The sequence below is a fragment of the Tiliqua scincoides genome, chromosome 1 (assembly GCF_035046505.1).
Source record: "Tiliqua scincoides isolate rTilSci1 chromosome 1, rTilSci1.hap2, whole genome shotgun sequence".
Lineage (NCBI taxonomy): Eukaryota > Metazoa > Chordata > Lepidosauria > Squamata > Scincidae > Tiliqua > Tiliqua scincoides.
Genome location: NC_089821.1, coordinates 143,364,504 through 143,508,682, shown reverse-complemented (window position 1 = coordinate 143,508,682; position 144,179 = coordinate 143,364,504). Strand labels below are relative to the sequence as shown.

The 144,179-nt window shown below is 43.8% G+C and overlaps 1 protein-coding gene and 2 pseudogenes across 1 annotated transcript; 1 reads left to right on the top strand and 2 right to left on the bottom strand.

Annotated features, from left to right (window-relative positions):
• Positions 1–18,050: 18,050 nt before the first annotated feature.
• Positions 18,051–18,164, bottom strand: LOC136637806 (5S ribosomal RNA; annotated as a pseudogene).
• Positions 18,165–34,577: 16,413 nt separating this feature from the next.
• PCSK2 (proprotein convertase subtilisin/kexin type 2) lies at positions 34,578–139,708 on the top strand. Its single transcript, XM_066638562.1, has 12 exons — positions 34,578–34,975; positions 55,899–56,003; positions 86,317–86,430; positions 88,601–88,709; positions 94,439–94,476; positions 111,959–112,035; positions 119,482–119,570; positions 120,784–120,959; positions 132,483–132,698; positions 134,201–134,301; positions 136,075–136,302; positions 139,056–139,708. The coding sequence occupies exons 1-12, from the start codon at positions 34,793–34,795 to the stop codon at positions 139,540–139,542; spliced, it is 1,923 nt and encodes a 640-aa protein (XP_066494659.1). The 5' UTR covers positions 34,578–34,792; the 3' UTR covers positions 139,543–139,708.
• LOC136637505 (5S ribosomal RNA) lies at positions 110,989–111,107 on the bottom strand (annotated as a pseudogene).
• Positions 139,709–144,179: the final 4,471 nt, after the last annotated feature.

Here is a 144,179-nt window from a genome sequence, read left to right as displayed (position 1 = left end):
GGAGATAGGCCAAGAAGGAGTAATAAGATTTTGGTGTGCGCTGCTGCTGCTGAGATCCCCTCCTCCCACCACTTCCTGTCTCCATTTCAACCTGTTCCCTGCCCCAATCCTCCCCTAAACTGCCCCCTCTGCCACCTTACCTATTCTGTCTGGGAGCTGGTGGCTTGCATATGGAGACTTTGGCCATTTGGACTGGTAGCTCCGTAGTGCATGGTGGTGATATGGCATTTGTAGTACTGCACTGGGACTTATGGCAGCGGATAATGAAGTCTGCCACCATAAGAGCCCAACAGGATTGAAGGTGAGTTTTTGAAATGTTTATCATAGTGTGAGATTGTCACCCCAAAAGGAAATAAGTGGGAGACGGAACAGGGGCATGGGAAAAGAGAGACGATGAGGAGTACATAGTCACGAAGTCATAGTCATAGTCAAGATGGGACAAGAAGTCTCCCTCCTCTACAAAAGAACCTTTATGTGTTTGTAGTATGCATGTAATTAAACATAGGATGTGATCCTAACCAACTTTCCACCAGTGAACTAAGGGTAAGGCAGCTCTGGGATAAGGGAACTTTTTCCAAGGTAAGGGAACAAATGTTTCCTTACGTTGAGGAGGCCTCAGTGACTGCCACTCAACTGCAGGATGCAGAACATGCCCCATTGGCACAGTTATGTCAGTGCTGGAAAGTTGGTTAGAATTTGGGTCATAATTACCAAAACTATGGGAACAAGAAGCATCCTTTTATAAAACAAGCCGACCCTGGAATATGAAATTCACATAGCTTCAAATTTTGTTTGATACTAGATACCATACAAAGCCATGACAGACATCAAAATAATTGAATTCTATATTGTTTTGAATGCCGATGTCATACAGCAAGTCACTTTGAATAGTCAGGAGAACTTGAAAAGCAGTTTGCAATATTACATATGGGAGCTGCTCTTTAAAGAGAAAGAAAAAAAACACACACCATCAAATGATTTGCTGAATCTGCCTGATAGACTCTTCAAGTTCAATCCTTCGGTTAGTTATCACACTATGGGCAGCAGAATAAAATCATGCTATTTGGACATTTCAAGATCTTTTCTTTGTGGGTCTGACCAATACAGTCTCATCCCCAACTTCTTTTCGGCTTCAAAAACTGTGTTTTAACTGAGGGGGAATACCAACCCATGGACACTGGTTGTGAGGAGGTTATTGCAGTACTCTCAAGAGTCTGCTTACCAAGACACACTGTGCTGGGTTGGTAACAAGTACTATGCACTCCTTCCTAGAAATGGGAGATTCTTCTGAGTAAACATGCATAGGACTGTGCTGTACAGCTCACATGAACTTATTGATTTCCCCAAGTGCCACGCTTTAATATGCAGGAGTCAATTGTTCCATTTTGTATTGCATTCTCTTTTTGTAAACCTTGAGGAAAGTATCGTCTTAAAAGGTCTGGTACTGTAAACAGCTATGATTCACGTTCTCCCAACCTGCGATACACAGGAACTGATAAAGACATATATGGAAAGCTTCCCCTGGCTATCCCATCAGAGCCCCATCTGGTGCGTATGTCAGCCACATGGCAGGAACAAATGAGGGAAGCTGAACCTAAGTCAGTAAGTTATCCTTTGAATGATGATGAAACAGCTGACGCTGCTGTGGGCACAATGCCTGAAGAGCCCAGGGACGACTGTTCAACACAGCTCGAGGTCGCTGAGATTGACACTATGGAAGTTGTTGAAGAATCCAATAACTCACGGAACTTGGAGGATCAGTCTGCACCTCTGGATTTTCCTCTACCTACAGAGTTGACTGCTAAAAGGGTATCAACCTCCTCTTCAGGTTTGGGCCAACAACCCCTTGAAACTCCAAATGACCAATTGGTTAGGATGAATCATATGGAGTCAACTTTCTACAAGGTATCCAGAGAGGGTTACTAATTCACCCACAAAGCTACAGGATGAGATGCCCAACATAGACACAGAACGTGTCAGGAAACACTCTTCAAGGAATTCTGTGCTCAGCTCTGAGGAGATTAAAAATACTGGTGATGTTCCTCAGCATTCATCTAACAACCCTCCACAAACTATGATGTCACCTCAGAAAGGCTTTCCCAGCCATGAAACAAGCCTCCAGTCTATAGATTTACTGCTGCAGCTGGACATCGATGAGGACTCACTGACCAGCATTTGGAAGCATTTGGAGTTCTTCCCCAAAAGGAGCAGCTGCGGATGGTCAAGAACGTGGAGATGGTCTGGCAAGAATTAACGGACATCGTGCTGACCCCCTGTTCTTCTGCACCACCCAAGAGCTTACCTCCTTCGCAAGACTGTCCAACATCTTTCCCAGATGTGGCCCCCTCTCAGAGGCAGTCTCTCCTGGCTGAGATCCATCAAGAGCCCCCAGCTGGGAGAGGTTTGTCCTCCTCCCCTTTTTATGGGTGCTCTGCCTCCTCAGGGTCATCATCTGTCAATGTGGCTCGGATCCCTGAGCCTATTGAACTACCTTATAATCCTCTGAATTTACCATCTAAGATGTCCACTGTCAGCGGCCCTCGCCAACTGGATGTGGTGTTGGAGGAAGCAGCAGCAGACACTCAAATCACCTCCACCAACTAAACAACAGTCAACACCTGCTGATCTAGAGGAAGCTACAGTACAATCACCTCAGCTTTCATCAGAGGATATTCAGTCTAGTCAACTGCTGCAGATATCTTCTACACTTGACCATACTCAATCCCTTTTAGTAACTGGAACAGCCCCAGAAGGAGCTAATCTGGTGAATAACTTGGAAGCCAAATCAAGACTGTCTGAGGACTCTATCCCTGAATCTGGGACATAGCAACTTCTTATAAGTAACCAGAGGGGTCTAGACACTCAAATCCCCTCAACTTCAATTCCATCAGATTGACTTTTACCCAACTGCTCCCAGAGCATCCCATGAGGCCAGCTGAAAATCCTATCCTGGAATATCGCTGGCTGGTTTGCAAAGTCACGGGGAAAAGAGCTAGACACTGTTTTAAGAGACTGAGATGTTATTTTACTGCAGGAAACTTAGGCAATTAGACCTATCGAGTTTGAAGGGTTTTCTTCTATATCTTTGCCTGCATGGAAGAATGCATTAAAAGGCCACCCAGTTGGAGGCCTTGCTATACTTGAAACCTGCTTTCAAGTATGAGTTGTTATTTATGGCTGATAGTTCTTGCAAAATACAAGTGATCAAGCTGATGTTAATGCCCCAAAGCATAATGTTAATCAATATATACATGCCTCCTTTAAAAGGTAAATCTGCAACAGAAAAGCAATGGGTATATCTTAGTGGTATAATCAATGACCTGACTGGTAAATTCCTGTCTTATAGATTACTAATTGCAGCAGATCTCAACTCCAGGGTGGGGCAAAATTCTGACATCTTTTATCGACTTTGGGATTTACCTACAGATATGATATTGCCAGAGCCCTGCTTATTTGAAAGGCAATTGAAAGACAGAACAATCAATGCCGCGGGGCTGTTTCTAGCCTAATTCTGTATTACCTATGGCCTTATTTGGCTAAACGGCCTAGAAGTATTAGGCGATAATGGAGAATTCACTCACATCTCATCTAGAGGTACGAGTGTCATTGATTACATTTTGGTCCCCCCTCAATTCCTTCCACAGATAGCTAACTTTTGTGTTGGATACCCTCATTCTAGTGACCACCTACCTCTGATGTGTGATTTAGTTTATTTTCCAAATTGTTATCATAACACTAATATCCAGGAGGAAGCTGGCTACTCAAGCATAACAAAAAGAACTAAATGGGATCCAGATTCTAAGGATTCATTTTGTGCATTGATACAAACAAAAGAAATCCCTCAGTTGTCTACTTTGGATCAACCAGGGATTATCCTCTTTTTTGAGGACCTAATATCCACTCTCTGGAATACATTAGGTCAGATCCCTTCACCCCAAAGAGCTGAGGGTTGGAGAGATGATTCTACCAAGATCGATCAGATCTGCTTATCTCTGAAAACTGCTGTTCACAGTACTTATAAAAAATTCAGAGATGCTAATAGTAGACCACTTTTACACCAATATTTCAAGCTGACTGCCCACCTGAAGGACGCTGTTAGAGTTTCGATCCATCGTATTGCAGAAGCAAGATGGTCACTCTTAATTAACGCTGTTAGATTTAAAAATATCAAGAGCTTTTGGCAAATAACATCAGGCTGTTTTCATTAAGAGCCAATCGGTATTACCACAATTTCTGCTAATCTGTGGGAATCACATTTTAAATCAATTTTTTTTTTCGATGAATCTAAATCTATCTCTGTTTTTAAGGCACGTATCCTGCCAGACCTCCCAGACTGGCCCACAGTCTTGGTGGATGAGGTCATCTCAATTATTAAACAGCTGAAACAGGGTAAAGCAGCTGGCCCAGACGCAATTCCATCAGATATCTATAAAGCAGCGCCAAATTTGTGGGCCCCAATCATTGCAGAATTATTTACAAGAATTGATAAATTTGGAGTAATTCCAGAATCCTGGACTAGATCAATTTTGGTCCCCATTTTCAAAAAAGGAAATAAGAACCTTCCTTCCAGTTACAGGTCGATAAGCCTTCTGGATGTTGCAGGGAATATGTACGCAGCCCATTTACTGAGGAAACTCTCTTCCTGGATCTCCGATTACAACATCATAGGCCCAGAACAAGCAGGCTCCAGGCCAACAATCGACCACTGTGTAATATTGTCCCACTTAATTTTCAAACAGGTAACTCAAAATAAATCTTGACTTTATGTGGCATTTCTGGACCTAAAGTCAGCTTTTGATTCTACTGATAGAGACAAACTCTGGGAAAAACTTGAGAAGATGGGACTCGATAAAAGGTTATTAGAATTAATTCATGTCCTCCACCTAACTACCTCTTGCCAAGTGAAATTATCTCCACAGGGTCATCTTTCAGCTCCAATCCCAATCAACAAGGGGGTCAAGCAGGGTTGTGTGCTGGCACCCATTTTGTTTATTCTTTTCATCAACGACTTAGCCCCCTTCCTAACAAAGTTTGACACACATTGTCCCAAATTGGGATCGGTGGATGTTCCCTTACTTTTATATGCTGACGACATGGCTCTAATCTCCCATACAAAAATAGGCCTACGAAGACTGGTTAAAGCCTGTATTGAATATCTTGCAACGAACTCTCTGCAGATAAATTATGAAAAGTCCAAAATAGTGGTTTTTGGGAACTCATGGAAACCACAGTCTTGGCTTTTCAGCGGAAAACTAATACAGCAGGTCAAGGAATTCCAGTACCTTGGCCTTCGGTTTCATTATAAGCATTCCATGCAATTAATTCATCCAAACCAGCTGTCCAAGCCATAACTTGTTTTTTCTTTTCTTGGGGTAACTCATTCGTACCAGCTGCTTTGCAAGCTTTTAATGCCAAAGTCATACCTCAAATTTTATATGGCATCCCTGTATGGATGCTGGCATTAAATGATACAATTGAAACGGTCCAGTCTAAATTCCTTTACAAAATTTTTGGCTTAACATATTGTGTTCCATATGCAAAACTCTGCCTGGAGTCAGGTCAACATAGATTGGAGCTATATGCATGGTCCAGTTTTTTTAAATACTGGGCCAAAGTCTTTTTCAGGGCTGATCATGATTTGCTGCTAAAGGGGCTGTTGGCCTACCCAATGATAACTCCTTGCCTAGCCCTATTCTATAAAAAAACCCAACAGATGGGATTTGAGGTTGATCTACAAGGGGCTCCTTCACCTGAGGTTATTATCAGGCTTATGACAGCCAGACTACATGACATAGTGAGGCAAGAGATTTCAGGCGCAGCACAAAAATATTGTTCCCCGTTGAATTTCCAACTTAAAGTTACATTTGGTCAACAACCAAAATATATGTCCCTCCTAATATGCCCCCCAGAGAGGAGGGCTTTCACCCTGGCACGTTGAAATGTAACCCCCTCTAATGACCTACTCGGCAGATTTAGAAATGCTTCCAGGGGAGAACGTTTGTGTAACTGCTTCTTAGGCAATCATCTATACACATTATGCTGTTCTGTCCTAAATATCAAGCGCTAAGACATCAATTTCTCTCTCCCTTGCTCAGTGCTAAAACAGGGTATTCAGAGAATGCTATAATTCAATACCTTCTGGGGGGGGGGGTGATGACGAGCATATAACCCTTTCAGTTGCACAGTTTCTAAACCTGAGTAATTTGAACTGAGCCAGATTATTGGTCCCAAGTAAACTTTGAATAGATCACATCCTGGCAAAGTCTGTAATTGGCTGTTTTCTGTTTTTTAAATAATATATGCACGTACGTATAATGTTTTGTTTTTATGTGTGTGTACATATATGTGTGCATATATATATATATATGCACATATATTTGCATATATATAAATATAAATATATATTTGTATATAAATATATATATAAATATAATATAAATATATATGTACAATATAAATATACATATATATTTGCATATATATATATGCACATATATTTGGTAAATAAGTTCTCTGAACAGATACCATACCCAGAATAGAGACCTAAGCAATACACAGATATATATCTGTGTATTGTTTGGTCTCTATTCTGGGTATGGTATCTGTTCAGAGAACTTATTTACCAAATACTTATGCCAAATGAAAGTTGAATGAACGAGCTATGATTCACCTGGCAGCTTAGTTTAATTTCGCAATTTAATGAGAAATGCTGAGATGCAGAGTACACTTGATAATGAATACGATGTCAAACAGGGTTATGTGTTAAGAATGAAAAAAAAGGCAAGCTGATGCCACAGAAGAGAAGCCAACCTGCAAAACAAATAATGCAGAAGATTGGCAAGTAGGACCACAGATATACTGTATTTTTGTCCTCTTTTGGACAAATATTTGCAGTCTTTGAGGTCATTCAATGATCCTTTAAATACCAGGTGTAGCACTGGGCATGAATGGGGGGTAGGAGGAAATATTTACATTATACATTGATGATGATGTTTCTAATCAGCAATGCTTAAGATGTAGCTCTGCTTGTTAAAAGTTCTTGATGCAGGCCTTCACTCTGAAGCCTAACTCTTTTTTACAAAAAAAAACAAAAAAAAAAAACAAACACTGCAGATGTTTGGCTTATTGCTTGACCTGGTTGGTGGGTTACCTTTGCCTGCTGCCTTTAAATTTATTTGGACCAGTTTATTTGATATCAAAAAACAGGATTTACAGTCTGCAGTCCTTAAATCTTGTTGCAGTCTGCATCTTGAGCTTCCATGGCCCTCTGACTCTGGTTCAAGTTACTTTTCCTTTTTATTTTCTCCTCAAGTTCATAGAACCTTCACATTGGCCAGATTTCATGACTTCCCTACAAATGTTTTGAACGCCAAATTTAACAGGTCACTGGAGAGCTCAGTTTTGCTCTTGTGATCTGGCCTCAATTCAGACCCTGACTCATGGGTTACTTTACTTCCCTCATTTTATTGATCTGCATCACCGATTCTTCTTCCCATTTCTGCTAAATTCTCATAGAGCTGATATTGTTCGTTATTTGTTGGATGGGAGAAATGAGTGTCGCTCGCTAAATGTAGTGAGATATTAATTTTAAATTAAAGGTTTCATTGTTAGTTTATTTGCAATGGAGTAACTCCACTGAACATTGCAATGTAGGAATGAAATTTGGAATAAAAGTTCAGGGTACTTTTCCAGATTCTGGGTGACTACTGTTCAAACTTCACATTGCTGGCCCAACATGCATTGTGAAGGTGCCCAGCCCAGTGGGGCCATAGGACACTGTCTCACCTCCTCTGAGGACTCCAAACTCATAGATTTCAGAAAACCATGTGAGTTTTCCATCCAGATGTTAAAAACCCATGTCCCATGTGGACGATTCCAAAGTCATGGATTAAGAAGTGTAAAAGACCAGTGGCATTACTAGGAAGTGCAGGGGGTACAGACTGTACCAGGTGACACCTTGGGGGTGTGTGTGTTAGTATGAATCAGTTCTCATTTCCATGTATCACAGCTAATACTAGAACTCTTATTCAGTTGTTTGTGTCATCAAGTTGGCTACTGGGTTACCGATTCGTTGGGTGACATATACTGTTATATATTAAAATAAATAAATGAAGTTAATGGGGGATTACACCAATCCTAGTGATGCCACTGCTGTGTGTATGATATTGTAATTTATTTTGTATGGTCTGGAATAGGAAGAGGTCCATCATAGGGAAGATGCAAGGAGCAAATGTTCCCATATCATGGCAAGGCCTCTGTGGCTGCCTCCCCACCACAGGATGCAGCGCACGCCCCCATTGGTATGCTGCACCAGCACTGCAAAATTAGATAGGATGGGGTCCTTAGTATTCTACCCACTTTGGATGATATGGCTGAAAGGTGGTACATAAATGCAGTAAAAAATAAATGAATTTTTTTCTGTGCTTGTTTCTCTTAATCCCGCTGTGTCAACATGTGGAAGTGAGTCAAAGTCTAAAATAACAACCGTGTGCCATGGCAGCAATTTTGTCAAAGCGCAAGAAATCTGAGAAACAATATTTTTCATTATTTCTGCAAACAATTGGGAGGGTGTTAGGATTACTAATCCCTTCTGAGCAATACTAAACTGTGTTTCATTTAAGCTCTTCCATACTACAAATTGGAAAACAAACACTATTATTAGATAATGTTCTTTAAAAAAAGAAAAGAAAGGCTAACAACAACGGTTTCACCTCCAGTTAACCTGTGCTGAGAAAGGGCAGTTTTCTTCAGAGAAATGTAATTCCTGCTGGTTCTAATCAATTTAAGACAGAGGCAGGCACCTTTGAAACCCTGGCTCTTTACTGACATTTACATTTGATAAGTGCATGTTCCAGCAGGAAGCCAGTTTGCAGAGGCTGTTTATTGTACTAGAGTGAGAAGAAAATGTACAAACATTTTACACTGGGAATCTTTGTTTTTGCCGCCCAAGTATCTGCAACAAACTCTGATGCTTAACAAACAAGAATAGGCCCTTTACGGCCCAATCCTATAGAGGCCGAATGGCAGTGGATCTTCTAATCTGCTGCTGTAGGTCCTCTCATGGAATCATAAATTGTCATGCTGCTCTCACACACATCAAAGCCACCAGTGCAAAAGCATTAGGCTCTGCATGCCTAGAGATTAACCTAGTCTGCATTGGAGCAGGTAAAGTGCTGGTGGCGGTGAATCATGAGCACTTTAGGGAAGGATAGGGGTGGTGACCAGGGAGGGAAGTGGTGGTTGAAGGCAAGAGGGAGTGGAACCACCAGTATGCTATACATAGAACAGAATCATAGAAACACAGCGTTGGAAAGAAACTATACCCAATTTCCCAACACAACAAGCTTCCCCCTCTTTGGAACTAAGCCAGCAAAATTGTTGGTGTAGATCCAATGGCCAGGTAGCCTACTGAGAGATAAGTGAAAATACTTTTCCTCACCTCTCCCAGGCTGGTTGCCTCTCTCACCATAACGTGAAGTGTACTCCATCAGCACAGTCACCTAGCATAAAATGGAGAGGGATACGTTGGGCCATGTGTGGGATATGTGTGACATTTATGGCCCAATCCCAACGCTGGAACTAGCGTTTACTGCCATCACAAATGACCTTACGGAAGTGTGTGGAACTGGTGAGCAGTGGGTGCGGAGAGAGGGGAGGAACAGCTGGAGGCAGCAGGAGGATTGTCAAAGGCTGAAGTTACCTTTCTGTATCTGCTGAGACAGCTCCATAGCATTGCAGAAATTTTGGAGCTAAAACCAGGGAATCTCATGGTTCAAAGGTTGAGAGGAAACCAGGAAATGACTTGGAAAGCAAATCCAGGAGGACTAGGCAGTAGCCTTTGCTGATTCCAGGGAGGGAAGCAAGACAAGGCAGCCGAAAGCCAAGGCTTCTCCTAAGCCCACCAACTAGAATTGTGGCTTTGCAAAACCATAGTTTTGGCTTTTCTCTAAGGGTTATGGAGTCTGATTTTCTTCACTATCATGCAGGCAAAGTGCCATGAGACTGGCCTGGGTCATGCCTGGGTCATGCCTGCCATGAACCCTGAACCATGCAGACACGTAGACAAACATGGACTGGGAACAACAACTTCTGCCACGGAGCTTGGCTTGTTGCTGCATTCAGAGTAGATGGTACTGGGCTAGATGGACCAAAGATATGACTCGGCACTATGCAATTGTTCAGTGTTTAAAACCTGTTCTTTTGAATTAGAGATCATCAGAATTTTTCCTGTAGGCCACATACCATCTCTGAAGTTTCAGAGAAATGTTTTCACTAAAAGGAGTACTCTAAGCCCTTCTGTATTTTGAAACAGCCATGATCAATAAGACTTCCCCATGTGGCCTTTTGGTAATCTTTGAATAGCTCAGTTCTTGTCAATTGCCCATAGTGTGCTTTTAATCACTTCTGAGGCCAAAACTTCATATTCAAAATGAATGAAGCTTGCTTTTGACTTGAGAGGGGAATGCTAATCTCTCTGATGGTGATTTTCATAACCGTGTCAGTCATGGTCTAAGTCCTTGTTTAAAATCAACACCTACATGTGCTAATCCCTGGAAATGAAAATGTCAGAAAGCTCCTGCCCATGTAGTGTCACTGGATATCAGCAAGAACTGAAGCTTTTGCCAAGTCTTTACTTTCCTGCTTTCTTCATTTTTATTTTAATCCTCTGTATATTCTCCAGTGGATTCATTTCCAAGTTGAATCAGAAATTCATTAGACGATCTTAAACAAATCACTGGATTTTGGCCTCAGTTCCCCATCTATACAATGAAAGAAGCACTAGATTTGGTTCATTTGTTACCAGTGCTGATTCTATGGGCTTGTTCCCTGCCATTATCAGGTGCTCACATTAGGGATATTGTGAAATTTCCTAAGTTTTGTGGAAGTGTCTCCCTCCCAAATCCACATATGCGAAATCAGTCTTCTCTTGAAAAAGTCATGTTTTAGGGTTCCTCATCTGTTGAAAGAAACAGAAAGAGTCCTGAAATTATCTGAAGGAGCTTATAGTTCATTTCTTAATGGCTTGGTGGGGAGTAAGAAAATACCTAGCCCTCCCTTCTGGAATACCTGCTGTCCTTGGCCTGCAACAAAGGGAAAAGACAAACGGAGAGAGGACTATCTTTTCCTCTATATCTCTTTCCTCCTGACCTGGAGTTACAGTGTGGAAGAAGGGCGATATGTTAGACATGTCAGCCTTCCTTTACAGGGCTGGTTAGTAATTTACTTACAGGTTAGGTTACTAACTTAAAGCCCAATCCTGTGTTCAGCGGCACGGCTCTGTGCCGCTGAACACAGTTGCAAACGTGCCATAAGGCACGTTCGCAGGGCTCACTGCCAGGCTCCCACTCGTGCTAGCCCAGCGCCGGGCAGTCGCTCAGCTTCCATGGCTCAGCGGTCTCCCAGACCGCCGAGCAGTGGCACGGTAGGCAGGGGTGGTGACGGGGGTGGGGAGGAGGCGTTCTGGGGAGGGGGAGGCCGGCACGGGACGGAGGGAGGGCAGAGGGAGGTGTGCCGGGGGAGGGAGGGGGGAGGATGGGGAGGTTAGAGAACAACTAGACAAAGGCAGGGTAGGAGAAGAAAATGAGGAAATGAGGAAACAGATCAGGGAGATCAGAAATGAGGAAATGAGGAAACAGATCAGGAAACCTTGAAATGAGGAAACAGATCAGGGAGGTGACAAGGAAGGACAGGGTTGTAATCATGGGGGACTTCAATTATCCTCATATTGACTGGGTCAATTTGTGTTCTGGTCACGATAAGGAAACCGGATTTCTTGACGTGCTAAATGACTGTGGCTTAGATCAGCTAGTCACGGAGCCCACCAGAGGACAGGTGACTCTGGATTTAATTTTGTGCGGTACGCAGGACCTGGTTAGAGATGTAAACGTTACTGAGCCATTGGGGAACAGTGATCATGCTGCGATCCGTTTTGACGTGCACGTTGGGGGAAGAATACCAGGCAAATCTCTAACAAAAACCCTTGACTTCCGACGGGCGGACTTCCCTCAAATGAGGAGGCTGGTTAGAAGGAGGTTGAAAGGGAGGGTAAAAAGAGTCCAGTCTCTCCAGAGTGCATGGAGGCTGCTTAAAACAACAGTAATAGAGGCCCAGCAGAGGTGTATACCGCAAAGGAAGAAGGGTTCCACTAAATCCAGGAGAGTGCCCGCATGGCTAACCAGCCAAGTTAGAGAGGCTGTGAAGGGCAAGGAAGCTTCCTTCCGTAAATGGAAGTCTTGCCCTAATGAAGAGAATAAAAAGGAACATAAACTGTAGCAAAAGAAATGTAAGAAGGTGATAGGGGAGGCCAAGCGAGACTATGAGGAACGCATGGCCAGCAACATTAAGGGGAATAATAAAAGCTTCTTCAAATATGTTAGAAGCAGGAAACCCGCCAGAGAAGCGGTTGGCCCTCTGGATGGTGAGGGAGGGAAAGGGGAGATAAAAGGAGACTTAGAGATGGCAGAGAAATTAAATGAGTTCTTTGCATCCGTCTTCACGGCAGAAGACCTCGGGCAGATATCGCTGCCCGAACGGCCCCTCCTAACCGAGGAGTTAAGTCAGATAGAGGTTAAAAGATAAGATGTTTCAGACCTCATTGATAAATTAAAGATCAATAAGTCACCGGGCCCTGATGGCATCCACCCAAGGGTTATTAAGGAATTGAAGAATGAAGTTGCAGATCTCTTGACTAAGGTATGCAACTTGTCCCTCAAAACAGCCACGGTACCAGAAGATTGGAGGATAGCAAATGTCACGCCTATTTTTAAAAAGGGAAAGAGGGGGGACCCGGGAAACTATAGGCCGGTCAGCCTAACATCTATACCGGGTAAGATGGTGGAATGCCTCATCAAAGATAGGATCTCAAAACACATAGACAAACAGGCCTTGCTGAGGGAGAGTCAGCATGGCTTCTGTAAGGGTAAGTCTTGCCTCACAAACCTTATAGAATTCTTTGAAAAGGTCAACAGGCATGTGGATGCGGGAGAACCCGTGGACATTATATATCTGGACTTTCAGAAGGCGTTTGACACGGTCCCTCACCAAAGGCTACTGAAAAAACTCCACAGTCAGGGAATTAGAGGACAGGTCCTCTCGTGGATTGAGAACTGGTTGGAGGCCAGGAAGCAGAGAGTGGGTGTCAATGGGCAATTTTCACAATGGAGAGAGGTGAAAAGCGGTGTGCCCCAAGGATCTGTCCTGGGACCGGTGCTTTTCAACCTCTTCATAAATGACCTGGAGACAGGGTTGAGCAGTGAAGTGGCTAAGTTTGCAGATGACACCAAACTTTTCCGAGTGGTAAAGACCAGAAGTGATTGTGAGGAGCTCCAGAAGGATCTCTCCAGACTGGCAGAATGGGCAGCAAAATGGCAGATGCGCTTCAATGTCAGTAAGTGTAAAGTCATGCACATTGTGGCAAAAAATCAAAACTTTAGATATAGGCTGATGGGTTCTGAGCTGTCTGTGACAGATCAGGAGAGAGATCTTGGGGTGGTGGTGGACAGGTCGATGAAAGTGTCGACCCAATGTGCGGTGGCAGTGAAGAAGGCCAATTCTATGCTTGGGATCATTAGGAAGGGTATTGAGAACAAAACGGTTAGTATTATAATGCCGTTGTACAAATCTATGGTAAGGCCACACCTGGAGTATTGTGTCCAGTTCTGGTCACCGCATCTCAAAAAAGACATAGTGAAAATGGAAAAGGTACAAAAGAGAGCGACTAAGATGATTACGGGGCTGGGGCACCTTCCTTATGAGGAAAGGCTACGGCGTTTGGGCCTCTTCAGCCTAGAAAAGAGACGCTTGAGGGGGGACATGATTGAGACATACAAAATTATGCAGGGGATGGACAGAGTGGATAGGGAGATGCTCTTTACACTCTCACATAATACCAGAACCAGGGGACATCCACTAAAATTGAGTGTTGGGCGGGTTAGGACAGACAAAAGAAAATATTTCTTTACTCAGCGCGTGGTCGGTCTGTGGAACTCCTTGCCACAGGATGTGGTGCTGGCGTCTAGCCTAGACGCCTTTAAAAGGGGATTGGACGAGTTTCTGGAGGAAAAATCCATTATGGGGTACAAGCCATGATGTGTATGCGCAACCTCCTGATTTTAGGAATGGGTTAAGTCAGAATGCCAGATGTAGGGGAGAGCACAAGGATGAGGTCTCTTGTTATCTGGTGTGCTCCCTGGGGCATTTGGTGGGCCGCTGTGAGATACAGGAAGCTGGACTAGATGGGCCTATGGCCTGATCCAGTGGGGCTGTTCTTATGTTCTTATGTTCTTATGAGGATCCGCAGAGCTCTGTATAGGGCTGCCCTTTGCGGGGCTACTTACCTTACTTGGGGGAAGGGGACGAACTTCTCCCGAGGCACCTCCCGTGGTAGCATGGGAGGCGCTGGATTCGGTGGCAACCCTATTCAGTGCCGCTAAGCCTGGGTGCTCCGGGCAGGATTGGGCTGTTACAGGTTGGTCAATAATACAGACTGCCCCTCCTCCGCCCAGAGAATATGCAAATATCCAGAAGTTTATATTAATTGCAACAACACATGTATGCATTGTTAGCATACTCAGAAATAGAGTCTTGACAAAGAACTCCTCTTTGGTGATGGGCTCTGGGGATTGCTTCAATAAAGCAAAGTACTTGCAGACATGTCAAAAGGAAGTTCTGCACTATCCCAGCTTTGCAGCCGCAGCTTCGTTCATGATGTAGGTCTCTGCTCATCCAAGCATTCCACTGACACAACTGGTAACCTGCTGCTTCTTACCTGGAAGTCATACAGATCTGGCTATAGGAGAATTATACAAATAATGCTATACAAATTAATATGACCAATAACAAAGCACAACGTGTCTGCTTTATGAAAGTTCTTATACGTGTCTTTCTAGCACAGCAATAAATTAGAAAGTTCATATTCCAATTTTTAAAAAATACTCCACCCAGAATGTATTCTTTTAATTCCTCTTCATTAATGTTATGTTATCACAATGAACATGTAAATCTTTTTTGCAAACAGATGTGGTGATCTGCTTCTAGAAAGTTGCAGGGCAAACTGGCAGTAAAGGAAAGGGATAATAGATGAGATCTTCGTTGAAACCTTCCCGTTCGAATGGTTGTGTCATTTAAAGTACCTGCTGCCAACTCTAAGATTTACTCAGCCCACAGAACTTACTTATTGCCTAGCAAAGCTGGGCTAGTGTAATTTACACCCTTGCTGTCATGTCCTTCCTCTTATGAAAAGCCACATTTTTTATCCTCCCCTTAAACACAATTTTTTATCTGCAATAAAACAAAAATGTTGTTGTCCAAGGAACTGTGGTAAGATTTATGAGGCAGAGCTATACTCGATGTATGTATTTAGTGAGAAAATTACTATACATAGATCACAGCTGATGTATTAGCTTGGGCATAATTTTTCAAGGGCAGAGCTGTGTCGTTTATTTCCCAAATGAAGTTCAACGCACTGTATACAAGCTGATCATTGTCTTGGAACCCCACTTTTCAAATGGGGCACCGGGAGAGCAGAGCACTGAAGAAGCTTATATGTAGTCATGAGACATATCAGTCACCATAAAAACCAACATGCAAAGGAACAATCAGGCTGGGTTTGGCCTTTTTTCATATCTTTAATAGGTGATAACAGAGAAGTGATTGACAGTGCAATCTTATGCAGTTTTGCTCAGAAGCCAGTCCAACAGAATTCAGTGGGACTTATTCCCAGGTAAGTGTTTATAGAACTGCAGCATCACAAAGGCACATTCTCCCATTACAACCATTCTAATTGTGCAATGGGTGCATCTTACTGAAGTTCTTCCATCTGCCTTCTGTTGCAAAGGGTAGCAGGAAAGTTGCTGTGGCAGAACATGGGCAAGGCTATGAGATAATCTGATATATACTGAGTAGAGTTGGATGCATCCAAAAACCTGGGATTTCTGAGGCAAGGCAAGGGCCTGGTGTTGCCATGATTCCCAAAATTGAGGAATACTGTGCCTATGTGTGTTTTCTTTGGGGAGTGGAGTCTGGCCCCAGGATGATGTCCAGTGGTAAGAACACAAGAAGAGCCCTGCTGGATCAGGCCCAAGGCCCATCTAGTCCAGCTTCCTGTATTTTACAGTGCCCCCCCCAGATGCCTCAGGAAGCACACAAGACAATAAGATACCTGCATCTTGTTGCCACTCCCTTGCACCTGGCATTCTGAGGTAGCCTACTTCTAAAACCAAGAGGTTGCATGTACTCACCATAGCTCGTTAGCTGTGATGGACTTTTCTTCTAGAAATCTATCCAATCACCTTGTAAAAGCAACTACTCCAGATGCCACTACCACATCCTGTGGCAAGGAGTTCCACAGATTACTAAAGAGAAGGAGCCCAATAGTAAAGGGGCAGAATCAACAGCATCCCCCAGATTGCATGAGATTAACCTTTGTTAATCAGTCCATAAAATAGTGAAACAAGGCGAAGCCTTAATACTAAAGACCAAATAGTCACACCTCTGCTATCACATAGAGCAGTGGTTCCCAAACTTTTCCGACTGGTGGCTCCCTTGACCAGCTGGGCTATTGGCTGTGTCTCCCCATTAGAGCTATAATCCTATATATTGTATACGGCAGCAGGTTTATTGCGAGGATTCTGCAGCCTCCCTGGCTAGTTTCTGTGGCTCCTCAGGGAGCCATGGCTCACAGTTTGGGAACCACTGATGTAGACCTTCAGAGATGTGCTTATTCATGTATCACTTTTCAGCCGGATTATTGCAATATTTTGCCTGCAGGCTTCCCTTGGGGTCAAGTCAAAGGCAACTGATGACACAAAATAAAGAAGCCCATTCATTTACTATGCAAGTTCTCCAGGGTGTATATTTGTTTTCTGGAATAGTTACCTATTTTATTTCAAGTTTTTTCCTCCTCTAGCATATCAAGTCTTTTACAGTGTGAAAATACAAAAGACATGATCTCTTTCTAACTGACTAATGAGATCACAATGAAATGGGATAGCAGCTAAGGGAACGATTCTTCTTTGCATGGGCTCTAGCGATCAAATTACATCTTTTTCTAATATCTGTCATTACCCTGTCATGCTCACCTTAAGAGTGCAGTGCAAATCAAGTCAGCTTTTGATATTTTTATTTTTGATTGTTTATATGGTTTGGAATTCGTTAATCATTGGTTGATATTTGAAAACAATGTTAGATAAATTAGCAGTCAGTGCGGCAAATTCCATCAGTTTCAGCGGGATGGGTCTTGGGGCTTTGTTTTGCTTTTCATCCTCACGTATCTGGAACCAAATGATCACCCTCAGCGAACTGAGCGGTGCTCTCTGTGGTTGTTGCTGTTGTTGAAGATCAGAATACTGATGAAGGAAAATAAATATAGCAATTTCACAGTCACATTCCGGAGGCTTTGGTTTTGTTTGACATTATCATGCCTATCACATACAGTTTGGATGGTTGTTACCAGAACTGTGAAACCTGATGTGTCTAGCGGTTATTAGTCTATTTAGGATAGTACCGTAAGTTTTAAACTGTGCTCCCTACTGATAAAGATTCTGTCAGAAAGCCCTTATAAGGTGTCCATTTGCAGAGTGGTGTTTAGGGACCAGGTAGAAAAAAGAAAGAAGGAAAAAGGTTATGGCAGTGTGGAGAAAATATTATGGCCTCAGGGCCACCCCAGCCCATAAGGCATCTCTTCTGTGAGAATTAGAAACAGGCACTCCCTCCCTCAAGTACAATTTTTTTTAAGTTAGTAAATTATTTCTCAATAACACCTCCTTTCACACTCCAAGCTGCATACCAGGCAAAGGAAAAGGCTACACTGAAGCACACAAATGTCAGGCTTCACAGGTGCCCACTGCATGCTTGCCAGCGCCACCACCGCCCATGCTCTCTCACCCTCCGGCTTGTGGCAGTGTCATCCAGAATGAGGGCGCTGGCTGCAAAGCAGCCAGTATCATCAGCCCTCCTCAGTCCCAGCTGTGCTTGCTGGATGGGCAGCCATTGGCCATTCCCCAGTGAGGTTGGTTGGTTGGCAACCTTCAGTCTCGAAAGACTATGGTATAAGCCTACAGCACCCGGTATTCCCAGGCAGTCTCCCATCCAAGTACTAACCAGGCCTGACCCTGCTTAGCTTCCAAGATCAGACAAGATCGGGCATGTGCAGGGTAACAGTTGGCTGGCATGCTGAATGGCTGAGATGTCTGCTCAGCTCATTCCAGTGGCAGTGTGGCAGCAGAGGGAATGACAGGTGGACGACAGGCTGGGAATGGCACCCCATAGGAGGCAAACCTACCTTGCTTGGTCCCTGGGTTACTGACATGGTAGAGACCAGGGCTTGCTGCCTGGAGGACTGCAGTCATAAGGTGAAATCCAAAGCATTTCCCCACAGGCTTCAGCACAGCACTGCTTGCACATGTGCTTTGGAGCAAATTATGTCTCTCTATATCCAGCCTTACCTATCAGCATGTTCCACTTGAATGATTATTTAATACTTAGAAGGGCAGAAATTTGAAGTTTAACTTACCTTTGGCTCATGCCTCTGCTTACTTGCGAAAACCTAAACTGCACCCCGGTGACTAGCTGTAGGCAAGAATGACAGATAAAAATGCTCTCACAGCCAAATTATAGCAGTGGGTAGATTGCAGACTCAAAAATAGAACAGGCAACACTATCAGAGAAAACACAGTTCCTCCTGCTTTATAATAGAATGAAATTTATATCAGAATTACTGTGTTAGAACACTAGAAGATGGATGGCAGAGCTACATAAAGGCGGCAACGATCCTGCCCTTATTTTAAGACATCCTTTATTTGAGTCACAATGTTCTGGAGCCCACTAATGCAGCAGGCAATACATTTTGTGCTGTATTTTAGTTATAAATATGCAAAAGATTCCTACCACCTGAAAGAAAAATATACTTCTCACATACACACATATACACAAAATGCCTGTTGCCTTGTGTCGATTGACAAGACAGTCCTTAAGCTAGAAGGCCTACATTGGGGTGTCAAACCTGTTTCATACAGTGGGCCAAATAGCATTCATCGTGCCTTCTGAGGGCCAGAAGTGATGTCATTAAGCAGAAAGTGACATCATTAAGCAGGTGATTACCAGAAATAAGCACTTTGTTCTCACCTTGGAACTCATTAGCTGCAAATGACAGAAGAAAAAACATGCAAACCTTAATCATATTTTCAAGGTATTGGAGAACCAAATCATCACGCAGGCCGCCCTTTCAATATCGCTGCTTCTGCTGAGGTCTCACTTCACAGATCAGCAGCTGAGAGGTGTTCTGCAAAGCGATGCCTCTGCAGAAGCAGCACTGCTGAAAAGATGGCCTGTGTAATAATTATAATTTTTCAATGCCCTGGCAGCTTCTCCCTTCTCCATTCCCCACTCCTCTTGGTCTGCCTCTTCCTCTGTATCCCTCACCACCTGAGGCCTCTTTCCATCCCCCCTTTTCAGAGTCTCAACAGAAGCTGCAGTTGCTCCAGTGCACGCACACGATTGAATACTTCACCATATCTAAAAGAAAAGAAAAAGGAATCCTTCCACAACACAATGTTAGCCTGTTGAGGAGAAGGGTTCTAATTTTCCATGTGCTAATTTGTGTGCAGAGCGTGTGGAGAGCTATTTAAACGTGCATTCAAATAGATGAGCCTTGACCTGCAGACTGAAGCAGTGCAATGCCAACAGAGATTCACCACCTCAGTAAGAATGATGCCTCTTATAAACTGAGAATCTTAAGTGGAAGGGACAACAGAAGAAAATGAGCCTTGTCTCTAGCTAGGACTTCCAACTGTTAGACTGAAAGGGGCTCTTGTGTTTATGATGCCTATGAGGCAAGGAGGCTTCCAACTCATGGGGTAACCTTGAGAACCAGTCACCCTTTCCTGCCTAATCTGCCTTCACAGACTCCTTCAAGTTAAAATAGGAAAATTCCAGATAGTTCATCCTGAGCTCCTTTCCAAAAAGATGAGATAAATATGTAAGTAACAATATATAAATAAACCCAGCACTGGGTGCCTTCCTTTTCTTCTCTTTCTCTATTTGTGCTATTCTGATGGCTCAGAAATGTGCTGCTTCTTTTTACTGCCCCTGTGAAAATCCAACTGCATGTAGCATCAATTCAACTTAACTTTAAAAGGCAATCTAAGCAATTATCACTAATGACTTTTGTAAATGACAAAGACCTGACAGATTCCAAATTCATGTGGAGGTTTGACCAAAAGGGTGGCATCTATTCATTGAAGATGTAAGGCTGTTGGCATTTCCTGAACACAGCTCTCTAGAAAAGTCTGCAGAGTCGGTCATTATAGTTTTGCAGACTCTTGCGGTTTCATTAGAAGCCCACACCCATTAATATGAAACAAGACTCTGTTCGGAATGTACTTTGTGCTTTGAAAATCCACCTCTCACTTTCCTAGACAGGAAAGATGATGATTAATGTTAAGTATTAATATGGATAGCATAATTGCAATGCTTCTTAGAGAGGTACCATCATAATTGGGGAATTAGTTGCTATGCAAATAAAAAGCACTGTCACTCCACAAATAGACTGTGCATTACTTGTGTAAAATACAAAGGACACTATAGATAGCTGCTTTGCTGATGGAACTAATGGACACCAGACAACTCGAGTCTGCAGATATATCTAATAGGACTTGCAGCCATGGAAGTCTGAAGTGAGGAACATTAGCTCTCTGGCATGTAGAACAATGCAAAAAATATAAGGCTCTGGAAAAGAGACAAGTGTCTATTTATGGTATTGGACAGGCAATAATGAGCAACAGAGTCAGCTCCGTGCCCTGAGGAACCAACGATCTTAATATTGCCCATGAGGAATACAACTGAAGGAGGCAGCTACCTATAACCAAAAGTAGCAAGGAATATCTGTGAGTTGATAGAGTTGTTTGCTGGCCTTCCATTCATTTTAGAATGCATTTCTTTTTCTAAAATAATAATAATAAGATTCAGGATCTATTTTAAAACACAACCTTCACTTTTTAATCAATCCACTCTCAGCCCACTGTCCGCCTCTTACTCACATCTTGCCTGATCGGTGATCAAACCTTGACTCTTCCATCTCTCCAGACTGCAGAAATCTATTTTTTCAGTCAAGACGTAGGTGGTTTTTAGAGACAAATGATGGGAAAAGAACATTCATTCTGATGGAATGACATGACAGGAGAAGCAAGCTACCTTTCAGTGATTTAACAAAAACAGCATTCTGAATAGGCCACACAAGTCAGTCACAAGTGGCTGACTTAAAAATCGAGGATGGATAAATTCTGACTCCTGTGCCTTTAATAACTACATGATGAGCAAAATCTCAACAGGAGATGGCATTCCCATTACTGCATTGTCGTGCTGGGAAAAAGCTTGGAATATCTGCTATAGAACCCTGCCAAAAACCCAGCTGAAGCTAGAACAACCAATCAGGTGGGGTTTCCTGTCCTGTAGCAGCAGCCTTGACTAATAGAAATTCAACAGAGGAAGCTTTGTCTACCACATCTCTCCATGCCAGGAAAAATAATACCTGTTTTTGTTGTATGCAAGGCTGCTGGAAACAGAGTAAGCCTAGTTCAAAAGAGGAAAAAGCTGGCTACCCTATGATCAGGTACGGGACTGGTCCAAGACCTTCTGACACCTGACACAGCATGCCAAGTGCTGCTCCCCTTACACGACAATGTGCCAGCCTCTACTCCTCCCACTTTCCTGTGTTCTCTCTCTCTTCCCCTCCACATTTTTTCTTCCTTTCTGCCTCCCTTTCCTCTTCCAATCCAGTGGAAGGAGAAGGAGGAGTGGTGGAGGCAAGTAGGCCAACAGAGATTAGTGCACTCCTCACTAATCTGCTGCCTGAGGCAACTGCTTCAGTTGGCCTCATAGGTGGTCTGCCCCCAAGCAGGCATTATAGCAATTAGCATTTTCACTTCTAGAGGAATAGCTGCATTTGCTGCTCATAAACTGCAGACAAAATAATTTAAATCCAGGCCTCTGTATGGACACAAATCATTTCCCGCCTTTCCTCTGGGTTTATGCATTGAGCCAAGAAGTCAAGTATAGGCCTGTTTCCATTATGTCAATATTACTGCAACCTTGGAAGAGCGTCTCTTGAATTTCTCAGGAGGTCAGTAAAGCACCTCCTGTCCACCGGGAGGTGGGACATGGAAGAAAGGTGGTTTGAGATGTTTTGCTGACTGGTTGGCAACCTTCAGTCTCGAAAGACTATGGTATAAGCCTACAGCACCTGGTATTTCCAGGCGGTCTCCCATCCAAGTACTAACCAGGCCTGACCCTGCTTAGCTTCCGAGATCAGAGCAGCCTTTCTCAAACTCTGGGTTGTGACCCACAGGTTGGTTGCAGCTTGGTGGGTCGTGGGCCCGCCGAGGCCACGATGCTGCAAGATAAAATGGCAGACCACCTGAAAGTAACACGTGTGTGTCACCCACATTGTTGGCCACATTGCACTGCTTTACCCAAAGTGTGGTTGTGCCACCATCAGAAAGGATTCCTGTTGCATCTCTGAGAAGGACACCAGAGCAAGATGCGAGTCGATGATTGGAGCATATGAGAAGGCACATATGAGAGGAGATATCCAGGTCCTTAAAATATCCAGATCCCAGATGATTTAGGACTACAACAGCTCAATCCTACCTAACTGCATGGCAATGTAGCAGCACCAACGCAGCTTCAGCTGTTTCACATGAGAGTTGCAGCATGTTGAGGCCTTCTCAGGGTAAGTGAACATCTGTTCCCTTGCCCTGGGATAAGCTCCAGAAACCACGAGAACTCGTATCTGTGCCAACTCTGCTCGAGAAGGTGAATCAAGCCCAGGAAAGGGGTTAGGATTCAGCAGGCACCACTGCCATTTGATCCGCCCTCCTTCCCACCCCATCTCCTCCTTGTTTCAACCCTTCCTCACCTTCCCCCTGATCCCTGTGCTGCCTTACCTACTCCAGCGGGCATCTGGCATCCTTCTGCACAGACCCGGCCACTTGCTGCTTGTGGTGGCGGCCAGGCCATTTACACTGGTGCCATTGTGTTTGCAACAACCCTAAAGCTGTTTACACTGATGAAATATATGTTTGCTCAGCATAGGATTGGACAGCATAGGCTAAGTTAATAATCAGTACTTTGAATTGAGTCTGGAAGCATATAAGTAAACAATGCAATTCATGAAGAATTGAGATGATGCTATCCCCACAAGCAGTCCTGGTTAATAACCTGGCTGCCATATTTTGTACCACTTGAAGCTTTCAAACCTTCTGTTTAAGGTATTTTAGAAAATTATATCCCAAGGGAGAGCCATCCTTGCATGAAAGAATTGTTAGATTTATTTTTCCTAAGCATGAAACTGCATTATTTCAATGGTCTTCTTTCCAGCTCTTCAGAAACATCTTGTTACGTGCTTACTGGCATTATTAAGTACTTAAGCAATTTCAAGTCTTTTTCTTGGAGCCTTCTGGAAAGAAAGAAAAAAAAACAAACTGCATGAGAGCCTGTTGATTAAAATTTGGGCTTTCCTTGAAACAGTGCTCATCCAGTTTGACTATAGTGAGTCATGCAAAAGTGATTGATTTAGATTTCATCATTTTTATAGAGGTTTGTTGCTGCTGTGGAGAGACAAAGCAGTAGAAGTTCTTTATGGTCTCTGTGCAGATGACACAGATGCATGAAACTGTCTGTATTGGTCTGAAGGAGAAGGGGGATATGATGGGCATTTTGAGGAGAGTGGGTTGAATTAATGAATTGCCACTATAAACTTTGTGAATTAATGAATTAATTACCACTGGAAATTTTGTACAGGCACTATTCATTCTGAAATCTTTCTAGTTCCAACCAAAATAGCTTCCAGACTATCTCCAAAATCATGAAATTTACACATTCACTTGTTTTAAAAATGAAAGGAATACACATATCACCATACTGTACATTTTTCTTATATTTATATTGTTGTGGCCTTCTCATAAAGCTATAAACATATAATGATGTCTGCAAGGGTAGTATATGCCACCATAAGCCTCCCCTAGATACCAGTTCTAAAGTATATAAAAGTTGCATATTTTTGAGCCCCTTCCTCTTTCATGTACTGACAGCCCTAGAGGTTCTCAAAAGCATAACTGGAAGTGCCTTCAAGAATACCCCATACAGTTTCCTTTTTGTAAGGTGGAAATACTCCAGCCACCTCTCAGTCATCCTATAATGGCTTTCCCAAAAAAGAAAAAAAATATCTCAAAGCAGTATCAAACTCACATCAAACTCTTAAGTTGTGAGGACAATAGTGGAAGAGATGAAAGTTACTTCCAAGAGCAGGCAGTGGCGTCACTAGGATTCAGGTCACCCAGTGCAGGAGGCTTATGCGTCACCCCATGTAGTGGGCGGGGCAACGCCCCAGGTGGGCATGGTGATGTACCATCACCCCGCCCCCACCAGATATTTGGCTGTACCTTTTGTTATAACACAGATATTTCAATGTGGTTCGTTTCATTGCATTCTGCATGAAAGTACACATTGATTGATATATAACATGATGGTCTTATTCCTCCAAATTCTGATTTTAGTGATTTTGAAAACTTGTAGAGTCTCTCTCACACACACACAACCCCCTCCCCGTGTCAACTTACTAACACCTTATTGCAGCAGTTCTCCATCTTTTAGCACTGGGACCCACTTTTTAGAATGACAATCTGTCCAGGACCCATTGGAAGTGATGTTATGGCCAGAAGTGACATCATCAAGCAAATTAAAATAAATAATTATAAATATTAATTATTACTATTAACAGTATTTATATACCGCTTTTCAACTAAAAGTTCACAAAGCGGTTTACAGAGAAAAAAATGAAAAAAATTAAAATAATTAAATTTAAAAAAATTAAATTAAAATAAAATAATTAAATAAGGGGGAGCCAGTCCTGTTCCACCAAGTGAATCTACTCTGGTTGGCAACCTTCAGCCTCAAAAGACTATAGTATAAGCCTACAGCACCCGGTTATCCCAAGAGGTCTCCCATCCAAGTACTAACCAGTCCTGACCCTGCTTAGTTTTTGACATCAGGAATGTGCAGGGTAACAGTTGCTGCTGCTGCTGGAGAATCTACTCTGAAGTAAGTCCCATAGTGGTCAATGGGGCTTACTCTCAGGAAAGTATGGGTAGGATTGCAGCCTGTGAGCCCAATCCTATGCATGTCTACTCAGAAGTAAGTCCCATAGTGGTCAATGGAGCTTACTCTGTAGTCTGCCTGCAGTAACAACCCCCCAGAAAGAATCAGTGAGCTCTTCAGCCCTCCCAGTGCCCAGTTTAAAGTTCTTCTATTTCAGGCACATCAGAATCAAGACCCACCTGGCTTCACAAGTGCAAAATAGAAAACTTTCCCCTTACCATTCAAGCCTCTGTTTTGTTCTTTTTTGGGGGGAGGGAGGCTGCCTTCTGGTGCAACTCCATCAGATCAGGACCCTTCTGGTGTCCTCACATTCCCCTTTGCCTGGCCTGACCACCAGCCAGGGCACATCTGCCTACTCATGAGTAAACGCAACTGTGAGGTGGCTTTGCTTTCCATAGGGCTCCATAGACTGGGAGGGAGGCAGCTGGGAAGGAGGAACCTCCTTCTCTGGTGTTTTTGGGGGCTGCACTCATTGGATGAGGACCATTCTGACGTCCTTGGAGCCTCTCAGCTTGCCTCCACTAAGGCAAGTCTGCCTACTCGCGAGTAAATGCAGCCACGTGACTTTGTTTCTGGCTCAGACTCACAGCTGGGAGGGGGGAGATTCTCGGGTGTTTTCTTGGGGCTGCATTCATTGGATCGGGACCATTCTGGTGTCGTTGGATTCCTGTCACCCTGCCCTTTCCGATGGACTATGGCAAGCACGCCTACTCGCGAGTAAACGTGCAATAAGGCTCACTTTCACTTTCCATAGGGCTCCATGCATTTTTTCCTTCCGATTTTTTGGCCATAACTTTTGAATGAAAGGAGCAATTTCAATTCTGTTTTTTGCACTACACTCTGCTGGCCATTCCACATCCAACGGTCTATGGCATGACATGGTAGCTCCTAACCCCCACAATGTTAGCGCTTCCTCCCCCAGAGCGCATCACCCCCCAGCGTGTCACCTGGTGCGGCCTGCACCCCCCAGCGACACCAGTGAGAGCAGGTAATGATAGCCAGTCTTCCTTGTAGTGTGGTCTTACTCTTTCTTTTGAGCCATCTGTTCTTTCCTATTTTGACAGTGGTAGAAACATCAAATCATATCGCTAACAAGGCAATGTCATCTTCGTCTTTACAATCCTTAGTTTCTCTGACAACAGCTTTTCCATTTCCTTATTATTATTATTATTATTATTATTATTATTATTATTATTAACAGTATTTATATACCGCTTTTAAACTAAAAGTTCACAAAGCGGTTTACAGAGAAAACTCAAACAACTAGTGGCTCCCTGTCCCAAAAGGGCTCACAATCTAAAAAGATGCAAAAGAATACCAGCAGACAGCCACTAGAACAGACAGTGCTGGGGTGAGGTGGGCCAGTTACTCTCCCCCTGCTAAAATAAGAGGAGCACCCACTTGAAAAAGTGCCTCTTACCCAATCAGCAGGGGTAAATCAGCCTTCTTATACCAAGGCTGCAATCCTATGCACACTTTCTTCAGAGTAAGCACCATTGCACACAATGGAACTTACTTTTGAGTGGACATGCCTAGGTTTAGGCTGTAAATAAGACCAAAAATTTAAGTTCATCTCCAGGCCTAACTACACATGAAACTTACAGCACAATCCTAGGCATGTCTACTCAGAAGCCCCATTGTGTTCATTGATGGGTACTCTGCAGAAAATGTGTAAAGGATTGCAGCCTCAGTCACATGCAGTTTGTCATCTTTTAGAACATTCAACCATGGAGGGCTGCAATCAAAAATGGAAGTCCAATGCAAGGAGAAGGGTTCCTTAGTCTCTCTTTGTTCAACTTTATACCTTAGCTTCAGCTGTTCAAGTCCTAGCTCCATGTCTAGACCTGAAGCCTGTTGTGCTGGAAGGAATGCAGTCCCGTCCCCCCATGCATGCCATCCTCCTCTTCTTGTGACTCTGACTCCACTGTGTCTTGTGCGGTCCTCCTCCACTCTCATGACCTTTTCTTCACTGTGGTGGTTACGGAGGCTGAAGAATGTATCGGTTTAGCCTTAGCCAGCATACAAACTTCCCCACACCCTCACCTGGTGATGCCAGGTGCATCCCTGCCATCCAATTTGCCACCTTTTTTGCTGCTTGTGGTGTGCTCCATTACTTCCAATCTCGCTACTAGGGCCTTAATGGAGCCCAAATCCCCGTCCTGCTCTGCAGAAGAGACACACGCTGCCTAATGCTTCAGAGAGGCATTTGAGTCTTATCCTCAGACTTCTGGATGTCCAAAAGTTTCTATAGAGGCATTATAATATTAGCAGTCTTATCTTCCTCCTTTCCTGATGGCCACAGGCTGAAATTTCCTTTCTTCATAGCTGTCACTCAACAGAGGAGAAAGTGCTACCTTTAATCACTGTATAGAAAAGGGAAGTTTGGAATTTTGGCAGGTGTAGCTCAATGTGGAAGGGTTTAAAAAACTGCACCTGCCAAAATCCCCTCTTCTATTCAATTGTTAAAGGTAGAGGCACTCTGTCCTGTATTGTATCTGGCGGTCTGCAACAACCCTGGGATCTCTTTCCTGATTCATCACTGATAGCTCAGAGCCTATCAATATATATATATATGTGAAGTTGATCGTACAGTTTAAATGTTAACACCAGAAAACAAGAGGAGACATGACAGGTGGGGGAAGTAAAAGGAGGGAGGAATCAGATGAAAAAGAGAATTTCAAAATCCTGAATTCAATGACATTAGAAAACATACTCATCATGGATGCTTTAGTGTTGGAGAGACCAACCCAGGAGCAGTTGTGTGTTGGTATCTTTGCTTATTTTCATGTCCTTTCCTGCAGGGTGGTTTGGAGTGGGAGGGGTCAGTCTCATTGCAGGATGCTGGATACAACCAAAACAGCAACCCTGAACTATTTGAGTCCATCGATCTCTGCTTGATTTCATGTCATTGTTTTTTGTACTCTTGTGGTTTAATTTTCTTTTGTTTTCATAATGACTGTTCTGGAGAAAATTAAGTGGTTCCACCAACCTTTAATCCAGCTTGCTTTCACTTGACTTTTTGCCGAATGGATTAAAAAGTCACCAGGATTATGGAAAACCTGCCAGGTTGTTTTTGGTTTTGTACTTTGCAGCTGGGTATGTCTACTTAAAATGTCACTGGGTTTTATAGGAGTACATTTTGTTCTGTTTCCCAAAGGTCTAAGTTTTGCTCAAGAAGTAAGTAAAACTCTCAAGAAAATCTCTCCCGTTTTTGCAACGCTGTTGTTTATTTTGAAAGAAATACAGCAAATCAGTCAGTGAATGGTGAGATTACCCCATGCAATGTATTCCCTGTTATAGTGTTTTGAGATGTGGACTGCAAAGATATTGCTCATAATCATGCAGAGGTTAATAATGACTAATGTCAATTGAAAACCATGGATTTGGATTTAGGCTGCAATCCTTTCAGGCTTCCACCTGAGTAGAACCACTTCACTTACTTGAACGTATCTCTGAGTAAACATGCATAGTTGTCAGTCAAAACATCACAATTATCTTCTCACTGATTTCAGTGGGGCATATAAATCAATCCAATGCTTGTTGACATACAAATGAAGCCCACTGTGTTTAGTGGGGCCTTCTCCCTAAGCACATGTGGCTAATTTTAACTAGATTATGCCTGTATTTCTTTTTATTAAAATGCTATCCTCCCACAAGCTTAAAACTCCTGCTGTATTTTTGTTGAGCTTGCATAACTTAAAATGAGTCTGCTGGAGTTCCATTTTGTTTTGGGGCATTAGAAAAGCAAAATCCTTTTGCTCTTAGATTAGATGCATTCTGAGTGCGTAACTGGCTGCTGTTTTTCCACCTTAGATTGGAGTTTGCTCATAGCAACCACAAACTCTTCCCCACTAGTCCCCAGGTTTTTCTATCCAACTGTACAGTCCAGTGTGCCTGGCTCCCCACTGGGAGATAATAGTAATAGATTACCAAGTCAATCCCAATCTCTGTCCATCATGATGATTCCATGTGTTCCTAATACATGCCCATGACACTCAATAGGTTCCTTACCAACTTTCATTGCTGACCTTTCAGCACCAGTTCTTTGCCCTGCTTTCTAGTCAGTGGTGTTCCCAGAGGGGGGGCACAATGCTACTTTTGCAGGGCACCTCAATGCACCAGGTAAGCTGCCCCTTGCTGCTGGAGCCATTAGGAACATGGGATCTCCTCCACTTTGCTCTCACCACCTGGAATGGCTCCAACAGTGAGGGGGATGGGCAGCTCAGTGGTATTCCAAATGCCCCAGGTTGCCTTGCTTCTGGGGGTGGCATCACCTTCCTTCCTCACCCCCCTTGCAGCCACCGCCCCTGTCTGTGGGTCTTTGGAAGGTCGAGGAGGCCACGCACCACCTCTTTGGTCCTCCAAAAGGCTGAAAATTGTTACTTTGGCCAAAAACTGGAAGTAGTGATTTTCTGCCTTCCAAAGGCCTCAGAAGGCATTTGGAGGGCTGGAAAGGTGGTGCATAGCCTCCCTGGCTCTCCAAAGGCCCCCAGATGACATGGGGAGGCACTTGGCTTGGGGCAGTGGCACACTGAATTCCTGGCAGGTGACTCAGGGGCCAGGATTGGCAGTGGAACAGCTTGAATGGCACATTGAGGTGCCCTGCAAAGCCCTGTACCCCCTCAGTAATGCCACTACTCTAGTGCAGCCACCATGATTATAATTCCCAGCCTGTTCTTTACTAGCTTGGGGCGTAGGAGGGCTGGAAAGCTTGGATAAATACTTGCAAGTAGTTACCAAGATTGCTGTTTTTTTCCCTCTTGCACTAACCCTTCCAATGTGCCAAGAGGAGAAAAGAGACAGGAAAAGACACATATATGCTCCATGGAAAGTTTGGAGCAAGAAGATTCTAGTATTTACATATGGGCAGTAAGGAACATTTTACAAAGTCAAAACAGGATTTTTCTTGAGAGCATCATGATAAGGATTTCAAAGATTGTTATCAGTGCTGCAAAACTGATGGTTTAGAGTTGCTCCCAAGTTTAGCATAGCTGAGATAAATTGGGGTGTCCCTCTTGCTCAAATGTTACATCTGCATGAATTTTGAAGGCAGCCATAAGTCATTTTGATAAATGAAATGTGCCGTGGCGTTTCGCACATTTTGGTGTCGCTTGCATCTGCACTGATCACCATTTTACAAAGCTCTGTTCAAATTAAAATCAGTTTTGCAAATCTACTGATCAAACTCAATATAGATATATAGATATAGATATTGATATGCTGTGTTTGAATAGAAAGTTAGCTTCCCCTTTAAACTTAAGAAGTAGTATCTTTTTGCTCCAATTTCACACATAGCAAGCTTTCCACTACATACTTATCATAAAAGCCTCTTTTAAGTGGTTTGTTAGTTGGGATAGGCTAATTTCTTCAGTCATGCAATAACCAATTATGTAACTTACATAATTCTTATAATAACTTCATAATTATTCAAACTTACATAATTACATAATAACTTCATTCATTCATTCATTCATTCATTCAAGAAAATTGAAAACTAGGATACCTTCCTTACCAGACACTGTCCCCCGTGTATTCGTATCCTCTTCTCAGGTCAGGTTCCTATTCTTTACGAAAAAGATCTGTTCTATCACAGCAAGAAGCAGGGGCTTTACATTGCCTTGATGTGATGGAATGGCCAGCAGTTTCCCCACTCTTCTTGCCTTTTCTTGGGTTTGCTAAATACAACTTTTGCCTTTGGCCTTTGGATCAGTTGGTTGACTTGGTTGTTTTGTTGGCACTATTCTTTTGATTTTGTCTTGTTTTACGGTTTTGTTTTTATTTTCATAGAACACTGCTTTGAGCATTGGAAAGGTGGCTAACATATGGTGGTGGTGATAGTAATTCCTCTGAGTGTTGCATTTTAATTGAAACTTTTTAGTTTTTAAGGATTCTTCTTCATTGTTCATTCCCCGCACATATCTAACAGCCCAATCCTACCTGACTCCCTGTGTGGCAATACAGCATCACCAACATTGCATCCACTAAATCCTACTGAGAAGTTTTGGACAATGACGACCTCCTTAAGGTAAGTGAACATTTGTTCATGATGTGTATGCGCAACCTCCTGATTTTGGAAATGGGTTATGTCAGAATGCCAGATGCAAGGGAGGGCACCAGGATGAGGTCTCTTGTTATCTGGTGTGCTCCCTGGGGCATTTGGTGGGCCGCTGTGAGATACAGGAAGCTGGACTAGATGGGCCTATGGCCTGATCCAGTGGGGCTGTTCTTATGTTCTTATGTTATGTTCTTATGTTCCTAGGGTAAGGTTCTGCAGGCCTGAAGGGTCAACTTGGACCTGTGTTGGTGGTGGATCAGGCCCAAGGAAGGGGGTTCACATTCAGCTGGCATCACTCCTGCCAAGCCCACCACTTTTGCTGACTCAATCCGCCCTATTCTCTACCCCATCCTCTCCCCTTCTGCCTACCCTGCACTGTTCTGCTCCTTCCCTGCTACCCTTCCAGCCTTTACACAGGCATTCATCATCCATCGCCCCATGAACCTGGCTGCTTGTCAATTTCAGTGACATCCAGACCACACTGTCTAGCATTGTCATGTTTGTGACAGCCAGAAAGTGCATTCTGCTGATGGAATGTGCATTCTGCTGGCATAACACATGTGTAGCATTGTAATCCTGTACATTACATAGGCTGTAATCCTATGCACATTTACTTGGGAGTAAGCCCCATTGAAACCAGTGGAACTTTGTTTTGAGTACACATACATAGGATTGTACAAAACATACATAGGATTATAAGAAAATTAAACCAAATAAATTCAATCAGTTTGAAGGTTAGGTAAATTTCCTGAAGGCATTATTTCATCTCCACTGCTCCCTTATGGGCTTTGGTACTTCTGTGAAAGTCAGCCATGAGTGAGCTCCATTGACATAAATATGAATTAAGCATCTCACTGCCTAATCTGTTCTCATTGATTTCAAAGGGAATTAATAACAAGCAGCTTTTTCTGGAGAGTGTCCTTTGTCTATAAAAGTTGAGTTTGATGTGATCGTTTTTCTTCAGTCTCAATGAACCGAATTGATTTGTACACGGAGCTCTTCAGCTATCGATGGTGCTGAACTATAGCTGGAAGCGAATTTCAGCCCCACAACAAATGCCATGACGTAAGAATTGGTGCCTGTTGAAACATTAATTCTGACTGTTAATTTTGAAACATTAATTCATGACTGTTCCCCCACTGCAGAATGCAGTGTATGCCTCATTGGCAAGGCTACATCACTGTTGGAAAATTAGATAGGATTTGGCCCTTAATGTATAGGATGAAGGATTTTCAACCATTTGAGGTTGGGTACTTATTCCAAGCATCTCCTTGAACCCATGAACCTTAAACATGATCTCTGTACCATTCCAAGTGCTACTGATGGTAACATCATCATCTGAAGGTTGCATTGTCCAAAGTTTATGAAAACATCAACCAAAGCCATGACCTACATTTGAAAGCTGGAGTTAAGGTGTTATTATTGTACCATGTTCTTATTTGCTTTACTTTTCAGCTGAAAGGCAGGTCACATGAAACAAAAAATTTCATAAGAACATAAGAACAGCCCCACTGGATCAGGCCATAGGCCCATCTAGTCCAGCTTCCTGTATCTCACAGCGGCCCACCAAATGCCCCAGGGAGCACAACAGATAACAAGAGACTTCATCCTGGTGCCCTCCCTTGCATCTGGCCTTCTGACATAGCCCATTTCTAAAATCAGGAGGTTGCACATACACATCATGGCTTGTAACCCGAAATTGATTTTTCCTCCAGAAACTTGTCCAATCCCGTTTTAAAGGCGTCCAGGCCAGATGCCATCACCACATCCTGTGGCAAGGAGTTCCACAGACCAACCACATGCTGAGTAAAGAAATATTTTCTTTTGTCTGTCCTAACTCTCCCAACACGCAATATGCAATGCAATGAATATGCGAATAATGAGTTCTTTTTGCTGCAATCATATTATCAAACTCAGCTATTTTCAACCAGTGGACCAGTGAATGGTTCACAGGTGTGCTGCAGGAGTTTGGTGGAGGGTCATTTCTTAGCAGAGATGTGAGTGCCCCACCAACAGCATAGTGCACCTGGTCAATTGTCAAAAAAACTGACAGTGTGCTTTGATGATTTTGGTGTCTTGTCAGTGTGCCATGAGATGAAAAAGGTTGAAAATCGCTGGTCTAGCTCTGTGTTTCTTAAACTGTGGGTCAGAACCCACCAGGTGGGTCATGAACCCATTTTAGGTGGGTCCCAATTCATCTCACTATTTTATTTCCTTGATGGCTACCATGGCATGCGACTGCATTGGGGAAATGTCACAGATCAGTACTTTTAACAGGCTACTGTGTATATGCTTTTAACAATGAGAGAAAATGGGACTTAGTCCTGGATAAGTGTGGGTAGGGTTATAAACTAGGGGCTCAATCCTAACCAACTTTCCAGCACTGGCATAGCAGTGCGAGTGGAACATGTGCTACTTCCTGCATTGGGGGGGAGGGCAGCAGTCACAGAGGCCTCCTCAAGGCAAGGCAATGTTTGTTCCCTTACTTTGGAGTTGCATTGCCCTTATGTCAGTCCTGAAAAGTTGGTTAGGATTGCGGCCTAGGATTGTTAAAAAAAATTTCTGCTTGATGACATCAGTTCTGGTCATGACATCACGTCTGGTGGGTCCTGACAGATTCTCATTCTAAAAAGTGGGTCCCAGCGCTACAAGTTTGAGAACCACTGGTCTAGCTGATGGGGACTGGGAAGGCAACCCACACATCTGAGTTTCCTCCCCCCCCCCCCAACCCACCCAGCCATGGACATACAAATATGATGCCTTTCCAAGTTCAGAAGCCTGTTTTGGAAGATGTCCTGACATTCATGGTGCCAGGCATGTCTCTAGATTCAAATGCAGAAATCTTTGGACAGGGAAAGCCCTCTCAGATGCAATCAGTGAGTCGGGAGAGAGGGCGCGTGTGTTTTATGGAGCTGGGAGGAAGGCAGGGGGAAAGGGGGACCCGCAGCCTGCAGGAATGCAAAGGGGTGGAGAGGGGCGCCCGTGTGATCTGGATGAGAAGAAAGGTGGCTGGCGTGTCAGGGGGCCCGGAGTCACACACAAGAATGCCCACGGGCTGCTGATTGGAGCGCGCCCCCTCCCTCTCGCCGGGCTTTTCCTTCCCCTCGCTCCAGGCTGGAGCACCAGGAGAACTCTCCAGGGTGCTGAATGCGAAGGCAGCGGCCAGGCTCGCCTCTCCTCCGCTCAGCCGGCCAGCCAGCCAGCTGGAGTGCGCCCAAGGAGGGAGGAGGCGGCCGAGGGGAGGAGGATCGCACACCCTCTCCCCTGCAAGCGATTGGCAGCCCTGCGTTGTCACCTCGCCCGGGTTGGTGCTTTCTTTTGGCCGCCGGGCTGGAGGAGAGATGAGGAGGGGCTGAAAAATGCAGAGCTGGCAGCGCACGCCACACACGCCACACACCCCAGCTGCCAGTCCAGCGGATTCCCCTCTTCTCCAGGCGGAGAGATGCTGAGCCCCAGCAGTGCTTAATTGGCTGCTTGCAGCCTCAGCCCTCCCCACTAATATTCTCACCGCCCTCGCTTATCTGGGTCTCAGTTGTCATTCCTCCCCCCCACTCCATTCCCTTGCACTCCCTGCCCGCTCGAGCCATGAAGGCAGGCGCTGCTCTACCCTGGAAGACAGCTGGCATCTTTCTCCTGGGGTTCCTTCGCTTCGCCTCTGCCTCCGAAAGAGCCATCTACACCAACCATTTCTTGGTTGAGTTTCACAAAGGGGGAGAAGCTGAGGCTCAGCAACTTGCTGCAGAATATGGCTTTAATGGGGTCAGGAAGGTAAGGTCCTCTCTTTCTTTCCAGCTCCTGGTTTGTGCATGGTGGCCATAGGGTCCCGCCTGGCAAAGTTAGCCAGATCTGTGCATGCATCCTCTGGCACAGGCAGGGTTTGGGGCAAGAGTTCCTGGAAACTCTTCAGCTGAGAGTGCATCTGGCTTGCTCATTCAAATGCCCTACCTTGCTAGGCTGAGCACAGCCTTTGGGAGGATGGATCCTGCACCCGGTGCTTCAGGTTAATAGGATCCAGCCAAGTCGTTCCTTGAAGGGGGCACACTTCTGTGATGTGTCCCCAAGTTAGGACACATCAGATGGTTCAGATTTGCCTCCATAGTTTCTACGATGCATCAGGTTTAGTCAGTGGATATACAAAGACCCCCTGACAAGCAGGGACTGACACTCAGGTCTGTGCCACTTGGATCTAAAGCCCCCACATAGTCATTTTGGTGCTTCTTAATTACTGGTAAGACAGTAATCATCTTCCAGTGTAATTCTCCCGTTGAAGCACTCACAGGAGGCAGGTTTGATCAGTGACCGGACTGGACTCCTGTCATAGGTAAGGACCCCATCATGCTTGCACATGGGGACCTGAAGATTAACTTGCCTTTCAGACATTGGTATTTGTGCATTTTATAGGTGCTGGGCGTGAGGAGTTTGCAACTGTAGAGATATGTGCTATCAGGTATGGCTGCTTGCTACCTTTGGAAGTGTTATGTCGAAGAGCAACAGAGGTGTCTTCAGGCCTGACAATCTGCTTGATACTATTTGCATATTACCAATGGCTTGTCCCAACAAACATTTGGAGCATTTCTTTTCGGGAGTTGAAACCAAACAGGCGCTCTCTCCTTGTTAATTAAGAGGCACTGTGCAGATTAATTCTGTCACTGAAGGAGCTGGGCATCTGCTCTGATGATATGCTTCTGGTCCATGTTGCTCCTGTAAAGTCTTTAGGGGGCAAATAGTGCATGCTCCCTCTTTAAGATGAACATAGCTTGTCAGAGTCTCACACAGAGTCTCTGTGTTCTCTTATCTCAGCAGTTATGCAAGAAAGGCCTGATCCAACTTTCATTGCAGTCAGGGGGTGTCTCCCTGTTAACTTCAGTGGGACTGTGCACTTCTAAATGGGTGGATGGGCATTACAAGAAAACCACACTGTTGCAGGCCCCCCCCCCCCAAAAAAAAAGTCAGCCTAACTTGGGCATGTGGATCAATATTGTCTCAGGTCAGCAGAGGATGCATTTGAAAAATGAAGGCAAAAATGAATTACTATTCTGGCTTAATTCCATTGCTGCCTGATATGCTATTTGGCACTGCTGAAATTCCACTTTTATCTGATAGTGATGTGATTGCATTACTAGGGCTTGGAAGAAGGCATCCTGCAAGCATGTTTCATTTTTTAAAATGCCATACTTTCTGGGCAAAAAATTCTTTGGATGTGGCTCTCTGGTCAACACACCTTTCCATTTCTTCCTAGATGTGTCTCTCTTTCCCCCACGTCCTTCATGTCCTATTTCGAGAAATTGCTTTAGTACTTATGGTCCCTTTCCTTCACTGTGGCTTTTTCGATAGATTAAATAGATAGACAGCAAGTTTAAGGAGAGTTTGCAAAATGCTGGGAGAAAGAGGGAGGGAGAAGGTTGAGCATTGCTTTTCTAAAGTCTGTTTGAATTCAGGAGGTGATGTACAGATTACAAGGGTGTAACCTGAATTACCCCTTTTTTATACGCCTTGCCACAAGGAGCTGGAAGTGCAAGTTCATTTCCTTCTATTGTGAGCAGCAGGACTGGGTCTGAGTGTCATTTCCTCTTTACAGAGGGAACTATGACTGGAAGACTGTTTGGTTTCTATTTAAGAGTTCACCCATCTTGAACAAGAAAGCAAACTGCCAAAACAACCGGACACATCTAGCAAGTCCATAGTGGTGTGTATATAGTGGGTACAGTATTTACTATGTATCCACACAAGGTTCATGCAACACAGTCATCTCTGTGTTTATTTGGGAGTGCCAGTGGAAGCTTATAGGGCTGCAGGATTACTCTTCTGTTAACCCCGTGTGTGTGGCCTGGTGGACGTTAAGGCAATGACTAGGATCCCACACAAGTCCTCTCTCCTACTCCCTACCCATCTCTATATATACCTTGTTAAAGAGAAGAGGGGGAAAAGCACCAAGAATAATGTACAAGTTGTACACATTTGTTTCCCATTGGCTCTTCTTCTGCATGAAATTCAGCAGTAAGTTCTTGATGTCTCCTTCCCACTGTGAGTAACTTACAACCCAATCCTAACTTGTGCTGGAGCAGGCAGGCCGGCAGGCCTGCGGTGCATCCAGTGCAAGTTTGAGACCAAAAGCGGCACAGACCAAGGCAAGGGGAAATCTTTCCCCTTACCTTGTGTCTTGCTGCAGCAGCCCCAATGGGTCTACTTGGATCTGCGCCACCTGACAAGGATCTGAGCAGAATGGAGCGGCCAGGGGCTGCTCCTCACTGCCTGGGAATGGGGCTAGGATCTGGCATAACTGCCTCCTGCTCGCCACCCACCCCTCGGAACACCCACTGCCTTCCCCCCACCCCAAAGCACCTTCTCCCCAACTTGTCTCCCCCAAACCCCTGGATCTGCCGAGCTTGGCCAACTCAAACTTATCCTGCCAGGGCTGGATTCAGCATTGGGAGGCCAATGCAACTCCTTACGGCACATTTGCGACACTCCCAGACCAGTACAAGGGACTTGCACTGGCCCAAGTCCACCTCAGGATTGCAGCCTTAGGTGTTTTTGCATTGTTGCTTTACTGACTGCAAACATTCCTTTTTCCTAGGCTTTGCCAGTTTGTTTAACTCTTATTGAGAAGAATGATCCTGCAAAGGTGTCTGGCAGCCAATTTGAGTAGGGTCATTGTCAGGGGGAAAGTCTCAGGTCTGATGGTTCTCACAATTCTGTAGCTTAGAATTCTTTATTCTAAAGGTGACTTTGCTTTCTCAGAGCTGTCTATGATGGGAGCACATTCTAGACAGGAGACAAACCAAGGAAGAAAATTAATCTGTGATTTGTAAAGGTCATTTCTCATTGTATGTTGTATTGATTATTTGATTGTAATGGGAGTTGGTCAAGAATAGGGGTATGTCTATTCTGTAACGAAGAAATTAAGTGCCCTTGGAAAGGGAACAATTTTGTCAATATTTTAGTTAATATTTAACCTTAGGGAAAATTGTGCTAATTTAATAATTTGTATTGGAGTCTGCCAATCTTGTTTAATATCAGTACATTTGTTTGGAGTAAGGACAGTAATGGGGGGGGGGCTTATATTGTCTACCTTTTGGCATAATATTTTATATGAAAAGTGCCTCCATGTACATCTGTATTTCTGAGGTGATAGCATCTATACACGCTGTGACTTCTCACTTTATTCTCATATGGGCAGGCACTTGTCTGAAATAGCCCCCCCCCCCCAAGAAGAGCTTCAATATGTGAGAGAAAACACTTTAACTAGCATTTTTGGAGATTTTCTCATGGGGTTTATTTCAGACAAATAGATCTTCATGCGAAGAAAAAGACGTCACTACATGCAGAATTTCCAACTCAGAATAAGTAGGCCCACAGTAGAGTTCTGTAGTATACTTGTACAAAGGGTACCAGTGTTAACAGCTTTTCTGTCTTGTGTGCAAAGGGGCTGCCAGCATGAATGGCTGGAGACTATGCCTGCCACCAGAGTGCCCATCCACCCTTGGAGGAGGTACACTGGTGGCCAAGATGGGCAGTGGGCAGGGAAAGGGAGAATCAGGCCAGGGATTAGGTCTTCCCAAGGCCATGTGGGGGGGGGGAGGGATATCATTGTGGATATCCATGTGGATATCATTGGCAAAGGTGTCACCAATAACATATAGCCCCCCACGTGGCCTTGACACCCCTCCTTGGGCATGATGTATTTTTACTATGTGAACTGCTTTGCTAATGACTCTTGTTGAAAAGCAGTATATAAGTATTCTTAAAAACAACAAAAACAACAACAACAATAATAACAGTGTTCATACATATGCCCAGAGATTTTTAAAGGAATACCTATTTTATCAAAACCCAAATATTTTTAAATATTTTTAATTTATTTAAATTAAATTTTAAATTTAATATTTAAATAATTTTAAAATATTGCTATTAGTTACATTATCACATCCTTTTGGGAAGCATATACATTTATTACTACAAATTGAGGTAATACCACCAAATTGATTGGTGTAGAACTGCAGATTTCAGTGGAAATGGAAACAAGCTTGCTCAACATCCATTGCGCTGGCTGGGGTTTTCCCAGGGGTGAATAAGGGGGCAAATATCCTCTTACCTTGAGGAGATCTCCAAAATTACCCCACAGGTTACAGCTCAAACTGTGTTAGCCTCACTGCATCGGCACTGGGGAATTTAGGAAGGATTGGGCTGCATGCACAGGTTCTATAACAGATCACTGGGGGACAGTGGCGTCACTGGGATTCCTGTCACCCATGCGGGAGGCCTGCATGTCACCCCTTGCAGTGGGCGGGGCAATGCCCCAGGTGGTGGGCGTGGTGATGTACCATTGTCCTGCCCCTGCTGGTTTTTGGGCTGTACTTTTTGATAGAACACAGATATTTCAGTGTGGATTGTTTCATTGCATCCTGCATGAAATTATGCATTGATTGATATATAAGATGATGGTCTTATTCCTCCAAATTCTGATTTTAGTGATTGTGAAAACTTGTAGAGTCTCACACACACCCATGTCAACTTACTAACACCTTATTGCAGCAGTTCTCAAACTTTTAGCACTAGGACTCACTTTTTAGAATGACAATCTGTCCAGGACCCATTGGAAGTGATGTCATGGCCAGAAGTGACATCATCAAGCAAATTAAAATAAATAATTATAAATAATTAAATTAAAATAAAAGAAATAATTAAATTTCTGCCACCAGAGAGAGCCAGTCCTGTTCCACCAAGTGAATCTACTCTGAAGTAAGTCCTATTGTGGTCAATGGGGCTTACGCTCAGGGAAGTGTGGGTAGGATTGCAGCCTGTGAGCCCAATCCTATGCATGTCTACTCTGAAGTAAGTCCCATAGTGGTCAATGGGGCTTACTCTGTAGTCTGCCTGCAATAACAACCCCCCCCCCAAAAAAAAAAAAAAAATCAGTGAGATTTCCAGCCCTCCCAGTGCCCAGTTTAAAGTTCTTCTATTTCAGGCATATCAAGATAAAGACCCACCTGGCTTTGCAAGTGCAAAATAGAAAACATTCCCCTTACCAGCTGAAGCCTCTTTTTTGTCCTTTGTAGTGGGGGGGGGGGGGAGGCTGCCTTCTGGAGCATTTGTTGTGCTCCAGTACCATTGGATTGGGACCATTCCTAACATTCCTCTTTGCCTGCCCTGATCAAGGCAAGTCTGCCTACTCACGAGTAAACGCAATTCTGAGGCTGCTTTGCTTTCCATAGGGCTCCATAGACTTGCAGCTGGGAGGGAGGAACCTCCTCCTCCGGTGTTTTTGTAGGCTGCTGTCATTGGATGAGGACCATTCTGACATCCTTGGAGACCCACAGCCTGCCTTGACTAAGGCAAGTTTGCCTACTTGCAAGTAAACACAGCCATGTGGCTTTGTTTCGGCTCAATAGACTCGCAGCTGGGGGAACCTCCTTCTTGGGTGTTTTTTTTGGGCTGCATTCATTGGATCAGGACCATTCTGGTGTCAGTGGATGCCTCTCAGCCTGCCCTTTTCGTTGGACTATGGAAAGTATGCCTACTCGCAAGTAAACACGCGATACGGCTCACTTTCACTTTCCATAGGGCTCCATGCATTTTTTCTTTCTGGTTTTTTGGCCATACCTTTTGAAGGAAAGGAGCTATTTCAATTCTGTTTTTTGCATTGCACTCTGCTGGCCATTCCACATCCAACGGTGTATGGCATGACAGGGTAGCTCCTGCAGCCGCAGTGTTAGTGCATCACCCCCCCAGGGCACGTCACCCCCCCAGCATGTCACCTGGTGAGACCCGCACCCCCTGCAACCCCCGCACCCTACTAGCTACGCCACTGCTGGGGGACCGACCGCCTGATCCAGCAGGGCTCTTATGTTCTTCTCACCATTACAAAAACTGCATTTAGACATTCAAAGCTAGGCATGAATAACTATAGAAGAGTTTCATGGAAGTAGGAAATTGTTTTAAACAATTAATTATAGTGGACCCCAGCTTTACTATGGCAATAGTAAAGAGTTCCAGAGACATTGCTGTATTGTGAAAATATTGAAATGTGAACCCAGTAGCACACTGTTTGTTGGCAATTCATTCCAAGTCTTTGGAAGCTGATGCTTCTGCCACAGAACTATTTCTCTGAAATGTGATTTAGAAGGTACCTGTTGTGCTCTTTCGGAGCCACGGTTATCAGTTTACACAGTGTTGTAATTATAAAACACTACTTATAACACTGTATCTTTCCTTCAATACACACAGCCGCAATGTGGCAATGCAAAGGAGACACTGTTTGGTTTGAGAAGGGCCTGTGCATTGCTGTTGCTGCCCGGAATGGCTCTGAGGGCGAGAGTCTGCTTACATGGCTTGTTGCAGTGCCTGTAGTACTGACCATTTTGCCCCCTTCCAGCTACACTACTGCCTCTGTACCTTTTCTTTGTGGAATACTACAGCACACATTTCAAGCATAAAATGTTGATATGGAAAACTAGTATTGGAGTCAACATGAGGTCTATCAATGGCTTGCAAGCATCAAAACATCTCCTAGCCTACAATGGGAAAACAACCGTTCGTTTACAACCCATTCTTTGAATGTCAGTAGGAGTGCAGATCAAAGATTCTTCTTCTTCATCTTGGTACAAACATAGACTGTGATTCTCAGCATGCTTATGTGCAAGTAAATTCTACCCAAACTATTGTGATTTACTGTCCAGATGAGTATGCTTAGATTCCAATGGACAGTTTCACTGAAAATGGGAGCATACTGTGGATTCTTGCTCAGTCTAATGTGATGGTACTGCATCTGATGAAGTGAACTACTGTACAGTATAGTCCATGAAAGTTCATGCTGAAATAAATGTGTGAGTCTTTAAGGTGTTACAAATCTCTGTTATTTTTGCTGCAACCGACTATCATGGCCACCCCACTGGAAGTCTTTCATTGTTCAATGTTATGGGTGGGTTTCTCTGCCAGAACTAGCATTCTAGCAGGGGAATATGATTCATGGTGTTGCAAATGCCATTCTGGGGGAGTGTGTGGCCACACGCTTCTGGGCTGCTGCCAGAGATGGTGTAGCACCCCACATGCAGCAGCGGTCAGAAGTGGCTTCACCAGGGGTGTTTTGTGGGCAGGGGAAGGTGTTCTTGGACAGACTGGGAGAAAGGCAGAAGGTGTGTTGGTGCAGGAGGGGGTACAAGCAATACACACGGGGATGCTATTGCCTCTGGAGCCTCCTGGCACACCACCTTTCTCTCCTTGGACTTGCACCTGCTATATAGCTATCACAGGTACAAGAAGACCCATAGGTGATCAAAGGGCTTATGGAGAGGTAAGGGGAAATATTTTCTCTTGGCTCACCCAAGCCCCCTGATTGCTTCCCCATAGGATGCCCCACTGCCTCTTTTGGTTCTCAGGGTTCTCAGTCTTACAATTGATGCTTATACCTTCAAGGCAGGGTATGTCTGTAGGGTGTTCAGAAGCCTTTGTAGTGCTCATATATGGATGCAAACTGAGGTTTTCAGAAATTCAGGGCCAGGTATGGGTTCTGGGACAGAACTGATGCTACCATGAAATCAGTGAGAAGTGGGATGCTTCAGGTGGCAGATAATGGTCCAGTTTTCTGGGGTGGCCACTCACCCTACCCAACCCCTTCCCGTGGATGGCTGGTAGAGAAAGAAAGGCAAAATCATGCTGCTTTCCTCTTCTATTCCCAACATGAAGGAAACAAATTATTGTAATAGGAAAAAAAGGGAAAGGAAGGGAGGAATGCTGTATAGTGTTCTGCGCCAGGCAGCAAAATGTTTTGGGCTATTCTGCACAAAAGTTTGAACTGCTGTATGCTCCAACTCCACCTATCAGCAAACATCACCTGGTTCTCTCACTCTTTTCTTTCCTGGAACCAGGAAAACATTCATCTAAGTTTGCAGACACCAGGGCTCCTGCAGATGATTCTACACCAGTGATGACACGCCATGAGGTTTTGGGTGACACACCAGCATTCACCAACACCTGACAAAAATCGAATTTGTTGTACTCTTATTCCATTTTTGGTATTATTTGACATTTATTTAATATATCGCCCCACACATGACTGGACGGTATTTTTTTAAAAATAAATGAATATGTAAAGAATTGTTTCTCTTTTGTTTGGGGGTGTGTGTGTCACACCAGCAGAGTCAAGTTAGACATTTTCTTAACTTTTGACATACCAAAAGGTTCACCATGACTGTTCTAAGCACTACTTTTCAATACTGCAGAAGGTTTCTCTAAGCCTAGGAGACTGTGCTACTAAACTCTTCATACTTTGCCAATTTACCAGGCGGAAACTATTACTGTATCTTTCTTTATTCTACTACTATGAGACATAAAAGTAATGGCCCAATCCTATGCCACCATCTTACACTATGTAACCGCACTGATGGAGCACACTATGTCCCCTATGGAAGGGGATGACCCGGTGATGGGGGAGAAGTAAGTAAAAAAAAAAATTATTTATCTCTCTGTAGGCCACCTGCCCATCAGAAGGTGTTGGTCCAGTAAAATGCCAATAAGATCTGGCATGCAGTGCACCAGTAGTTCCAGTGCACATGATGGTGGTACAAACATCTGACACCATAAGAGGACTTATTGCAGCAGATCAGTCCTCTGATCACAAGTCTTCTTTTGCTTATCAGAAAGAATGTCCTTGGCAATCACCAGTGGCAGAGCTCACTAAGGTGTGCTAGGTCTTTTTTTCTTTGAAGGCTTTTTTTCAAGCTGATTAGGCATCACACAGCTAACGGATTATGTTTGGAAAACAAACATGTGGGGCTTCTTCATGTCAAAAAGGGAAAAAAATTGAGATAATTGGAGCTTACTCACAAACCACAAAGCCAATAACACAAGAAGCATATTATTTGGCATGATTCACTCATTCCTAATTAAAAAAATATCACCCATAAGAAAAACATTTGTGTATACCCTAACTGCAAAATAATGCTTCGCTAATTGCTAAAAGAATCTCAGTTGTTAAAACAGATTGCTATGTGTTAATATGCATATGCTTTCGTTCTACCGATGTATAGCTGCCAATATGAAGTTGCATTTCTTTGCATGTGCCAAGTCATATGAAAGGCTGTGGCTATGTGATGCTTTGTGAACAGGAGTCTGCATAGACTGGTACCACTGTATGCTGCTGGAATGTTTTAGGATGCCTAAATCTTTTGGTATCGAGCTTTCAGAATTTATCCTCAGGGACAAAGATAAGAGTATAGGAACAGCCTGCTGGATTATACCACAGACCCACTCTGTTTCTCACAGAGGCAAGTCAGATGCTTATGGGAAGCCCACAGCACAGCATGAAGGCAACCCCCTCCCCACTGTTGCCCCCAAACACCTGGTATTCAGAGTTGCTCAGTATCTGAATAGGAAAGCCTCTTTAAACCATCACATAGACAGCTCCTCCATGACTGTGTCTAATCCCTTTTTATAGCTACGTAAGCCAGGGGCAGTCATTGCAACTTGTGCCAGCAAAGTCCTTCAGATATGCATTTTGTGACCAGCTCTTTTCTACTTGAAAGTACCACCTATCAAAGTTGAACAGTGTAACAGAGTTCTGTAGGGGTTGTCCAAGGTTATGTGTCTCTGTACTCTTCCCTTCTGTTCACATATGTCTAACGTAATGTATAATGTCTAATGCATATATAGACATCCCCCCATGTCCATGCAGGATACATTTCCACTCCCCCCACAGATACTAAAACCCTGGATAAAAGTGAACCGCAGACTTACAGTACTTCCTAGTAGTGTTGTTTCTCAACTGTCTTTCTTTGAAGCCCTTCCTATTACAAAACACTAGAGGAGGAACATGAAAAGCAATCTACCAGAACTTCAGAGGAGGGAGACTATGAGAACACTAACAGGAAGCAGGAAGCTTCCTGCTTCCTATTAGAATTCTGGCTGACTGCTTCTAGTGTTCCTCCTCTACTGTTCTGTAACAGGAGGGGCTGCAAGTGATGCATGCTGCAAAAAGATAATCAGTAATGAGCAAGTGGGAGGAGGGAACCATGGATACGTGAAACTGTGGATATGGGATCTGTGGATATGGGGAGATGTCCTATCGGATGGTCAGCTTTTGATTTCAAAATTACTGGCCTATTAACTGGCCTTGATAATGAGCAGAATCAAGACAGCAGCTAGGACAGACACAGGTCAAACAATGAGGAATCTCTGAAGTAAAGAGAAAAGCTGGGCAGATCTGATAGTTTGTGTAAAGTTTGACAACATTTCCTGGAAGTATGAGATGTTGAAGAATGACCTACTGGATGCTCCTTGTTGAGGTGCAAGAGGGCCTCTGGTTGATGTGCATTTTGTGGTTGCTTCTGATTAGATCCTGCCCAGGCACAACATACTTGATGTGGTCATAGCTTAGTAGGCATGGGGTGACTTCTGACATCATCCTTGGCCAGATCACTCTGTCAGCCATACCCAGGACTGCAGGCTTAGTGGGAAGCCTACCTGTTTGTCCAGCCATTTCTTTATATGTGCAGATACTTATTCTTTACTGTGCAGATAAAATACAGTGGGAGATTGCTTTATTTGTTAAGAAATAAGAAAAGACTCTTCACATTTGCTGTCCTATCCCAATTTTCCCTATCCTGCTGACTACACCAATTTGTCGTGCCCAAATTCTCCCTATCCTGCCGACTATGCCAATTTGTCCAAATATTCCAACTCCCTTTGCCCGCTTTTTGGCTAATTAACACCCTCCTTTTCCAAGAACAACAGCTGTGGTGTGCAAAGGAAACAAACTCCTTATCAATTTGTGCAATTAACAAAGTTTATTGCTACAAACACATACACTCCCTGCAAGAACTCTTGTCCAAAGGCTTTTCCTCCCCAAAACTCCACTTAACTTAGTGGATAGAGGTCTGAAGCCTCCAGTCCAAGTTCAATCCAGTCTCCAAAGCACAGTCCAGTCTTCCCAGTTCAGTCTTCAGCAGCAGAGTCCCTCCTCTGTGTCCTTTCCAGCAGAGTGTCTCCTCCAGCAGGGTCCTGGCAGTCCTCTCTTCTGTGTCCTCCAGCAGAGTCCTGGCAGTCCCCTTCTCCCATGTTTCTGTCCTGTAGGTCTGGGGTTAGGTTCCCTCTGGGTCAGGTGTACTGTCTGGTCAGGTAGCCTTGCTCCTTCTGAAGCTGCCTTTTATTCCTGTATGTCCCATTATCCAAATGCAGCTCAGCTGTGAGCTACCTTGTTAAGTCCAAATTAGGCTCAGGTGAGCATCTCTTCAGTCCATGTCCATTCAAAATCCCATCAAGGTCAAATGAAGCTCAGGTGTCCATCAGAGTCTCCATTGACCTTGATTGATTACAGCTGTGGAGCCAGCCTTGCCCTTCCCAGAGCTGTCAAAAAGCTGTCAGAACATGGAATCGCTGTCAACACCACATCATTCACCTGATGATCTGATCTTCCATTACATTTCCTCACACTTTTTTCCCCTTCCGCCCTTGGAATCTGCCATTCCTTTTCAAAATATTCCCATTTTAGGCACATGAATGCATCCAGATACATAGGATCTCAGCAGACAAAGCACTATTCAAAAGCTAATGGCTGGGAAACTGCTGAGAAAATAATTAAAAGGATGTGTTGATTTTACCTGATTGATGCAATAAAAGAAAGAGAGCGTATCAGCACACAGAAGATTAACCCCAATTTTGATGGGCAATAAGCAGCTGCCATTTATTAATTGGCATTAACAAACAATAAAGGATGTTATTTGGCAGGGGTATGAGCAGTCATGGCAAAGCACATGCTCTGGCTTCTCCCTTCAAAAGATGGGGTTTAAACTAGCTCTAAAACTGATCTCCCAAAAATGTTGTTTCGGGAGGTGGAGGCCCTACATCTTTACACCTCCGTTGTAGCCCTGCTGCAGTGAATTAGGGACAGAATGATTTCAGATTCTTTTTTTCCTACTTAAAAAAATGAGACACCCTTTCTGCTGAATAAGGAATCTGTCTTAGAGTGCACATCAGCACACTGTATCCCTTGAGGGACTTTTGGTCGTTTTAGAATGCTGGTCGAGTCTTTTCTCATTCCTTGTACAGCTAGTGCTCCTTTTAGAAATGAACAAAAAGCAACAGCCTGCAACTTTTAGAGATGTGTAACCACATTTAGAATGGGTGGAAAATGCTGATTTAATTAAAATGATGACCAAAATACAATCATTTTTAAAACCTGTGAAAGGCGATCTGTGCTTGCTGGGTATTGTCAAATCTTTGGTTTGCTGGTAATCTGTTGTTTGGTCCTCTGTTCCATTCCATCCAAGTTTTTGAGTGAGCTTTAACTTTTCCAAGATTTTGCTGCTTGAAGACAAAGGAACACAGGCCTGTTTTTAGGTGTCTTGCATAGTACGTAGCTTGTCTTTTCTTTAAAAGATAAAACCAAACAAAAGAGGAGCTTGATGCAGTAGTGTAGCTGGGGGTGGGTGGGTGGTGTGGTACCTGGAGCTGGGTGACATTATGATGCTCCCCTGTGACATCCTGTCACCTCCTGTGCCTGTGCCATCATCCCGTCCCATGCATGTGCAGCCTTGGCTCCAGAAACCAGAGGGTGGGCAGGAAGGCCCATTTGATGGCATTTGCAGCAGAACAACGGTGAGCACTGTCACCCCCTCCTTGCAGTAGAGATGGTGGAAAGCCACTACACCACTGTGGGGGGCAATGCAAGCCTGAGGAGGGGGGGGCAAAATCCCCAGGCTTCCAGGGGGCCCAGGCCAGGACGAAACAATGTAAACAATACAAAAGACATCTGGGTACCTCAATGTCATCCTGTTCAGGACTGTGTTTCCACTATAGTTTTAATGCATTTTCAATGCATTCAGGAGGCTGTAATTTGTTAAGTGTTTGTAGTTGGTTAGCTCTAACAGCTCTCAGATTCCTTAACGAACTATAGTCCCCCCATAATGCATTGCGGGAATAGAAGTGCATTGAAAGTGAATTAAAGCTGTAATGGAAATGTAGCCCAGGTCTTCCCCATAAGCACCAACTTGTATTAGTACAATTTAAATATGAGGAAGTGAAACTTACACCTTCAGACTAGAACTACTAGGACTCAGTAATAGGTCACCCAGTCCAGTTCACAGAATTCCCAGGCCCCTAGTCAGCTCCGTCCTTTCTTCTAGTTTAGTGTGTGCCTAGAACACGTGGCACTAGATCAAACCTACATTTGAAGGTGAAATTAACACCTTTACAGAAAATAAAAAAACAGAAAAGCACAGAAATGAAAAAAGAGGAAAAAAAAGTTTATTTCACCTGGACTTGAAATGAGGGAGAAAGTGAAAGCCAGTCCTTGGATGCCCCTGCATTATTGGAAGAAGAAAAAGCAAATGAGGAGGATTTTGCTGAGGTAGAAGAAAAGAAATGCCATAGCACTACACAAAGTAAGGAAATTAATCCCATTCTGATAAATGTTTTCATTTTGTTTCAATCTTGCTAATGCTAAGTTAAAACTGTCAATTAAAAATTTATTTTAAAAATGTAGAAACATCTACTTTGTATGAAAATTGAGGAAGCGGGGCCCAATCAGGCATCTTGCCCTGGGCCCAATGCCAGCTCTCAGTGGCCTGGGTGCAATGCACCCCCATGGCTTAGCTACCCCACTGGCTTGCTGAAGTAATAAAAGACAGTACTATCTCTGTCTGACCCTAAGACTGAGCCTGGCTGCAGACACCTAAGAGTAAGCTCCATGTATACCTTACCTCTAAGTAAACATCTAGTAAGTGTTATGGGTGTACCTTACCTCTAAGTAAACACCTAATACCTGCTAGATTTAATTTCCCTTTATAAGGCGCATAATTAGGTTATTAGTTGCAAAATGCAGGGAGGAAGGTGCCATGTTCTGCAAGAATACTGTTTTGCCATGAATTCACACATCTGTGTCAAAATCCTTATATACCAGTTTGCTAGGACCATTGCTGAGATCTTCCATGGATGTTGCTGTGACTGACACAAAGGTGGACAAGCCTGCTATGAATTGTTCAGCCGTGCTTCAATTATTTATTGGGTTCCCACTGGCAGTGGGGACACTGTAGAAACAATAACTATCAGAGAGTCACAAGCAAGGGAGGGATGCTTGCACAGGTGGAGGCAAAGAGTTAAAGCCCCTTTCCATCTGCCGATGCCCTGATCTGGACCAGCCCACTCCCATCTCCTTGGCTTCTTTTTAGAGCAGAAAAATGTGACAAGACCAGTCACAATCTTACCATAGCATTTAACCTGGTTCTAAAATACCAGGGTGGGGTGGAAACAGGATTCACAGGTATGCATTATTTAAAACACAATGCAAAAAGGAATTCCAATGCAATACAGTGATCTCATCAGGATTCTTTCTTACCTAGCGTTCTTTTGATCAAAAGAACAATATAGATGTCTATAAGGGGGAAAGGGTGCAAACTAGAAATTTTGGATGTGCCAATTACAACATTAGCTTAAAAATTCTTCACAACAAACTGGAAGGCAGACAGAAGAGCTCACCAGGTAGAGGCAATGCGTGGAGCAATAAGAGAACAGGAGCACATTTGCCCATCCTTAACCATTAAATTCTAAGGCTACAACAGGTATATAGGAGCAACAGCATTCCCGGTGTGATGGGCATGGTGTGTGAATTAATCCGTAGCTTTCATGTGTCACTGTGAGGGGCTTTTGAAGCTTTTGGGGAGAGTAGAGAAGGCAAATAAAATAGTCTTTTTGTGTGTGTGAACAGTGGAACTGTCATCTGCTACTGGAATATAAATAATTAAACCTGTTCTGTGTGCAGCGCTGTTGGTATGGAGCCATTCAGGGGAGGGAATGTGATAGGTGGCATTTCATTTTTCTCAGTCACCATATGCTGTGATTGCTAAAAATGGCTTCTTTCATATGCTCACAAGTCTTTCCTCTTTTCTGTGGTTGCTCTTCTTTTTCAGGCATGGTTCACACAAACCTCTATGGACACATGCACACCAGTGCCCTGCCCTCAAGGAGAGGGTGATGCTGCTTGATACATGTACTTCCCAATTGTAAATGTTACTGTAACCATCCAAAAGCATCATCCACAGAGGTATTTGTGATCTTGGGTTATGATGATCATCCCAGTATTTGATCATCATCAAATGTTTATTACTACTGTGATTCTTGCTCTACTCTTGTTGACCACCCCCCACCCCTCGCTACCTACGCCGCTGGTGGGAGATAAGAAAATGCACATGTAAAATGGGTGCTGTGTATGCAATTCCTTCTCCAATCCAGCTCTCTGTGAATATCTTCAGTCAGAAAATCAGCAATAAGAACATAGGACATTCTCTTTTGGATCAGCCCAAACATCTATGCCAGGGCTGTCAAACTTGTTTTATATTGAGGCCCAAAGTTATCATTCATGGGGCCTGCTGACGACTGGAAGTGACATAATCAAAAAGAAAGTGACATCATTAAGTAGACGATGACCAGAAATAAGCACTTTTTTCTCACCCAGAAATGCATTAGCTGCAAATGACAGAAGAAAAAATGTGCAAATCTGGTTCATATTTTCGAAATATGAGAGAGCCCAATTATAACTGGGGTGGAATATATTGCTTCTGGGGTGTGCATTTGACCCATAGGCCTTATGTTTGACACCCCCTGGTCTATATAGTTTACCATATTTTTTCCAACGAGGCCAGTCAAATCTTTCTGGGAAGCCCACAAGCAAGGCATGAAAGCCAATGTTGTGCCCCATGGGCAAATTTAAATGTTCTTTAGATAAACTGATGTAACATGGCAAATATCCATTGACAGATCCAAGCTCCGTGAATGTGTCTCACCACCTTTGGAAGTAATTGAAACTGATTGGCTCTTTGGAAGGAGCAGGAGAATGCTGGATTGAGGTCATTTCTTCTTCTCCTCCCCTCAGCACCATTGCTGCTTATTTGGCAGGGATTTCACATATGTCATCTTGGCAGCTGTATGTACGCATAACTGGATCAAAAGTTCTGTGCCCTCATTTTAAAGCTGTTTAAATTATACTGAGCCATATTACATGTTACATTATGTATGAAGTTTAGCCCTGTGTTTTTGTTTTTTACCCCAGTTAAATAGCAGCCACAAGTGGATCTGGTATGCAGTCCTGATCAGCACTGCAGAGAATAGGGAGGAGGTATTTTAATGCTTTCATGCTCTGCTCTGTAGGATTGACCTGCCAATGTGGCAGACTAAAGTGGTTGCTTTAGACAGCAGATTAAGGAAACCTCCCTCCCTGCTGCTGCAGCCACCCAGCACCTTCCTTGCTGACTCCTTGCCCCATCTACTCCTTACACACTTTGCAAGGGTTACAGGGCCAGTGAAGGAACAGTTGCCAACAGCTTTCCTCCCTTGTCCAACATCTTGCCGAAGCCTACAAAGGCAGGAGAGAGAGCTACTGAGCTGCCCCATGCAGATTTCAAACAGATGCAAGATGGCTGGAGGAACAGCTAGCAGTTGCCTTTCTTATTTCATTCTCCTGCAAAAGGGAAGAGGTGGCATGTCTCTTTAAGTGGGGGAGTATGCAGTAGCATATACACATGTCCAAACTCAGTGGCAGAAAACAGGGTGAGTCTGCCACAGCTGTTCCATTGCAAATCAGGCCCCCAGAGCAGCTTTTAGCCCCAGGAAGGAAAGTTCTTCTGTTGAGCTTCCCTTCCAGGGCTAAAAGGAGCTTTTTGCAGTGGCGGACCTCCCATTGACTCGATGGGGCAAATGCCCCAGGCACGGAGCACTGCAGAGCTTTAGGATCCTGCAGAATCCTCTCTGAGGCTCCCGACAGGGTCGGAAATTGTGCTTCCAGTTTCCTGGAAGCACAGGTCAAAGCATTTGGGGAACCTTCAGGAGGCTTCCCTGATGCATCCTGGAGTCGTGTGAGTCACTGTGCGCTCCAGATAAGTGAGGGGGCGAATTTGCACACAGGGGGTGACAGCATCCTACAGAGGGGTGCCATCTTGGACCTGTGACCCAAGGCGCTGGTTGGGGAGATCTGCCACTGTATTTTTGTTGGGACTATGGCGCAGCAGAAAACAGTTAAATACCCCTTTTCTATGCTGAGTGGTCCTGCTCCCCTTCTGTGGCTGCTATTTAACTGAAAAAATACAGTGCATGAGTTTAACATAATGTGTGGCTTGGTCATAAGTTCCTGGATATCAGTTTTTGAAACTGCAAGTAATGACTGTGGGCCGCATCTCTCCACTCGTTCAAAACGAGCACAAATGGGCTGACAAGCAGTGCAGTGTGGCAATTGGACTTCTCCTGCTTGACCTACATTTTCGTTATTAAGCAGCGTCACTCCAATCAACCCTGTTGAATTATTAACTGAGGCTTAACTGTATGATTAGTAATACATAACAGTAATGGTTTTTTCTGCCTCCTAGGTGGGATTTCATAAGAAACCCAGGCAGAAATTCTGGGAGTGTTAAAGCCAGAGAAACATTCATGACAGGTTTTTCAAACTGCTTCTACTTCAAATGACAAGATATTTTGTAGATGAAAAATGCAGCGTTCGGAGAAACAGGAAGGCCTGAGCCAAAGGCCAGCCAAATGTACAGAAATGCAAAAATGGCTTCTGTCGCTTTTCAGGCTTGCCAAAACATTGTTTGAAGATAATAATGTTGTAGAGTAATGAGCAACCACATTTTGCTCAGCCTTCTATGTTTCTCCTTGTGCAAAAAAAAAGAAAAAAAGATCAGAAGCATTCCATGAGGAACTAACCAAATAGGTCATCAAATAGGGGAAATAAAAAAAAAAATCCTCTTTTTTATGGCTGTAATTTGTAAGAGGATAGGAGGCTCAAAAATGGAATTGAAAATGAGAATGAAAAGGTAATCAAATAGTTATGAATTATTCTAAGCAAGGAATAGCACAGAGACATGCAGTGCAATGTCAATCTCAGCGTTGATGCTCTCTCTCCTATCAGATGGTATAGCAATAGGGCTTTTAATACAGGCGTAACTTGCACTTTCATCTGGTTAGGGGCCAGAACATGGATGAATGTCAAAGCAGAGCCTTATTTAGCTTGCAAATTTATTTTGGCCATTGAAAAACATAGACAACAATATAACACAAGCAAATGAGTGATAAATCTAAATGAGCAGAATAAAAGAAAAACAAACATAAGAACATTTACAAATGTCATGGAAGGTTGAATGGTATTGTACGAAAGAGGAAAAGATGTGGATAAAATTTGAAATGTAATTATAATTGAAAGCGGTTGAAAGAGCAAAGTGATGTAAGTCAAGTGGATGAAAGTCAAGGTGTGCCTGACTCTAATGTCCTCTAGCATTTGAAAATTCAGAGAAAATAGGATGGATTCATATATAAGCTATCGTCATAGCACAAGTTGAAACAGATTGTAGAGAAGGAAAGGTCCTTGACCTCAATTTTTAAAAGAGACCCAGTGTATGGAAAGCTAGCTCCTATGGGAAAATCTGGGCTAGCACTTTTCCTCCATTTGTGGGGATGTTGGTGAAAGCAAAGCCAAAAGGTAACTAATAAAATTCAAAGTCAGTAGAGACATATCTTTGCCCTAAATGGCTACTACCTGCAGTTATACAATTGGCAGGATTATAACTAGGGAAGATATCAAGAGTATGAATTTGACATGAAGGGGGCAAGTTCAGGAGCAGATTTAATCTCAACATACACATAGAAAATTGAAAATTGGACAACATGTCTAATGGCATATTTTCTCATATTTCCTCAGTGTGAAAAGCGGAAACTGACACTGGATGTATGAACCAGTCTCAGCAAGCTCTGTAAATGTTGTGAACCTGCATGCCTGTGCAGAAGTAGAGAATATGTACCACCTGAGAAACATCTCTCATTACTTCTTGCTGTACAAATTAGACGTTAAAAATGGGGGGGGGACAGGATGCTGCACATTTCTACTCTCTTATTATGTAAAGGTTAGGTAAGTGCTTATCAGCCTGAGAAAATTTTTAAAAGGCACATGTAATGTGTCATTTTTGCTTGGAAGGCATCTTGATGTATTTGGTAAGCGGGCTGCAAAAGGTTCCCGCAGATGCTGCATGCCAGGCACAACTGGCTCCAAAGGAGCTGTAATGTGCAAGATGTCCCATGGGATACATGTACCAGTTTGGAGTGCTTCTGCAACCAAGAAATATAGATTTAATCTCCTTTGGTGGGAAATGCTTTGGTGACATGAAAGATTTCTATGCTGCCATATTCACAGCCCACTCAGAGCCCAATCCTATGCTCAGCGGCACAGCTCCATGCCGCCAAGCACTGTCGTAAACATGCCGTAAGGCACGTTTGCGAGGCTCACCGCTGGGCTCCTGCCGGTACTAACCCAGCGCCGGCCGGTGCTGGGCTAGTGCGGGGTGGTCGCCCAGCTTCCACAGCTCAGTAGTCCCCCGAACCGCCAAGAAGCGGCATAGCAAGCGGGGATAGGGGCGGGGCGGGGAGGAGGCGTTCCAGGGAGGGGGGAGGCCGGTGGGGGGTGGAGAGAGGGCGGGGAGGACATGTGACGGGGAGGTGTGATGTGGGTAGGGGGCGGGCTGGAGGTGTGCGGGGGGAAGGAGGGAGGCGGGTCCATGGAGCTCCGCTCCGCAGGATCCAAGGTACTCATGTAGGGCATGGAGCTCTACATGAGTACCTTTACCAAAAGGTTGGCGGAAAAATGAGTAGCCCCATTGCAGGGCTGCTTACCTTACTCAGGGGAAGGGGACGAAAGTCTCCTTCTCCCGAGGTGCCTCCCACGGTAGCCTGGGAGGCTCAGGATGTGGCGGCAGCCCTTCTTGGTGCTGCCGAGCCTGGGTGCCCCGGGAAGCTCAGAATTGGGCTGTCAGACACTGTAGAACTGATGTGGAACACAGCATCCAGAATGATTTAACTCTGACATCTATGTAGGCCTATGAAAATGAACATTGTGCCATCTGTGCCATCTCGGTTTCTGTGAGAAGGGATGTTTTGTATGAAGAAATATTAATAATGTGACCCTCCAGCTGAAGCCGTACAACCTAGAAACAAATTTCTCAGTGAGAGCCAGGATGTTTTTGTCTAAAACAGACCTGACCACAATACAATTTTATCACATTTCCTACGTATGTATTTCTTAATTTATGGTTTTCCATCAAAGGGTGCAATCCTAATCCCTTATGTCAGTGCTTTCCAGCACTAACATAAGGGCAATGTAGCTCTGAGGTAAGGGAACAATCATTCTCTTACTCTGAGGAGGCCTCTGTGAGTGACACCCAACTGCAGGATGCAGCACAGGTCCCATTGGCACCGCTATGCCAGTGCTGGAAAGCACCGACATAAGGGGTTAGGATTGCGCCCAAAATGCATATTCTTCATTTGTTTACTTTCCCTTCCTTAAGGACTTCCTATGCAAAATATGGGTTTGTAAGTTCCTTGAGACTGTGATCTCACATTTTGTTGTTACTCCATACAGTACCAGGCTCGCTGATGGTATAATATTAAAAATATGAATACTATTTGGTGGATATGTAGGCACAAGCTACTGTATGCATTTTTATAGGAGTGTGATATTAATTCTGGGAACAAATGAAACTTGATGTCAACACAACATGCTTTATTTCTTCTCCACAGCCTCTCAGATATAGGACTCCTGTAATTGAATGAATGCTTTCTTTGAATGATTTCTTCATTGTTTAGAGAGAATTGCATTGTCAATGATAATAATGATCAGCACAAGCAGTGCCTCTGACATGTTAATTGTTAAAATCTTCCTCAGCTCCCCTTTACAGAAGACGGGTACCACTTTTATCACAGCGGTTTGTCCAAGGGTCGGACGCGGCGCAGTCTTCAGCACCAGCTCCGCTTAGAAAAGGATCCCAGGGTAAGTTGTTTCCGTGTGCCTTTCCGTTTTACAATCGCAGTCTGAAGTCAAATGCATGGTGTGTAGTATAAGGATTTGAAATAGCAGGACTGTAACATTGTACCTGAGACCTTGAAGAGCCACTGACAGCTAAACAATGCTATGCTCGATGGAACACTGGCCTGACCAGTAAGGCAAGCACATGTGTTTACCAGAGAAGATATACCTAAATGTGGGATTCAGGAAATCTACTTCCTGATTCACAGTAGCTTCATGTCTGTATTTACTCTCGTTGGATCAGCTTTACATAATACTGAACACGATGATATTCTCAGGTGTACACATGTCAAAATGTTTTGTCAAAATACTCACAATTGTCAAACTCACAATTGTGTACTTAGTCTGTGGAACTCCTTGCCATAGGATGTGGTGATGGCATCTGGCCTAGATGCATTTAAAAGGGAACTGGACAAATTTCTGGAGGAAAAATGGGTTACAAGCCATGATGTGTATGTGCTACCTCCTGTTTTTAGAAATGGGCTATGTCAGATGTAAGGGACGGCACCAGGATGCAGGTCTCTTGTTGTCTTGTGTGCTCCCTGGGGCATTTGGTGGGCCACTATGAGATACAGGAAGCTGGATTAGATGGGCCTATGGTCTGATCCAGAAGGGCTGTCCTTATGTCCTTAAATTTCACTGTTGTCAAGCAACTTGGGTTTCTTTTAAAGTACCTTCCTAGACCAGCTTTGGCACTGAGAATGGTTACTTGTCAAAGGGGTTGAGGAATATTGACAGAAGGTATTTTATGACTTACCAGTAGATCACTACAAGTGGCACAACAGTTTCTTCTTCATAGACAGGCAACCTGATACAACAGATCAAACAACCCTGAACAGCTTCAGAAGCGTTCAGAATAATTCTTCCAACAAGAAATTGTTCCATTTGTAGGCAACTTCTCTTAATGCAGAGGACTATAGAGAGACCCAGTGCTCCACAGCAGTGTTAAATGAAGATTACAAGTCTGATCCTTCCTAGTTTTAAAGCTGACATAAAAGGCTCATAACCTGTCTCATAAGAAATGTTGGGGTTATGGCTGAGAAACCAAAGGAAGCCCTGCTAAAGACCACATAGGAGATATGGGACTTGTAACCCTCTTTCTCCTGGAATGATCTTGTTAAAAGGAGTGAGGATGAAGAGCAACCCTACATAAGATTTGTACCCCAAAGTACCACTCGGAGCCAAATCCCTGAACAAGAACATGCAATTTGTTCCAGTTGCACATCTTTGTGGGCCTTCCTTCATTCCTTCCTTCCTTCCTTCCTTCCTTCCTTCCTTCCTTCCTTCAACTTCATTCAACATTCAACTTTTCATTGTCATCTGACTAATGATTTGATTGGAGCACTATTCATGAAAAAGAGAGGCCACGCAGTTCAACTACGATGGTTTGACCGTATAAATACATGAGTTAAATCATAGGCACATCTCTTTCAGTCTTATTATGAATGTTTATGTATCACTTTTTGACAGAAAAAAATATTCATAAAGCACCTTACGCAGAAAAATAAATATGTGAATCTCTCTAAGGAGATCCAGAAGAAACACCAGCAAGCAGCCCCTGGAAAAGACCCTATGCTGGGATGAAGAAGGATAGTTCCTCTTCCTTTGCTCAATATGAGAGAGCCACCACTGTGAAAGTGCCCCTTTGCCCAGGTAGTAGGGTGATTGTTTGCTCAAACTGTCTGAAAATAACAACAGGAAACCCTTCATTAGCACTGCATCTTTTATTAGCATACTGTATACGCAATTTTAAGCCTGAAAATAGCTAGCTTGGATATAAGTTTCCAATGATTCAATGGGTCCTTTGACCCATTGCCAAACTGTAAGCTTGCGGATTACAGGTGTTGAATATTCATAGTGTGTCTGTTGGAACTGCAGGTGTCAGATACAACATTTGTATACATTTACTACCATATGCTTTGGAAAGAAACAAAAAATGTGTAAAACAAACCAAGTGTATGGAGAGGAAGAGAGCAGAGGATCATGATACAAGTGCATTCATCAAACCCCAAACCTCCATGAACAAAATAATGAAAGCTGAGCTAGAGAACAAATGAAGGAAAGAAATTCACACGATCGCACTTCTGCAGTAGCGAGGCACAATGGGACCCTACCCCGTGTAGCACTGGCTTATAAAACTTTAATATCAAACTACGCAGGAGAAGATGATTGTGTTCCTTTTACAGTTACCGAAAGCTATTACAGGAGGCAAAGAGCTAAACACCACCAGGCATTTCTCTTCCTATGAGCAGTTAGAGGAAATGAAAATCAAACATTACAGCAAAGAGCCCAGGCTTCCGCAGAGGTTTCTGAACAAGAATGTGGTGTTTGGTTTCTCAGCGCTATTTGCCCCCGTATGCCTCAGGCTCCGATATTGTTCATTTTGCACCTCGGAGTTTCCATTATTATTTCCTTGCCTTTCTCTATTACTCTGTCACAGGAAATCTACAAGGCAAGACTCAAATGTCTGGAATTCGGATATCCAAATAAATTAGTAATTAGCACATATATTGACTGTAACCTCTTGGAACCTCCCTCTCATCTGCTGCTTGTGCAAAGCCTTCAAACTCGCCTGAGTGTTGGGCTGGGGGCTTAAGGGGGAGGGGGCTCTGTGCCTTTCCCAAAATTGTAGTCATTTAATTCAGTGGTTTGCAATAGTCTGAGGGCCCAATCCTATCCAATTTTCTGTTGCCAGTGCAGCCATTTCAATAGGGCATGCACTGCATTCTGTGGTGGGGAGACAGTCACAGTGGCCTCCTCACGATACTGGAACTTTTGTTCCCTTACCTCGGGGTTGCATTGCGGCTGCACCAGTGCTAGAATGTTGGATAGGATTGGGCCCTAAGTCACTGGTTCCTAAACTTCTTTGAATGGTGCTTCCCTTGACCTACTGGGTCATTGGCCATGGCTCCCTATGAGGGCTACAATCGTATACATTGTATAGGGTGGTGAGTTTTTTGTGAAGATTCTGTGGCAACCCTAGTTGGTTTCCGCAACTCTCCTGGGGCTCACAGTTTGGGAAGCACTGGTTTAAATGGTTAAGCGTTAACCACGCAGGAAGTTTAGTTTGCTTATGCTTACTGTAGTTCATAACTTAACCATTTGTGTGGCAACTTATTCTTGTGACGGAGATGATGCTTTGTTTAATGCAAGCCTCATGCAAGGCTTTTCTGGTATGGATATTCATTTTAAAGGCCATTCCAGGTTTTGAATCATTCAGCTGGAGTTATCCTGGGTACGTCTTGCACAGATTCTGCTGTTGAGAGACCAGTTTGCACATGATTCAATCAATTGGTTCTTTCCATTGAATTATAATCTCTGGAGATCTCAGCACTAGAAATATAGGAGTTATTCACCCCATTTTTTCCCCCCGTGAATGATAAATTAGGATGATTGGTGCAAGTGAAAGTCAGTTTGTGTAAATCTAGCACCTGTTCTCTACTAAAAGAACAGCTCGTACAGATCACATGTTTATCAAAACAATAGTTTTGTGGACAGGTGTGTATATGTGTGAGAAAGAAAGAGAGAGGATGCACATGAATGAACACTATCCACAGGGGAACAATAAGATAGATTGCCAGGCAACATATGGCTATTAAGAATTTTAGAAACACCATCTTTCTTGCTATCCATCTCTTATTAAATGCTTTGAAAAAGCACCACCAAGAAAGGAGCTACAAGTTGAAAGTGGAAACGAATCTTTGCCCAAACACCCTGCCTTCTTCCAGCTAACTAAGGACAAAGAGTAAACAACAGTGTTTTTAATGTACACTTTTCAAGCTAAGAAATGACTCAGAAACAGACTCCAGGAGACCCATATTCTATTGTACTGTTAAAAGGCTGACATATAAACACAAGTGTTAACAATGCATAAACAGTTTTTTCCCCAATGATTCTGAGGCATTTGCCAAAAGAAAACAGAATCTTCCAAGAAAGGACAAAGAATTGAAACTTTGTTCAAAAGTTCAGTTTGTATCTTTGACTTCATTCCACTTCCTTTCCAGTGCTCACACGCTTTTTCACGTAAGCAAGCAGACTTTCAGTGCACATGCAGTTGAATGTGCATGTTTGAGAGGGGTGTGTGTGTGTGTGTGTGTGTTTTGGGGCTGGACCTGTTGACTCCCCTCCTTTGCATGGCATCTGAACCCTTCATTTTTACAGAGTGCAGAATGGATTGCACCATGTGAGCCGTCAGATGCTGAGATGTCTCAGACATGGGAAGGTCAGGTGCAGGGCCAGCAGGTGCAATCCCACAACCCCCTCTATGCATTCATTTGCACACGATTGATTTCCAGCCAAGTCTGCAAAGAGCTAAGGTTAATCCTGCTTGAGAAGTATGGGTGAGATACAAGGACAGAGCTGGTCCTAGGCAGTAGGTACTTTTAACAGGAACTGGCTCAGTATTCTCTCCCTGTCACATGACTGTTTGGATCCCATGCCATGGACACTTGCAGCACTATTGTCCTCTCTGTCCTGCCTTGGCCTGAGGTGAGGCAGCTGAAGGTACAGGACCTAGGGAGAACTAAAAGGGAACAATCTAATCCAATGGAGTTCCAGCTCCAGCTGAGTTCTGTTATATATCCTGCCCTGGACTACCCCTCCAAGGCTCCACCCCACCGCTTCAGAGTGAGGCTTTTTAAAAGGGTAGTCTCTAGATCTGAAGTCAAGCTTTCTGCCTTTCACCTGATTTGTTCCCTGCATTGGTGGGTAGGGAGTGAATGGTGAGAGGTTCCTGGTAAGTCAGAGTCTAACCCTTGGGGAGTCTGCAAGGGAGGGCACCAGGATGAGGTCTCTTGTTGTCTGGTGTGCTCCCCGGGGCATTGGTGGGCCGCTGTGAGATACAGGAAGCTGGACTAGATGGGCCTATGGCCTGATCCAGTGGGGCTGTTCTTATGTTCTTATGTTAGCTTAAGTGGAATAATCTCTGAGCCCGTTGGTTTAAGGTTCATAGTGTTCCACATTGTTATGTCTCTCCTCACTAATAGGGACTGGGTTCTGCATCAGAGGAGTCAGTGCTGACTCTTCCTCTTTTATCCCCTGTGTTATGCAATTAGGTCATTAAGTGAATATTCAGTCCAATCTATTGGCTTTGTTGTGTAAACAGACACTCCCTGCCGGACACTAGCTGGCTGCACAAGCTGCTGGAGATAGATTGCCTCTTCTTTGCTTTAAGGGCCTCTCTGTTGTGTAAGCAGACACTTTCCTGCAGGCTATGGGAGATGCGATTACCCCATTAAGAGCATCTTTATTGTGCTTTGACCACTGTCATAATATGCGGGCTGTCGTTAAGCGAACAGTTGTTAAGTGGTGCACGCCTGTATATATACTTAGCTATATATCCCCAGATAGGGCTTGGCAAGAGCCCTATTTTAAACTATTGAGAATCATTAACTGCCGGTGTTGAGAATCCTAAGCTAGATATATATCTTCAGGTTTTCAACACTGGCTGTTAATGACTCTCCATCGTTTAAAATAGGGCTCTTGCCAAGCTCTACCTGGGGATGCCAGAGACTGAACCTGGGACCTCCTGAATGCAAAGCAGGTATTCTACTATCCTAGCTACAGCTCCTCCTTGAGCCATTTCTCTGCCAGCCATCTGTTCCCTGCCATGCTGTTGCTGTGCTCTGTAAAGAATTTGTCTCTCCCCATTCCGCACGTACTGCTTCCTAGTCCGATCTCCCAACCACCTCTTCCTCCCTGCCACTGCTGCTATGCCCACAAGACACATTAGAGTGGGTTGGGTTTTCATGGGCTTCAGTGTTCATCTTGCCAGGTGCCCTTTCAATTAGGTAGAGCAGTGGTTCCCAAATTGGTGGGTCACGGCCCACCAGCCAGGGAAGCACTTATCTCTGGCCTCTTAAGAAGTGGGACAGGCGATGGCAGCTACACAATCCCCAGGATCACACCACTGCTGGGGACAAGGTTTTTTTTAAACTTAACTAAGCCAGCGCCGGCCCCCGGGGGTGTGTGTGAGAACTCAACAGATGCCTCCACAGGGCTCCTCAAGCCTCAGAATTACTAAAAATAGTGATCAGAACCCACTTCCAATTTCTCAAAATAAAATAATGTACAACCCAATACCATAAATATGTAGTTGCCCCAGAAAATAAACTTGTTGTGGAGGAAGGGTTCCTTCCTCAAGAGAAAACTCCTTCTCTCAGAGCAGTGATTTTCAACCAGTGTTCCATGAATGTGTGTGCCTTTGGAGTTTGGCAGATTTATTAATTTTTTAAATAAATATCATTTGTTTATAGGGCCACTGAGGGATGTGAACCCCCCCACTAGCAGCATGGTGTGCCTTGTCAATTGTCAAAAGACTGATGGTATGCCTTGACAATTTTAGTGTGCCATGTGATGAAAGGTTGAAAATCGCTGTCTCAGAGGAAGGGAGTCTTTGAACACAACTGAATAGAGATTTTTGTGTTACATTGTTAAATTTTGTGACTTTCACTAATTCCTAGTATAAAAGCATATGCAACTGGAAGAGCCAACTCACAGCAATCACACTGCAGTTTCCATTACCCTGCAATCCTATGCGTGTCTACTCAGAAGTAAGTCTCATTGTGCTCAGTGGAGCTTACTGCCAGGCAACTAAGGCTGCAATCCTATAGGTACTTTCCTGGGAGTAAGTCCCAGTGAACTTAATGGGACTTCCTTCTGAGTAGACATGCCTAGGCTTGTGCTGGATAACAGCACCACACACTGTGTGCTGGGGCAATTGTATAAAGAGAATTCTAAGCAGGAAAGGAATTGAAATTAATAATGCATATGGAAAATGAAACCCATTAGCAGAAAAGTCTCATTGGTCCATGTATCAAAAAACCCTGCCTAGTGCCATGGGATGAAATTGACTATTAACTTTCTTATCAAGCCTAAACTTGTTTCATTTTGTTATTAGTCATGTTGACAGAGCACAATGGATTCTGGAGGAAACAAGTGGTGCTTTCTTACTGCTAGTGGTGCTGTTCTGTCTGTATCATTCTGTCTATGTTTGCTCTGTGGGCAAATTCTCTTTAGTTTCTTATCAGAGGAAAAGGCTGTTAGCAGCATGTTCCAGCGGCCTGACTTCAGAACTGATTGGATTCAATTCTTTTGAAAATAGCATGGATTCTTTCCACAGAATATGGTATAAGGAAGTCTGCTTTGGAAACATAAAGCTGAAGTAGTTTCGTTGTTGCTGCAATCCTATGCACACTTACCTGGAAGTAAGGCCAACTGGACTCAGTGGGTCTTACTTCTGGAATAGACTTGCATGGGCTTGCATTGTAAATCCTATACCATTGCAATGTTGAGTACATGTGCTGAAATTAGTATCTGTGTCTATTATGAGAATTACTTGTCAGAAAGGAAAGGGGAACATGCTCTTTATAGTCTAGACTAGAACAGGGGTGTCAAATTCATTTAACACAGAGGGCCAAATAGTATTCATGATGCTGGCTGATGGGCGGAAGTGATGTCATTAAGCAGAAAGTAATGTCATTAAGCAGGTGATGACCAGAAATAAGCACTTTTTTCTCACTAAGGAACCCTTAGCTACAAATGACTGAAGAGAAAATACGCAAATCTTGATAGTACTTTGAAGATATGGGAGCGCCCAATTATCACGCTGGCTACCCTTTTACCAGTGACACCTCAGCACAGCTCAGCAGCTGAGTACAGCTGACAGTGGTACTAGGAGAGCCCGAGGGCCAGATAAAGAGCTTACAAGGAAAACATTCGATCCTTGGGCCTTACATTTGACACCTCTTGTTTAGAGGGGTGTAAGGACCGCTAATGTGCAGCCTCTGGTCTCCCTTCTAATGAAACAACATTGCAGTGAGGCATGAAGAAAGAGACCTGTAATATCACAGATAAAGCTGGTAGACTTTAACAAGAGAACTTCATCTCAGGGAATGGAGATGAAGCAAATATTAGTCTTTTCTTACAGACCTGTTTTATGATATAACAAAACCTTTACACAAGACAGTTTCTTCATTTCAAAGCCTTTTGCATCTTAGGTCATACAGTGCGTAAGAAGTGCCTGTTGATCAACCATTCATAAAATGTATGATTTGTTTACCTGCAACAGTGACTCCAAACAAATATCTAGAATCTAGATTCCTATATTTCTGTCAAGCAGCTGGCTTTTATAAGACCAAAGGCAGCTGTAGGGCCCTCTATGAAGGCCGTCTACTGTCTCAGCACTGGAGACTTGGTGGGAAGTTTCCTCAGAACGCTGGCTTTCTGCTCTTGGGGGTCTGAGATGGTGACCCATTTGTCTCTGTCTAATAGAGATACTTCCTCCCTAGTCTGTTACTCAAGGTTAGGCTGCTAGTTCAGCAGGGCTATTATGTGGCCTCGAATATCGTACGTTCCCAGGTGGTATCTAGTTCTGTGCTGAGATGGTCCCACCACTTCCTTCCTTTTATTTTACATAAGGATAGCTAAGAAAAGCTCAATCCATATTGATAATGGGGACAGTTTATAATCTAATCTAACATTGTTGTTGGCAACCTTCAGTCTCGAAAGACTATGGTATCGCGCTCTGAATGGTGGTTCTGGAACAGCATCTAGTGTGGCTGAAAAGGCCGATTCGGGAGTGACAATCCCTTCCACACCGGGAGCAAGTGCAGTCTGTCCCTGGTCTGTCTCCCTAGCTATGGGCCTTCCTTCTTTGCCTCTTTGCCTCAGACTGTTGGCCAAGTGTCTCTTCAAACTGGGAAAGGCCATGCTGCACTCCAAGCGGGCCACTCAGAGGCCAGGGTTTCCCACTTGTTGAGGTCCACTCCTAAGGCCTTCAGATCCCTCTTGCAGATGTCCTTGTATCGCAGCTGTGGTCTACCTGTAGGGTGCTTTCCTTGCACGAGTTCTCCATAGAGGAGATCCTTTGGGATCCGATTTTTTTAACAGTCCAACCCTATTGAATGGTGGAGCTTCAGCTGCAGCGCTGGCAGTGGGTGTTTTAAAAGCGCCGTAAAGTCCTTTTTGACCCCCTGTTAGTAAGTGGCGCCTGTGGGAAAGGCATCCCGTAGGTGCCACATCCTGCCCGATGACCACCAGGGCAGATAATTCTTGTGCCGGACAGCAGAGGGGCAGGGGATGGTGGTGGGAGGGCATTCTGGAGGCAGAGAGAGGGTGAGGGGGGAGGGCGGGAAGGGGGCAGGGATGGCATAGCAGGCCTCCACCCCATCCTATCCCCTGTCCTGGGCCTGCCAGTATTACATGGGACTACTTGGTTTTGCACCAGCTAAACAACTGGCTGAGATCCAAGTAACCCCATTGAGCAGGCTGGGGTGCTACATAGGGTAAGGGAACAAGTGCTCTCTTACACTGAGGCCACCTGCTCTAATCCAACGATGGATACAGCATGGGCCTAGTGGTTGTGCTGGACCTGTTGTTGGATGGGATTGGGCCAGGAATTGTTCAGACTGAGTCCATACCACTCATCATTTGGTTCGCATGCCCCAAATGGCTATGGATACCCACAGTTAAGAATCCCTGGATTAATGGTGACATTTCTGCTTTGCCTTACCATTAAGTTGATGACTGAACAAGGAATGAAGCAAAGTGCTAGAACTGGAAACACAATCTGAATTTAATTTTTTTTTTTTTTTTACTACGACAATCCGTCTCGGTGCATTTGATTCACACTTGTTTTTCTTCTCTATAAAGGAATATCTGGCATTTTGTGTACACAAGCTTTTTCAAACCTGAAAACTCTAGAGGCTGGAGTATTGCCCAATGTAATTACAGTACTTCTGGATGCTACAGGTCTTCTAGCCAAATAAGCAAACTGATTTCTCTTTGACTGCATGTTACGTAACACTGCAGTGTTCTTGTGTAGAATCACTGGGTCCCTCCTATCCTATCCCTTCAGTTCAGTCTCCTTTTAGCAGATGGCTGACACTTTGTTTTCTGGCTCTTCTGCAAGCAGAATTATTGAATGGCCTGGTCCAAAGATTCATTGCACCCGAAAGTAAAGGCTACCAGTGTGGTGAACCAATTCTGTGTGAGATGAAGTTCACAATTCACGATGTCATGCTATATTTGCAGGGAAATTAAAAAATTTCACAGCAAATAGATTTGCCAGAACAGATGTTACATATTAAGGCAAAAGGGAACTCTATTTGTGAACTCTCAAATACAGAGGCATAACTAGGGCAGGGCCTCTGGGGCACCTGCCTTGGGCACTGTGCCAAAGGGGGGATGCATGACTGCCCTTCAGGCTCTGCCCTAGTTATGGAGGAGGTGCTGGCAGCTTTGTACCCCTAGTTCCTTCTCCTTCAAGGGAAGTCTCTGCAGGAGAAGGAACGGGGGTGGGAAGCCACTGCAGTGGTTGCTCTGTCCTCTGGGGAGAACCCAGAAGTGACATCACGACAAAGTGTGATGTCATGATGCTTTACACCTCTACATGTTTGGTTTATGAAAAAGAGGTCTATCTACATGGGTTACTTGCGTGAGAGCTTGAGCACCACAGTAAGCAATGGTCGAACTACAGCATGCAAAGGCTTTTTACTCTTTGCCAGAGCCATGGTTCTGATCTGTATTTGTTAAAAGAACCTCAAAACTTTGACAAATTCAATTAATGAATGTGTTGGAGGAGACCAGAACTGCAACATGTAGGCAATAGAATGTGATCCAACAAGCAGAAGAAGCCACTGTGTGCTTACATTTCTTTTACATGTAGGTGGCAGGTCTCATTTCCTGGTCTACACATGATCACCTGAAAATCTGTGCCATGGCAAACACACATACAGTTGTATGGACTTAGGGCTGTCTTCCTAGAAGGTTGGGAACCTCCCTTTTCCAGAGTGCCCAGTTGCTGTGACAGACTTCTATAAGTGTTGTGTGTGTGTGTGTGTGTGTGTGTGTGTGTGTGTGTGTGTGTGTGTGGTGCCTCCATGCAGACATTCAAGTGAATGTGTATAGATCTCCCCATTGCACAGCTTCATGCATCTTTGGTGTGTCACGAGCATGTAGCTATGATGTGCCAAGAATTTCTTCTGGATTTAGTCTGACGATTTTGAATGCCAGTAAAAAAAACACAAAACTGTTTGATAGGTAGATGACGGTTAGAAGGATGAAGAACTAAGATGGAACAGTTGCATACCTAGTTGTTTTTTCTCCAAGTTAGGCTCAGTTCTATTACAGGAACCTATATACAGGAAGAGAAGTTTTGAGGCTAAGGGATCAGTACCTTCACCCACATGCCCAGTGATGCTTTAATTTTTATCCCAACCCAACACATTAGAGCAGTGGTTCTCAAACTGGTGGGTCGCGACCCACCAGTTAGTGTAAAGGTTTCCCTGTAAGGGGTGGGGGAAGGGGAGAGGTAGGGAAGCGACCCCCAGGATCGTGTCCATTTGGGGATACGAGGGGGGGGGTGCTTGTTACTTACTTACAGGGCTGCAGCAGGCTGCAAGAGGTGCAGGGAGCACCTCTTCCGTTTTGCAGGAGGCGCTTTGCACCCGCTTTCAGTGAAAGTTCCAAGCCTTCCTCGATCCTGGGGATTGCGTTGCTGCCCTAGCCCCTCCCCCACAAAGACTTACTGAGGGAGTAAAGCTCCCTCAAAGTTTGAGAACCGCTGCATTAGAGGTCATTGGGGAAATGTGAAGGACTCTACTGCCCATGGCTTGCACCTGCTTTTCTTGAACGCACATTTCATCTTGTTGAGAACTGGCAGAAATGTTCTTAACTGAAGTTCTTTGATGAGTGAAAGTTATTCATTCTCTTTGGATTGTTTCGCTGCTGTTTTGTTAACCTTAGTGTTGTGTTATGACAACTGTAATTTTTAAAAAAATATTGATTGTGAGCTACCGTCAGTCCAAAAGGAGACAGGCGGGATATTGTTTTGAACATAAATAATAAATAAAATAAAATTTCACTGCATGACCTGCAAGGGAAAAGGGTTGTAGCAAGAGCTCTGTGCTCTTTTAAATCCTGGCTCCCCCTAGTTTCATCTGCCCTGTGTCATCTGGGGTGGTGCCATTCCAGCTAGGCTCTGGAGGCAGCTGTGTGGAAGAGGTTGATCATCACCACATGGTCCTCCACTGCGGCCTCAGGGTAGTCTTCCCTCCTTGGGAGCAGCTGGGCTTCCTTTCTGGATCTTCCCCAGCCCAGTTGCTTTCAGCCTTGATGCAGCTAACGTCCTCCTTGGCCCTGGTAGGCTTTTTGAACTGAGCAAGGGGACCGTTATTCCCTCCCCTACCTGCTCTACCCCCCTCTGCTACCTTCTCCACCCCTTGGCCAGACTCTCCCACTAGCAGTGTCACTCCTCCCCCTTCTTTAGGAGGCTGGGGTTCCTACTTTTCCTTGTAGTGTGACATAGGAGCTCCTTCCCCTAGAAGGGTTGACACACCTGTCTGTGTGCTCCCTCCCAGCTCTTGGGGCTCTTGAAGCCCAAACAAAACCTGTGGCATAGCACCACCCCAGCCACCCATGCAGGTGCCCCAGCTGAGGGATGTGGCACAGAATTGCTGGCTGGTGGGGCCCCAGGCAAGTTGTGCAGGTGTGTTTGGTGTAGGTTGACCAGACTAATGGCACACTTGGCAACAATCCCAACCAGCCTAAGGCGTCTGGATAAATTGTTCTGGTTTTGAACTTTTAAGCGATGACATGATTGAATGTAGTTTTTTTCATCTCAGGCCAATAACTTAACTCCTTGGAATAAATCTCCTGGCATCAATTTTTTTTTTTTTAAATCTGATAGAACTAGAGCTTTTTTATTAGATGAATTCTCTTAAAGTGCTCTTTGCCTTTAAGTCATAAAATTCACTGAAGTGAAACAGGAATGAGGGCAAAGAAGGGTTTCCAGGCACATCTTGACAAGGTTCTCCAGATGTACAATGGAAGATTTTATTTTTATATATGGAACAAGCCAAAGGAGAGGCATGAGAAGGGGAAACTGAAAAGTCAATCAGAACAACTTGTACTGCCTTAAAAAGTGAAAAGCTATATCAGATATACCTCAAAAGAGCAATGCAGGAGGAGTAATCTCATAAATGTCTTCTCAAGAATAATTGGGTTCCGAGGGAGCTGTGATCAGTACTGGTGTTTGGGTCTACTTCAGCAGTTCCCAAACTGTGGGTCATGATCCAGTGTTTGGGTCACAGAACTGATAGGGCAGGGTAGGCTACGTGCATCAAGGGTTAAACAAGTTGCTAACTGCAAGGGGAGCATTGCTGTCCAATCACCATTATAGCCACACCCCTTGGCATTTATAAATCAGGCACCAGCCTCTAGAGCAGTGGTTCCCAACCTTTAGGAGCCCACTGAGGCAAAAATTGGAATCCTCATGGGACCACATGTGACTGTGGAGAGTCTGGTCTCCACCCTCTCTGGTGGTTCATCTCCCAAGCCGTCCCCCATTGAATATCAGAGGATGGAGAATGACCTGCCCACAGCCACAGCTGACACTTGAATGGTTGTGGCTGTGGGCAGTCAATTCTCCCCCCTCTTTGGTGGTCTGCGGGAGATTGCCTGCACAGCAAGACACTGGAAGTGATCAAATGTGATTTTTTTTACTGAGACCTAACGAATCACTTTTCAGGGTCTTGCATTGACAACAGCTTGGGAACCAATGCTCTAGGGCAGGGGTGCCCAAACCCCGGCCCTGGGGCCATTTGTGGCCCTCGAGGCCTCTCAATGTGGCCCTCAGGGAGCCCCCAGTCTCCAATGAGCCTCTGGCTCTCTGGAGCTTCGTTGGAGCCCACTTTGGCCCGACACAACTGCTCTCAGCTTGAGGGAGACTGTCTGACCTCTCGCGTGAGCTGTGGAATGAGGGCTCCCTTTACTGCTTGTTGTTTCATGTCTGTGATGCAGTAGCGGCAGCAAAGGAAAGGCCAGCCTTGCTTTGTGCAAGGCCTTTTATAGGCCTTGAGCTATTGCAAGACCTTCATTCATTCATACAAGTTCATCTTTAATATATTCATTTATGTAAACTTATGTAAATTTATTCAAATTTTAAATATAAATTAATTCTCCCCCCCCCCCCGGCACACAGTGTCAGGGAGATTATTTGGCCCTCCTGCCAAAAACTTTGGACACCCCTGCTCTAGGGCCTCTAAAAAGTTTGTGAACCACTGGTTCTTTCTTTGATATCTGCAGCCAGTTGCAGGCAGGGCAGAGGGGGGAAACAGAGAAAGGAGAAAATTTACTGCATAAATTCTCCAGTTGCACTGAGACATGTTCACACTTAAGAGTCCAAGAAAATGATACGGTTTCATGGACAAAATTCCAGTCACAGAGTGGCATGGGGAGACATATGCAGAAACATAAAATCCATGGACAATTTGTAGTCTCTTCATGAAATAGGAAGGAGAAGGACTGCAGATTGCGCTTGGTGTTTGCTTTGTGCAAACATTTATTTAGTTCGCTTTAGGAGTTTAATTACGGCAGTGATTTTCTCTGAGTCTCTTGTGCTTGAGTTTGTCTACAGCCAGGGGATTTTATTTTAATTCTGCCTTGTCTTCTTTTAACCTTTTTATTATTTGGGGACTATGAGAATGTGTTTATCTTAAGTTGCTTATGTAGGGCAGGGGATGAGATCCTTCATTTTTGCTGAAGCTGTTTATTTGAAATTCTTGCCAGTAAAGAATCACCAACATACACTATTTATTTCTTCTCCCCAGTACATTGGAGGCGCATGTATGAGGACTTACCTTGGCATTCACTGAAGATTGAAATCTTCTTTCTTTCCCCTCCCCGCCAAGATCTATCTATACTTTTTCCCCGAGCAGACTAGGAGCAGAATTCTGTTTGCTGGGGCACGCTTTTTTATTTTTTATTTTGCAGAAACGGATCCAGCAACATACTATTGTTGCCTCCCCCAAAACCCAGGGCACAGTGGGGTCATGCCCTGTGTACTGTGATCCAATAACATACCAAGTGGAGGGCAAAGTCTCCTCATTGTTACTTCTGGTCATGTGCCCCCAAGAAAGCTCCCCTGTCCTTATGGGACTCCTTGGTCCTGTGACAGAGATAGGATTCAGCCATATGCTTATGCAGACAATCCCACCCTCTTTTTCCTCATTCTGTCTCATTCTCTGCCTGGAAATTCCCCTGTTCGACCCACCACCTGCTCTCACCACTTTTATGGACCTGTCCCTCACCACGCCTTGGGGCAAAGGTCTGTGATGCTGCCCCCCCACACCACGCCACTCCCCTGCTTACCCAGCGCCACGGAGTCTCGCGTGACATTGGAGACGACTACAAAAGTGTTCTGAGCCTTCCCTGCATTCTTAAACAGTACTTCTGGGAAACAAGAAGTACTGCTTAAGATCACGTTGGAAGCCTCAGAAGGCTTCCTGGGCAGTCTGGAGCACTGCGCAGACACAGTACTTGGGGAATTTGCCCCCCCGCTCCCCCTCCAGGACCACCACTGTCACCACTACCTTATGTCATGCTGGCAGATGGTGACCTGGCCACTGCAATCATAACATCGTATGACTTCTGGTAAAATCCAGGTCTTTCCACCTGGATCCTGCTGGCTTCGCCAGTGGAACATGCATTCTGCCAGTGGAGACGTTAGTTTGGATTGGGCTGTAAGTAAATGTCCTAATTCAGAGTACTTGCATGCAAGAGAGGCAGATGGTCAGAATCCTGGTTAACTCTGACAATGTCAGAGCCAATGTATCCAAAGTCATAGTAGCAGTTTCAAAAAAAGGAGGGTAGTGAAAAGGTCTCACGAATCCACTCTATATATAGCAACTGCAAAAGTAGAAGTTCATTACACAATGTCATGATGGGGTTTTGTAGAATGAGAAGTAAGAAATATTTATTTTTACTCTGCGCCTTTTGTAATGTAAAGAATCTGCCATGATTTGACATTGCTTGTTACCAGTTCCAGAAGGCCTCCATGATGCTCTCTGCTTTCTTGTTACCGAAATTCAAACATCCAGCATCTCGTTCTCTCTCTGTCAGCATCAGGGTCTTTGCTGTTTTTAGCTGCAGTTACTTCAGTATTCAAATGTTGTGCAATCCAGATAAATTTTGCAGCTAACTAAATTAAGAAAAAAAAAAAATACAAGCCTGTAATTAGCAGCTCAGCACGAAGGGGACTTTCATGCCTGCACAGAACCAGATGCCTCCTCTTGATAAACACCTGTTTTTCATTATGGCAAAGGCAGTGCTATGGGGAAGCAGAGAGTGGGCCAATTCCCACCCAGAAACCTGCCTTCCCCACCTATCTGGTCAAGTGCCATTCCCAATTTGTCCTGAAGTGTTTCAAACATGGCTTGGTTTTTTTCCTACAGCAGCTGGGGCTGAAAGGCAGTGAGTTTATGGCCATCTCTTTTTTCCTGACTTTCCCTCCAGATCCAGCTCTTTCTTTCTCCCTGGGCTTACTCAGGGAATACAGGCGTGCCCCGGTATCTGCAGGGGTTTTGTTCTGGGAGCTCCCTTGGATACATGAAACCATGGGTATCGGGGATGCCCCTCCCTGGACCCTCCAGAGGTTCTTCTAAGCCCCACAGAAACTGTGTGCATCTGCAGGGTTCAGAGTGGCCATTGAGGTTTTCAGCAGAACTGGAAGTGTTATTTTTAAGCCTTTAAAAGACGTTATGAAGGCCAGGGAAATTCCCTTGCCACCCCTCCACTTGCCTCCGGAGAGTGGCTCCTCTTGCCTCCAGAAGGTGCACAGGGAGCAGGGGCCCCACATCTGCAAATAATAGGAACCATGGATGTGGGATTTGTGGATATGGTTCCCCCTGTACTTACTTTTGGGCTATGGGTGAACTAGAGCCATTGCTCCTTCATCTGACAGGATCCGTCTACTTCCTGCACCCTGTGCCTTTTGAAAAGGCAGAGGCAGGCATGGGAAAGAAGGAGGAAATAAGGCAGAACAGTAGAGGCTCGATTGGTATGCTAGTGGAACACCAATTCAAGTCCCTACTGCTCCCCCCTCCCTTATTTTTCTTCTGTCCTTAGGTGAAACTCTGCTGTTTCAAGAGTCAGGGAGGCAGAGTGCAGAAGGAGACTGCCAGCTGGCCAGCAGCAGCAGTGCAAACATGCTGAACCACCTGTCTTCTCCCCTTCTACAGCAGGGGCTACTGTGATGTCATTAGAGCCTTTAAGGACATCCATTCTTAGTTGGCTGCAGTGGGGGAGAAGGTTGGCTGCAGGATGCTCCTTTCTCAGCATTATGGGGAGCTGACAAAGGAACATTCAGACCTCATGGGAGTGGTGGTGGTAAACATGCTACCAAATCATGAGACAGCAGCTTCTATTGCCGGTTTTTCTGGCACCCTCCCCACCTGCTATAGTGAGAATTATTATTACTATTATTGTTACTATTTGTATTCCACCTTTCCTTTAAGGAGCTCTGGTTGGTGTATGTTGTCCCTTGTTTTGTCCTCATCATAACCCTGTGAAGTAGGTGAGGTTGACAGTGGCCCAGGGTCACCCAGGAAGCTTCGTGACTGAGCAGGGATTTGAACCTGGATCTTCCAGGTCTTAGTCCGTCTTGTGAACCTGTACACCATCCTGGCTCTCAGAAGTGTTATACACTTTGAAGACAAAGGGCCTTACTTCTGAATAGACACACACAAGCTTGTGCTGCTGACACTGAGCTAAATTACTCAGGAAAATTGGAAAGAGGATCTCCTGCAACTACTGGCTGGTCTCCTGATTCAGTGGCAGATATACAAGGCAAAATCCCTGGGTGTAACCTGGCAAACTAGCATTCTACCTATTCAACTAAAATATTCCTGTTGCTTAATCTTTCTTTAAGGTTGCTATACCCTTTCGTGACAAAAGTTGCTTGATGGATAGCTGAGGTGTCAACATTTGTGGCTTTCCCTATCACTGCAGTTCTAAGAGAACAGTTGATGCTTCGGCTGAATTTCCCCCCATTATGTATCTTCCCAAAAAGGCAAGCACTTCTAGAAAAAGGGGTAGCAAACCTAGGTTTCCTTAGTGGTAATTACCATGACCCATTCACCCTTCCCTTTGCCCTGGCTTCCAAAAAGAGGTGCAGTGATCCCCTAGATAAATGTATACATCATGGAAGAGCACTATTTAATTAAAAAATTTCTACCTTGCCATTCCTTTGCCTAATCAAATGCACAAAGTGACTCTCGAAATGTTCATAAAACAATTGAAACGTACAATATATAAACATAGTTGGGGCCTGCAGATTCAATTGAGCAAATAACATAACAATCCATCCTTTCTCCAGCCAACGGAGGGGTCGCTAGCATTTAATCACTGTTGTGATTTTTGCATCAACCTCAGCCCGACTGGTTGTTTGAGGGGCAGGCAGGCTTTGTACCCACACCAAAAAGAGCACTTTTGCCAGGATAAACCCACGTTTCTTGTATAGATCTCTTGTTTAGATCTCTACACAAGGGTTTTGCCTGAGGAGGGAGGGACTCCGTGTAGCAGAGAAGAGGTAGATGGCAGCAGAATTAATACCTACCTCCTAATCGCTTCTGTATTTCAAACCCCTTTCCTCCTGGAGCTACCTTTCACTTTTAACAGTGTCCATTGCAATTTTGTTACATATATTTGAGTGTGACAACTAGCCAGGTCCTCATTCACTCTGAGTTCTCATTCCCTCCTATTGCCTGTGAAAAATTCTCCATTTCAGTTCTGATGTGCTACCTTAATTCTATCTACTTACCCCTAAGCCTCTGCAGCCTCTCCCCTCCCTGTACCCTTAGGGTTCAGTACTATCCAACTGTTCGGTGCCAGTGCAAGCGAATTAAAGCCCCAGCACTTCTGTTTGAAATCAAGTACTCACCTTACCTCTTTTGCCAGCAAACCTTTTGCAGCTATGTACGTTCTGGTTACAAAACCATGAAGCTGTTTCTGTGAAACAGCTCAATTTTCTCTTGCCCAGCATCCCTGAAACTATACCTGAAAACTACTAGCTAGGGAAGTGGATCTTCCTTTTCTTTAAAAATCAGCCAACAATACTCTCTCATTCTCTCACCTCACTTCCCCCTTGCCTCCATCATTTTGCCTTCTCTGTGACAAAGAAATGGGGGGAACTAGGCATAAGTTTAAAAAAAAATCTAATTTGCATGTAGTATGGCGGCTTCGGGAAAGAAAGTCTGGAAGAGAGAAAAAAAGTTTTTACATTCAAAGGAATATGTTTAGATTCTTTGCTTCAGTGACCTTCAGTGAGTAACCTCAGTGAGAGGTTATTACCCCAAATTATACTTTTTAGCATCAACATAAGGTGATAGCAGGACTGAACATTTTTATACAACTCTGACAAGAGCAGAGTATTTGATGTCTACCTGCAGAACTTCCACTCTTGATAATGTAGACATGTATAATAAACAAAACTTTAAACAAATGCTACTATGTAGAATTTGAACAGAGAGGAATTTCCCCTAGGATAGAGCTCTGAAAAATCTGTCTTGTTTAAACAAGATAGTTGATAAGTAAGATGAGACTGAGTCTCTCAGTAGTATAAATGTAACTGAGATGGTTGGCTGCTGGTTGGAAAGTTTTTTAATATGTGGTATAACTGATCGTAACTAGGCTTCATGATTCATGTTTCTCTCTCTTTTTTGTGGTTCGATAATATTGAGGCTGTTTTGTCTATATTGATAATATTGATGCTCTTTGATCCCCTGGGGGCTGGGGATAAGAATAGGCCCTCAGTTTGGCTGTACTTGTCGTAAGAGGCGACTAAACAGCCACCGGGTAGATGGAGCTCGTCAGCCTGGGAAGGCAGCTTATCTGAGAGAAGGAAAACTCTGATCTCAAACCTCCACTGCCTTGTGGCTACATCAAGTTAAGGAAAAGGCTTCAGGAGTCAACCTCGAGGCAAAATCTGGAGCGGGAGTCCCTGAGGCAGTTCATGGCTGAACACAGTCATGTTCTGGCAACTCCTGCGACGCCGCTGGAACCAACCGTATTGGCTTCTGCCTTTCAATTGGACCATTTCAGCGACGTGTAGAGGGGGGATTTGCTGCATGGGTAACAGCCTATCCTCCATACCTACTTTACCCAGGCTTCGCGTACTGGAGAGGACACTGTTCCAGAGCCACCATTCAGAGCGTGATACCATAGTCTTCCGAGACTAAAGGATGCCAACAATAATGTTTTGTCTAAGGTTTACTTCCTGATTTACATTGTCTGTCCTCCTGTAGATGTTATGCTTTAATACATTGTATTGCCCTTTATTTATACTATGTTTTACAACAGTAGTTCTCAAACTTCTTAGGGACCCACTTTTTAAAATGACAATCTGTCATTTTTCACTTTTTTCATTTTTCATTTTCATTTTCATTTTTCACTTCCCACAGGAAGTGATGTCATCAACCTGGAAGTGATATCATGGCCAGAATCGACACCATCAATTTAGGCTTCAAACTTAAGTCGTGATCAGCCAAAGGTCCCGTTACACAGAATGGAATTTGAACTTTCCAGCTTGGAAGTCAAAGCAGAATGCAGACTTGGAAACTTCTCCAACCACACAGTCCTCCCGCCTGCATCTTCTCACCTATTCAGGGCAAAGCACCATGCCTCTCTCCCACTGGAAGCCCACCCTGTCCAGCAGCTCTGCTGGACAAAATAACATGTACAAAAACGTAACATCACAATTAAAAACACAAACATTTTCAGCTCTGTGGTGGCTGAGCTAGGTGCCATATGATCCACATGATATTGGACCCTAGTAGGTCCTGTTTTAAAGCATTCATATAAGGAATTGTGAGATCTTGAGAAGTGACTTCGTATGTCGAAAGCTGGGGAAATATAGAATCCAGGGTAATTTGCAGATGGCTTCATTTCAACAGCATAACTTACTGCACCGTAGGTATCTTCTGCCAGGGGAATAAGTACAGGCTTTTAAGCCCAAGCCCATCTGGATGAATCGGAAATGAGCTCCACCACAACAATTTATTTCTGTTGTGATGTTATAGCTTAGTGACATAGAAGCATTTCTTGCTTTTGATAAGAAACCATTAAGGTATGCACACTTAAAAACACCCTTTAGGTAGCAGTCAATTACAGGAGAACTAGAGAAAACCTCTATTGTGCATAGATTCCTAATAAAAGCATGATGCTGCTGGGTCCACAGATAAGTCCGCCTGATGTTCAGTGGGCAACATGTTATTATACAGAATATGTTTCAAGAGGAATAGTGGGCTATTAAAGGACAGTGAAGTAGGAAGCATTATGTGCAGAGTGAAATGGAAAAAATGAGACTGGCAAGAGTGATCTCAAGTTTACGGCAAAGGAGTGGAATTTAATGGGTTTTTTTTTTTTAACATTGCATTGTTGCAATCTCTGTTTTAAGATTAATGTCTTCATCAGTTTCCCTACCCTGTGTGATGTCATGGTACTTTTAGAGAAATGTGAAGGCCTGAGAGAAATAGAAACTCTGCTTGGATTGCTGCCTGATTGGCCTGTTAACTTGATTGATTGATTGATTGATTGATTTCTATTCGGCCTTTCTCCGGGAAGGGACAAAAGGCAGCTTTCAACATATCTACAAAAACATATCATCACAATTAAAAACACAAATTAAAATGAATCAAAACATTAAAATCATCACAATTCAGAGCATCTTAACTTGTGGCCTCCTTGCTTGACAGGTGTCTGTGTGTGTGGCATGGACTTCAAACCAAGAAGGAGGTGGTGTTCTGTCAGGCAGGGAAATCAGCAAGTTCTGTTCCGAGGAGACTGAGGGCCCCATCCTATTGTCAACCTGCCCTGCAGGAACTCACATTCCAGCAGTGCAGGGCACTTTGTGCAGAACTCACATTCTAGCAGCGACCCAAACCCTGGGTTGCTGTAGTCCATTTCTGGGAAGCTGCTGCAAATGGACAGCATTGTGGCTTGCACAGCAGGGGCTCTAGAGGCTTCCACTGGCACCAGTATGTTAGTGGCAGAGGCATGTTTATGAGTGGGAAGGGGGATGGTGCGGGGAGGTCAGGGAGGGGCGAGAAAGGGAAGCAGTGACTTGCACCAAAATCTGATCCTCTCTTTTCGGACACCCACTTTTCTCTCCTTGGATTGAAGTCAGCAAAATGATTGGCATATGTCCAAGGAGTTCCATAGGCATTCGAGCAGACTACAGTGGGGTGTAATGGAAACATGCAAGATCTCTCAAGGAGATAGAGTGTTATGTGGTTTTATGTGGTGTTAATAGTGGCCCATTGCTCTGACAGTTCTGGCAAGTATGGGGTTAAAACCTAGGCATTTAGCAGCTAGTGTGCTACACAGCTGTAGCCACTACAAGCAACAAGGTCTTCAAGGATAAAAGTAGCACCTGGAGCAGTGAGAGTTGGTGGGTGTAGAAGGAAGGAGGTTGGAGGCCTGACTAGCTGACTAGTGAACTGGTTAATGGATTGCGGGACTAAGCAGACTGACCGACTGACAGAGTAAAGGAGCTGCTGACTGACCAATGAACTAACTAACTGAGTGGTGGATGGATAGAGGGATGGATGGTGAAAAGACTACTGAGGCCTGCTGGAACTTCTGGAACAGAGACTGCTGGAGACTAGTGTGTGGCTGCCACTCACAAGACCTGCTGAGGACCAAGATGTTGCTGTAGTGGCTGAAGAAGCTGTTGGCAGAAGAGGGGAAGAAGGAGGACCTCTGCAGGTTGAACAGACAAGCCACCTTGGTGGTGGGGCAATACCAGCAGTGCTTTCTGCAGAATTAGGGCTATATTGAGTGAAGAGGGAACTAATTAGCTTAAAGTGGGTGTGAATTTTCTAGGCCATGTTTGGAAAAGGTATTTGGCATTTAAAAAAAATATATTTTTACTTACCTCCTGCAGGCTGTGAGATTGCCCTTTCACCATACATGCAACACAACCTTGGTTGGTGTAGCTGTGTGCTATAATGTGGAGGGGGATAGGATTGGGCTGTGAGAGAGGATTGCGTCTAAGTATCCCTACAACAAGTGGCTCGGCTGCTTGGCATAAATAGGTTTTGCATTTGTAAAGGTTAAAAAGAGAATGGTCTTCTACAGACCTTCAGTACTACCGCTACTGCCACCAGCAGTGGAAGCAGTTCTGGACAGCTGTAACTTCCAGAAGGCAGCCATCTAGAATAAGCTGCTTGACCTCAGTTCTAAATTTCCTGAAATACAGGAGGGAAAATACAGTGTCACTCTATTTATCCACCCGGAAATTTCCAGCATAACCAATTTTGACTTTCAGATGAATTATCAGATAAATATATTGATTGCTTAGTTGAAGGGGCTGAACACTCCTCTCAAGCTCCTTGTTCACATTGATTCCTTGTATTAGTGCTCCAAATGGTGAGAGGCCTGCTAAATGGAGAAAAATATTGATTCCTTTTCCCAAGTTCTGCTTCTTTCTTTCTTTCTTCCTTTTTTTTTTTTTTTGGCAATGCAATTCTAATTTACCAACTAAGAGTCAAGCTTCAGAGAAGTCACAAAGGAAAGTTAGCAGGTGACAGTTTAAGTACAAACTACTTATGTTTTCAACTCTTCATTTTTCAATAACTGGTGGTAAAGGCAGGAGGAAAAAATCTTTTGAGAGCAGAGAGAAAGGAAACACATTTTGTTGGATAGTGTTGATTTCTGAGTGCTGAGAAATTTTAAAATGTTGGTTCAAATCCAATGACTTGGTAAAAAATGAGGCCTGAAGATTACAGCACTGAGCTGTGGATCCAAGGAACAAACAGCCAAACCCCAAACTTATCCTTTACTCAAACATTCACCATTCCTTCTTTTGCTTCAAGAAGTACCCAATACCTCATTATGCTGGAGGTCGAATGTGGTATATGGGTCAAAGAAGTTTGGGGCCCTTATAATTTTTTTTTTTTTTAAAGCAGGGCTGTGTGAACTCGGGCCTGAGGGCTCAATCCAGCATTTGGGTGGATTCATCCATCCAGTGAGACCTTTAGTTCTGCCCCAAGCTGCGCTAAATACCCCTCAATTGGGGGACAGGGATGCTCTGGGCAGTTGTGACTGCCCGGATGTCCTGTCATGCAGCCCTCTGGGACGCCGGGCAGATGATGTGACTGCCCAGAGAGCCCCTGTCCTCCGAACGAGGAGGAATTTGCGTGGTGCCCAGGTGGACCTCATTCTGGACGCACAGCAGTCACTAGTTTGAGCGCCGGTGTTCTAGAGGCGGAGAGTATCTTGTGTTGAATGATGTTACTACAAAAGCTATGCTGCCTTCCTCCAGTGGGGAACTCACTACTATTTGTCTCACATTTATTTTATCTTAGGAATGTACCCCTTTCCTTTCTCACAAGATTCTGAGCAAAGTACAATAATCACACCATTGCAAACCAAGGACTAAAAGAGGCGAACTGGTGGCAGTATAACAATTTTTGAAATACTCAATCTAAAGGGAAAAAGAGGAAGGCCTTCAGTCAACGCTGGAATGCTGGCAGAGAGAGTGTTCACCATGCTGCACACTTGCGTTCCCTCCACTGTTCTCTGTCTACCCCTAAGCAAATGTTCTCCCCACCTAGCCAGTTCTCCATCTTCAACAAAATGGCAATTCTTAAGATTGCAGTTTCGGTTATTGCTGTGATGATGATTCTAAAAAGGCTCACTTATTAAAACCATCTTTGCTGCTGACAACAATGGCGACAACAAGGTGGCAACAAGAGAGGCGAGGGAAAACGGTGCTGCTTTTTTTCTTCTTCTTGCCCCAGCACCAGTGGAGAAGAGGTGGGCTGCCACTATGCTCATCCTCATCCTCTTCACTCTCCATGTGGGGAAAGAAGATCAGGGAGCCTCTTGATGAGGCTCAGTGGGTGATAGGCTGGATGTGGGATTTAGGCCATCCCTTGTCAATGTGCCGCTCCTCCCAGTTCGCTGCTTGAAGCAGTCACTTTACTCACCTTTATCACTAGGCCAGCCCTGAATGAGGGGGCCAGGCTTATCTTTCTTGAGAGCTTTTTGCAAATCCTGGATGCCATAACCGAGAAGACATTTCAGAGTACTCACACAATATCTCAATTAGTGCTGGGACTCAATTAGTGCAGGTAGACCACAGCTGCGATACAAGGACATCTGCAAGAGGGATCTGAAGGCCTTAGGAGTGGACCTCAACAAGTAGGAAACCCTGGCCTCTGAGCGGCCCGCTTGGAGGCAGGCTGTGCAGCATGGCCTTTCCCAGTTTGAAGAGACACTTGGCCAACAGTCTGAGGCAAAGAGGCAAAGAAGGAAGGCCCATAGCCAGGGAGACAGACCAGGGACAGACTGCACTTGCTCCCAGTGTGGAAGGGATTGTCACTCCCGAATCGGCCTTTTCAGCCACACTAGACGCTGTTCCAGAACCACCTTTCAGAGTGCGATACCATAGTTTTTCAAGACTGAGGGTTGCCAACTACCCGCTGGGACCCAAAGAAGAGAGTCTAGAAAGGGGAAGGAAGGTCTTGGGCATGTTCCTATTGATGAATGTGGTACTTGAGATTTTATGGTTTCCAATTATTTAGGGCAGTGATTGCCAAACTCCTACAGGGGAATTGGGAACCTGGCAAGTTCATGCACGGGCAGGCGGGGCCAGCAACTGCACTGCAGCAATTGCACACTGCCAGGAGTTAGTTTTAAACTTACCTGGGGAGTTGTGCTGGCCTCCAACAGGGTGAGGGGGGCTTGCAGTCCCCACTGCGGGCCTCCCTGCTGCAGCAAATAGCTCTGATTAGGGAACCATCGCGATGCCCCCAGGTAGGTTTAAAAGCCCCTTGCTCCCAGTGGGGCATGATGGCTGTGGTGCTGTTGGGGCACTCATTTCTGGGCCACTCCATTTAAGGGGCAATGGCCCTCTTCCAGTTCCCCTGGTAGGTCATGACCCACCAGTTTGGGAAGCACTGATTTAGGGCATTAAACTGGCTTTAGGTCAAAGCCGGTGCCCTAAACTTGTTGCAAGGTTGAAAGAAAGCAACTCAAGGAAAACTCCGTACCCAAGGGTGAAAGTTTGCAGGCTGTATTTTAATTGCATGCAGTGGCAGCCCACGGGACTAGTGTCCAAAGCATGGGAGCAAATCTCAGTGGTCTCCTGACCAATTTATACAATTTCTGGTTCTTGGTCCCAAATCTAGACATCCCATTGGCTGACATTTTACATCAGAGATGGGGCAAACACCTAACAGGTTACAGATAAGGTGCAATTTGCATTAAAGATGGGAAATAGGTGGGCAAGAGGTGGGCAAACAATTGATTGGTTACAGGTGGAGTTTCACCTTAAAACCTATTAAATTACAAAGTTTCTAAAAACCAGCAGAGAGCAGTATAACACAAAATACTTAAAAGACAGGTGTGAAGACCGACATGACTTCATAAGTGATAACAAATTTTCTTGGCAGAACCTTTACATGTGGGTTACAGTCTGGGGTCAAAAGTCACCGTGCCTTAAACTGAGCTCAGAAATCCACTGGTAACCAATGAAAGAGTGGAGGATTGGTGTAATGTGGTCTGAATAGATGGTTTCTGTCAGAACTCTTGCAACTATATTCTGCACCTATTGTAGTTTCCAGGCTGTCTTCAAGAGCAGCCCCATGTAAATATAACAATAATATAACTTGGCAGGAGGGGGTGGGCATGATGACAGCATGTGTTTCTCTAATCATGTTCTTCCAATGTGCTTTCCTCTATGAACTGTATTGATTTTTCCTGACTGATTCAAAAACCATCACAACAAATTGCACCAATGCACAGCAGGAAATTAGAACTGAAGCTTTTACTAGGCTTTTTAATAAAAGTAAAATTTTTACTAGAAGTAAAAATTGACCATGGAAGAGGGTATGTTATACAGAACTTATCGCCCTTTCTGATGTCCATGGATGACAATGGTGGATGATGTCATTTGGGTTGAGGTCAGAGAATTTTTGAGCCGGAGATGGGAAGTCCTCTTTGAGAGAGCATTAAGAGCATTGTTTGCCAGAATATGGGGGAAATGGAAGAGGCAAAAGTGAAGATCTGAGTTCTCAGTGGGAAGGGGGGCAAGAATTGAGCTCTATTGAAGGTGGGGTTGCTGCCCATAGCATGAGGCAATGTTACCAAGAAAGCCCATTGAGCTTGAGGATCTTAAGTAGTTGCTTCTTAACATTGATGGTTATCCAATGATAACATTGATGGTTATCCATTGATAGATAGATTTTGTTTTCAAATGCCATTTCTGATGGCCAAACATCCAGGTTGCGGAGCTGTGTGCTGTAGAAGTTTGACAGGCTGCAAAGCTATACAGTTGTGCACTGCTAACGACAGTTATGTGGACTAGCATCCCTGTCATTAAAGTGGGGCTTGTGAAGCCTCCAAAGACAAGGGGAAGCTCTGCTCCCCTCACCTCCGGAGGCTTTTCTGAGCCTGCCAGAGGCAGAGCGCATCTGCATGCTGTCTCTGTGAGGCTCAGAATGCCAGAATTGCTCAAGATACACAACTTCCTGTTTCCTTTGGAAAATTGGAAATTATGTATCATGCACGATTGGGGCATTCTGAGCCTCTGGGAAGCTCAGAAAAGCCTCCAGAGGTGAGGGGAGTGGAGCTCCTCTCACCTTCAGAGTCTTAGAGGGTGCAACCAGGTGCAAACACATGCCCAGCAGTGACCATCTCATATGCGGCCCATTGCTTGCTGGAAGGTCATTGAGGGGCACATGCCTGTATATATGAGGGCAATATGAAGGAAGAGTGGGATAAACATATAACAAATTATACATTTGCTGAAGCTCTCTGCTGAATGTATGCTCAAAGGCAAACCTGATCCACAGGCATGAGTGATGACCTCATCTACCCTTCCTAAGTCTAAAACTAGATCCAGTGAGTGCAGGCTGCAAGAGGAGATTCCAGCTGGACATCAGGAAGAAATTCTTGATGGTAAAGGTGATTCAGCAGTGGAACAGATTGCCAAGGGAGGTGGTCTATTCTCCTTTGATGGAGAACTTCAAGTGGTGGCTTGACAGGCAGCTACTGGAGATGGTTGGCAACCTTCAGTCTCGAAAGACTATGGTATAAGCCTACAGCACCCGGTATTCCTAGGCGGTCTCCCATCCAAGTACTAACCAGGCCTAACCCTGCTTAGCTTCCGAGATCAGACATGATCGGGCATGTGCAGAGATGCTCTAGGAGGATTTCCTGCAGGGGGATGGACTAGATGATCTTATGGGTCCCTTCCGACTCTTTGATTCTAAGTCAATGTGGCTCAATTTTAAGCTATCCATGGTTGTTTGGGGGCCCAACAGCATCCAGTGTTCTTTCTTTCTAGCCCAGAAATTGACTCTCATGTAAACTTTTTTTCTGAACCTTTCTTAGTACTCTACCTCAATCATATCTGGTTAATTGTGTGCTCTGAAAAATGTGTGCCCTTTCACCAACTTAAGGTTTCTAGTTTCAATTCCATTGGGCATCCTTTTATAAAAGAACATAAACAGGAGCTTGTGATTCACCTTCTCTTAATGATTCTGTGTTCCATTTAGTTCGCTCATTACACCTTTCGTTCCACCCCTGGCTAGGTTTAATAGTGCTAATACCACCATCCTGAGTGCGCTTACTAGGAAATCCCAGCCATATCAAGCTTGACCTTGACTACTGTTAACTGTTCTATGGAATTGTTTCCCAGAATTCTTTCCATTCTCTCCTTGTGCTTGCATATGAGTCGGGCTGAATTGATGACAAGCACAGAGAAAGGGCAAAGGTAGGGGAGAGGGGGAAGCCTGTTATTTAACTGGTTGTTTGTTTGTTTGAATGCACATGTACATGACTGTGTGTTGTATAGCTTGACTGGAAATCATATTCTCTTGTTACAACTATTCTATTTATATTTGTTATTCTGGCCTTTCAAAACTCTTCACTCCCCCTTAGTAGAGCTGGTAGTACTATAACCCTTATAATCCTGTCCTAGGTGTTACTGCTACTTCTTCCTCCCAAAGCCTCTTAGGCATCAGTGTTCCTTCACGGTTTATGAACTTTTCTCTCCAGCATCTGTCTCAGCCCAAAGATGTAGGCAATATCAGAGCAGGGAAATAGGCTTTCCCTGGGGGAAGGGGATAAATGCATCCTGCAGCTGCCATGGGGCCACAGGCTGCATTGGTAGCCACTTTGGTGCCACTGCACCTGACGGTGGCACTGCCTTTAGGATTGGACTGTCCAGCTGATTTAATAGTCATCAGCAACTGTTACCCTGCACATGCCCAATCTCGTCTGATCTTGGAAGCTAAGCAGGGTCAGGCCTGGTTAGTACTTGGATGGGAGACCATGGAATGGATGGGAGACCATGGAATACTGGGTGCTGTAGGCTTATACCATAGTCTTTCGAGACTGAAGGTTGCCAACCATTAACACTTTGATTAGAATTCTGGGTACTACAACTGGGATCTAAAGAACCACATAGCTTGTAATTCCAGATACCCAAGCCCAGTTTGGCTTGTGTTTTGCAAGCAGCAGCAATTGACACCACATGTCAAAATTCTGTTGAAACGGATGGAACCTTCTAAAAGAGTTTGCAACTTGGGCTGCAAGTTGCGTTCTAAAAAAGGGGGGGAAACCAAAGTTCTCTGATTTTGGGGTACACCTAAAGTAGCACATTGAATCTGGGATGATAGTTCTGAGAGGGATCTCTCACTTCATTACAATTTCTAGGAATTGGTGGGGGTGACGCTGCTATGTTGTTACAGTGGCAGCTTGTTTTATAACATGGCCATCGACCACATGTGGGGGAGGGGACAGAGAAAGAGAGAGAGGTCTATGAGAGTTAAGTTGGTAGAAAAGCAATATGTTGATAGTGACTGCTTCCTTCAGTTTTTTTCTCTTTCATTACTAATGTTTTTACATATTTCCCAATTTTGTTTTGAATAGTTTAACTGATGTTTTCCTCTAAGATCTGTTGTCCAGATTTGTTTTCCAATATTGTCATTGTTTCCAATTTGTTGTCACACTGAATAGTTTATTGTGAGAAAGTATGCGCTTTCAGTAATGCACATTGTGTCAGGTCCACATTAACAATTAAAGGATTACGACTGAGATAAACTATTTGGACAGACCTTAATATCAGATCACTTGCTGGGTGCCTTGGGCAGCAGTTTACAAGGGCTGTGAAGGCCCTATACTACACAGGTATATCGTTACCAGTGGGAACAGGAGGAAGCGGATGACAGCTCCACTGGGCACTGAGAATAGATGGATAAGGATTTGAATGGACTTGGGCATCAGTACTCACTGAGAAATGCAAAGGAGAGGTGAGTTCCATGAAATTGTTCTGGGTTGACACAGTGTCTAGAATAGGTCAAAGTTAAATAAGACACCCAAGAATGTTGTACTCATTCATTTAGTCTGTGTTTTTTTTAAAGTACAGAAACAGTTTGACTGTAGAAATACCAGTGGTGTGTTAAATGTATCTTAAACATTACCTTTGCAGGTGAAGAAGGCTGTGCAGCAAGAAGGCTTTGGAAGGAGAAAGCGAGGATACAGAGATATCAATGAAATTGACATCAACATGAATGACCCTTTATTTACAAAGCAGTGGTACTTGGTAAGGAACAATGAGTATTTTTTAGTCCTTTCCTTCACATCAGTGTGTCTAATAAAGAAGTCCTCAGGCATATCTTAGAATGGAAAAAAAAGTATAGGGACCATCCTCTATTATTTTCAAAATTGAAGGGTTTTTTGGGGGGACAGGATGACACAATTCATGTATTCCTGCAATGGTTTTGGAGTAGCTTTTTCTGATACTACTTTTTGGAAAGGATTGAATGCGGAAACCATATGGATGGAGCCAATGACTTTTTTTCTCACCTTAACAATATGGTTATTTCTAGCCAGGTGACTTTCAGAAGAGAAGAAACCACCCAAATGGTTCCTGCATCAGATGTTACCCGAACTCAGGAAGTGATATCCATACGTAAAAGTCAGCTATATCTCCCATTGCTTTTAAGGCTAGGTTATAGTGGACCCCTAATTTACAATGAGATCACTTTATGATCAAATGACTTTATTTATTCAATTTGTACCCCTCCTTTCTTCCCAAGGTGGCTAGGATCAAGGATCCTAGGATCAACTACTTTACAATGGACTCTCCATACTCAAACAAGTTTCATTATATGATATTCACTTTACGAAGAGCCGGGGTGGATCCAAGGGGGGCCATGGGTGCATGGCCTCCCCAAACTGTCTGCCAGCAGGGAAGGGCACCTGCCAATCTAGGGAGCAAAATCGGGCGCCAGGGAAACGTCCACTGGGCGAGTGCTGGTGAGATTGGTTAGAATGGGAGTCCAGGTCTACCCAGCCAGCAAACCTTGGCCACAGAGTACATCAAGTTGAACCCAGAGCCCAGGTCTACCCGCCTGGTTGACCTGGACTCTGGACTTGGTAGTACTCATGGCCCTTCCCCTCAAACACAAACGCTGGATTCCCCCCCTGCAAAGGGCTTGTGATTTCTGCCAACAGGACTTAATGGGTGATGGATAATGCCAATCAGCAGTGCAAATGCAAGTGTTTGGTAGCAGCCAAAGGCAGTGTTGCATGTGGCTACATGTCTGGAGGGAGGGCTATAGCTGATGGGAACCCTGATGCAAACACTAGTCTCCTAAGTAGCGTCTCATTTTTGTTTGAATTGAGAAGTAGATATAATAACCACAGCTTAAGTCACTATCATTCATGCTGTGTTATAGTTGATGTGTTTGATGGGCTTAAGGCCCAATGAGGAAATGGCTGGTGGCTCTGTACATGTGCCAGTGGCTCCTGGGTGCCCTAACAGAGCAGGAAAGGTGGTGGTGGGGGCGGTTTGGGGGCCATTCAGGGAAGAAGCCAGGCATGAAGTAGACCAAACTAGGGGCAGTTCAGGGGCAGGAGTATCTTGCTGGCAACAGTGCATGCCAAAATCCTCTTCCCCCTTACCAGGCCAGTCCTCCTGGACAGTCTCTTTGGACTTACACTAGCAAAAGAGCTGGTATAGGTTCAAGGAGACCCATTGAAGACCAGGTGGCTTATGGAGAGGTAAATAGTTTTTGTTTTTTTACTTACCTCTCATGAGCTTTCTTGTTGCTTCCCCCTACCATACCATGCAGTATGTGGTCCATCATTAGTGCTGCTTGCTCTGGACTGGTAGTGGGGGATATAACTGGGCTGTTAGTTTCCTTAAAAGCTCAGCCCTGTTTCATGAGGAAGAGTGGCAGAGTGCCAGGACTCTAACCTGCCTATTAAACTGCATGCTCTTCTCCCTGCCCTCTATTATGAATGTTAGTTATGCTTTTTACTCTTCTGGGAGTGCTTTCACACTGGGATGAGAGGCACTCTGCACATGTTCAGAGGCACTGCTATCTTTTTTTAATGCTTTTAGGATCAAGGACTGAGCTCTGGCATTCAATTCCAGATTTTAGAGTGAGTCCTGGCCTGGATTATGCGATGCAGACTGCAATCCTATCCACACTTTCCTGGGAGTAAGCCCCATTAAATACAACAGGATGTACTTCTGAGTAGTCAGGCATGGGATTGGGCTGGCAGCCTATCCATCCTGTTGTATTAGTTCTTAAATGAAGCCAGTGTTTGCAAATCGCATCCCCCTTCCTGGGCTGTGTTCCCAAGCAGACGAAGACTGTTTTGAAGCAGATGGATCAGGTAGAATCTCAGTGGATGTAAACATTCTGCTTTGTGCCAAACAAATAGGTCTCTTTGGGCTTTGTGTTCTTAATTTGATGCATTAGATGAACACTGGGCAAGCAGATGGGACTCCTGGACTGGATCTGAATGTGGCTGAAGCTTGGGAGCTGGGCTATACCGGCAAAGGTGTAACTATAGGAATTATGGATGATGGTAAGTGCACGCTGAAATGTCATGACACTCTGAGTAAATTTCATCCCTTGCTGCAATATGTAGGAAGGATTATTTAAAATTAAAGCTGATGTTCTTTCTCACCCGCTTCTCAAAACTGTGCTCCCTTGTGAGATATTCAGCTGAAATTTTTAATAAGAAATTGTCTTCAGAAAGCTTGCCTAGGGTACAGTCCGGTCTCCATGGATATTTGATTCCTTTATACTAGCCTAGGGTAGAAGGTTTTTTTTTTGTTTTTTGTTTTAACTGCAGTGCAATAATGATCAAATAGGGTATTTTGGTGCTAATTTAGAAATTGCCCAGCAGAAATGAACATTTTAGCATAGGGATAATTATACTACATCCATTGAGATTGTTATGCAGGTTTAGGGTAACATGGGAGAACAAAAAAATAAGATATTTTAGGAAGTCATTTTAGTTTAGTATACCATTATTGAAATGTGAGATATATTTTAAAAGGGGTTCAGTTTGCACTGGATAACATTTCAAATTTGCACTGTGAACTCTCCAGCATGCTTCTAAAAATAAGTGACAAAGTAAGTTGTGCTATAAGAACAGATCCACAGGGACCTAGCCTTGTTATGTCATCCTCATCTTTAATACAGACACACAGCAGGGGAAATGATACTGCCATCTCCCCATTGCTGCTTGTTTATGACTCACCTCTCTCTGGCTTATTTTGTTTGGACCCACAGAGCGACTTGTTCACATTCACAGTGACTGAGCACAGCTAGACCTTTCTGGGCCTAAGCTCCATCCAGAAGCTTGGTGCTTTAGAAGAAGAAAATGCTGGATGAATGGAAGGAGATTGTCCTACAAGCTAATTAACAACCCAGGAAAGCTGTAGATATATAAAACAACATGCCCTGGCCAATGAATGTCCTGTCTATTCTTGTACTGACTTCTTAATTCCAGTCACTAGCAAAATTTCTTTCAAATATGAACTTTGTTATCATGACTTCTTAACTGTCTCACTTGAAGGCCAGTGGCCCACCTTGAAGGCCCTCCTGAAGAACAACAGGCAGCAGAGGTAAGCTTAGGGGCAAAGGCCTTCCTATGGCTTCTCATGCCCTTGCAAAGCTTCTTCTTGTGAGACGATTCTCTGCATAACTCCATCCAGGTCTGGAGCAAGTCCATTAGGAAACAGCCATTAAGGAACAGTCTTAACAGCCTAGAAGCCTGCTGTGAAATCTAGAATTGTGTGACTGCATATATTTGTAACTCTATTTTAAAAAAAGATTTATATCCCCTTTAAATATCCACTTGCCCCTCCCATCAGGTGCCCAAGGTGAGGCAGAGTTGTACCCAGTTGCAAAGATCTAGGGTTCCTGTACAACTCTTGATGTTCAAACTAGATTTCTAGGCTGCCACAATGTATGCAGCAGTTCCTTAATGGGGGCAGATCATGCCCACATCTGTCCTTGTCGAACCATGGGCATGTGCTTGTGCCCCTCAATGGGCCTGCCAGTTGCCAGTACCCATTTAACACTATCAAAGTAAAAGAACAGCATTGGGATTGTTGTATGCAGAATTCTAACTGCAAAACTCTCACTTTGTGTGAAGGTGTGAGAGTTCCTCACCTTCTCCATTAACAAAGAGCACAAATACTGGACTAAAGCACCTGGTCTCAAAAATAAAATCTTTTTAGAAGTAACTTTATCCCGAGCATTTGTGTAGTCCTCTTCAGACCTCGTTATCCCATTATTGATTTTCCTGTGGAATTCTTTACACCCTGTGATGAGAAGTAGTGCAAAGTCAGGTGATCAGTAAACAGGGGAATGAAATTGCAACTTGAAATTGTAGCCTTTTGCAGAACGGCATTGTGCTAGCTGCAGGGTACATATATTACATTTGTGCCACAGAGGTGGAGTTGGTTGTTTATCCTATCGATCATGCAGTCCTAAAGAACTTGTTTTGTTCTTTCTCACTGCTCTACCTGGCTTAAGTCCAGCTCCTAAGACCTTGTTAACATATTACAGTGCAGAGTACATAGTTTTCCATGTAGCTAATAGTTACAGCTATAATATGTGTGCCATCATTCCCTAATTGTTGTGAAAGGATAGTGCTTTAAAATCATGTGTCCATGGGCATGTTTGGTACTATAATGCATTTATATATATATATATATATATATATATATATATATATATATATATATATATATAAATTTCCCCTGGGGGCTGGGGGACTGGGGATAAGAATAGGCCCTCAGTTTGGCTGTACTTGTCGTAAGAGGTGACTAAGCAGCCACCGGGTAGATGGGACTCGTTAGCCTGGGAAGGCAGCTCATCTGAGAAAAGGAAAACTCTGATCCCAAACCTCCACTGCCTTGTGGCTACATCCAGTTATGGAAAAGGCTTCAGGAGTCAACCTCGAGGCAAAATCCGGAGCGGGAGTCCCTGAGGCAGTTCATGGCTGAACACAGTCATGTTCTGGCAACTCCTGCGACGCCGCTGGAACCAACCGTATTGGCCTCTGCCTTTCCATTGGACAATTTCAGCAACGTGGAGAGGGGGGAATTTGCTGCATGGGTAACAGCCTATCTTCCATACCTACTTTACCCAGGCTTCGCGCACTGGAGAGGATACTCTGTTCCAGAACCACCATTCAGAGCGTGACACCATAGTCTTCCGAGACTGAAGGATGCCAACTACTATATAGAAATATAGAAAAAAAATATAGAAATAGAAATATTTTTTTCAATATAGAAAAAAAAACCCTAAAATGCATAAATATTTTTGTAAAAGAGACCACATTAGTATCTTAAGGTTGGACATACAACCTTACAATTTACACACACTACAATACACACAATTTCCTGGGAGTAAGCCACACTGAACACAACAGGATTTCCATGCACAGGTGTGTGCTGTATAAGTATGTTAAAATCTAGAACCTTCAAAAGCTTGGTTTGCAATTGTTGCACCATGTTCAAAAGATCATACACACTCTTTACTTTATGATAATTATTCTAAACCACCAGCCTTTGATTCCATGTTCAAGGTCACTAAAGTAGAGCTGAAATTCCCACTTAGGCCTAGACATTTACTAAAAGCTGTTATTGTATTTGCTGCTTTTGCTGGCATTTCCCTGTGCTTGGGTCTGTTTCACACATGCACATACCCAGCAACACTGGAGCTCTTTTCCTAAACGGCAATCTCTTGTCACTGGAAACAGTGTATGAATGAAGTAACCAGGTGGGTGAAGCCAGTTATGTGGGTCTCTCCCTCCTGATTGGCATCCTCTCTCCTGGCATGCAAAGGTGACCTTACTGTATGTATCAGAATGCCTAAAATAAGTGAAGAAGTAATTACTCCATTTGAAAATACATTTTACATTGACATTTTATTTATTTTTCACATTTTTACACTGGCCTTCCTCCAGGGATGGTGTAAATGGTTCCTGCCCTCCTTTTGTCCTCACAACAGCCCTGTGAAGTAGGCGAGGCTAAGAGAGAGTGACTGGCCCAAAGTCACGCAGGAAGCTCCATGGTTGAACAAGGATTTGAACCTGGATCTTCCAGGTGTAGGACAAACATTACACCAGTGGTTCTCAAACCTTTTAGAGGCACTAGAGGTTGCTGCCGATTTAGAAATACCAAGGGCTGTGATACCAATGGTATTTGGGTAGCAGTGCTCCCCCCGACTGAGTAGCAGCTTGTTTAACCGTTGGCGCACCTAGCCTATCCTGCCCTGTCAGTTTTGTGAACTGTTCCTACTGCTGCCGCCGCCCTTAAGCCAACAATATCACTGGTATAGTGATTCTTAGCTGGCAAGAACAAAATAAAGTAAAAGTGATATATCAATTGTTTCTTGTTTGTCTGCAGATGCAAAATATCATACCAAAGCAATTGGAAACAGGTATCTTTGGACAAATGTCACCACACCAGGTCTGCCAGGCACTGACTACTATTCTGTACTTCCCAATTTCTTTCTGTAATTGCAAGTTGACTTCTTGCTCTCTTTTCCTAGTACCTTTTGGTCTTTGCCACTTACTCCTAACACCTGGCTTCTTTCTGGCAAATAGAACTAGAGATGGGACTAAAAACAGATGGGCAGCAGTTCCCTGTCCTCTTAATACTTGGAGATTATTTATTTTTCAGATTTTTATGCCTTTTGTCCTCACAGTAGGTTTCATGCAGTAGGGAAGTAGGTTAGGCTGCGAGATACTGACTGGCCCAAGGTCACGCAGGAAACTTCATGGCTAAGCGGGGATTTGAACATGAATCTTCCAGCCCTCAGTTCACCACCATAACCACTACGCTGTCCTGGCTCTCAATTATGGAAATTATCTAAGCTTAAGAGCACTGTGGATCAGGTTCTTCATTTTCTACTTTTTCACCGCTTAAATTGTATCATATATTGCAAAATAATTCTTGTTTTACTACATAAATCAGGGACTTGGCAAAAAATGATATATGCAACAAAAACCACCAAGAATTCATTCCCAGGAATCGAGATTTAATAGGGCTTTCATGCTGGTTGGTTCACTGCAATGTTGTTAGTGGCCTTTTCACATATTACCAGGAAAATGCATTAAGTCTTCTGTTCACTGTCTTCTGTTTAGGGAAGCTCATCTATATTTTATAGCTATCGGTCTAAATGATTGCGTTAGTATTTGTGCATTATGCTCTGCATTGGAATAATGCTGTACGTGGAATAATGGTGGAGAGAGAAGCTGGTGGCAACTGTAATGGCAGCTGCAGTGTCCGACAGTTAGCATCCTTGGGGATTGTGGGATATTCTCAGTTAGAGTTCACTGGAGCTTGGGGATAAGAGAAACGTCGGTACTGGCAGATCAAAGCAGGCAATAACTATGAGGAATTATGTACAGGTGCTGGAAAGGAGGCATAGCAGTGCGGATACTGTGTGTATCTTGTGACCATCTGTCAAACAATGGATGGTTTTCATATGAGGTTTTCACGCCAAGGACCTTTGGTTTCTCCTGTATTCTATCTTTTAGTGCTCCTAGTTTTTGTGAAATTATAAGCATACAAGTATTTGAGGAATCATGATCCTTTGCAAGCTTAAATGGTCTAAAAATACATAAATCCTGCTGCCTAACCTGAATCTCTGTGCCTAAGATGCCACAGACATTTCTGAACCTGGTCTATTTGCTGGGCTTGTACCATTAAATAAGAGTCTTCCCCCCACCCCCATTTAATATGAAAGTCCAGGGCTTAACAATGTGGCTTTAACTGACAAAGTTCTGAGGCTATTTTTATTTTTTGTAGTATGTTTATCTACAGCACAGTTTCTCAAACTGTGGGTCAGGACCCACTAGGGGGTTGCGAGCCAATTTCAGGTGGGCCCCCATTCATTTCAATATTTTATTTTTAGTATATTAAACTTGATGCCAATGTGACTGCATTTGGGGACATCTGTACTTTTAACAGACTACAGTGTATATACTTTTAACAATGATAGTCAATGGGGTTTATTTCAGGGTAAGTATGGTTAGGATTGCAGTCTAGGATTGTTAAAAAATTTTCCTGCTTGATGATGTCACTTCCGGCCATGACAACACTTCCAGGTTAATGACATCACTTCCAGTGGGTCCTAAAAATTATCATTCTAAAAAGTGGGTCCTGGGTTAAAAAGTTTGAGAAGCACTGATCTATAGAGTAAATAAATTTCACAGCTATTCTAAACATCTCCATTTTTCTTGCATTTGTCAATCGCGAGCTTATGTGCTGTCATTGTTTATTGCAGGAATTGATTATCTTCATCCAGATCTGGCCTCAAACTATGTGAGTACACAGTATACCCCATGTCACAATTCTATATTGTTCTAACCATTCTTTTGCATGAAATATTTACCCACTGGAGTGTGTTAACAATTCAACTGAACTGTTAACTTGGATGGTGAAAAACATTTATGCAGAAACCAAGTAAAGCCTATAATGAGTACAGTGTATAGCCAAATTTACCCCTCTAAACTGTGATGTGTGGAACCAAACAGTAACATGTTCTGTCTGGGGGATTTATGTGGTTGCCAAGTTCTGAATAAATTCTAATTACCAATATTAGAAATCAGTATTTCTTCAAAATTTTCTGTTGAATAGCTGCCTTCGTCGTTTATGTCCAGAATGTTCCCTAAAATTTATGGCGTGGATGAGAAGGAAACATCATACTCTATTAAATCTGCTACTGTAAAACAATATTGTGAGCTTATCAATCCTACACAAATGTCTTCTACAGAGGTGGTTATACAGGGGTAAAATAGTGCAATAACTTGCAATAACTTGGAAGAAGCCATTTAATGGCTAGGTGATTCTGGGTTGCCCTGAGGACAAGGGAATAAGTGATCCATTGAATTAAAGTTCATTCGATCTTGTAACTCCCACACATCAGGTGAAGCTTTCCATGTAAATGTGTGGTTGCAAATTGCATGGTGTAAAAACGAAGGATTTAATCCTATCCAACTTTCCAGCGCTGATGCTGCCCTGAGGTAAGGGAACAAACCTTCCCATACCTTAAGGAGGCCTCCGTGGCTGCCGTCCCACCACAGGATGCAGTGCATGACCCATTGGCATGGCTGCGTTAGTGCTGGGAACATAAGAACATAAGAACAGCCCCGCTGGATCAGGCCATAGGCCCATCTAGTCCAGCTTCCTGTATCTCACAGCGGCCCACCAAATGCCCCAGGGAGCACACCAGATAACAAGAGACCTCATCCTGGTGCCCTCCCTTGCATCTGGCATTCAAGTTGGATAGGACTGGGCCCTAAGTAAACCTGTGCATGTGAAGGAGAATTTCACATTGTACAAAAGTTTGCAAATGTAGCAACAGGTATTTTCTGGGAGGAGTCATGGGTCTGTACTTAGAGTCAAAGTTTAAGAGTACAGCACATGCTTTATGTGCGTGAGATAATAAGTTCAATCCCTGGTATCCCTAGATAAAAGCTGCCAGGTGGCAATAACGTAACCTAAGGCATTCTTCCATCCAGGATTAGGCTATTGGGCAGAGGGGTTTACAACAGTGGAACAGTCTCCTGCTGTCATCAAATGGTGCTTTGCTCACAGCCTGCAGCTTTGCTGCTGGAAAATGCTGCACTTGCTGGACTTAGTACGTAAGCTATGGGGGTGGGAGTTGCTGGGGAGGGTGAGAGTGTGGGAGGAGTTGGGGTGTAACTAGGCAGGGAGGGGGAGGAGGCAGAAGGGGGTTGATCTGGTGGCAATGGCACACATCGGATCTTATCCCCATCATTTCAAACCTCCCCATCTCTTTTCTCTCCTCAGACACATGCCAACAAAAGAGGTAGCATATGTCTGAGGATATCCATAGACAACTTTGGCGCAACTTCATTGTGGCTGTTGGCAGGGGATGGAATTTGGGCCTCAGTGTGTTGCCTGAGAGGGTGAATATACTTTGGCAACAAAAGAAGAGTGTGGGATGTTCATTCTTTTGTAGGGTTGCCAACTCTTCAACCAGCCTCTTTTTCTTGTGCTTTTACAAGCAGCTTGATGAGCAGACATGAGGGAGTGAAAATGCTTGCCTCTAGGATAGCCATTTTCAACCACTGTGCAGTGGCACATTGGTGTGCCACGAGTGGTCCACAGGTGCACCACAGAAATTTGGGGGAAGGTCATTTTTTAGTAGGGCCAATGGAAGATGTGAGCCCCCCCACTGGCAGCATGGTGTGCTGTGTCAATTGTCAAAAACCTGATGGTGTGCTTTGACAATTTAAGTGCCTTGTCAGTGTGCTGTGAGATGAAAAAGGTTGAAAATCACTGCTCTAGGCCCTGAACATCTGCATTTGCAGACTTCTGCATATCAGGCTTGTTAAAGTCACAAGAGCATGTCATACTGTTTTTTTGTGATCAGTTGGCAACCCTATGCTTTAGTCTTTAATCCATTAACATCTATCAATTTTTTTTTTCAAATTAGTTCTGTACTTAGTTCTATAGGTATGGATGAAACTGCATCTTAAATAAGCACATAATACAAAAGAGTATTGTTTTTCTAGTCATACATTTCTTAAACATAAATCTCATAAACTAAGTGGCAACGATGCTGTTTATTCTTGCAGAAAAGACCAGGCAGGACTTGAGTTCTGCTCTATCAGTTTTACAGTGGGAATTCACAGATAACAGAATGGAGGCACATAAACAACCTGTTCCTAAGCCTATTGAACTCAAATAGTAGTCATTCTGCGTATATTGCCAGGCTTCAGGCCAAGCACACAATGCTCGCTGTGCCTAGACATGGATTCATCCCAGAGTCATGCAGGGTTTTTGTTTAGTGTGATTAATTAAGACATGTAGGCACCAGAAGAGTCCTTCAAAGTAGGGTCTGAGATTGAGTAATCATAAGTAAGAACAGAGGTGTACTGAGGTGTAAAATTGTTTTAGATCGATGTCCCCAAAGAAATTGGAAGAGAAGACTTGTGTAGTCCTCTAACAGGGTGAGTATGTTAATGTTAAAGACTGGCTGCCCAATCCTATCAAACGCTTGTGCAGCAGGACTGCTGGGCCCATGCTGTATCTAGCGTTGGATTTATTTCCTTACCCCATGTAGAACCCCAGCCTGCTCAATGCTGCTATTTAGCTGATGCAGAACTTAGTAGCCCCGTGTAGGGACTTCAGGGCTAGGATGGGGGATAAGAGGCCTGCTCCACCACCCCTGCTCGCTCCCCGGCCAGAACTGATCCCTGTTCCACCATCCCTTCCCCTAAAATACCCCTCTCTACCTCTGGAACACCCTCTCCCCACCACCTGGTGCAACACTCACCTGCCTCGGTGGCTGTCGAGCAGGATGTGACGCCTATGGGATGGTGTAGGCCTTCCTGCCAGCGCCACTTCCTCTCTGGGTGCCAAAAAGCACTTTACGGTGCTTTTACAACACCCAGCACTGACGCTGGGGCCGTAGCACTGGCACTGACCACCATTAGGATTGGGCTCTAAATTTATGTGCGTTGGAGTACAATGAAGAATACACTGGCTCTTGTAACAGTTCATAAATTTGTACATCCTGCAGCAGAACTAGATGGTTCATGTTAACCATTTTAACTTTTTTACTTTGGAGAGCAAAACATTATATAGTAGATTGTGGCAGTTGTCTCGAACTTTATATTATAGAGTTAAAGACTAAGCTAAGGGCCCAATCCTATCCAACCTTCCAGCATTGATGCATCCATACCTACAGGCGTGTGCTGCATCCCGTGGTGGTGGTGGGGGCAGTCATGGAGGTTTCCTCAAGGTAAGGGAACTTTTTTTCCCTTACTTTGGACCTGCATTGGTGCTGGAAATTTGGACAGCATTGGGCCCTAAGGATAAATGAGGTTCTTTCAATCGGAAGGTGGTCTAGAAAAAGAAAACAACAATCAGTCATGATGAGGTCACTAGTTCAGCTAAGATCTGTGGTCCAGCTGTTTGCCAGACTTATGAATTCTCACAGATGAGCCTTTGGATCGTGATGCCAGTTGCACAGTTGGGTGCTTCTCTGCTCCGATGACTCAGGCTGAAGATGGATGGAGTCATCCTTGCCATGATATAACGCAGCTCTGAAATCTTCCCATGAGAAACCTTCTGTTGAGTGGGTAGAAAAGGAACTCGCCGCAGCCAAGTGAAGAAAATTGGAAATAGAGCTGCTGAAATACTAAGCAGGATGGATGACATTTAGAATTGCCCTTTCAGATTGCCTCTGGCAACAAAAGTATACGTTGGAGGTGTGACAGGATGTGTAATGGGGTGTTCTAAATAAAGAGAGCAGGAGTAGTGCGTACTGAAGGAAAGATGACTTTGAATGGCACTCATGAGATGTTTGGTGGGACTCCCATAATTAGTAGCAGTGCTTGAGAAAATAAGATTGCCTCATTGGAAGCACTCAGGCCCTGAAAGAACCATTATAGAGGTCCATAACTCAGGGGGCCATAACTCAGCACATTGTTCAGGGGATCAGGGGGCTCAGGGGGTCCATAACTCAGCACATCGTTGGCATGTCAAAGGCTCCAGGTTAAACCCTTGGTGATCTCCAACCAAAACAGATCTGACTTGGAAAGCTGCTCGTAATTCGGCTAGACTGCAGTTAGTTAGATGGACCAAGGATCTCATTCAGTATAACGTTGCTTCCTACACCCTTTTCCCATTACCACTGGAAAATTTATCCCCCTCCACTGTAGCAGCTGCTGCACTGCAACCACTGTTCTGAAGCTGTGGGACAGTAGAGTTCATTTTTATTCTCCTTTACTTGGCATGTTCCATCCAGCAGAGAAAACCGTTCCTCTGTTGGGAAACAGAAATCTGAGATGCTTCCGTGATCCTTTAAGTTGCTGAGTGGCAGTAGTGGCAGCCAAGCACAGGTGAGACAGATTGTTCTTATTCCATGGAGAAAATAAACAGGGATGGACTAGTTGGAAAGAAGCTCAGAGCAATTAGAAAAAAGATCAGGAGATTAGAAGAGGAAATGGGCCCAGAGGGGATCGAGGAGGCATGAAATTGGGAAGACAGTGTCTAAGCCTAGATGAACGCGAGACTTGGGTCACAAGCGTGCATTTTAACAAGCTGGCTGCCCTGGATAAACTGCAAGCTGGCTGGAGCTGAAATGCAATACTTTGTCTAATGTCTTGTCACAAGGTCTGCATGCTTCAACCTTCCACCAGCAAAACAGAAAAAAATAAACTGTTGGGAATCCTAAGAGCACTGCCTCAAAAAACATTCTGTTATTGTGATTATTCCTGAATTGCCTGAAACATGAGGCTGGGGTCTCTAGAGTACATTCAAACCTCTGCAGGCTCCAAACCCCCAACAATGGGAGGTGACACAGCTCCTGTTCCACTTAGGAAACAGACACCTCTATCTGAAATCCTACAGGCCTTTATTAGCACCTTGTCCATCTTCCAAAGGAGCAATTTCCTGATGTGGTGAGGCAGATCAGGATGGGAAAAGTGTCCAGCTGGCAGCTTGGACTTACAGAATTACCAAATGGAGCAGTTGGGAGCGAAACCAACTTCTCTGCATCCTGTTGTAATTTGCTTGATTTGGTTGTTTTAATTTGGTTTTGTATTATTGTTTTAAACTTTTGTTGTGACCCGCCAATGTAGAGGAGAAAAGTGGAATATCAGGTGGGATAGCAGTGCCAGTCAGATTTGGGTCTTGTTTTCAGGGAATTTCTTCTTGACTTGAGACTAGGAATGGTTTGGTAATCAGGCAGGTTTTATTTCCAAAGCAGATCTTGAACTTGCTGATGTGGAAAATTATTCTTAAACTGTCTTATGTCTGAGTTAATGTTACCTCCATCTGAAAGAAAGAAAAATTAAGAGCCCAATTCTATGCAACTTCCCAGCACTGAGACAGCCATGCCAATGGGGTGGCTATGGGGTGTGTGCTGAATTCTGCAGTGTGTGTTTGTGGGGGGGGGGAGAGTCACGGAGGCCTTCTCAAGGGAACATTTGTTCCCTTACCTTGGGGCTGCTTTGTGGTTGCACCAGTGCTGGAAAGTTGGTTAAAATTGGGCCGTGACTGAAAATCAGATGCATTCCTGTAAGATCTTTTCCTTGAAATCTCACAGCAGCTTATGGTTGTATTCTGGATACCTTAACCAGATGAAATTAATATCCCATTATGGTTATGGCTTCTGTTCTGAAAAGATTGCCCTTTTGAGGAAAGTAACAAAATGACCAGCACAATAGCTGGAGAAGTTGTAAAGAATTGATGCTGGCCTTTTGAAGTGGCATCTGGTTCATTAATATTTAAATCAGACCATTAATTTGTCACTGGTTGTTAGGTTTAAATGATGGTCTCTGTGTTCTACTGGAAAGGAAGAGAGATTTCTTTTGAGGTGTGGGTGTGGAGTGGCATTTAAGGAGAATGTGTTTAGGGGGGCATTACAGTATTGCTTGTTCTCTCAATGGTATTACAAACCTTCATCGGGTCACAAGAAAAACTTCATTAGTTTTGACATCAAGATGAAGGGGAAGATATTTCAGCTATCTGGAAGTCTAAAAGCATTTTTTTTAATGCATACTGCATTCGGCAGTGGGTAATTTATATTGTAACATAATTGGGGATCTCATACAAGGCATAATAAAGTGCAAAAGTGAAGGAATGGCTTTTCTATTTTGTATTTTCTGTTTCTGTTTTAGAACTTCAGGATTGATTTTTGGAAATTGAAGGGGTCATCTTGGCATCTGGGAGGCAAAGTTTTGTTTTGATTTATGTTAAATTCATAGACTTGAAGGCAAAGCAAATGATCTTCAAGTCCCAGCTCCTCTACAGAGGCAGAAATGTAGAGCAAAATTAATTGCTGGCAACCATCATACGATTTTCTCAAAACCATGAGACCTTTAGCCACAACAAGATGGGATAGCAAGTTTTGTTTTTTTTCCCCAGGACAGGGTGCAAGAATAACTGCATCAAAGTAAAGCCCTCATGATAAATACTTGTTATGTATCTTCTTCTAAAAAAGCAATCTCATTTTGTACCTTCTTTAGATGAAGTCTTCCATTGTGCAAATGTTTTTCCATTTAAGAAGTTTCTTCTAGTGGTCAGCTTAAATCATATGTTTATCTAATAGATGGTACAATCCTAAGCACGTTTACTCAGAAGTATACCCCGCTATGTTCAGTAGGACATGTAAATGTGCTTAGGATCGAAGGCTTTCTCACATTGGCAATGGAGCATGTTCTTCTGTGCTCTTTATAGTGAGATTCAAGAGTGACTAATATTACCCTGCACATGCCTGATCTAATCTGATCTTGGAAGTTAAGCAGGGTCAGGTCTGGTTAGTACTTGGATGGGAGACTGCCTGGGAATACCGGGTGCTGTAGGCTTATACCATAGTCTTTCAAGACTGAAGGTTGCCAACCACCAGGGGTTGTACTTATGCTTTTGATTCTATATTTCCCATAGCAAACTCAGTGCATTGAGTACAACAACATAGCTGAGAGAGAAACCTTGCTAGAGGTAGACACAAAGTATATATTCTTTTGAATATATACTTTTGAATTCTCTGCCATAAGTGACCTACTTCTTTAAGTGACCTACTTTTCATGTTTTGTGTTCTCTGGAATGTTTCTTTGAAATGGAATTTCTGAGCCTTGGAGTAAAATGGCAAATGTTATCTAGGATGTCTTTGATATGCTTAATTTCTTAGCAGAGTGCTGTGTTTACTTTGGAACTCATTGCTCATCATGCCACCTGCACACGACATCTGACCTGACCTGGTCCCAAACAGTGTCCCCTCTAAGAATTAGCCATGCTGTGAGGAGCCCTTCCAAGTTTTATGGCAGTGCAATGGCATCTTCCCAGTCATCGGCAATAGTGCCATCAAATCACTGACTTCTGGGTTGACTGAGCTCTTGAGAGTTGCACAGACATATGGCTGCACATCTAAGGGGGGATGCTAGTTCCACCCTTGGTGTCTCTGGGCCCATCCTATAGGCATCACCTTGGTGTAAGAATTTTGTGTTTCAAGACTTATCAGACCTAGGCTAGGAGACCCCATGTCCATGAGTTTTGAAAAAAAGTTCACCTAGTGAAATGGCCATCACCATAACTTGTGGCAGATGCTTTATGTCAGGGGTGCCCAAACCCTGGCCCTGGGGCCACTTGTGGCCCTCGAGGCCTCTCAATGCGGCCCTCAAGGAGCCCCCAGTCTCCAATGAGCCTCTGGCCCTCTGGAGCTTCGTTGGAGCCCACACTGGCCCGACGCAACTGGTCTCAGTGTGAGGGCGACTGTTTGACCTCTCACGTTAGCTGTGGGATGAGGGCTCCCGCCACTGCTTGTTGTTTCATGTCTGTGATGCAGTAGCAACAGAAAAGGAAAGGCCAACCTTGCTTTGTGCAAGGCCTTTTATAGGCCTTGAGCTATTGCAAGACCTTCATTAATTCATATAAGTTCATCTTTAATATATTCATTTATGTAAACTTATGTAAATTTATTCAAATTTTAAATGTAAATTAATTCTTTTTCTCCCCCCGGCCCCCGACACAGTCTCAGAGAGACAATGTGGCCCTCCTGCCAAAAACTTTGGACACCCCTGCTTTATGTGAAAAATTAATTTTATATAACAACATGCAAAGAGCCAGTGTCAATACAAATATATAAAATTGCCTGGTTTACACAGATATTTGGTTATTTAATTGTCTTGAATGTTCCCTTCCTCCCAAGCCTATTTTCTATCATATGTATTTAATTATCTTTCATTTGGACCTAACGCTTTGTTTCAATTCATTTTAATTTGATCCCTGACATTTCTTTCGACTTCATGTGATTCATTTCGAGCCAGCTCACCTTCCTTTAATTTGTTTTGGTGAGCATGAAACCAAGCCTGACATCAAACTTCTTAGCCAAATCCTAGTATAAAAACGCAATATTCATCTCACCACATCAAGCAATGTCACAAACATGCAGTGCATCTGTCAGTCACAGCTTATGTAAAAACCAAAAAAAAAAGCGTTGACTGACCCAAAATGCACTCCAATATTTCACTTCATCATGAGGACTTTTGGAATATTGCACAGTTTTAATCTGCTCTGCTCGTTTTGCAGGTAAAGTTCGGTTTTGAAGGATGTGTATCTTCTATGCATAAAATGGGTGCAAATCTAGGATATTCTCCACCAACATTACCAGACTCCTTCATTATGCACAGTAAGGGTAGAGAGATTTATGTCTAGCATACTGTAGAAATAATTTTCTTCTTTCTATTTGAAACTCCATAGAGCTTTAACCTTCAAGAAATTACTATCATTTTTCTCTACCAAGAGAACCTTTATTCTGAACTGATAATTAAAATAAGAGACATAATGTATTCCAGGTTTCACTTTTCAGCCCATGCTGCATACACAAAGCCAGTAATTTTGTCAGGCAAAACTTCTCAAAGATAAAAGACCTTCTGGAAGAAATAATGAAGCCATATCACAATGTGAGAGAGATGCCTATTTAAAAGATGAATATGAGGCGAGCAGCTGTGGATTTTGTTTACAAACTGTTGAGGGAAAAACATGCATCAGAGAGGGAAGGTTTTGGGAGGGAAGAACATAGAAGAGGGGGTGTTGATGGCTCTATATCACAATGGCTTTGCTAGACATCTAGTTGAGAGACATTCAGTCGATAAATTGAAAGTAGTGACTGGTCTGATTTCAACAAATCTGAATTTAGAGTTTAACTATCTGCTTTCACATATTCCCAGGAAATATTTGATAGGCTAGCTGCCATCTTAGATAACACACCAAAAAATGCACTTTAGAAATCATGAATACTTACATAGTAAGCCAAAATATCAGAGATGGAAATTTCAATTTGATTGCTGTATTGCCTCACCCTTTTTTTTTTTTTTTTTTTTTTTTTTAAGAAGGAACAGCAGTGAATAGATATTAGGGGACATTATAGTACAGTGTATACTATAGTACAATGGGGTGATGGAAGTAGAGTGGGTTCATCAGGAGAACATGAGAAAGGACAAACGTGGGTTAATGACTGATAAGAACAGCCCTACTGGATCAGGCCAAAGGCCCATCTAGTCCAACTTCCTGTATCTCATAGTGGCCCACCAAATGCTTCAGGGAGCACACAAGACAACAAGACACAACCTGCGTCCTGGTGCCCTCCCCTGCATCTGGTATTCTGAGGTAGCCTACTTCTAAAATCAGGAGCTTGCACATACCTATCATGACTTGTAACCCATGATGGACTTTTCATCCAGAAACTTGTCCATTCCCCTCTTAAAGGCATCTAGGTGAGATGCCATCACCACTTCCTATAGCAAGGAGTTCCACAGACTAATTATATGCTGAGTAAAGACATATTTTTGTTAGTGCTCCCAACACTCAATTTTAGTGGATATTCCCTGGTTCTGGTGTTATGTGAGAGGGAAAAGAGCGTCTCTCTATCCACTCTATCCATCCCCTGCATAATTTTGTATGTCTCAGTCATGTCCCCCCTTAGGCGCCTCTTTTCTAGACTGAAGAGCCCCGAATGCTGTAGTTTGACTCTTGTTATTATCATCCCAATCTTATCTAACTCACTGCCTGGTAATGCAGTGGCACCAACATGTCCACTGTATTCTGCAGGGACGTTTTGGCATGTTGAGGTCTCCTTGGGTAAGCTCCTGCTGTCCCATGGATCAGCTGGGACCTGCGCCATTCGTAAAGCTGTTTATGCCTGTGGAATGCTTGTACCGGCATTTCAAACAGCCCTTAGGATTGGGCTGTGAGACATTTGGAAACATTTATGGTATAAAATCGAGAATTTAGAAAATGTGCTGCAACAATGTTCTACATGTCTTTAATTGACTATAGAGTGAAATGCCTTCATTCCGAATGGTGTGCACTTGAATGGTGGTAAGCTTCTACCTAGAAAGTATTTGTTTTCTCCAAGCATTCTCATAGAATCTTGGGTCTTTCTGAGCTTTCCCTGGGAAAACTAGAAAAAAAAATTGTCAGATAAATTGATTCCACTCCTATTAACCCATCCAAGCAAACTTACAGTTCCAAAGAAGTGAATGAATCAGTAGCAGGGAGGACTCACTGAAGCCAGGAGAAAACTTATTGGCCTCTACTTAATTGGAAATGATGTTCCTGAAGAGAGTTCATGGTAGGAATCTGAAAGCATAGTATGCAAAACATCCTAAAATTCTCAGGAGGAAATGATATTCTCTCTGGGCATCAGCATGGACTTAATCAATAGGACTTAATAGGACTTAATCAAAAGGCAATATTTTTCTCACAGTCCCAAATTCAATTTGATTGTTGTCACTATATGTACATTGAAGCTCCTATATGCAGTACTCAGAACATTTATCATAAATTTTTTAAAAATTAAAACTTTCCCTCTAAATAGTTGGAAATTTAATTGCATTTCCTTGAACGGAATTGCATACTTAAAAAAAAAAAATAGACATAACCTGAAATCCAGCCTTGTTGAAAAACACCAACGAAACAAGTAATATTTCACACATTGGTTTTAAAAACCTATATAGACTATTGAGGTAGCTAAAGAGTGCATTTGAACAGGAGGTTCAAATCCCCATTCAACCATGAAAGTCTCTGGATTGTTTAGGTCCAGTCACTGCCTCTTACTCAACCCCTAAACACCATGAAGAAAAGTTGGGATACAAATGTTGCTTCATTTTGCAGTATTTGCACATTTCTGGTTTGAATGAGGGATGAGCTTGCTAGTGGATCTTTAAAAGCTGCTTGAATCAGTTGCTGAGAAGTTGTGTCTGATTAATGTAATTCTAGAGCTCTTATCGAGTCTGCTAATGATAGCACTGATTCTGTCAATTTACACATCTGATAAACTGTGGTTTAAGTGTTCACTGATCTTATCTGTTAGCCTTGCTGAGAACATCTTGTTGAGAAAATATAGATGAAAACGTGTTCTAAGGAAGGAATGTTAAATGAATATAAGTTCTGGAGAATCCAGAGCACAATACCATAGTCTTGCGAGACTGAAGGTTGCCAACAACTAACTCTGGAGAATGCTGTCACTCTTGAAATTTTTACATGTCCTTTATACTGGTATAAAGGGGCTCCAGTGCCGCAGAATCAAGTAGCCCCATTGTAGGGCTACTTTCCTTACTTGCAGGAAGGGGACAAAAATTTCCTTCTCCCTAGGGGAGAGTGGCTGCTGCCTGGGGCATGCAGGTTGCCCCAGCAGCCATTTTTTATGCCATAGCAGCCCCACACTCTGGGCAGCTCAGGATTGGGCTATCTGGCTGCAATCCTATGCACAATTTCCTGGGAGTAAGCCCTATTGAACACAGCGGCTCAGAAACTGTACTCAGTTATTTCTGAGTACACATGCGTTGGATTGAGCCGTAAAGGTGATTTTAGCAGTGTGACCTCATGCCTATAATTCTCCTTTCAAAGGAAGCAATGGAGAGAACATCTTATAATTAGAAGCCATAAGTGTAGGTTGCATGGAGAGCACTTAACAATAAATGCCTTACAGTCCAATACTATCTACACTTTCTTGGGAGTAAGCCCCATCAACTTGAATGAGACTTACCTCTGAGTAGACATGCATAGGATTGGGCTGTTAATTTTTACATCCAGCTCTCGTTTCACTCTGAACAGCCAAGTCTCAAGATTATTCAGTCACGTTAAACATCAGAGATGAATGCCTGGTTTTGGTCCTTCTAGGATTTTTTCGTGAAGTGCAACCAGGATGGATATTCAGCTGTTACAAGTCTTTTTAATAGATTTGTACTTCTGGTTTCTCACACACAAAGTACTGAACACTTTGGGTGCCATGCTAGGTATGCTACAAAGGTACCAAGCAAATGCAATTGTTGTCACCTCTCTACCCCCAGCATGTTTTTCCCCCCAACCCACTATGCCTGGTTGGCAACCTTCAGTCTCGAAAGACTATGGTATAAGCCTACAGCAGCCGGTATTCCCTATGCCTGCTCTAATAAGATTATGCTGTTGGTGTTTAACTGAAAATTCCTTTTGCCAAATGTTGTGTTAAAAGTAAACACATAGTTGTAGGCAGGAGCTTATCAGAGTAATAGGATATTATAATTAAAGGCGTAATCCTAACCAACTTTTCCAGCACTGAGGTAAGGGTAATGCAGCTCTGTGGTAAGGGAACAAACATTTGCTTACCTTTGGGAGGACTCCGTGACTGCTAACCAACTGCAGGATGCAGCACTTGCCCCATTGGCACAGCTATGTTAGTATGGGAAAGTTGGTTAGGATTTGAGCCTAAAATATATACATTTTAAAGGACTTTGAAATGAGTGACAGATGAATGTCTCCTTTTTACATATTCCCTGGTGTGCTCCCTGGGGCATTTGGTGGGCCACTGTGAGATACAGGAAGCTGGACTAGATGGGCCTATGTCCTGGTCCAGCGGGGCTCTTCTTATGTTCCCTATTTCAGGTTCATGATCAGTGTCCCTCAGCACCTGAGTCTGATTCCTTTCTAAGACGTGGTGCGGGTGGATCTGATAGATATGAGACCCCTGGCCTTGTGCAGCTTCATAAAAGAAGGGCTGTAGTTGCCACAGTTCCCAGTAAGATACCAAAGGTCTACTCCTGTCTAATATGTACAGACGAGGTTCAGTAAAGTACATGAGCCCTCCTTGGATGTTATCTTCAAACATGCACTGAATTGTGGGAAGAGGAACTTACTCGATAGCCACATGTGCTGCTTGGCTGCACTCCCAAACACCTCTGTGTTCAGCACTTTCCTGCAAAATCAAGCACTGAATGCAGGGAGAATGGATCCCTGTTGTTTAGTACCTCAATTGAGGATGGTTTTGGACCCAATTTAGGAACCAAGATGGTGTAGTGGTTTGGGAGTTAGACCTGGAAGAGCCAGGTTAAAACTCTCACTTTGCCATGAAGCTTCTTGGGCCAGTAACTATCTTTCAGCCTCACTTACCACACGTGGTTGTTGCAAGGACAAAAGGAGGGAAGGAACTATGTATTCCACCCTGAACTCCTTGGAGGAAGGGTGGTATAAAAATGTGAAAAATAAAATAAATATTTGCACTGGTTTCACTGTACCCAGAACAGTGTCTGAGTTCACTGTAGACTGAGTACAGTAGTCAACTATTGGAATAACCCAAGTACCTTCCTGAAAAGGAAGGTTTAGCCATCCTTCAGAAGTTCACAAGGGACAGGAGCTTTCTAATGCCCATCCTTGCAAAATGAGTTCGTTCCAAAGAGAAGGCTCAGTGAGCACATACAAGAGGTATAGCACTTTTTAGGTAATGTAACAGACCAGAATCTGTCATTTTGTGAGACTCTGTTATTTGTAAAGAGAATGAGATTTCAGTGAATTAGAAGTGGATTTAATTTCCTCTAGTCTGCTAAAATCCTTTCAATGAATAATGCATGGCTTGTTTTAATTCCTTATTCTCAAACACTTTTTCCTCTGGAGAAATCAAATGTATAAATTTAATTACTCCCATTTGGTCATTTGTTTTCTGTGTCATCGCCACCACATTTGAAGAGCAGCTGGGCTTGTTCTTAGTGGACACTGTGGTACATGCTAGTAATATAGCAACTGGCTGGAGCTGCCTTTGTCAAGCTGACTTCTTATAGTACATCAAAGGAGAATGTGAGCATCAGTAATTCGCCCCCTCCATTTCCCCAGCCAAAGGACAAAACAGGCCTAAATCAAGACCACATGCCCTTCTGTCAGTAGTCCAAGTCGAATGCAACACAAAATAGAGCTTCTGCCTATCCTTCCACACAAACTCTCTGCCTTAATGCATATTTCTGTCTTTGGAGATGCCCTTGTCTTCCCCCACTGCAAAGCCTTTAGAAGAGGCACTGCTAATGCTATGCCAGAGCAAAATTTCTCAAAACAACATCAATCTTCATTCCAATGTTGAATTAAGATGAGAAGGTACATTCATTGTTTAGGCAGGGCCAGCCTATCCATTAGGCCAACTGAAGCGTTTGCCTTAGAACCCAATCCTATGGACTCTGAACACCAGCACTGAGCTCCAGTGTTGGTGCCAAGTGTCACAAACATGCTGTAAGCCACATCCACGACACCCAGAGAGGAGAACATAACATACATAAGAACATAAGAACAGCCCCACTGGATCAGGCCATAGGCCCATCTAGTCCAGCTTCCTGTATCTCACAGCGGCCCACCAAATGCCCCAGGGAGCACACCAGATAACAAGAGACCTCATCCTGGTGCCCTCCCTTGCATCTGGCATTTTGACATTGCCCATTTCTAAAATCAGGAGGTTGCGCATACACATCATGGCTTGTAACCCTTAATGGATTTTTCCTCCAGAAAAGTTTGGTGTCGTCTGCAAACTTAGCCACCTCACTGCTCACCCCTGTCTCCAGGTCATTTATGAAGAGGTTGAAGAGCACTGGTCCCAGGACAGATCCTTGGGACACACCGCTTTTCACCTCTCTCCATTGTGAAAATTGCCCATTGACACCCACTCTGTGTTTCCTGGTCTTCAACCAGTTCTCAATCCAGGAGAGAACCTGCCCTGTGATTCCCTGACTGTGGAGTTTTTTCAGTAGCCTTTGTGTAGCCTTCAGTAGCACAGTGAGAGCTCCAGGCAGTGGCCTTGGGGTTGGGGGTGGGGGAGGCATTCTGGGGTGAGGGAGGAACTGGTATGGGAGGGGGTGGGATTGGTGAAGCCCTGCTCTGCCATGCTCTATCCTCCATGTTGGGCTACGAAGCCCGACATGAAGGTTCTCATGTCTGTACTAGCAAAATAGCTGACACAGACATGAGAAGCACCATTGTGGGACCAGAGGTTTCCCCCAAGGAGACCTCCAGCAGCCCTGATGGTGCCACTGGATACTAGCCATTTTGGCACCCCTGCACCTGGTGCCACTGAGGATAGGATTTGGCTATCGGGCAGCAGATCAGTGGGAGGCACCCATCTCTGTCCACCCATATGCTTCCACTGTGCCTCCTTCTCCTTCCACTTCCTGGATGGGAAGAGGGGGTAGCTGAAATGGACAAACTTACCATTTTTCTTAAAGAGAAGTCAGTAAAGACTTTTATTAACAATTGGAAACCATTTGTGGACTTCCTGTGCACGAAGGGGAAAATAGGTCTAACAAATTATGAATTTGATAAATAAATAATTGATATATAGATGTAGGGGTGTCTGGCAGGCTGGGGGAGAAGGCAGCTTCTGCTTAGGGATGGTCCCTGTTTGGGACCCTGTAGGAGGCCTCAGGTTGGCTCAGGGAGAGGGGGTTAAGTCACCCTAGTCCTCCTCCCTGGCATAGCCCTTTAGACTGAGTCCTAGGCAGGCACTGTTGGAGACACAGCCTTCTGGCTTTCCAGTCCTGGTTTTCTGCCCTCATCATGGGCCCTCATCATGGGCCTATATCTGTTATATAGGCTGCTTCCTTCTCCAGCCCGGCCCCTTCCTTACTGGGGAAGGCATAATAGGGACCCCGCCCAGGACCTCTCTTCCTGGTGTTACCTCCCTTTTCTCTTCCTCCTTCCTGACCTCTTACTGGGTCAGGTCCTTCTGGCCTCTCATATCTCACGGCCTTTTCCCTGACACCAGGTGCTCCAGTCAGGGAGAGGTGCCCTGTCAGCAGGTCTCTCCCCACGAGCTGGGGATGTGGGAGGCTGTTGGGCAGACTTGCCTGCACTGGGCGGCTCTCCCTCTTGCCTGGCCAAGCTGTCTTCCCCTTGTGTCTCCTTGGCCCCCCCCTCAAGGTTGGGTCTGGCGGGGAGAAGGACACCCCAACAATAGATATACTTTTTTCGCTCCTGTGGTTGAAAATGTATTTTAGACATAACCAACAGACTGTTTAAGATATTATACCTAATGGTTGGCAACCTTCAGTCTCGAAAGACTATGGTATAAGCCTACAGCACCTGGTATTCCCAGGCAGTCTCCCATCCAAGTACTAACCAGGCCTGACCCTGCTTAGCTTCCGAGATCAGACGAGATCAGGCATGTGCAAGGGTAATACGTTATATGATTTTGTAGAAGAAAAAAAGAAATGTCCATTCAGAACTCCACACTCGGCACATAACTTTCAATACCTGTTTTGAATTTTTATTTCTATTTTTATTTTAACTTTGGTTTCTAACCTTTTGCATTTGTATTAGCTAATTTTTTAAAAGTTAAAAATAAAATTATTAAAAAACTGGGGGGAAAGGAAAAGGAAGAGGGGGAAATAGAGAAGAAGGCTAAATGTGGAGGGGAGGAAAATGCTGAGCTAGAACACTGGAGAGTGGGAGAAGTAGAGGTTGGCACATTATGGGGCAGCTTGGGGGGCAGTATTTGGTATGCCCCTCAGACATGAGAAGGTCTTGGGCTAGCCCTGCTTTTAGGATTAACATAAGTTAATAGCACCCAAAAGTTCTGAGTGGATAACAACACAAAAGTCGGATACTTGGGATTGATGTATTTTAAGACTGTAGTCCTTACAGGCTCCAGATACCTTTTCTGTATCATTCTAGCCCTACACTATTAAAACTTTCTTTAATATTCTTTCATATTTTTACCTTAAATTAGAGTAATTGTCAACATACTTGGCTGGTATTCTTTTTTTTTTTTTTTAACTGTATGCCCTGACAGTGGATTTCCAAGGATTACTCTCCTTAACAACGCATTCACATTTGGTGTCAAATTCAGTTGGTCTTCGCAGCTGCCATTGTGTTTCACTTGTTTAAATTATCTGATCTTAGCATAGCTTGTCATCACTATAGGAAGAGCTGGATACTGATGCTAGCAATAGGACATTGTTAACATTACAGATATACCTGTCTTGGCACCTTGCATTAACTCATATGTCTGTGTTTATTTGCCTATTGATGTGTTTTCCAGAATGCCCAGGCCAGCTATGATTTCAGCAGTAATGACCCCTATCCATACCCCCGCTATACAGATGATTGGTTTAACAGGTAAAGAACATATCTAATTATTTCACTTGGCAGGATCTTAAAGTGCTTTGCAGACTGTAGTTCTAATCTAATTCAGAACCAGCCAGAATTCATTTAACCAGCCTGGCATGAGTCTATTTATGTAGTGGATGAGAAGGCATGGTATCCTCTCTCCCCCCCCCCCCACTAGATATGTAACACAATGGAAATAATATCTGATTGCATGTTGATACACAATTCATATGTCCAATTTCCATGGGGGTGGGAGATCAAACAAATTGAGTGTTTGCACAATGGGGCATCTTCATGGCTTGTCCAAGCCACAGGTGACATGATCACTGTGGTGGTAGGAAGAGAGGTATAGCCACTCCTTCACCGCAGAGACCCTGACTGGCTTGATAAACGTCTGAGCTGGGAACTGCTGTAGCACAGTGCCTGAAAAATTGAGCTGCAGTGGCTAAGGAACTGAGCTGGACTTCCTTGGTTTGAATTCCACCTCAAATTCACTAGGTGGTTCTTTGCAAGTTACTCCTTCTCAGCCTCTCCAGTTTTAATATATGGAGAATAATACTCGCCTTACAGGGGTTTTGTAAGGACAACATCAAGTTAGTAAGTGTGATTTGAGAAAGTGCTATACAAATGCTCAGTATTATTACTCATGAAATATAAAGAGCACCACTGAGCCAAAGCAAGCACTGTAGAGGGCACCTTAACATCAAGAGGAGAAGCTTATTTAAGAAGTGCTTAATTCAGCAGGATTAAAAGTGCTTCATGTGGCTGGATTGTGTCCAAAATTGTGTTTTTTTTTCTGATAGAAAAGCAGCTTTCTCACCAAGATGCACAGTAAAAAACGAGCTGTTCTGAGGCTGTGCTGATTTTTATTTTTGACCTAATGTTCTCCTGAGCACATTATCATTTGTCAAGCTTGCTAACTTTTGTCCCCAAAAACAGTCCTGTGCTGTGAATAATGCATACCAGGAAGCAGTACAGCACACCTGGCTCCTCTTCTTATGATGCAGCAGTGAAAAATGCAAGGTCATTTTGTTTTATTTTTTTTGGCACAGCATTTATAGGAGAGCTGGTGTGGTGTAATGGCTAAAAGCCTGGGTTATGAGTACAGACATTCCTGATCTGAATCTTTCCTTTGCCCATGAACTCAATAGGTGAGCCTTATATCAGCTACTCTCATCCTCAGTCCTTCACCTGCAATTTGGGAATGATAACACAGGTACTGACCTACTTTACAGGGTTGTGGTAAGAATTCAGGTATTCGCTAGAACGTCTGCATGGAGTCGATGCATGTACAAGCAGGATGCATATAGGACTTTCTTCCTGTGCCTGGAAACCCTGCTTTTCTAGGCTTTCTGATACCAAGGAGGGAGCCCCACAAGCGTCCAGTTGTCTGCATGTATGTGTACCATGCAGGCATTCAACTGAACACTTGTAGACTAGGGAAAGGGCAACAGGGATGTTGGCAACTATCTCACTAAAGTAGCCAGGTTACACTTTGGGTGATATTTGTACCTTTTAAAGGAGGCAAACTCAGCAAATTTTAAGTCTCTTATGGGAATTCATTTTTTTTTTTAACTTTAGTATTTTCAGCCACAGCTTTGTGCCCTTGAGAATGATCACAGTGCTGGACATTTTCATCTGTGATTCTGCCATTTTTCCCTTCATGTTTTGTACCTTATTTAGAGGATATCTGACATTTAATAAATGGCTCCAATTAGCAAAGAGCAAGAGGAAGAGTTGGAAACCCCTGAGCATTGGAGGGTAATAGGCCTTCGGATTTCTGGATTACTTTAGGAGTGTCCATGGGCTTGGGCATCTCCTGTGGGTTGTTCTTACCTCTGTACTTTGAGCAGCAAACTCTCCTCTATGCCATACGGCTGTCTGATTTTGAGTCTCCTCCATTTCAAATTCCTTTGCCATCTGGCATGCAGGGAGGGGCGCTGCTGTATTCAAAACACAAATGGAAAGTTCCTGATGGCATGCCAAACTATTTGCGTAGTCCTTTGATTCCTGGCCCATACTTATATGCTTCCTTCAAGTGCAGAGACTTGCTTATGTAGGGCTCCTAATGGTCATTTATCCAGGCACTGATGAGGTCCCTGTCAGCTTAGCTTCAACAATGCCACTGGACTGGATGTCTCCAGGGAGGCAACTTGTGCAGCAACTCAGGGGTGGCTCAAGTTTTCCAGTTTCCTGAAGTGGGGCTCTAAATCCCATTCCCTTTTCCAGCAGCACGTGTTGGTAACCTGATGGGCTCAGCAGTGCAAAGAACCACTCTTCCTCCTTTTTCCTCCTGTATTTGAAAAGGACAATGGGGCAGAATGTAAAGGAAGTGGAGGAGAGAAAGAGCAAAATGGTGGGCAAAAGTATCCTTGTACTCTCCTCACCTGCATTTCATTCACTCTGTCTCCCTTCTCCTTTTCAAATGCAGCTCAGGCTACTGCCATGAGCCACCATCTGAGCCAAGAGGCCTGGGCCACCCCCACAGCCCTTGATAATTCACCACCTAAAGGTGAAAATCTCCATTTGCCTCATTATGAGGCTGGTTCTACAGCCCTTTCAAGGCCTCCTGACAGCCATGCCAATCGACTCATCATGATTCATAAGCCCCCCTTGACAGCTGAAAACATATACCTTCCCCTTGTTTGTTTGTAGTTGACATTGTTGAAATATAACTGGGAAGTCATTTATATTAACTATGAAGCATTGCAATGCAGGAAGAATGAGATTTTAAACTTCTGTGCCATTTGCTTTTTCTAATGCATACCTGACTTGAAGGGGGGAAAAGAACTAAAATGGATTTTAATCCTAAGTGTAATATCTGCTCCTATGTGAGAGGGAGAGAGTGGGCTGGCTGTCTGCAGTTTCCACCTAGAATTGATTTAAGACAGCATCTCACACTGTTAACAGCTGCACACCTTGCATGTAGTCCACAGATGCTGGATGACAGATGCCTAGCAACACAGCAGCAGCTCCTCAGTTCCTCTCATAGCAATATCAACAAAGCCCATTTTTGCTGATGGACATTTCTTGTGCAAAGTAAAAAAAAATTTTTTTTTGTCCTTGCTACATGTTTTGAAAGATTTTTTTAAGATTTAAAAATTCATGTATAGAAAACAAAGAACAAAAAAACCAAACTTCCAAACCCACCCCCAGCTAAACTTAAATATCTTGTTTAGAAAGGCACCATTTTTCACACCAGAGCACTGTTTTTCAAGGTTTGCCCTCTGCCGTACCACTTCACATGGTCCACATTTTCAAAGTATCACTGGAAGTAACTGGCTATGACATCACTGCCAGTTACTTCTGGCTTGGGAGGCCAGATGCAATGTGACAAACACCCGTAAGAGGTTCTGGGTGGACGGGAAGGCTGTTTAGAGCATGGAAAAGCATGCTTTGGAGCTCTGTCCACCATGCCGAACCTCCTACTGCTGTTTGTTGTGTTCCTGGTCTCACTGCTGGGTGGCAGGCATCCAGGAGTAAGGAGGAGGATACTTACGAGGAGTCACTACCTCAAGTACCTCTGAAAAACACTGCCCTAGAGTAAATATGACCTGTGCATATGGACAGCTGCTACAGTTTGTGTTCCCAACATGTTTCATTAAGAATCTTGGTCAAAGAAATGTTCCGTTCCCATATAAACTGGCTAAAACAAGTGGAAGACTGTTGGAAGTGACTGCACTGTAGTTTTGTTGAATCCCTCAATTAAAGATTCATATCCAAACGCAATGAAAACACCGATCATAGCCACCGACTCGAACCCATTTGTTGTGAGCTTAGCACCTTAGTTGATCCTCTTCTTCAATTCTTGAACAAAGACATAATATTAGTAAAGCATTAGTAAAGGGTCCAGTTTGCAAGTGTCCTCATTGCATTTAATGCCAGTGTTCCTTTTCCTCTACAGCAGTGGTTCTCACACATTTAGCACTGGGACCCACTTTTTAGAATGAGAATCTGGCAGGACCCACCAGAAGTGATGTTATGACCAGAAATGACATCATCAAGCAGGGCCATTTTGAACAATCCTAGGCTTCAATCCTACTCACATTTACCCAGGAGTAAGTTCCATTGACTATCATTGTTCAAAGAATATACGTAGAAGCTTGTTAAAACTACAGGTCTGTAACGTTTCCCCAAATGCAGTCATATACCATGGTAGCATCAGTCTAACACAGGGGTCTCCAAACCCCGGCCCAGGGGCCAGATGTGGCCCGCAGAGAGCCTCTATCCGGCCCACGATCAGCCTCTGATCCCCTGAGAGCCTCTGGCCCAGCTGACCAACATAACCAGAGTTGTGCTTGTGGGGCAGGGGAATGGGGGTCCATTTAAGTGTATGCTTTATTTCTTGGGCTGTGTTGGTACTTGGAGAAATCCTGGACATTTGAGCCCATTCATTTATTCATTCATCTAAGGTCCATCTCTAACATATTTATTTATTTTATATTTAATTTTTTTTCTGGCCCTCAACACTGTGCTAGATATTTGATGCGGCCCTCTGGCCAAAAAGTTTGGACACCCCTGGTCTAACATATTAAAAATAAAATAATGAAATGAATGGGGACCCAAATGAAATTGGCTCGTGACCCACTTAGTGGGTCCTGACCCACAGTTTGAGAAACACTGCTTTACAGGATTGGGCTCTGGAAAAAAATAATAAACACAGTTCTGCAGGTTGCAGCACAAGCCATCTGTTTCTTAGCACCAGTTGTCTGATCCCTGTGAGATCACCAAGACGTCCCCCTTCCTTCCAGTCCTAGATCAGTTGTGTAAGGGAAAGATGAAAAATACATAAATGAGTAAAGATCCTTTTTGTTTGTTTTAAGAGGGCTGTCTGCTTGAAGCATGAAGGGGGGAAACAAGTGTGGTGACTGAACCAGCATTCAGCTTATGAAAATGTTCATTTTTCTTGCAAATTGTAATGCTGGGAGGCAGCTGGACCCACATCGTGTGTGCAGAGCCTACTATTTTCAAATGTGATGTGACTGATGGCTCATCCAAGTTACAGCCCTCTTAAAACAAACAAAACTGCTGATTATCCGAAGTGTCTCCATCGTGGCCTCTGCATGTTTTCTGCCTGAATTCTGCATGATTCTGGATGCCAAAGAGAGAGGTCAGGGGGATGGTGGCTGGAAACAGGGTCTTCTCGGTGGTGGTGCCTGTGTTATGGAATTCCCTCCCTTTGGAACGGAGGACAGCTTCATCTTTGTTAACTTTCTGGCAAGGCCTGAAGACATTTTTATTAAGGAAAGCCTTTGAGGCCCTACAATGGCTGCTTTTAGATATTTAATGTTTTTATTCATATCTCTCACTGCTGGCTGCTCTGTTTTAAACTGTTTTATGTTGTCTGTTTTTAGTGCTTATTTTATATAGTTTATAGCTGTATTTTATCATTTTGTATATTATGTTTTATTGTTGCTAGCTGCCTTGGGTGCCCTTCGGGGAGAAAGGCAGAGTACAAATCAAATAAATTATCCCTCTAAGTAAAATTTCACAATTTGCTCAATGCATTTAGTGAGCTTTCACTGTCATCTTGGGTATCTGTTGTTGAGTCTGCCTGGGATCCAAAGAGTTACATCAGGCATGCCAAAAGGCAGTGGCGTAGCTAACAATCCTGCTGCCCGGTGCAGAGCTCAAGTTGATGCCCCTGAAGTGTCGTCACTCCGGGGTTTTTATTTCATACCCACTTTTTAAAAACTGCAAAATAAATCTACCACATCCCCCAAGCTGCTTGCTTCCTTCCCCCCCCCCCGCACCAGCTCCTTCCTACTCACCCCCAAGCTTCTCCAAATGAAGCAATCCATCACCTTTGGCGCTCGCCCCACCAGCCAGGATATGGGGGCAATGGGTACATTGAGGCCAGCCCTGCGCCCATGTGAGGGGAGGTCGGGGCATGCCCCCCACCAGGGGCCATTTTGTTTGGCGGGCAGAGCTCGGTCCTTCAGCTGCCTCGAGGGGCGGGGAGAGGAGGCTGTAGAGAAGCGCTCCTGCTCGCTGCCAGTGGCTGAGTGGGAAGGAGAACTCGGGGCAGTGCCTGACTGTCTGAGGCTGCAATCCTAGCCACGCTTACCTGGGAGTAAGCCCCATTGACTATAATGGGACTTACTTCTGAGTAGAGGTGCCTAGGGTTGGCTCTGAGTGAAGCCTCACTTGCAGAGGCTGCGGGGAGGAGGACTTGGAGTGGTCCGGCGGGTAAAAGTCGTACCTGACTGAGGCTGCAATCCACTCCACACTTTCCTGGGAGTAAGCCCCATTGGACACAATGGGGATTACTTCTGAGTACACATGTCTAGGCTTGGGCTCCAAGGGAGCCATGCTCTCCACATTTTCCTGGGAGTAAGCCCCATTGACTATCATGGGGCTTAGTTCTGAGTAGAAGTGCCTAGGATTGGCAGTGAGTGAAAGGCTCGCAGTGGCTGGAATGAGGAAGACTTGGGGCAGGCAGCGGGAGGAAGCTGTGCCTGACTGAGGCACCCATCCTCTCCACACTTTCCTGGGAGTAAGCCCCATTGGACACAATGGGACTTACTTCCAAGTAGACATCCATACAATTGTGCTCTGAGGTTGTGTGGGATGTGGTAGCACCTCCTCCTCCTCCTTCCCTCCAGCTGCTGCCCCTGATGGGAAGCGGAGGTGCTTGGTGATCCCACTGGGGAAGCTCCCTTGCCCCAGCACCCACAGGCAGCCATTCATTCTCAGCAGGGCGGGCTGCAGAGCTGCCCCGCACCAAGGCACCCCCCCATGAAAGTCTCCCACAGCCTCCCCCCAGGTCTCAGGTGCAACGGAGCACAGCTGTGTCTGCTGTCGCAGGTTCAACCCCCTTCTGGGCCTTGCCATGGACAGGCTGCACGTCTCCACCTCTCCTTTTCATGCGCTCAAAAGGCTGCACATCTCCTCCTCTCCTTTTCATGCGCTCAAAAGGCAATGGACTACACTGCAGCCAGGAGGGAGAGGGGCAGCCCCACCTGAGCTGCCTTTGCTCACGAGCACGCAACTTGTATTCGGCTGCTGGCCAATGTGCCTGGCGGGGCTGCAGCAGCCCAAGGTAACTCGCGTGCGCCCCTATGTTGCCCCTCAGCCCCTGATGTTGCCCCTCCAGCAGCCGTAGCCCGGTGCATTTGCTACCCCCTGCACCCCCCTAGCTACGCTACTGCCAAAAGGCTTGGGAATTCTGAGTGAGATTTTTACTTCTTTTCCTTAAATCCATGCCATGTAGTATGTGGTTTTTGAACAGACCCCTCAACCTAGAATTTTGCTTTGTGGCAGTGTTGAAGAAACAGCAAGTTTCAAGTCTCCTTAGGAGCACAGAAATAGATGAATTGCTCTTTGAATCCTAGCCTCAGCCTACCAAGAGAGCGGATAGGCACCCTGGGTATCCCCAATACTAATGTGTAGTTTATAGGCAGTGGAAGGGCCTTTGGACACTGATTCTCATGTGATCTTTGTCTTTCTCTGCAGCCATGGAACCAGGTGTGCTGGGGAAGTGTCTGCTGCAGCAAACAACAACATCTGTGGAGTTGGCGTGGCATATAATTCAAAAGTGGCAGGTACGGTGTACAGTGGAGAATAAATCTAGCTGTGTTGCAGGCCCACAAGCCCAACCTGGAGGTTCTTGATTCTACAGTAGCCCAAGGGTTGCCACAGAACTGAGTAGCCCCATTGCGGGGTTACTTACCCAAGGGAAGGAGAGCCGCCAGTGGCTACCCTGTTGCAAGTAGGATGCTGCGGCAGCCGTTTCAGCATCTCTGCAATCCCAGCGCAACAGGCAGCTCAGGATTGGGCTTTAAGTCACAGTTGGCACCCCTGGTTTTGACCACCATTGCTCTGAAACAATCAAAAATCATTAAACAGCTTTCACATTCAGTTCTTGGCAGGAATCCTTTTGGGATAATTTTTATTTAGAATGGAAGTCCTGGGCAGTTGTCACTCTTCAATGGTGGTGGAATGAGCAGTGCAGATGTTGCAGCTGTCTTTCTTGGGGACGGCTACATACACATCCATGGTTTAACAACTAGGGTTATTGTTGGGATCTAGAGCACCACCAAGTGGCCAGCTGACATCAAGGAATAAAATTAGCATATAAGAGAGTTGATTTTTCTCAGATATGCTAATGTACTGCATTCAGAATTTTTTTCTTTTTTTGGTGGGGAGCATTAAAAATACAACAATTCTCATTTTCAGTCTGAAGTGGGGTGAGGGATGAGACAGGAGGGTCCAGAATTATAGTCCAGAGTTCTTTTGCTTCCATGTTCCATCTCCTTTTGCATTGTACGTTGATCAGCTCAAAGACCTGTGGCAAGGAATTGGATGTCTAGGGAGCTTGGGCTTTTTCTAACATTAAAATTGAGTACAGTCCCTGCAATTCAAATTCCATGCTTAGTCTAACAATTTGAACAAAGGCCTTTCCTTCTAGTGTTTTAACTTTTGATATGATAGCAATCTACTACCACACACAATTTGAAGTTAAATATGTAAACCTAAAGTTTAAATGTGTTGCATGGTGTAAACTAATTAAGCTGAGTTTAAAACACTGGACACATTTTTATTGCAAAATTGTAACGCTGCATTCAGAAATAAAATTTGATGAATTCTGCCTTCCATCTTTATGTGAACAAATAGATGAACCATTTTTTTTCTGTAAGGAAATGCTCATCAAAATTTGATTTTATCGATTTTCTGACTTGGAAAGCAATGTAAACCTTAAAACTTCAGCTTGTTTCTCAATTCATTATCTACATTTACGTTTCTTTAAATGAATAGGTATCCGAATGCTGGATCAGCCATTTATGACTGACATTATAGAGGCTTCTTCTATCAGCCACATGCCTCAAGTAATAGATATCTACAGTGCCAGCTGGGGTCCCACTGATAATGGTAAGACTGTGGATGGACCCAGAGAATTAACTTTACAAGCCATGGCTGATGGTGTGAATAAGGTAATGGTTGTTTTCAAATTTTTGAAATATTTCTAATATTGTGTCACCTGTTTGACCTGTTATGGAAAGTGAATATTCCTGTTATGGAATATTTGACCTTTTATAGAAAGTGCTTACATCTTATAGCCTTCGAGATCAGAAGAGCTCATTAATGCGGATGACCTCAGGCAGACTGAAATGGGGAGAGACTGTCCTTCAAATATCTGGGTCCCAGGCTTTTAAAGGCTTCATAGGGCAAGAGTCAGAACTCTGAATAGTGCTTGGAAGTGTACAGGCGGCCAATGCAGATGGTATAACAGATGTGACATGATTATTATCTCTGGCTCCAGCCAACAACCTGACATCTATGTTCTGTAGTAATCATAGCTTCCAGGCAGTCTTCAAGGGCAGCCCCACGTAGTATAGGTCATGCCTCATTATCCCCTGGGGTTCCATTCTGGAACCTTTGGTGGATAAAAAAAATCAGTGGATACCAAATCAATGGAAAAATAACTTTAAAGACCCACTTCCAGGTTTCTTGCTCCTCTTGTCCCAGAATGCATTGGCATAGACACTATATCACGTTCAGCCACTAAATGGGGTGAATAATGGAATCTAGTGGAATGGAATTATAATTATTTAACAGCACAAAGGTAACAAACTGGATTTTGGTGTTGTTTTTTTTCCTTGTTACAAGGCATTTAAAGGTGGACCTCAGTATGGATGAGTCAAATCAGTGGATCCCAAATCAGTGGTTACCAAGGTCCCACCTTGTTACAGTGATCAAGTCTAGATGTCACCAATGCATGCGTGACTATCACCATGTCTCTTTGAACCAGGAACGGGTGCAGATGGTGCACCAGCTGGATGAAAACACTCCTGTCATTTGCCAATCCAGGAGTAGAGCTAGTCCAAAACTATCCCCAGGCTGAGGACCAATGTTAATTTACTCATGTACTAAGACTGTTTTTAGAGGCCTTCCCCTCGTTGCCCCTGCCATCTGAGAAGAGGTGGGTGACCACTAGAGGGCCTTCTCAGTGGTTTTGCCCCCTTTGGAAGCCTCTGTTCCCAAGAAGACTTGTCTGGTGTTCACATTGTAATCTTTCTAGTGCCAAATAAAGGTTGTTCTGTTCTTCTAGGAGGACTCCTGCAGTTTGATATATTTGGTTCTATTATTGATTATATTTCTTTAATTCTTGTAATGGTAGTTTTTTTAAAAAATTTGGACTTTTTATTATTGTATGCTGTTTGTTTTCTAGGATGTTTTGGTAAGTGCCCCAAGCACACAATGGAAGGAGCAGTATTAGTGTAAAAAACAAATATTTGGGGGCATTTTAGTAAGACTATGAAGAGGAGAAAGTATTTAATAGCTAAGCCCCAGTGACACACAGTAGCTTACTCCATGCCCCTGCCTGCTGCCATGTGGCACTGCTGAGTGAAATCTTAGTCCCCGATTCACCACAGAAATGTGCTGATGTGCCTGTGTTAGACTCTATCAAGCACTGTTCTTCCAGCACGGTGCTTCATAGGACTGAGGAAGACTTCCTTCTATTGCAGCCTTTCAATTTGTTTGTTTCTCCAGTGCGTGACTTTTCGTTCTATCTGCAGCTTCATCCACATGCTTAATTAGTTTGATCACATGCCAGAGGCCCCTTTGCCCTTCTCCTGAAGTGTGTTCATTACCGCACTTTGCTTGGCAGTGGTTGATGGCTGCAACAAAAACCCATCAGAGGATAAGCTCACTGATTAAAAGTGCTGTCTCCCCCAAGCTCCAAATTGCAAACTTGCTAACTGCATCAGAGACATGCCAATCTACTAGCCCTAATTTGATGCCTTAAAAGAATGTGCTTGTGTGTATGCTTTATATATATATTTTTTAAAAGTTCGAGGAAGTTTAAAGAGCATTTGTGAAGTTATTTGGGGACAGCAACTGAGACAAAAACTTGAGGACGGGACAAATTAATGAATGTGTAGGCTATATCTCAAACTGTATGCTGTTTTGTTTCAGAGTCTCCTTGGTGGTGTGTTGACTGTACCCTCTTGGGGTGGGGTTTGAGACAATAGCCTTGTGTAGATGGTCAAAATGCATACAGAGGACAATGTATGTGTTTGCAGGTTATCTGTGGCAGCTGTGATGAGTTTGAGATCCCCCCTGCAGCAGCATGCATTGCAGCTCATGTCTCCAAATATTCAGCCCATATACTTTTCATTTGTCCAGTTTTTTCTGCCCTTTTTGCACTTGAGTTATATTCTTTTTCTTTCCAGTCTATTTTGTGCTCACTGTGCTCAGAAGCCACAGTTCAACATAGTTAGTTGAAGTCTGGATCAGTGGACTTAAGCAGACCTAATTCTGTGTTATTGTGTGCTTCATTGTGTCCATTGAGTCACATTTTTCTTCCACGTCTTTGTTAGTTTTTATTATTCAAGACTTTGTTGAAGTTCTTCTGCACTTAGACAGAAGAGCAAGGAGACCCTCTGAATGTTGTGGTTCTTCTGAATGTTGTGGTTCACAACATCTGAATGTTGTGGTTTCTTGAAAGATAGAACCTTTCAAATTGTAAAAATCCCTACGGGGATTTAAATTGCCTGCCTATGTAAACTGCCTTGAATAAAGTCCGAGGTGAAATCTGAGGACCAAGAAAGGCAGTATAGAAATACCTGTATTATTATTATTATTATTATTATTATTATTATTATTATTATTATTATTATTATTATTAGTGGGGCATATCAGAGTGAAGTAGTCCTTCCTCAGGCCCACCCAACCTAAATCCAGTGCCCCAAGCTGACAGATAGTGGGACTTGAAGCCATCTGCAGAGGTGAGGCTGTTTACTAGTGGGCGGTGTGGCTAACTGAATTATTACCAGTGACCCTGCCCAGTATCCCTCTTCTTTCCCAGCCTGCCCAGCACAACCCAGGGTGGGAACATCAGCTCTGATGAAGGAACTTCCAAATTACAAATAAGGTAGCTCTTCGAATGAGCTTGAGGGGAGCTACTTATGCTTCCCAAAGGTTATACTAAATGTCATGCAGTTATCTGTTCCTTGTTTCTCATATCCCCTGCTTCGTTCTCTTTTCTGTCTTTAGATGATGCAGTGAAGCATCCAAGGTTTTTCTTTTCTTTGGAAAGCACTCAGTGATGGTTGCCAAACCAGATAATAAGCAGCTCTGCTAGGATGTTCCAGTTCAAGCCTTCAGCAATATTAAGCTAACAAGAAAAGAAAAATATTAAAGGCAGCAAACATGACCTTCAAAATGTGTTCTGTGCTAGAAGAGTGCAGACAAGTGTCGTTTTCATCAATGGTATAATGGCATTTTAGTTGCTGTTCCAGATTTCTTGCAGCCCACTCTGTATGCACGTGTGCTCAGAATTTAGTCCCACATCAGTTGGGGTTTGTTGCCAGGTAAACATAAAATAAGAATGCAACCAATGGAACCTTTATCTCCTTTGCAATAGCAGCAGTGGGAGTGGGGCGGGAATCCAGAACAGGACTGAGATGGTGGATAGGATGAAAAACCGCTATTGACTGCCATGCCCAGGATCTATTTTTAAAGAAAAGTTAAGCTTGTCTGTGCTAATGACTGACTTAGGGCTAAATCATAACCCATTTTCTAGTACTGGCACAGCTGTGCCATAGGACATGTGCTGCATCTTGCAGTTGGGGGGGGGCACTCATGGAGACCTCCTCAAAAAAAGGGAATGTTTGTTTCCTTGCCTAGGAGCTGCATTGCCCTTATGTTGGTGCTGGAAAGTAGGTTAGGATTGCAACCTTAGTGTAGTGTATAGTTTGGCTGTTAGGAAAGGTTTACTTGCAGTCCAAGCCTATGCATGTCTACTCAGAAGTAAACTCCATTGAGTTAAATGGGGCTGACTCCCAGGAAATGTCAGCCGAGATTCAGATTATCATAATTAGGTCTTTAGCTGATGTGCGTACCTTCTGCAAAGTTTTTGTTCAACACGCATGGTATATATAAAAATTTTGCTCATATGGCAAAACAAAGAGTTTCTGGAATGTACTCAGTATTTCTGTGTTTATTCCACACTTTAGTTAACTGAGGAGCATTTTTTTTCCTGACTTGGGATTGGAGACACAATTCACTTTTAAACCTGACATATATGTTTTTGTGTGTGTAAATGTCACCCAGCCACCCTTACATGAGTCAAACAAGTGAACATGGTACCTTTGTTTCATCAGTAGGACACAGCAATTTATCTTCCATCTAGCTCTTCAGCTCTCTCGTAGGTCAGCCAATCCAACTTTGAGACTATCCCCAAAGTCTGACAGATGGGAGTGCTTTACTCTTTATCTGAAAAGGATTCTTGAAAGGCCTGCAACCATATTAATAATAATATAATAATCATAATAACAAATAGTCTTGTAGCTATTATAAATAACAAACATTTATATTTATTTTTTAACATCGGCTTTCATGACTAGAGTTCACTCCATCATATGCATCTGCTCATGCAACAGATTAACAACACAGATGTCCCTCTAGAACAGTGATGGCGAACCTTTTAGAGACCAAGTGCCCAAACTGCAACCCAAAACCCACTTATTTATCACAAAGTGCCAACACGGCAATTTAACCTAAATACTGAGGTTTTAGTTTAGAAAAAACAACTCATACATTAACATCTTTTAGCTACTATTACTTGTAACCCGTAATGAACTTTTCCTCTAGAAATTTGACCAATCCCTTCTAAAGGCATCTAGGCAAGTTGTCATCACTGCTTCCTGTGGCAAGGAGTTCCACAGACTAATTACATGGTGGGTAAAGAAATATTGGTAGAGAGGGGGTGGCTGCAAGACCTTGCCACTGCTCATTTTCTCAAACAAGAAAACATTTATTTTTTAAAAAAGCCCCACCCACAGAAGTGGGCTCTAAGGCTGCAATCCCAGCCACTCTTTCCTAGGAGTAAGCCTCATTGACTCTAATGCGACTGACTTCTGAGTAGACACACACAGGAGCGGGCTCTAAGGCTGCAACCTCAGTCACTCTTTCCTGGGAGTAAGTCTCATCAACTCTAATGGGACTTACTTCTGAGTAGACATGCACAGAATCGGGCTCCAAGGTTGCAGTGCCAACCACCCTTTCTTGGGAGTAAGCCTTATCCACTCTAATGGGGCTGAGTAGATATGCACAGGAGTGGGCTCTAAGGTTGCAATCCTAGCCACGCTTTCCTGGGAGCAAGTCCCATTGACTATAATGGGACTGACTTCTGAGTAGACATGCCTAGGGTGGGCTCTCAGGCTGCAATCCTAGCCACGCTTTCCTGGGAGCAAGCCCCAATGGCTTTAATGAGACTTACTTCTTGGTAAGTCAGGGCCAGCACCACGTGCAGGGCTGGCGCCCCAAAGCCCGCAGCAGCAGCTTCGCTGTACCTGCCCACACGCTGCGCCCTCGCGCAGCATGTGAGCCACCCGCCTTACTCTTGGGCTGCTGGGCAGAGGGGCGGGTGATGTGAGAAACGTCCCCTCACAGAGCCTCTCAGCCTTCCTCCTCCCCAGGTGGCCTGGCTAGATGGGGTGCCTTGGGAGCACACCTGGGTCTTTGGCATCAGCCCCCCCACATGCCTGATCCCCCTGCTGTCCCTCTCTCCCCCTTGGCCTCGCCCCTCCCTCCTTTGCCCCAGCTGCTGCTGAGCAGGAGGAGGCTGGCTTTGTGGCTGTGCGGGCTCCTCAGCCTTCCATGGCAGACGTGCAGCTGCTGGCACCCTCTCGGGGGTGCCCACGGAGAGGGTTCTGCATGCCCTCTCTGTTACGCGTGCCATAGGTTTGCCACCACTGCTCTAGAATTTCAGTAATATTTCAAGATCTTCTGACTTGTGAAGTGAGGGTGGGGAAAAGGGGAGTTCAGATATCTGATTTGAGGAGTCTACTCTCTCCAGATCTATTTTTGAGAAGACCCCAAATTATTCTGGCCCAGTCTAAAATGGAACCAGAATGGATTCTTTAAAGACCTGTAGGCTCTGGCATACACTGATGATCAGATACTCTAATCATCTGTATAGACTGGAGCCAAAAATCAAAATGCTGCAAATCAGGATTACTGTATTTCCCATACCAATGTTGCACGCTTTAATTGTTTGTATGCTTATTACAAATGCATGATTACAATAAACAATCTGAGTAGTCACAACTGTTTTCTTAGTGAAAATGTTATGAGACATTGATTGATCAATTAAATTGCCCTATTAAATTAAATTAATTAGTCCTATTAAATTAATTAAATTGCCCTATTAGCCAGTGCTCTGCCTGGGTCTGTGTACCCATTTGTTCCAGTGGTATTTGTTATTTCCTTGTGAAATTGCAGCTATATAGCCATGCATTGCATAAATAGCAGCTCCTACATGGTGCTGCATGTAGATGTGCTGATGTGCTGAAAAGGTTTTATACACTCTTTTAGTGATGGGAGGGGAATGGCTGGTAAGAGGCAGGCTTGGTAAGAGTGTTTACCAGATACCCTACTAATAAATGACCCTCCCCCAAACTCCCATAGCGCATCTGCAGACCTTTCTTGGCACAGTGGTTGAAAATGACTGTTGTAGACTAACAGGAAGCATCTGACTGGTCACTTAGTGAAAATGGAATCTGAACTAGGTGGAAACCTTGGTCTGATCCAGCTGGGATCTGCTTACACTCATCATCTCATATTGAGCTGCAGTGCGTTTCCACAAATTGGGTCTGATAGAAGAATAGAGCTCTGTATCTGAAATCGATCCATGATCTATGATGGACCCTTAAGCACTTTAAGCATCGAGGGGGGAGAAAAGAACTGAAAATTTTGCACGTATTTTGAATTGTTCAGAATTGGGGTATCCTTATGAGTCATGTTTAGAACTTCTGTTTTAAAAAAAAACACACCCCTACACATATTCTCTCTCTCTCTCTCTCTCTCTCTCTCTCTCTCTCTCTCTCTCTCTGTGTGTGTGTGTGTGTGTGTGTGTGTGTGTGTGTGTGTGTGTGTGTGTGTGTGTGAAATACATAATGTAACTCGAATCTCTCACTATTTTGAAAGCAGAATAGTACTTATTCTACAGAAATGTCCTGGATCTTGAGTAAAACTCCAACACGAATAAACATGTGAACTCTTCCTTTGCAGTCTGGGGCTTGATTTTCATATGCCAAGGAGATTATTCATGAATAAATGAGGAGAACTGAAATATTGGCAAAGCAAAAGAGACACATGGAGAATTTTAATGTGCTGTTCAACTGCAAGCAGTACTTTTCAGAGGCCTGAAAGGGGCACAGGAGAATAAAATACTTTTACACCAGACTAATCTAAAGCAACCAAGTTCCACACAGTGTTTGAGTGAGCAGTTCCCCTTACAATTCAGGAGACTTTCATCCATAACCTAGTTAGGGGATGGTTGTGTTGTTGTGGTTAAAATGAGATGGGTTGTAGCTCAGTAATGGACCACATGCTTTGAATGCAGTAGGTCCTACGTTCAATCCCTGGCACCTTCAAGGTAGGGCTGTAAAATACATTTGAAATCTTAGGGAGCCACTGCCAGTCAGTGTAGTAGATAATGCCTAGCTAGATGGATCCATGGCCTGGTGGTATCAAAATATGTTCAAAATCCTCCCAAAGCCTCTCATACAAAGATGTTTGCCAAGGAGATCAATATGTAGTTGCAGTTGTAGTCATCTCATGGGGCTGCAAGAACATCAGAAGTAATATTTACCTTGTAGTCAGAAGTGGAAGAAAATGGTTTTGTTTTTAACAGCTTTCAGTATTTTCCAAAAGTTAGAAGTGTAGAAAGCAATGTTATGTGTTTTTATTCAAAATTTGCATTCTAATTATGAATTATAATCATTTTAAAAGACTACTAAGTAAGTGATATAGGTGGTGTAGTGTCAACAGGTGCAGTCACACTCATTAAGCATGCACCTCCCCATTAAATAATAAATAAGAACCAAATAAAACGGGTTTTTTTCTGAGTTTTGGATACTTTTTTCCCCTTACAAAAGTTAGAAGTGCTGAAAGTGGTGTTAGGTGTTTTTATTTTGTTATCATCATTTTCTCCTACCTTTACTTGTGGTATATTTCTCTTACAAGAATATTCTTCTCAAATGTGGTGTGATTGCACCAGAAGATGTCCTCGAAGCTAGGACAGTCTACTCTAGAGTTTTCCAGTGTGAGTCACAATCTCAAACAGGTCACTTGATAAGATAGGAAAGGCATAATGGACCAATATGGTTTTTGCCCTCAGGCTCTGTCAGCTTAATGCCTTCAAGAATTCTTGAAGTACTCTGAGCCATAAATGGCTTCATTCTTCTCATCTCAGGGTAATGGTGGTATCCAGACCTTCTGCACTGGTGTTAACTTAGACTTCTGAAGATGTTATAATGGGGTGCAAATGAACACGTGATGAGGAGAGAATAAGACTCAGAATTTTGCTTGCTTGCCCTGCTCCCAAATCCCTCATATGGATTGAAATTCATGTCTACAACTGTACAGACTATGCATCCAATCATATACAGTGCTTACTGCCTTCGTGCTCTCTGACATACATGCCATAAAACATAAGAACAGCCCCGTTGGATCAGGCCATAGGCCCATCTAGTCCAGCTTCCTGTATCTCACAGTGGCCCACCAAATGCCCCAGGGAGCACACCAGATAACAAGAGACCTGCATCCTGGTGCTCTCCCTTGCATCTGACATAGCCTATTTCTAAAATCAGGAGGTTGCACATACACATCACAGCTTGTAACCCATAATGGATTTTTCCTCCAGAAATTTGTCCAATCCCCTTTTGAAGGCATCTAGACTAGATGCCATCACCACATCCCGTGGCCAAGGGTTCCACAGACCAACCACACATCTGCGGCCCTCAGCAACAGTGCTAGCTCATCTCATAAACATGGCATTTCTATATTAAAGTATTACTGTGTGCCCCCATTTTAATTGTGTGTCTCAACGTGCTTAGATTTCCCACATTTATATTTGTAATAAGTGCATCTTATGACTTTCTTCTTCTAGCTTCAACTTTTCCCTGCTGAGAAGGATAGAAGCCATTAGTACTCAAATTAACTGGCCTTGGCCAGTTGCATTTTTATGATGCTGGCTTTTTATATCTGTAGGTTCTTCGAAAAGAAGTAATTCATGGACTGAACTCATTTATTTAAGCAGTGGGCTGGCTTCAACACAATGTGCAATATGTGGCATGTTCCTTCCTTCCTGCGCTGCTGGTGAACATTATATTACTTCAATAGCATGGCGGTGCCTAAGGGACAAAAATTCTGCTAAGATGGAAATGACCTGGGGAGAAGTATTAAGAATTTATAATCTAATCAGGGCATTGTAATTGGGTTCTCCAGTGAAAAGAGAAGCAAGGGTGTTAAAAATGGATGGTATTTCTCCCTCTCTCTCTCTCTCTCTCTCTTTTTTTTTTTTTACTCAGCAAGACTTATGAGCAGTTGGATTTTTCATTGCTTGGAGGTGGAGGACAATGTGCTAAAGAAATACAAATAGCAGAGTCAGAACTTTGTAAGCCACTGAACAGAGAGATGGAAAGGCTAAAAACAAAAAACAACTGGGAAATGAATTTAAGAAAAGCAGTCATTTATTTTCTAGCCTGATGGCAGGCTGATCATGTTTCTTTCCTATTGCAGGATCTTTCATTCCCCTTCAGTCTAGAATTATAGATGTGCCATTGTGGTAGGGTTGGTGATAATTAATTTCTCTTTATTATGCGTGACTTACAAGAGAATTCTCAAGTTATACTTTTGGCAAGTTGAAGGTACTCAGTTGTCTTCAGTGGGGGAATGCTGATGACTTTGAATTTGGCGCATGAATCAGAAGGCTTAAAGTGCTCAACTTCGGCAAGATTATGTTCTTGTAGACCAGGGGTGCTCACACTTTTTTGGCTCGAGAGCTACTTTGAAACCCAGCAAGGCCCGGAGATCTACCAGAGTTTTTTTTTACAATGTTCACGCCATCATAACATATAACATTTATGTGTACAATGTATGTTGGTGTACCTTGAGCCCCACTGAGTATAACAGGACTCACTCCTGACGAGACATGCCTAGGATTAGGCTGTGAGGCTGCAATCCTAGCCACACTTACCTGGGAGTAAGCCCCATTGAGTACAATGGGCCTTACTCCCAGCGTTTCCTCCCAGAGGCACCTGAAAGGGGGGGTCAGCACTCCGCGATCTACTCATTTTGCCTCGTGATCTACTGGTAGATCGCGTTTCACCTATTGAACACCCCTGTTGTAGACTAACATATTCTCTGATTCACAGCTCAATCCACCAAAACTCCCTACATGGCAATGCAGTAGTGCCAGTAAGGCATCTGCTGCATCTTGTGGGGGAGTTTTGACTTCTGGAGACCTTCTTGGGGCAAGGGAACGTTTGTTGCAACCCCATTCCACCTACGCCCAACCTCCCTCCCACCCCTTGTGTAATCTTGCCTGAGGTGGTGTGTGTCTGGAATCCTAGGCTGCCACACAGAGCCAGGCACTCATTGCTTCTAGAAGCAGCCAGCCTGTGCTCTCTGGCCTCTTACATTTGCAACAGCCAGAAAGCATGTTGTGCTGCTGGAACACTCGTCTGTGGTGCTAGGCACTATTAGGACTGGGCCATAGACATTTTCATCCTCGATCATACCCTGCCCCCAAGTTTGAGGTTGTCAGTCCTCTCTCCTTTCACTTTACATCCACTCTGCTGACACCCTGTTTGTACGGATCCACAGGGATGAACCAGGAATAGCGCTTGTTTCTTCTCTTTCTACTATCCAATTCTTAAATTGGACCAGATTAAATCTTCATGGGCAGTTTTGCCTTGGTATGAGTAGCACACACGAATGCATTCAAATCATATTCATGCACATATATAAAATGATTTGGGCATCTCCTATGGTCATTTTACATGCACTGAAGAGTAGGCTCTAACTCTATAAAATAAATTCATACATATTTTTTTAAAGAGCAAACAACAGATGGTTTTTATCCTATAAATTTTAATCAGCATTAACTTTCTGCTGACCTCTTGCAAAGCTTATTTTATCGTATACAGTATTCTGAGAAGCCCTTCAGTTTGATCACCAACATAATTTTTTACTGTCATTTAGTTGTCACAGATAAATCTCTGCTCTTATTGAAGAAGACAAACCAGACTTCTGAGCAAAGCAGGAACTTTTTGGAACACGCATTTTCTAATTGTACCTGACTGTCAGATGATCAAACAATGGAGCAAGTTAAATTGACTTGTACCCATTTTAACAAAACTCTACCTCTATCCCTATTATTCATCTGTCAGTTCTCTGCAGTGTGTCTTACTATCTGTTGGAAAAACCTTTTGTTTACTAGGAAAATAAAGAGATAAATGGGCACTCTGAGCACAAAAGATTGCAAAAGTGGCTACAATTGACCCTAAATGACAGCATTCAGAAACATTTGCCACTTTATGTAGTAGTGTACTTATCTACACCAATCTGCTTTACTCCATTTTAATGGTTCTTCAACATATTGCATAGTCAAACGTGTCTTTGTACCTGCATCTAATAGACTGAATTTTCTCCTTCTGCAGGGCCGTGGTGGAAAGGGAAGCATCTATGTGTGGGCCTCTGGAGATGGAGGAAGTTATGATGATTGTAACTGTGATGGCTATGCGTCAAGCATGTGGACCATCTCCATCAACTCAGCTATCAATGATGGCCGGACAGCTTTATATGATGAAAGCTGCTCCTCAACCTTGGCCTCAACTTTTAGCAATGGGAGAAAGAGAAATCCCGAAGCCGGGGTGGTGAGTGGAAGGATTATGATGTTCGTTGGTTCCTTTCTAAGGAATGAGTGTGTCCTTTAATACTGCTATTACAGATCAGATGGCCTCACTGAATCTTCTAGTCTAATGTCTATTGGGAAAACAAAAGTGCCACATGATATATTTGCTTCTGGGTGCAGATGGAAGTACTTGAAAGTTTGAATGCTCTCTCTATATAAAATAATCTTGGGATGTTAAGGAAATGGCATATCCAGGAAAGGAGAAGCCTAGAACCTTCTTCCTCACAAGTGGTCTTGAGTATGCAGAGAAGAGTTCAAACATTAGTATGGCCCTATATTTGTATGGTCCCCACTGTGAGCAGAAGGAATCAGGGAAGGGAGTAAGGCAGAGTCTGTGGGGACAACCAGCGTGTCTTACTCTCTGATTCAGAAGCCTGTTGAAACACACAACCAGTTCATTGTCTGGTGAAGCCAACTTCTTCACATTTCCCCTCAAATCTTCATAGGAAGTTACAGTACCATGGTAGTTATAGCAATTAAGAAAGCTCGGATGTATACAGCTTTAAAAAGATTGGACATATGTTACCATTATGATTATTACTAGGCTCTTCAGAAAATGTATATTTCCCTCTAGTGGCTGTAGTATGAAAAGTGCTAAACAGCCTTCTCTAATGGCTAGCCATTGCAAATAGATAGTCTGATTATGCTAAGTAATAGAATGAACATGCTTTACAGCTTATGAAATGACCTGGGGTTCAATCTTATGGGCCGTATTGCTGGCAGTACGCGTGTACCTCCAGCTCCGGGTGTCACAAACATGTTTGCAGCACTCAGGGAGCAAGAGTACCGGCTCCAGGCCTCAGTGCCAGGAGAATGATGGTGTGGGGCAACCAGCAGTAAGTATTACATCTGGTTGGTGGAGCGGCTTTTCACAGTGAATGGGACATGAGGAAAGCAGAACTGGATGGGGGAGGGGACAGTCAGGCCCGAGAGGGGGGTGGAGATGGCGGCAGCCTCTACCACCATATCCTGTGCTCCCTGCCTGCCTGGGAAACCTGACACAGGCTTCCTCAATTCTGTGCCCTATTAATAATGGGTGCAGATCCAAGGAGACCTATTGCTGCCAGCTGTGTTCTACCCAGGGTATGGGATCAAACACTCCCTTACCCTGAGAAAATTCTGGTGGCTGCCTTGGCACCCATCGTATACAGAGGCAACTGTTTTGGCACCACTGTTCCTCTGGGTGCTTGGGCAGATAGGATTAGGCTGCCCTTCAGCTATTTTATATCCATATCAGACTGAATTTTGGATCGTGGATGAGTTACTTTTTCAATGAACATTTATGCTTAATCCACTTTTCCCTCATTTTTAATTATTCATTTATTGCCTGTTGTGTAAATGAAAAGAATCCATGTAAATAAAATAAAACCTTTGGGGAACAGCAGATAGTCTAGTTTGTGCTATTTTTATCTATCCATCTCATAGTGGAATTGCTCTAATTAGCTTTTTGATGCATTGTTGCAGGCTACGACAGATTTATATGGCAACTGTACACTGCGCCACTCGGGAACATCTGCAGCTGCACCAGAGGCGGCAGGAGTTTTTGCACTTGCGCTGGAGGCGAAGTGGGTGTAAACAACTATCAATTATATTCTTAAGAGTTTGATTTACTCCTCTTTATGGCTATGAGCAAACCTCTCTGGCTTGTTTGAATTGAAGTTTGAAATGTCATGTTCTCTAATTTAAGCAGCACATCAGTTTGCATATTCTTGAACAGGAATCCACTAATGCAGGGGTGTCAGACATAAGAACCGGGGGCTGGATGCGGCCCCTGGAAGCTTTTTATCCGGCCCTCAGTCTCTCAGCTGCTGAGCAGTGCTGAGGTGTTACCGCTGAAACAGCAGCCCACATGAAAATGGGGCTTTCCCATATCCTGAAATATGATCAAGATTTGTGTATTTTCCCTCCTGCCGTTTGCAGTTAAATAACTTCTATATGAGAGCAAGGTGCTGATTTCTGGCCATCAGCTGCTTAATGATGTCACTTTCTGCTTGATGACATCATTTCTGGCCCTCAGCCGGCACCCTGAATGCTAACTTCGGCCCTCTGTATGAAACGAGTTTGACACCCCTGCACTAATGTATATGCAATCACTATCATAAGTTCAGCTGAACCCATGTCCTGCTGAGGTATGTCTGGCTCATACATGCATGTTCTCTTACATATGGCCTTGTTTTTCTTCATGCTTTTTCACACTCTTATTGAAATTCTCTCTATCCCACATGTGCTCTTCTTTCTGAATGCAACATCATCATCATCAACAACAACAGTATTTATACACTGCTGTTCAACAAAAAAGTTCACAAAGATCTATCCCAGCTCTGCAGAATAGGGATTTCCTATAGTTTTACTAGAGAGTAAGGGCAGAATGCTTCCTAGGCTGCTTAAATGTTAATGCCGGCTTTAAATTGGCTGCAATATTGAATATCCATGTTTCTGTTTTCTTATTTGTTATTGTGATGCATTTGCCTTCAGGATAGTTTTCTGTTATCCATCCACAGATCTATTTATTCAACAGCTGCAGTTGTTTTACTGCAGTACAGCCTTGCCCCTGATAACATTATCAGAGTCTTGGGCCGATTGTTAAGAAACTGATAAGACTCTGGGAAGTGGCAGGATAGGGAGAAAGAACAAAGTACACAAAGGAATGGGCTGACCCAGAGCTATCAGTATAGATTGTTTTGTGGAAATATGATTTTTATGTAGTATAGCAGTGCCAGTTTTTAGACCCACCACTGAACTCCTTTGTAAGAATCGGTTGAGAGATGTAAACCATTTGTAATGGTGGGTCAGCACCTTTATTAGGACGAAATACACAATCCCAAAGAAATGAGCATAGTTTTCAGTTCTCCAAAGCTCTTCACAGGGCTGGCAATTAAGCACAAACAAAGAGAAAAGAACAGAGGGAGTAAAGGATAATGCTGGGAAGATGAAAAAAGTGCCAACCTCCAGGCTGTAATAAGTCTCAAAAATGGAATGGGGCTAGTATTGCACATTCATATCGTATATAGTATTTGCTTGGTACAAAGGATTTCAGGTGGAACCAGAGTCTACAGAGGCATAGAAGCAATGGTTGCTTTCTCTCTGAAAATATAAAATCCTGCAATTATTCAGAAACAGATCTGTTATATGTTTTTTTAAAAAATTCTCTTGGAAGCTTGCTTGTTTCTTTGTGATCTTTTCAATAGGCTCAGTAAGGTTTTTGCTATACCTTTTGGGTTTTTGCTAATGGATCGACATAGCTTTCGGCCAATTTTTGTCTACAGTTAAAAGAAAATGATATGTTCGGAAGTTGCCTTTCTAGAGACACTATCTTCCAACGTATTGCTGTCTTGCAGCCCGGATCTGACCTGGCGAGACATGCAACACCTGACAGTGCTCACCTCCAAAAGGAACCAGCTTCATGATGAAGTTCACCAGTGGCGAAGAAACGGCGTTGGCCTGGAGTTCAACCACTTGTTCGGCTACGGCGTCCTTGATGCTGGGGCAATGGTTACCATGGCCAAAGACTGGAAGACAGTTCCGGAGAGATTTCATTGCGTGGGTGGATCGATACAAGAGCCTCAGTAAGTGAAACCTCAGGGGCTCAATTCCACTGAATTGAGCAAACAAAGAGAATTGAGAAACAAAGTCTCATTAAAATAAGTCAAATATAACAAAATTACTTGCAGCTCAATCCAAGGATGACTTACACAGGCACAGGCTCCCTGCACTGGCTCCTGAGTGTCACAAACATGCCGTCAAGCACATTTGCGCCAACTCAGGAGTCAGCTGGAAAAAATATTCCCTTACTCCCAGGGAACCTCCAACAGCCTCCCACACTGTGTAGGATACATCATAGGCCACTGTGGTTTGGCTGTATTAGTGCAGGTTAGGATTAGTTGGCTTGCACCTCCTACAGATATTCAAGATTAGCTGCCAGACTGATAACAAAGAACAAGATCTTTTTAATTATTGATCATATGAAGTTTTTATTCGGTATCCTCCTCTTTGGGGCAGAACATAGACAGGGTTATGTATTTGAAGTTGAATATGCTATCAGCTATGTCAAAATTATTGACCCCATTCATATTCTGCCCAAGATAGGGTGCAATCCTAAGGTGCAGTTGGGTCGGCGCAAGTCCCTTGCGCCAGCCCAACGTTGTCACGAAAGTGTCATAAAGCACTTTCATGCTGACGCAACTGCACTTTGACCAGTGCAAGGTCCTGTTGAGAGTGAGTTTGTGCTGGCTAAGCTTGGCCGGTGTGGGGATCTGGAGGGGCTGTGGGGAGGGCAGGGAGGAGATGGATGGGAGGCGTTGCAGGGCAGGGGGGTGGGCGGGCGAGCAGTGGGCATTCCTGGGGGCAGGCAAATGGAGAGCAGGAGGTGGGACCAGGACCTGGCAGTTAAACCGGATCCTAGCCCTGTTCCCGGGCAGCCCAGGGGTGTCCCAGGCTGCCGATTGAGGTAGCGCAGATTCGAGTAGTCCCATTGGGACTGCAATGGTTTTCCTCGGGTAAGGGGAAAAGTTTCTCCTTGCCTCAGGGTGAGCCTCTGGTTGCCTGAAACTTGCACTGGATACAGCACATGCATGCTGGCCTGCCTGTTCCAGCGCAAGTTAGGATCGAGTTGCATATGACTGTATTTGGGGCAACAAATCATGAGCAAGTGAGATGTGTTCCCTTTTTTCCATAATCCTGCATCCTTATGAGCAATTTGCAAAAGAATATAAAAAGAAAGGGGGGGGGGAAGGGTTCTTTCACTGGCAGTGAAAATGTCTACAGAACTGGACCCTGCCTCATTTGATTCAGCTCTAGTAAAAATGTATCATTCTAGGAGAATGCTGGCTGACATTTGTAAAACCTTTCAATTTTTTTAGGCTACTCTAAAAGTGGATTCCTCTGTGTGATTTTGGATGTGGTTTCCTGTGTGTTATATATAAAAAAAAAATATAATAATGCCTTTATTCCACAGGTTGCTAATGAGTGCTGCAAGGAGTATTTTCTCTATAATGAGCTTGCAGTTGTACATTATAACTTTATTTTGCAATATACCACTGGGAAATAGAGGCAGGCCAGGAAGGAATACACAGTGTATAGAAGGAACAGAAAAGGATTGGTAGTTACAACATGTCCTTACTGTCAGAGCAAACACACAACACAGGATAATTAAACCAAATGAGAAAATTGGCAGGTGTGTGGTCTTCAAGTTGACCCGTAGTGGTTGCCTGTATATCCAGTTTATTAGAATAAAGCGAATGAAGTGCCTGTCAGTATAACTGGTTGTGTTTACTTTAAGAGCCTGGGCATTTTTTAAGGTTACATGAATGGGGCTAGGTGTGGTATTGATGATGAAGGGGCCCTATTCAGCATGTGGGAAAGAGAGCAAGTGGCAGAGGCATGACATTCGCTGGTCTAAACCAGCCAGCCATTGCTGCTGACCTGTTCAGTCGTGCCTCCATGGATTTCCTCTGCTGTTGTATTTCATCACAAACTGTATTGTCAGAAGAATGAGCAATGGCGGTCTTCCTGCTTCCACCTCCCATATAAACCAATTGCCTTACCTTCTGTCTCCTACCCTAGATATTATTCACACAATATCCTTTGTATATATCCCTCCTAGACTTGACTAGAAGACCAGCCTGGTGAACAGATAGTGCTGAAACTGGAATTGTGCATTTTAAAATGGTTAGGTTGAGTTCTGAGAAGGCAAGTGCTACAGATATTATTACAAAGGCCAGAGTTCATGTTTCCTGAAGCCACTTCAGTCATGATTTCACTGGGGTCTGTTTTAAATTCCAGTTTCATCTGAGTTTCACTTCTTAGGCCCCGAGGAGAGCAAGCCCAACCATACACTAGGGCAGTGTTTCCCAAATTTTTCAACTGGCAGCTCCCCATTAGGGATACAGTCCTATACATTGTATAGGGCAGTTGGTTTTTCTCAAGTATTCCACCTGCTAGCTTTCTAGGGAATGACTGCACTAGTTTGGGAATGACTGCACTAGGGCCTCTGTAGAAAATCTGAAATTGTTATGCCTTGACTCAACTTCTGGTCTGGCTCTTGAAGGCTCAGTACACAACTGCAGGATCCTAGTCTAGTATAGAAAGGGGAATGATCTTCTCTGTTTCTCATTTGTTACATAGCCTCACCTGCTCCATGGTCTTCAAAACCTACATTCAACCTCTAACCATGCAGATTAATAATGCAGATTGGTCACTCTTTGATTAATAATGTTCTTGATACAAAATGTTGAAAATTCATATTTTAGTGTGTATACTCTCATAAATGTATATTATGACAAGCCTATTCAAGTTATTTTTATTGATTTGTAAACTCCAGGAAAATACCATCCAGCGGCAAGTTGGTCCTGACTCTTACAACTGATGCTTGCGAGGGGAAGGAGAACTTTGTTCGTTACCTCGAACATGTTCAAGCTGTTATCACAGTGAACGCTACCAGGAGAGGAGACTTGAATATCAACCTGACATCTCCGATGGGGACTAAATCTATTTTGCTGAGTCGGCGTCCAAGGGATGATGACTCCAAAGTGGGCTTTGACAAATGGCCTTTCATGACGACGCATTCTTGGGGAGAAGACCCGAGAGGTACTTGGGTTCTGGAAGTTGGGTTTGTTGGTATCATGCCTCAGAAGGGAGTCCTGAAGGGATGGACATTAATGCTACATGGGACTCAAAGTGCACCCTACATAGACCAAATAGTGAAAGATTACCAGTCTAAATTGGCCATGTCCAAGAAGGAGGAGTTGGAAGAAGAATTAGATGAAGCAGTAGAAAGAAGTCTCAAGAGTATATTGAGCAAGAACTAATACTGCTTTGCATGTCAGCCTCCTTCCCCCCCTTTCCTTTCCTAAACTTCTTCATTAGGCATTTTCCTTTTAATGTCTCTAGTCCATTATCCTAACTTTCTGATTTTACAATTGTCTCTGTTATCTAACTACAATGGAAACTTTTCAATCCTAAGCCACAAATATATTATTACCTACCAATTACTTTGTAAGAGTGTATGACTGTAACTGCCTTTGGGGGGGGGGGGCTGAAGATTTTTTTTTGGTGGGGGGGAAGGACTGTCATGCAAAAAGTGATAACAAAGTTGTGACAGTATTCTGAATCCTTTTTTTGTGGTGAACATGGTTTGCATTTGTGAGTGTGTTTTTTTGGGGGGGGAATGTTCAAACTGGCAATCCATATATACTGCCATAGGTATTAACAGTGGAAAAAGAAAATCAGATGCATAAAATGCTTTCAACCATCTATCTAGAACCAATCAAAACAGATACTCGACCCGAGGGAGGTTATAGAACTCTTCCATGTGCTTTTGCCACTTAAACAAATGTATGGAACCTGACGACAAGTTAACGGTAGTAGTGAGATCACCCTTCCCCTGATTCATTTTTTGTGTCAGACTCAACGAGGGCAACCACCAATTTACAAGATAGTGCTTGTGGCAAAAAACAAAGAAAAAACCCATACTAATGTGACCTTGTACTGGCTTAAAGAACAAGTGTATACCCTTACTCCATCACAAGTCTTTTGGGTAGACCGGGTTGTGCAAAAGATTGCCACATCACATCCACAGCACATCTCGCAAATCAATGCCTTTAGTAGTTGTCTTAAATAATTTCCTACAAATGGTCTAGGCATCTGCAATAAGAGAGGCTTATGGTTGCGGTTAAAGTAGTTTATTTCAAGAGTAATCATGTTACTCAAAATCAAGAGTCATTTTGTCATTGATTCTCTGCAGCAAACTGTTGTTGAACTGAAACCATTGGACAAGTATTTTGGGGCCTAGGCAGAGCTGCCTAGTTTCTTCTATAGATCGTTGGCAAGGAACAGAATGAAATCATTGTGTTCCACCAAAACTTCAGAATGAGGGCTCAATCCTATCCAACATACCAGCACCAAAGCAGCTGCTATGTAGCCAGAGATAAGGGAACAAATATTCCCTTACCTAGAAGTCTCCGTGATTGCCCCCTACTGCTGGATACAGTGCATGCTCCATTGGCATAGCTGTATCAGAACTGGAATATTGGATAAGATTGGGCCCTAAATTACATAAATTTTGGCTTCTTCTGTTAGCTGTGCATGTACTCTGAGGCGGAACAGATGGCAATACCCATATTGGACTATGTACTCAAAGCCATGTTGCTCTGTGGTCAGATTCATATAATAGCAAGCACTCACCTCTCGCTTGAGCTTAACAGAATATTGAAATCCCTGGTCTTTATAGAAAAACACCTAAACATGTTTGTAATTAGTATGGTGGCAGATATCACCCAAGAGCAAGATGAAAGAGGCAGTTTAACCCATTTTTGCCCAGCCCACGGGTGTACACATTTGGTCCGTGTTGCGTATATGTAACGTTGGGCAGAAATGGCTTAAAATGGTAGACATTTCAAATCTTAGCTCATTTTGGCAAATGCCTTTCACTCAGTATCTAAACAAACTACTTTCTGAATATTCTACAGTACTTGAAATTAGTTCCTTTGAAACCTATGGAACTTATTTCTAAAGAAAGCAAGTAATACATGTAGAATTGTTGTGTTGGAAAACATAAGAGAGATTCTAGAGGAGCACCTGTGTTAGATTACATTCCCATTCCTACTACGAAGTAAGCCCCATTAGACATAATGAAACTAAACATGCATAGGATTGGACTGTGAGCTTATGAAGCAATTCACTGTGGCAGTTCATGGTCCAAAGCATGAACTGTTATCCTCAGTGGCATTTGTGAGTGCCCTAAGGTGAGAGAGGTGTGTTAATACAATGAGGTCAGGATGCCTAGCAATGCAAGAGATTGGTGTGTCTTCTCTTCAGACTCAAGTGGAAACAGGGTCCTGTGGAAAGAGTAAAAGGTATGACCCATTCTCAACTGATGATGAACTGGCAAAGCAAGAAGTGTAGTGTATATAACCACCTAAGAACGGACATTTACTTGCTGTGGTGAGCTACAGAATGGAGGCTGAACATTACTGTTGCTTGTTCCACGTTTGGAACTCATGATGCTGATGGTTGATATGAAATTTTGCCTACCATGTGCTTCAAGAGAGCACCTTGTGCAGAAACAGCCTGAGATGTTTTGGTTCAAGAAGCAGAACATTCAAGTGATACTGCTAGTGATAAAGAAGAACTAAATAACTAATTTTCTGGTGGTTGTTAATGGTACTGCAAAATCTGCTGTCCGAGGTGGAGTGTTTCACTCTGCCTAATAGTAGGACTAGTTTCTCCCTGACTACTGGTTGTGCACATATCATTTACTACTATTGTGACTGGTGTGCAAGATAGTGAATTGAGAACAGTAATTTTCATGGCATTTTGGGTGGATGGACAGACAACGTAAAGTATAGTAGTTGAAATAGGTTCAACGCATGTTTGGCTTTTGTTTTCAGAGCAAGTAATTGTGCATTCTTCAGATCTTCACTTATGGGTGAAGACTTTCAGACATTCTACTGGGTGGTGAAAGTAACACACATTCTCTGCCCTGAAAGTGAGTACCTCTGAATGCAGCAAATGTGTGTTCAGTTCACTGTACCTCATTTTTCAATGCACACTTTCCCATAGACAGGAAACAAACTTCACCCACTGTTTTATCTTTCTCATTAGTCATCACTGAAAAGAGCCATTTTTTATAGTCTCATTCTGAGTTTGGTTCACTGTCTCATAGTCACATTGAATGCACAATTTTTCTGCAAAGACCACCATCGTTACCTCTTGTGCATCAGTGGGATGGGTCCTTGTTCAACAGGTAGAGCACAAGCTTTGTAGTCAGATGTTCCTGGGTCCAATCAATGCCTCTCCCAGAGACCTTGGAGAGCTGACACCAGTTCATGCAGGTAATACTGGAGTAGATAGATTGATGCTCAGTGTTAGCATTGACCTCTCATCTGACCTGTAAGTGGACTCCAACTAGCCATTTGGGAGTCCCTGTTCAAGAGCCCAGTGCATAGCTTTCCTGGCCATTAAAGCTATGGAGTGCCTGTGAAAAGACTTTGTTGTGAATGGAAGATCTATATATCACCTCTGTGGCCAGTCCAACTGTGTTTCATGATGATACAGGTTAACTCTGGCTCTATTGTTTAGTGTGTTGCTGAACAGACTGATCATTTTGTGTGTGGCCTTTCAAATTGGGTGCCTTTCGCGGAAGCCAGTGGATAACATAAGATTTCTTTGTTTCTTGTTTGCATCGTTGGGGAACGATAGGCACCCATCATAGTTTTCACCCCAGCAAATGGTCTCACATGGCATACAGCTGCAAAACCTGGAAGTGGCATTTGGCCCAAACTGAGCCAAAGTAGAAATTCAATTCTGCTCCCTTTTATCCGACACACACTCTCATCACTACTTCTGCCCCCTCATTTCCCTCTGCATCTTCAAAACTGGCCAGGTGGGGAGGATCTTGACAGTTAGTCATTAGTAAAATTCCAAATTTTATTTTAGTACAGGTTAATTTTTTTTTAAAAAAGAACTTTGTGGCTTATCCAAAATTGCTGCATGATCTGTTCATTACATAGGAAGGTTGTGGATTTATGGGGGGATTATGTGGGATATTTAGTCCATTGTAAGCAATAAATTTGAACCGCAGGAAGCTTTGAGTTACTCAAGGTTAATAATGGGGGTTCTGTTGTTTGTGCATTGGTTATGTAAAGAGGTGCAAACGAAGCCAACACAGAATAGGATATAGGATATGAAGAGTGTTCCAGAAATCATGCATGATCACATGCTCTGTGTGCAGTGGCTGCCCATTCTCTTTTGTGATGGTAATATGTCCTTTGCCTTCATGGAATATTCTCTCATTCAGATCATGTAAATTGGAAAACCCCTGCTTGCACTACTGGCATGCAACTTTTGGAAATACATGCAGTATAATGTTGGGTCTTCTAACAGAGGCAAATGAAGTCACTATACATTTCAGAAATGTGTACTGACTGACCAGAATTGTGATTTGTAAATCTTTTCTTGCTGGCTTTTCTATTAAACGTTTAAAAAACACCAAACCTTTAAGCTGGTGAGTCTGGGAAAAAAAAAATTGCTACTACGGAACCTAAAGGTGACAAGGGGCCAAATATATGCATGGACATAAGAGCTTAAGGCTGCAATCCTATAAGACATTCCTGATAGTAAGGCCCACTGTATACAGTGGAACGTACTTCTGTGTATACACACGGGATTGTATTAACAACTGCAGTCCATCTCCCACAATCAGCCCAGCACTAACCAACTTTCCAGCGCTGATACAGCTGTGCCAATGGGGCATGTGCTGCATTCTATGGTGGGAGGGTAGTCAAGGAGGCCTCCTCAAGGTATGGGAACATTTGTTGCCGTGTCCTGACACTGTATTGCAGCTACGTCGGAGCTGGAAAGTTGGTTAGGACTGGGCAATCCTGTCAAGAGCAAAATTTTCATTGATGCAAAACCTTGTGAATACGGAGGCCCTCACACTCCCTTG

Excerpts from the sequence above, each read along its gene's own strand:
- PCSK2 (XM_066638562.1), top strand. The coding sequence starts at position 34,793 with ATGAAGGCAGGCGCTGCTCTACCCTGGAAGACAGCTGGCATCTTTCTC. Across the intron at positions 88,710-94,438 it reads TATAGGAATTATGGATGATG|GAATTGATTATCTTCATCCA; the intron begins GTAAGTGCACGC and ends TGTTTATTGCAG. Across the intron at positions 132,699-134,200 it reads GAAATCCCGAAGCCGGGGTG|GCTACGACAGATTTATATGG; the intron begins GTGAGTGGAAGG and ends GCATTGTTGCAG.